At 38.6% G+C, this 144,179-nt stretch overlaps 1 protein-coding gene across 1 annotated transcript; it reads right to left on the reverse strand.

Moving 5' to 3' along the window:
* Window positions 1–302: 302 nt before the first annotated feature.
* On the reverse strand, window positions 303–78,544 carry SV2C (synaptic vesicle glycoprotein 2C). Its single transcript, XM_059833917.1, has 12 exons — window positions 77,965–78,544; window positions 56,478–56,658; window positions 44,248–44,399; window positions 23,088–23,221; window positions 22,842–22,931; window positions 18,401–18,511; window positions 16,783–16,871; window positions 16,245–16,409; window positions 13,307–13,440; window positions 11,836–12,039; window positions 10,746–10,905; window positions 303–486 (listed from the first exon to the last, which is right to left on the reverse strand). The coding sequence occupies exons 1-12, from the start codon at window positions 78,542–78,544 to the stop codon at window positions 303–305; spliced, it is 2,184 nt and encodes a 727-aa protein (XP_059689900.1).
* Window positions 78,545–144,179: the final 65,635 nt, after the last annotated feature.

The following is a 144,179-nucleotide window of genomic DNA, read 5'->3' on the forward strand; positions in this document are numbered from 1 at the left end:
TATCTAATTATCAGTATGGTTTTTACCTTCCTGGACATGTCACTGAAAGTGTCTTAAGAGGTAGCTTTGCAGTTTGAAGTTAAGTGGTTTTGAATAGCAATATATGCAAGCAAACAAAAGTGAAATTTCAAACTTTCATACAGAGGTTTCTAAAGGTCTGCCTCTCCAAAGTATCTATTGAGTTTGATTTCTGACATCTGAGCACTTTATTAAGCGTTGAGAATCTGAAGCCTTTGCACCATCAGTCAGGAGAGTTGACATTTGTACAAAGAAGGAAATAAATATTAAATGGCTTTTTCCAGTTACATCAACACCTGGGTTCTTGTGTCAGGAAGCCGAAGTCCTACCAGACCTCCACATACTAGAACAGTAGAAGCAAGGAGAATAGGGATTGCTTTGGTGATGCCAACAAGGGAACCGAATATTAAGTTTCCAAGTACAGCTGCGGCTTTGCATAGTGCATTCAAAAAGCCAAAGCCTGTTGCCCTAGAAGAGAAAACAGAAGAAAGTTAAAAAATGGATGAAAGAGTAAAGCCTTTGAGACAAATCCTCAGTGGGAATAAATCAGTATAGCCTCGATATCTTAAACAGAATTTATGCCAACAAGAATTCTGTGCTTGTCTTTATAATATGAAATCAAAGCTCAGCTGCTACAGCATTTTATTGAGGCAAATTCATTCTGCTGCCTCAGGGACCAAAATGTGAAATGAATGACTGAATAGGTAACTTTACACCTCTACCACAGAACAAAAGACTTGCAAATGGAAATTCAGTAACACTTAAAATGCTGGATTGGGAGCCATGAGGCGGGAAATCTTTTGAGAGCTACTTGGTGATTTGGGAAAGAAGTCACCAAAATAAAAGGATGATCATTTGGGTTACTGAGTGGAAATGGATTTCATACAGGTGGTATACATATTCAACCAGTGCTTTTTCAAAAGGCTAATGAGACCTATAATAATAATAATGAACATTTGTCTCTTAGAGCAAAACAGAATAGGGCATAAAAAATCCCTGCTTGGTGCAGAAGAGATATCTGAGAAATTTTGGAAAAAAGGGAAAGGAAATATATTGCCAACATAAAGTATGATCCAGGCAACTCAGAGGGGCTTTTGCATTGCAGTGGTGTGATTTTAGTAGTCTGGATTAAGTATTTTAGATGTTCTGTAACCCGTGCATAGATGTATTACGCAAACTGCCATGCTTTTAATAAATTGTGTTTTGACATGATTGTATGATTCATAGCTGCAGGAATAACCCTGTCATACCAAAAGTGTCCTAACAAAAATATCTGTACGATAGTAGAATCTCTTAACATTTCTCAAATCTCTTACAAGCGAAAGAGAGAAGGACTAAGCAGACCTCACACTGTGCTCACTGGGATAAAACAATAAGAATCAGGAGGGTAGAATGTTCTTTTCAGAACAAAATGTTTCTTTTTTGTTAATATGAAATGCTGCCATTAGAAGGAAAAATATTCCAGTCTAAACAGCAGGGATTAACAGAAATGCTAATGGTCTAGTGACTAAAAAGAGCCCTAGTTATTGTACTGAGATGCATGTGAAGGAAAGGAAGAAGTCTTGTGCTCAGATGTAGCCTGAATTCCTAAGAAATAAGTTTGAAAAACTTCTACTGGAGCTCCTAAAGAGCAGCCTTGAGAATCAACTGGAAGTAAGCCAACTTGATCCCAGCTGAAAGCAAGGCTATAAACTCTCAATGTTCTTCACAGAACTATTTTTGATTTTGATAACAGCAAACCATGGTATCAAGGGAGAAGAGATCCTCTCCCTCAAGCAACCAATGGACATGGCCACAGCCCAGACTGTCACTAGTTAATCTCTTCTGCTTTTCTGCAAATCTGGCTGCTGGATCTCAATAGTGTTGGTCAGTCAGGCCCTTCGATGTCCTACATCCAATTCTTATACTAGGGGAGGGGTAAAAGCTTCTGTCTAGTATAGCTGACCAGGATGTAGGGGGTTTCAGCACTGTCCAGAATCTGAACAAGACTCAGAAATGTGCTAATTTGAAGTAATCGTACTTTGACCGTCAAATTCTTAAATCAGTTAAAAGGATGTGTGCAGAACAGAAGACATGGAACAGACTTGTTAATATATCCTCAAAAAGTTTTTTTCCATTAATGTTAAATATTCATTTGTCCATGGTTGCAGACGGCAGTCAAACCTATTTGCCTAAAACGTTATGGAAGTAAAATGAGAAGAGTTGATACTTACTGTTCCAGTGTCAGATCTGTGTATTATATGCCTTTTCTGACCCCAGGACAAGACACAAGTTAGTCTTTTTTGCTGAGTGATGTAATCATAATAAATTTATTATTAGTCTGGCTATATGTCTCTTGCAATTGACAGCAGTGTTTCGGTCTCTTTAAAATACCTGAGATTTAGCAAAGTAATTATTATTTTGCTTGAAGTAATCATAATTCCTCTCTGTGCAAAACGTGGCACCCATCCAGATATTGCATGACAATAAGTATCAGTGATATCTAAGGAAGGAGAGACAGGTCATTCTGATGGCAGAGCAGAAACTACCCAGCAACACTGTGAATAAACAAGCAGAAAAGACTCAGATATGCCTCCTGAATGTTCAAAGCCCTCACTTTCTTTTTTTTCCCTAAATTTGGTTAAACCTGCATTACTTTTACATACTACTTATCGCCAAGAAAAGCTAAACATGCACATCCTGGAGATAACCATCTCCAAAGTGATGTGCTCTGCTGTTGGACAGTGCAGACCAGTGAGGGCTGCCTGAGAGCACAATGGTGACAGCAGACAGAGAAACTTTGCAACTGTTGCTTGTGAAGCTTTCTGACAGAGAAACATTTGCAGCAGCTCCGTGAAAATGCCTTCCTCAGAGGAGAAACGAGAAACCTAAAACTTGCCTATTTTAAGGAAGACTTTTGGAGGAATCAGTCCAAAGGAGGAGTGGGAGATGCACTGAAGGAAGCAGTGAAGACCCACCCTACTGGAGTAATCCTTCAAAGCCTGTGAGAAGGAGATCAAATCTCTACCATGGAAACATCTGTATTACAAGGGCAGATAAAGCTTAGCATCAGAAGAATATCTGGAGGAAGCTGACCAGAATAGGGAGAAGCTCCTGAGAGGGAAGGAGCTCCAGACTGGTGCATCTTCCAGGGTAAATGAGAGTGCAGATAGGAAGGAGAAGCATGAAGAGAGAAGACTGTGGTAAAATAGACTTTGCTGCAAACAGATAGGAAGAGGTTAAAGACAGCACACAAAGCCAACCTCGAAAACAGAGTTTATGTGATAGGATAATAACAGGCTGCAGCTATTTTGAAGAAGTCAGGGGAAGAAGGAGGGGAAAAGAGTCAGAACCGTTCTAATTTCAGCTTCATTTACACACAGGAAGTATTTCTAAAGTTATGGTGGTGACTGGTTGTGATCAGTGACTGCACATGGAAATACAATTTCTTTGGCTGCCAGTACTGATATAAAAGCAAACTTGCTCCCAAATAACAGTAACAGGAAAAAACCCCAGTGTTCACATAGAGAAAACAGACACTTAGTCATCAACAGCCTCAGCATATTCAGAGAGATACCAGAACTCCCCAAAGAATACATAGATCCAGCTCAAGCAAATTTGGATAGATACAGGCAGGAAATCTTTGGAAAGGCAATAGCACAAAACATATGGGGATGCTTTACTTATATGCAGTGTTGTTTTATACTGCCTTTACAAAGGTAAGCTGTTTCACAGATGCTATTTGCCTATATTAGCTAGTTATAACAGGGGTCTGAACATAATTTTCTGAGCAATTCAGACCATTTCTTTTCATGTGCTGGGATCTACAGATAGCACCTTCAGGGCTGCCACTGTGATCTAGAGCTGTTATAGATTATATACCCAAGGTTGCCTTATTAAGGTTAAAAGTAAATTTGTAATGCAATATGTCTCATACTTGAGCAAAACTAAGGTAATTCGTTGGCACTGAAAAACCGGTTCTACTTTGTAAAATGGACTTACTCAATTTTTCCAGTTGTAAGGGGTCATTATTAGACTAATCCCATTAATGTTATCAAATTATGAACAAAGAAGAGTAAGACATTTTTATCGCCTTTGGCTGTTCTGGTGATACAAAATGAACAACTCAGCAGAAGTTCAATCTTTTGATCTTAAAGCAGTTTTCAGGCATGTCCTTTTGCCTAAAATATGTACATCATTGGCAGGAACAGTAAGATTTTTACAGGCTGAAGTAAAATGTTGTTGCAACCTGTACCTGCAAAGCATTGTCGCTGTTCAACCTTCTGCCTTCATATCCTTCAATTTTAATACTGTGTCAAATGTGAATTTGTTGTGTACTAATAGTCAGAATGAAGTCATTGAGCAAACTGTTGAGCTCTAGGGATAGCAAATTCGGACTTGTTGGTTTTTAAACATCTTAGAACAGTGTTTGTGATTAAAATCAGCTAAAATCTGTATTAATTCATGCCTTTATAATTAATCCTACTGAATGCAGGGGAGTAAAAATAGCAAGCAATAAATATGCTGTTGTTCACATTCATATAAAAGCACAGTCTTCTCTTGCAGCACTAGAACAATCTTTGCTACAGCATCTCAGGGAAGTGCTAGAGTGTACGCCAAGTCTGCAAATGATCAAAGTTATGTGACGTGTCATCTCAGCATCATGAATGAATTAAGTGAAAAATTCCAAAGGCATAAGGCCATTATTATATATACCAATTTCCATTATGTTGATCAGTTACTGGGCAAAGCACTGGCACAAAAGTGTCTTTTTGACCCCATGAGCAATCCTTATTACTGGTCAAGGGAGTTCAGTAGCAAGAATCCCTTGTCCAGCTAGAGAATGTCACTAAATCCTTTAAGCACATCAATAAGATAAAGCTGGTGAATCAATTTGGGATTGCCTAAAAAGAAAAAAAATGTTACAGATCTTAGTATGATCAGAGAAAAATGCAAAAGTCCTATAAAACTGTCAGGTCTGAGAGAAAGCTGGATGTTAGAGAAAAGGAATTTTCCCGAATGTATTTTACTTCTGTTGCTGGGAAAGCTGTGACAAAGAAAAACACCCAGCTTCCTTTCACCCAAGCCCCGCATAAAAATGGCAAGAGTCCAAACAGTTAAAAATAGAGGGATTATCCAAGCCTTTAGATTAAAAAAGCTTGTTTCCTGGTTGCCACATATGCTCCTTCTTAGACCAGGTGCTTATACTCCTACATAAAATACTTCGGGCCCACTTTTCCATTGCAAATAATCAGAGCACCTAAAAAATTCATTGTCCTGCAAAGGAGCGCTACTAAATGTGTAGCACAGATATTTGATATCCTTCTTGCTAGAGCTAGTGCTAAGCCTGTCCAGCACTCTACAAAAAACTCTGAATATCACTTCTATGGGGTTGATAATATGCAAAGTCTATGAAAACAGAGTTTCTGAATGTACTATGGACAATTTTTTTATTGCCCAGACTTTTAAAGATCTTTTAAAAAATGAGTACAAAGATACATATCATAGCCTAACCAATTACAGCACTTGGTGTGCAAGTAAAACTACGGAATTTGCCTTCCTGCCTTGGACTACTGCCTAAGGCATTGCATAGGTTTGGCATATCATGCCTTAAAAACACCGACATGAAATTTCAGCAAAATGCTGTTGAACCACATCCACAGGATGGCAGTAGAAAATAGCTGTCAGGAAGTCTACTGTGAGTTGATGACTGTTGTTATGTCTCAAAAGAATAGAAAACTTCTCTTCTGACAGCCACAACAATAAAGAGTTGGACCTAATATACCTTGTGAATAATGTTTATTACCTTGGGGATAGATACTCAGGGCTCAAGAAGAAGAGAAAAAGATAAACATAATGAACTGAAGATAGGTGACTTACTTCTTAATTGTGACCAAATCCTTATGAATTTATTTCTGAGGTATTAAACAAGGCAAAACAGGATGACTTCATTTTATAGCACACCTTTAATTCTAAATATTCCTGGCCAAGATTCAAACCCAGATGTCTGGCAGCTGTAGAAAAACTGATGAATTGTTGGTTATCTGATGCAATCTGACCTTGAATTACTCTGCGGGAGATGACCTATTTCTGTTCCACTTTCTGTTTAGGTTTGGCTTATTTGTTGTATCCACTCCTTGACAAAAGTCTTGGCTTATAAAGTTGGTGCTTCCCAAGTTAGTTCACAAGAAGATATTTATCATTTATGTGAAAGTAACGATGGCATTTTAAAGTCATAAAAATCTCCTAAATGTTACTTCTTCAGAGAATTTTAACTCTCTTCCATTCATATTTATATTACAGGCAGAGGTAGGAAACTGTGCAATGTTATTGCAAGCCCCTTGGGCACGCACATTACAACACAAGCCATAATTACCTCATCGCACAATATTTTTTTTCCGCATCACTCTGCCAATGCACAGAACAAAGAGAGCTTGAGGGGTAAAACATAAATGTAGTGAAGAAAACTTGGTTTCCTTCATCTGCTGTAGAAGTTGGAAGGTGCACTGTGAATAAGGCTGGGGACTGCAAGATGAGAAAGCAGCCTCCTGGTTAAGGTAGTTGAGTGCTGTCAGGAGAAAGGATACAATCCATGCCCCTGCCGCAGGATTCGTATACGATGCAAGCAAGTCACTTAAAGCTAACTAAACGGTCATTAAATATGCATTTCACACTTTCTGGGTGCTCAGCTTAGCACCTTCAGGTTTGTGTTGCTGAACTGCTGAGCACTTACAGCTGCAGTGGAAGTTACACTTTCAGCCCATTGCCTCTTCTAAAATGTTCAGTGACTGGGATTGTTGGTACCACACATGTCAAACTAGGCACCTCAAGTTGGTTTTAACACTATCTTTTTCCTCTGTGCCTTGATTTCTACATCACCTCCTTTCAAAGCAGTGTTTGGAAAATATGGAAAGTTTATTAAAAAGTAGGAAAGCACTCTAGGAGCACCCAAAAATGTTCACAAGACATTTAATATCTCTCCTTTAGAGCAGAGCTTTCACAGCTATGGAATAATTTGGTTTGGCCCTCAAGAGGGTCATGACCAACCAAAGACTTTTCAGACCCTGCTGACTGCTGAGCAGTCCAGGACAGCATAGGCCATTAAGAACACAAGGCAAAATACAAGAGAAAAGATGAGACAAAAGATGAGTTAATACAAGTTCTTTACATTGTAAAGCTGGGTTAATTAACTTGTTTATTGGAAATCAGTCATCATGACTGTCCTTTAAAATTTGTGTATTGAAAAGTAAAAAAAAATTAAAAAAAATATCAAATTATTATTCGTTACCACCATGTGTGTGATCTGGAAGACAGAAACCTATCTATGACCAGCAGTAGTAACGAATCTTCACCTTTTAACACAACTTCATCACTTACCTGAGAAACATTTGAAATCTATACAATCTCTAACATCTCTTATTTTAGCAATTGTGCAAATCAGCTGAGATTTTGTAAAGAATATGCAGGCAAAAACCATGCTACAATGGCATAAAATCTGAAAGTAGTCACCAAGAATTTAGGACAAACTACTTATTTACCTCAAATCCAGGCATTAGTAAATTAAAATGTAAATATGTAGATGATTGTGAATGCATACTGAATCCAAATCTGTTAAGATTTTGAAGCAACCTTAACTTTGCCCTGCAGGCATCTGACAGAGAGGAACCTGAAATGTGTGCCGTGTATCATATACACTGCATACTTCCAAATTGCTCACCACGCCCCTACCTGGCAAAAAGCCAGTATGATCCCTAAATAACCTGGAGTACAATTTATGAAACACCTTTTGTACTACCCCACATGACGCTGGCAAAGCCCCAGCAGTTTGGCAACTGCCTAGTCTCCAAGAGGAGTTGTGCAGGAGGAAAAGTAGGGGCTAGCCAGCGTGATCTCTTGTGCATGGTGACATGAACTGACCTCTTTTCACACATTTTTCTTCCAGCCCAACCTCCAGCTGCACTTTGCTGCTGGTTCGTGGTCATTTCACTGGTTTGGAGTGGGAACAAAGTACATATTGGAATAGTAGAATAGTGACAGAGTGATCAACATTTGTGCCTAGATTGCCTTTTGAGGGGAAACTGGAAGCCAATGTCAGGACCAGATTCACTCTGGATGCAGCTTTAAAGTGAAAGAGAACATCATCTTAAGCATGAAGGACCTCATATGCAAAAACAGAACAGGCAGCTTCATGTACCATGTATGCCTGGAAAGGCTGTTCAGCCCTACAGCTACTTGTAGAACCTGGATATTCCTGGCAAACTGTGGCAAGATGTGCCAGGCTATGGAGATCAGAGGAGTCTTAGAAGTAAAGACAGGACCATTAGAGGTGGGCAATGGTGGCTGTGAAATTGTAGCTGGTCTGGATAAAAAAATGTCAGGGAAAACAGTGTGGGAAAAAAGTTATTTGAGTCCCTGCAAGTATTAATTTTCAAATAGTTCTATGAAACATGAAGAATCTCTGCCCCAGTCTAAAAAAACAGCTGGCAACAACTGGCAGTGATGGTTCCATCGCTTTTGGAACTTTGGGGAAAAAGTCTCATCTACGGTGTGTATCAGCAATGTCTTTCCTGGCACAGGTAGATTCAGCCTATCAGCCTTTTTATATCACAGAATCACACACAGAATCACAGAATCATTAAGGTTGGAAAAGTCCTGTAAGATCATCAAGTCCAACCATCAACCCAACACCACCATACCCACTAAACCATGTCCCAAAGTGCCATGTCTACATGTTTTGTGAACACCTCCAGTGAGGGTGATGCCACCACCTCCCTGGGCAGCCTGTTCCAATGTTTGACCACTTTCTCAGTAAAGAAATTTTTCCTAATACCCAGTCTAAACCTTCCCTGGTGAAACCTGAGGCTATTTCCTCTCATTCTATAGCTAGTTACATGGGAGAAGAGACCAGCACCCACCTCCCTGCAACCCCCTTTCAGGTAATTGTAGAGAGCAATGAGATCTCCCCTCAGCCTCCTCTTCTGCAAACTGAACAACCACAGTTCCCTCAGCCGCTCCTCATAAGACTTGTGCTCCAGACCCCTCACCAGCTTCGTTGCCCTTCTCTGGACACGCTCCAGCACCTCAATGTCCTTCTTGTAGCGAGGGGCCCAAAACTGAACATAAAGTGAAAAGTGTTCTATCATCTGAGTTGTTGCAAAAAACCCCAACAACCCAATTGCAAGTAATTTTCTGAGGTGGAATTCCAGACAGCTCTTATTGCACACATAAGCTTTTTAAAAAAGAAAAATGGGGAAGAATTTGCTACAATCCCAAAGCTAGCAGAAACTATTAAAAACAACTACTAGCTACAAATACAGATGCTCTAGAATGTATATCAGTGACATCCCTTTTATCATTTCTAGTAATGATTATTTTTGCTTCCATTAACATCAATGGCTTTTCCAATTATTTTTCTTTACTTTATTTCAAGAAAGTATTTGTGGCTGCTACATTCAGGAATACCAAAAAGATAGGTATTGAAAAGGATATTTATTAGAACTATATCATAGACTTTGGATGATGGAATAATTCTTACCAGAAGAGCAATTTCCTGGGGTGTAATAAAAACAGTAGGGCTTAATTTTAAAGCTTTGAATTCTTAAGTAGCCTAGTATGGTTATTCAACACAACCACATACATGTAGATGAATTTCTTGTGTGAAGAAGCATATATTTTAAAAATGTCAATGAAAAGAAGACAGAAGCCAGTCTACAGTCTTCCTCTCCTGATGAACAATATTGATGAACAATTTGGACAGTTGCACCTCTGTCCAAAAACTTAAACTTGCTGGCAAGGTATCGCACATTTATAAACTGGAAATATTTTTCACCATATTTGAAACTTCTAGTAAATAACGTAATGAATAGCACTGTGACAGGAGAAAGGGCAGGTTGTTCTTTGGCAGAAATCTGTGTAATTTTACATAAAATCTGTTTAAGAAGGGGAGGGGGGAGAAATATCCCAGTCTGTCAAGAAAATGTGGCTTTTACATTTTTACACTCGACATACAACAGCGTATGACCCGACTGTTCTTCCTTCAGTCCATTAAGTGACATAAGATTAGCATTAAAAAGTACCCTGTATCTGAAAAAACCCCACATGTTGTCTAGCAGCAATGGTTGCAGGACATGAAAATTGTCCTGATCTTTCCTGCAAGAGCCATGAGTCAGGAGCAGTGCCTGAGACATTTCTGTATCCTCTTAATCCTGAGTATGTACACTTCTAGCGACCTTGCATACAAATTCATAGCAGACTGATTAACAGCTCAGCATGGTTCAAGCCCACAATTTCTTCCAGAAGATGCTGTTCAGCTCCAGACAGTGATTTTTATTATCATCCACACCATTTCACAGCCAACAAATGCAGCTATATTGCTATTTTGGACCAACTGCTGCCTTTGTAGCCAGTGGCACTATGGGAAACCCAGAAATACTTCATTACTGTTTTCAGAAATACTACTCATTAGCTGTGTTTTAAATGAGAGTAGCAGTTAGACCTTATTTTTTCACACGAAACTACATTTGTGGTATTTCCCTGATAAGGTGATATTTGATGCAAAATACATACCAAATAATAGCTCAAAAAAAAAATCTTTTTCCCCCTTGCTATTCATAAGACAAGCTATTTGTTCAGCCCACTCAAAACATCACTACTGCTGTAAAGCTCACACCTAACCATTTCTATTTACCATTTCTGCTGGTACATAGAGATAGTGTCAGTGAGGTTAGGGCAGGTGTATCTGCACATACCTTCTGTCTGTAGGATACAGCTCCACAGTAATGACATCTAGAGAGTTCCATGCTGAGATGGTGAGGCCGTTGTAGAGGCACAGCATACCTATCATCATGGATTCACTGGTCCCAAACCACAGGAAAAAACAGCTGATGCCAGAGAGAACCATGGAACCACCTAGGTACGAGACAGGTGAAATGAACATGAAGTGGAGCTGTATTTAAAGAATGATCTTTGTTTTGTCCAATGTTTCTATTCACACAGTGTAGCTAAATAACTGACCCATGTATTTGAGTTAAAACCTAAAGAGACCTCCTTTGCTGGTGGTCTTACTTTTTTTGCTGGTCTGCCTTAGTCAGCAGAAAAACGTTCTAAGGGGCTCATAGAAAAAAAATGTAATTCCTCGAATATTGGGATATATTATCAGATACTAAGTTGGAACCCTTGCTGAACTCCCAAAGCAAGCTGCCTGGGGAAAACTAGCCCCATACTTCCTTGTTCATCATCTTCTGCAATTACATGAAACTCGTTCATATATTGTAGCAATAAAACTACTGAGTAGCAACTGTGTTTATACAGAGATATTCTCCTAGAAAATTAACACAATGAACTACCACATAGTCATTTAAGTAAATTAAAAATAGATTTGTCATTGCAGATAACCCACAGGACGTATCTTCCAACTGTGTTACTTTGCAAAATAGATAACAGGCAAAGGACTGCTGACTCTTCCGAGGAGTTGCTCTACTAGCTGGGGGTCACCTGTGCACATCTAGCTTTCCTTTCAGCTAGAGCGAAGACAAGCCAATGGTCAGCACTCCCCAAAATCTCATCCCAAATGCCTAAATAAAGGTCTTGTACTATCAGCGTGGAAGAGCAATGACTGATAATGTGGCCTAGCAGAACTGGTTACCGAACCCTTTGTTCCTAGAGTTTCTAAATTGGGGGCTTTTTAAAATGGCGCTTATGATGCACCATAAACGAAGTATCTGCAGAAGGAGTGTTTTTCATCTCTCTGAACCAAATCCTTTAAAAAGAGAACATGTTACTTTACCAGGAGGGCATTAGGTCTTGGTGTTGTTCCCGGTTTTAAAGTGACGCCCCTACCTAGCATCGTTAACCGTCCAATTCTATCCATCAGGAGAGCAGACACAATATTCCCCGGTAGCACTGCCAAAGTTCCCAGGAAATTAACAAAATAAATCCAGTAGGCACTATAGTCATCATCGAAAGAAATCTGGCATCCTGTCCTGATGTGGAAAAATGTGCAATTTATCAATTCGCTGTCAACAAATTTATATTGCTCGAGATCTGTGGAAAGAAGAAAAAGAAACATCTCAGCTAACAGCTGACTCCATGTGCAGCTTTTGATTAAAAACATTTCAAGTTTAGGCAACTTTAATGACAACTTGGAGCCTTCACTGCTTCATATAACGGGACTTGTTATTGCTGTTAATTTTGACGCCTTTTTATCTTAATAGAAAAATATGCAAAACTCATGAAAAAGAGCAACTAAGGCCTGGAATTAGGCAAGTTACATTAACGTATTTCAGCTCTGCTTGGACTGTATTTGGTTAAGGCCTTTCAGCACCAGCTGGTCTTGCATGAAAAACACTGGGTATCTGCAAACTTCTATCATTCGGTCTTACTCGGTATCAGACGTTCTATTTCCACACCAGACAGCCTTTCAGATGAGACTACCGATTGTGGTCAGTTTAGTTTGACTTCCTTTAAAGCGAAATGTTCCTACAGAGTTCAGATTAGACTAATTTTCATTTCTGAGAAGGTCTTCAGCTTGAACACGGTTAAGTTACTACATGCAGCCGTTCAGGCCATTCTTCTTCCAATACCATTTCGGAGATCGCTCCCAATACTTCCACTTTCTTTCTGTTCCTCCTGTTAGCCTTATAACCCTGAATCAAGAATACCTTCCTTCCACGCCAAGAAAGCTGGGAGTTGCTTGCTCTGAAACCTAACTCTATTACTATTATGATTGCTGGAGTTACAGGAAAGCAGTAAGAAGTGCCTCATCTTTCCAATAAGCTCATTTGGCCATGTTCTACTTTCAGTCATGTTTTATTAAACTGAAAAAAAAAAAGTCCTCTGTTTAAACATATGAAAATACACATTCCCATTTTTGTTAGAATACTTAGGAGAGTGGAAATTATTATAGATTAGGTAGGTAGTTTGAATCCCGAACTCAGTTTCCCATGCCACAGCAAGCACAAAGAACAAAGTGTTTCACCGGTCCCATTTAGACTAAATAAAAATACAGTAGTTAAAGCTACCGATAAAGCAGTAAATATATTTTCTCCTCTCCAGACTGAATCTCTTTAGAGGTGATTAAAATCAAAGACATGTTTATTATCTAAGTCAATATTAGGCCTGCGCTATCTGTAATGTAGGTGTGATCCTTTCACTTTTCTGTTACAACATTGCGGAGACCTGTTGCTTTTTACAGCTTTTTATTCCCTACAAGAGGTCTTCTTATATGCCTGATGAGAAATCCAGAAAGTATAAACATAAGATGAGAACACAGAGCTGAACAATGGATGTTCAGGGTTTTTCCTCATAATACCTGTGTTGTAGAAGGTGGTATTCACGAAAGTACAGTTCCTGAAGTACGTGTTCAGTGAAGTAATGTCTTCAAACACGCAGTTCTTAAAAAGTGAATCTTCAAAGGTTACTGATTTAAACTTCATCATAATAAACCTGCCCAATACAAATAATTTCTGTCAGTCTACCTTCATAGGTTAGAAAGAGCAACAGGTCAAGCTGATGTAGCTATACAGGTGGAATTAATGATTAGCTGATTCTAGAATACTATCCTTCAGAAAAAGCATCAATAAGACAAATAGCTCCACATAGCTACCGGTCACAACTGATATTACAATTTATTTCATAATATTTCTGTTATTACTTGTCCACAATTATCAATCAAAACCAATGTCATGACATTCATGGTATAGCCTTGTAAAACCACCATTACTTGTAATTTGACATTACAGTTGGAAATTGGGACATCATGTTCCAGAAACTCAGTCTCTTGGAACAAACAAACACCTGCTGGTACCAACAAGCTGGAAAGAAAGACTTTTTTAAAGAACCTTTATTTCTCCAGATGAACACACTGGGCATGGTGTCAGACTCAAATGCAAAACATACTGGTCCGAGTGTTAAAAAATAGTTTCACAAAATGATTTAACATGAACACAACAATTACATTGCCAGTTATACAGCTAGATATCTAACTGAAGGTATGTGTTACTCCTGTGTCTGTGGATGCAATTGCAACTACTGTGTACATAAACCAGCTATAAACAAATTGTCAGCAGCTTTTCCTATTTCTGAACATCCTCTTTCCTACTGACTCTCATTTAACTCCTAGGTCTTTGATCATGACTGTCAATCAGGTCATTCATAGAAAAAGTCAATGATGAAGTATATCACTAGCAGTAACTTTCTATTTTAAAGTTACTAGACTAAAACAATGCAGTAAGCCTTTTTTAGTATAATTCTACCAAATAAAGCCATTATGCTAAAAAAAATAGACAGATGTAGCAATACATTATTTTTGTGATGTCTTTTATTTCACATGAAGTTGTAGAAAAAGCTACAAATAAAAAAAAGGCAGTTTTGCTGGGAGACTTCACCCAAAGTGGCAACAGTTTGAAAAGCAGTGCTTTAATTGTTATATGGCAGCAAGAGCTGTTAAAATGGCAAAGCCTTCTGAACACAGACCTGGCTCTGCTCTAATTAAACCTGGTGTGACTATCTAACTATTTTTCTTACTACAAGACTAATAGTAGGAATAGAAATACACAAAATACGCTACCTATGAAATAGTAGGAATTAAACTCTCAGCCAATAAAGTTGTTGGAGTCCCATCTTTATGAGAAAGGAGAGCAAAAGCTAATTGTGTTTATCACAGGAAAAAACTTACAAGCTAATGAATTCTTGTTGTGTATTGGTCAGAAGAATGGTGTTTTCAGCCCATTAGTTTTAGTTACTATATAATTTATCATTTGTGACAGACTGATTAAAATCAGGCTGGCATTCAGTGTCAACTCATTATCATTTTTCATATAGCACTTTCCATTTTAAAATGTAGCCTAATTCCAGAGAATAACAAAGAAAGTTTAGCAATTAGATTAGTCAGTTGGAACAGAAGTGACAGACTACATGTCCTACATTCTTCTGATGCACTTTTTACCTTTGGACAGGAAACATGTTGTGACTATATTAAAATTGGTGTTGCAGTGATTTGAATTAAAACCCAACAAAAATGTACTGAAGTAAAAAGTCAGGTATTGACAGACCTTCTAATTAAGAAAGAACATGAAGGAAACACTGAGATTGAAGGTGAGTGGAGTATTGAAACACTTGTGGAGGACTAATATCAAATGAGTTCATACTTCTGTGGAAAATGTTTTGTGAATTCTAAATAACTGTCAGAGGCCTATTAAATTTGAAAGAGTAAATTGCACATTTGAAAGAGTAAATTAGTGTTTTAGAGTAGATTAATGTTAGATTTAGTGTTTTACAAGAATTATCAGTTCACATTGGTTGACAGAGTGCTGTCAGTTACTGACAGTAAATGGTTCTTTGATTTTAGGAGAACTTCTACCTCCTGGAAAGGAGCGGAACTGGGAAGCTATGGCTAGTTTGAAAATGAGATAACTGTTATTTTTTGTCTGCAATGCATAAACCTTTAACTGTGTCAAAACGCAAGTTCTTATAAAAATAATGTTAAAAGCCCTATATTACCAAAATAATTAATTTTATTCACTTAGCTATAGATCTTCCTATGGAAATAATAATTACTTAGCACCGTGACATCCAAGAAACCATTCACATGGTTGTTTGTATATTTCTTAAGAGAAACCTAAACCAGCTGTGTTTAATTTTCCACTAAGTTATCTAGTTATCTGTAAAGTCCAGATAGAGCCTTAATAAATTTGGATTCAGTTAAAAAACACAAAAGGCATTGCCAACGTGTTGTTTCCCATTTCAGAGCTGTTCATCCTTTTTATTGATTTACAGTAATGTTTAGCTTTTATTTTTCTAGGATAAGATCCTAACCTCTCAGTGCTCAGCGTTTTCACAGAAGCGTCTTTCATCAATATAAGAAAAGAACCAGCAACAGAGATGAAAGTACGTCCTTCCCCAGCCCCCTACCATATGCCACATGTGTTGGGTCTGAAAACCTTTGAATCCCACTGTGAAAGGAAGTATTGTTAACTTAGGCATTTTGGTCTGTTTTTCAGGATGACAAGGAAATTGGGTTTGCATGGGGGATCCTCACACAGGAACCACCAGGGCATGTACAGGTCCACTTCTCCCCGTGCTCCATGAGTCATAAGAAATCAAGAACAAATCAAACAAATTCCCATTAAAGAGGAATAAAACCTTCTATCATTAGCTAATGGAGAAAAATATTAGATTATTATTAGACATGCTTTAAAACATGCATTTGTTTATTCCAGCTGAGTCAGGATATTAGGAAATTTTTAAACCTGTCATTGATGTATTCTCCATTGCTGTGAATCTGATTTTCCAGTGTGAAGTTGAAGACGAAATGTGAAACCTCCTCATTGCGGAAATGTTTCACTCGGGACGCGTACTCGTCTGACTGCAGATGTTTAATGACATCAGGAAACCAGACAGATAAGCCATAGTAGCTGTGAAAAACAGAAAAAGCTCAGCTGCCAATCTCACTTGTTCGGAAATCTGTGCAAGGTGAGGATGAACAGCTCCTTTGGCCACTTAGGTGATGGAGCAGTTGCTCCATCATAATAAAATCCTCCATAAAATAAAAGTATTGAAAGATATTGACCCCAGAAGATGCCAGTTTTCTGAAGCAGATATTCTTGATGAGTCAGGCTTGCAACCAGGAACAGACTAACCAATAAACATAACATTTTCTGGAAAGATACTGAATAAAACCTTTCCAAATAAAAAGAATAATCACAGTGACAGAGATTTGCATGCAGATGAGATTGTTCTGTCTGTTCAAGTCTATCAAAAATGGTTTAAGATCTCAACCACTCTTACCCAAAAGACAGGGTGAACCATACAGCTGTAAGTTTGATTGTATTATCCTTCACCGGGTAGCTGAAGCATCTCATAAATGTCAACCAAATCTGTAAATCATTAGGAAATAAATTTATTTTAAATCATATTTTAAACAATGTTGTTAAATGATAGAAGCTTTTTGATTCTGATTTGCTTGCTTCTTCAGGGCATCAGAAAGAGCAGATCAGCTCTTTGATACTGGTCACAGCTGTACTTCTCATACAAGTGTGTTCATCTCCAGCTATAGCCAGACTGTGCGTATTCTGTCACTTGCCAGCTTCTTTGCATAGAATCATAGAACAGTTTGGGTTGGAAGGGACCTTTAGAGATCTTCTAGTCCAATCCTGCTGTGATGGGCAGGGACATCTTCCACAAGATCAGGTTGCTCAAACCCATCCAATCTGACCTTGAACACTTTCAGGGATGGGGCATCCAGAACCTCTCCAGGCAACCTGTTCCAGTGTCTTACCACCCTCATAGTGAAAAATTTCTTCCTAATGTCGAATCTAAATCTATCCTCTTTCAGTTTAAAACTGTTATCCCTTCTCTGTCACTACAGGCCTTGGTAAAAAGTCTCTCTCCATCTTTCTTATAAGCTCCCTTCATACATAGAAAGGCTGCAATAAGGTCTCCCTGGAGCCTTATCTTCTCCAAGCTGAACAAGCCCAACTCTCTCAGCCTTTCCTCATAGAAGAGGTGTTCCATCCGTCTGATCATTTTTGCAACTCCTAGAAAGTTGGTTTGATAACAAGGCCAAATCATAACATTTCAATATTCAGCTACTCCATTTTTGGATAAATAACTATAAATGTAGACACTTTCTGGATTTTTTTTTTTTTTTTTAATAGGGAGAATGCCATTTTTGTGACAAACCTTCATTTACAACACTTCATCATAGCTCTGGAGAGTTTTAAGATGCCAGATTTTTAACAGCTGTGAAAAGCTATTTTTTACTTTTTTTTTTTTTTTTAATTAGTGAGACTTTTCTCAGTTTTCATTACCGAGTTCAAAGATAGCACTTAACTTTGGGTTTGCAAAAAAGTAAATAAGGATACGGATCATAGTGAGTTTGTATTAAACTCTCTGAAATATCTCTAATGAAATTTCCTGGTAAAACATTTGACATATCTACCTAAAAATACATACAGATGCAATGTCTTATAAAAGTTTTATTGACATTCATTTACACAATTTATTCACAACTTTATCATTTGTAAGTAATGTGGCCATGTCAAGTTTCTGCTGATAATTTTTCATGACATCATGTGTCACCTCTTTCCATAGGTATATATTGATACGCGTTCCCAGCACATATTATACTGTGGTGCTTGGGAATATGGCTATGTAACTATTAGCCATCACTTGTGTGAAGACCAATGCAGCATTTTCCTCCTCAGAAGTTGGGACCAACCTCTGTGATTCACCTGCGCCTCTTCTGGGTCAGGAAACCAGAACCTTACAGTGGGTCCTGGATCTCCCAGTTGCATGGAAATGTATCATTGCAGCTATTACCAGCTCAGTCAACCCATCCCATTTCTGAAGGCTAATTAAAAAGCAGAAAGGTAATTACAGAATGAACAGATATGTTGTTACTTACACTATATAGCTCTGTGCGAATTCTAACAAAGCACCTCCTGTACCAAGTTCCAGTATCGCTCTCTATTTCTATGAGCTCATCTATCTGCTTTGGAGTTTTGATTCTGTTAACCTAGAAATAAAAACAGAACAGCAAATATTTGCATTTTCTTGAATCATTAACTGCCTGTTGAGGAGTATTGGAAAGTTTTAATATATCCCATAAACTAACCATGAGCAGACAGTAAACCTGTGTCTACACTAAAAATGCTTTAGAAACATAAAGGAATAGTAGAACACTATAATGCTGAAGTTCGTTATGGATGCAACTGTATTGGAAAAGCTCTACTTTCAAAGCATGCAGGAAATCCATTTCCTCTGACTGAAACAAGCTGTTACTGTCAGGTTCTGCTAGAATGTTTCTGTACATGCCCCTAATGCCACAAAGGATAAAACATTGTTTAAACCCTCAGTTAACCATGACCAGAGTTTGCTATCAAGTTGTTTTTGACTTGTTATCACAACATTGTTGAAAGGCTATTGATTAAAGATACAGTAATGAAAACAGAAGTATTTGAAATGTCAAGAATTAATAGTTGAATAACATTTTTCTTTTGTTCTTATTTCCTGTAGTGTTAGACAGGGAACTCTCTTTGTCTTTTGGATGTCGACTTTAACTATGTTTTTTAATGAAGAGAGAAAAAGTTGGGTGAAATGATCTGGAACCACGCATGTTATTGCTGTTATGAGCAATCATCTACTTCATCTAAAGTGAAATGAGATAAACAGACATCAGGGAAAACCACAGAATTACCAGTGACAGAGAATCTGATGTTGCTTACAATGCTAATTTTCACTTGCACTCTCCTGTGTAGCAGAGCAAGAATGTGTTATATGGTCTTTCCAGACACAGGACCTGACAAACTTATTCCATTGTATGGTTTTGGTTTTGGCTCCCACTCTGGTCCCACGTTCATAGTGATATCACAAAAGGCAGCGTATTCATCCACAGTTTATTTAAAAAGAAGACAAACAGAGAATGGAAAGAAAATAAATAAAATGGGGAAAGGGACTGACATATAAGGAGGGAGAGAGCAACAGGCTGAATGTTCAATGTTTAGCTGCAGTTTCTGAAGGCAGCAATAGCTTGTGTTTCCTCTTAACAGAATGAGGAAACCACCACCCACAGATGTATCATAGTGGATTACAGGACATCAGGGAATAGCAGTATTGATGGTAAAGCTCTATTTTTCAGCCCACTGCTTTTACAGATATACACTGTTTAAGATGCACCAGCAGCCTCATCCCATGAACAAAACCAGACAAAAGACCACTAAGCAGTTTTATCTATAACCACCCTCATTTCTGAAATACTGCAGCTCATTCTCTTGCCAAACCATGACTATATCAAAAGCCTGTACCCTTCTTGTCATGCCTCTTCCAATAGCAATAATCCTGTCTGCATCATTCCATTGATTTCAAGTTTTTCTTGAACTGCTTTTATGAAACATGTTATGCAAGACTGAGTTGAGTGTTCCAAGATTATTTAAGACCTCGTAGATACAGACATCCTCACATGCCATACCTCTGGGCAGAAAGGGCATGCGTTTTGAATCACACTGTATAAACCAGTACCACTCTTGCAGGTTCAGGGGCAGCCTTTTCACCATCCTGGCCACCTGGCTCATTTGGAGCTGTGGAGGCTGGGGGAAACGTTTATATCCTAGGACCACTCTATGTGACTGGGGACAAAAAGCCCCTGGCCTTGATGGTTCTTTAACATAAGAAAAGTCCTATTGAATCAGGACAATGGTCCATCTGGACAACACAAATTCAGCTGTCAGTATATGAAGAATGAAAGAAAAAACAATAAAGAATACCTATTTTAATGAAAATGGAACTTCTGTTTAAAAGAAATGGTTAGAAATATGCAATGTTTTAAATCTTACAAAATCAAGACATGCTGCAAAGGAAAATGTTTGCAGAAAAAAAGATTAATGAATACATGGCAATGATAGAGTTGAGAGAATTTTTGTTTTAAGGATACAAAGTCCTTTTTTTTTACTTATACATTTAAACCAACAGAACTAATGAATGTGCATTTTAAGGACCCAGGAGAATAATTAAGCATGTACATAAACATTTAACTTGGGTAGTCCAATAATAGAAGATACTATCAACTTACTACCATCTCTGTTAGTGTCACTGCTCTCAGGAGAGATTTCCAAAAGTCAGTAACTAAAATACATCCATTTTGGAGCTTCTAACTCTAAAACCAACTGTTCATCAGTTGATGCCTTCTCTGTTCTAAAGTTTTGAAGATAAAATCCTCAATAATATGAGTAACAAGAATAAACACGACTTGTGAAAAATGCTTCTAAGAAAGGATGACATCAATAGAATTAGGAAAACATATAAAAGGAAAGCACACTAAAACTATAGCAGTAATGGAGGAAAAAGTTACATCAGCTGTAGAGTTAGAAAACATACTATCAAAGTGTATCATATGTAACTAGTGACATGAAGTGGAGGGAAATAGTAATGCGTAAGTCATAGGATGGTACTGGATGAAGCAACGGGGTTTAGGAAAGCTGTGTGAATAAATTACTGAGACAAAATGTCACAATATCCAGGACTAACTTATATTTAAAAAAAAGAGAGACTAAAAGGATGTCCCAAATAAATTATGCTTAAGTTCTTTGCTTTCTGAGTTTTATAAGATGAAGTGCTGATATTGTTCAATGAGGAAACAATGATGTTATTTTCTAATAATATTAATGCAAACTAAAAATAGGGTCTCCTATACATGTGTAACCTTGACACACAGTACAGTATTTCTAATCCTTCAACTCCTTGATATCTAGAGTTGAGTTTTCATGGCAGAAAATGGCAAAAATCCCAAGAAAGTTGTGTTTTTTCCTTATTCAGGACTTATTCATGGCTGACAAATTAACAAAAATAGCTATAAATAAAGCACTGAGTTCAACATGGTTCAGTGTCATATTTTAACAACCATAGAGAGAAAGACTTGTTACATCACAAGAACTGGAAACAACAAGCATGTGGTTTGTTTTCTTTTCCACGGCTGCTTTAGGACGTGATTATGATTATGTCAAACTGATGTGAGACTGTGGCTGATCCTTCCTCCCACCTTTTGTCCCAGCACGTTTCTGTCTTCTTCCTCGTGCCTAAACCAACACTGTAGGGGTACAGGGTCTGTGCTATGGCTGACTGCGCAGTCAGTCAATGAATATCAATGCTGGCAGAAGAAAAACAAAGAGTGACCGGGGGCAGGCATACTCCATCTGAAAGCAGCTCAGATCAAGAAGAGCCAATTGTGAAATTACACCCTAGCTGTATGGTGTTAGGCAAATCCCTTTACTTATAAATGAAATCAGAAAATAAATTATTAGGTTAGATGGGATTAGGGGTAGGTCACCAATGTCTCAATAAATGTGTATTTAACATGATAGATGTGCTAACCAGCCTTCTTTCAGCCTAAATATAGGAGTTCTTGAGCTTCTTTGTGGAAAAAATTAGGCAAAGGAAACTACATCCAAGGCAATAAACTGCAAGTCTCGTTGGAATAAAGTTATATGGTCAGATGGTCATTCCTTGAGGCTGCCTGCAAAAGCAGAACCTTTAAGAGGATTTCTTAATTGAGTTATATGTGCATTAAAGTAAGAAGAAAGCCTCTGGAAGAGGAAAAACATTCCACACATGGCTCTGAGAGGGAGCAGAGTGCCAGCACTCCCACGGCACAGCACAAGCTGAAAAGGCAGACTGGATTTCAAAGCAAGAAAATGACTTCTGCTGTTTGGTCCTACTGTATCCGGGAACACAAAATTATTGTGTATATTCTTCCTAAAAAAGGAAGATGCCATAAAAAAGTCCTGCATCTGAACTGCCAGTTCCTCCTCCAGGTAGAAACAACCAATCAATACTTTGAATATGGCATTATCATTAGACCTGCAAGTCGAAGATGCAGCTGAGTTTCCAAGATATTTTGAGAAAATTAAATGTCTGAAATTCTATTTCACAGAAGTGAAAATTACTTTCTAAAAATTATTATTTTAGCTGATAAAAATGAAAAAAACAATTCAAAAGCTTTAAAGACATGACAGCCAACTAATTTGGACTTCTATGTGCCTACTGTTATTATTAAGGGTGAAGTAAACTTAAAACACAGATGGAGTCCATTAAATACCTTGGTACACCAGAGAAAATTACCACACTGTGGGTTCATACGCTCAAGAATAAGCTGACCGAAGGCTGATACTGTAACATCTGCCGTATGTATAACAATTTCAGTAAGAATGTGGTTCTTATATTTAGGTATTTAGAGTGCAAATGATTGGCTTTGTCATGCAGAGTATTAATATTGATTGCTTAAGCTCTCCAGACCTTGCCAGTCAGCAAATTTGCTGATGTGTTAAGCTATTAGCTTTAAAAGTAATACTCACTGTGAAGACTTTCTCAGGCTGACCACGAGCTCGCATGTTTGTGTCATGAATTTGCTTGAGTATCATCCAAGCTTCATCGTGTTTTCCAACCTAAGTGTTTGATCAAAACATTTAAATGAAACATATATACAGATTAAGATATTCACTATAGTCATTGAACAATGTTAATGCCTGTAATATAGAGGTCATGATGGAAACACAGAAATAATTTTGACTGGAATCTAAAAACCGTTTGAAAAGTTATACCTCCAGCAGGAACCGTGGGCTTTCTGGCATAAAGGTGAGGGCTACCACAGAAGAGACACAGGGCAGTGCACAGACGATCACAAATACTCGCCAGCTGTGGAACTGGTAGGCAGAGCCCATGCTGAAACTCCATCCTATGAAAACAGATATTCACAAAATGTAGAGAAATAAGGAGTATTCTACATGGGAGTCTGCAGCTTTTTGGAGATGCAAAATGATACCTGTATTTAAATGAAGCTTGATTGATCTCTTCTATTTCCACAAATACCGATGATTTCACAAGTAATCTTACACTATTAATTTCAGCCTCTTGCATGCGACTAGTCATGCTGGAAAATGGCCATATTATACAGGGTGGGAGACTTCCTTAGGCAGGGATGAAGAAGCCTCTTTCAAGTCTCTTAGCAAAATCTGCATGAAGGTAGTTACGTGAACCAAACAGGGACACCATCACCATAAATAAGAACACATATACAAAGAAATAGTTTTCTACGAATACTGGAAGAAGGGAGAATTAAAAATCTACACGCAGGTGATATGTTTTATGGAATTTTACAGCCTTCCTTATTATTATTATTAACTTTTTTTACAAAGAGTTCATTCCAATACTCTCAATAAGAGTGTCTAAACGTAATACAGTGCAATACATAAAGCATTTACAGTTCCTAACTTCTGTTTCCATCTTGTTCCAGAGCACTATATGACTCCTTAAAATCTGTTTGAAGTAAACTGACACTTGTCCCCCCTGCCCTGTAAGTAGAGGAACAGGAAAACTTCTATCTGAGATAAGCACCTTTAACACTGAAGGAGAGAGAGAATCTATGATTATATAAAGAGATTTAAAAAAAAAGAGCAACAGGAAAACAACTCTCCTCATCTGAAAAATTGATCTTGAGATACATCTGAGTGCTAATTAATAATGTGCTGTAGAAGCCGTTGTTAAAACATACTGAGAAGAACACAAAAGGAAATACAGGAAAACCTGTATGTGAAACTGCAGTTTCTTTTACTAAAACTGCAGCTTTTTAATAAAATATCTGATTGTTTGGTATGTTATGACTGGACTATTGAAATGCTAGAATTGTAAGAAACCTAAGAATTTCTCTTAAGAAAGAGAAAAATATTGTTTGGGTAACTACCTGGCCTTTTAGCCTGGCTTCAATAGAGCAAAAATTTTAAAGTAAAATTTTTGAGGCTAACTTGCTAAAAGATGAGTGGAAGGTAAGAATAACAAGAAAGGACAGAAGAGGTTACCAGAAGAAAATGGAATCCTGGCTAATGAAAAGGCTGATGCTGGCTTAATCTGACATAGTTCTTTAATAACTGATTTTTCTACACAAAAAACATGGTTAATTAAATCTGTCTGGATATTGGTAAACAGCTGGTACAATATGGTACTAAATGGCCTATTAAATAGTTCTTCAAGGGAGGTATTTTTCTGTTAAATGTATAGTGTATTTTGGTATTTAAATATCTCATGCTGTGGATCATAAATACTTTCTTGGAAAAAAAATCCCTTCTCTTATTGAAGTACTTACAGGTTACCATATGAAAAATTCAGTCAACCCTTATTTTTGCCCTTTATCAACAACTCGGTGAAACAGTTTGATCTGCAGACTTGGAAATCTGTTTTTTCTGGTCTCCTGAAAACTTTCTGTGTTTCTGAAATGATATCAGTTTGCTCTACAGCCTCATTTAGCCTTGCCATCTTTATCCCAGGAAGACAGAGGTAAAATCAATGACAGTGTTAGCAAAGATCTTGGGATGACATGTTACTTTTTTTTTAAGTAAGGTTCCAGATAAACACATCTTCCCCCTCCAACAAAAAGAGGCTGTCTAAAATTTAGTGTTAAATTTTATTCCAAAATAAAATTTGGAATAAAATTTTAAGATTAAAAAATACAAGCAAAAAAGCATGTAAAATTGTATTAAAATTTACTCTTTACTGATTTTTGGAAAACATCAACTTTTGATCTTACAGAATTTCAAATCTTAAATTATATGGGCATACCTTACACCTAAATTGGGAAGGGAAGGAAATAAAGAAGGAAAGGTTTACAGTGAGTTAATGAGGCGATTAGAAACCATGCCTGTGTTTTGGGTATTGTGTACACAGTCTATTGTAATAATTACAATCGTATTCTTCATTATATATTCTAAACTATAGTGCAAAATCACCTGATACAGAACTCACAGAATTATTTCCTTTTGGTTAAGTTAATTTTTGGTCAGAGCAGCGAGCTGATCTGACTCATGGGGTAGCCGTGCAACTGCTGGTGCCACAGGGAGGGCGGCACAGGATGGGCGTTTTCATCTCTCAGAACAGCACGGTCAAGGTACGGGCTCTTGTCATTAGGAACTGTCCCAGAAATACACAGATCCACTGGTATATTTAGACAGTCTGCCTTTCACCATTCTGGTTTATGTTTTACGAGACTGAGCTGAATAAATGGCACTTCTGCAGTAAATGAAATGAAACCTGGCTTTATACCAGTTATAAAACAACAGCAACATCTTGTGCTCTGTAGCCAGTCCTGGAAAACACGTGTGGTAATTTATTTTAAGGTGTCATTTATTAATCTAAGTGAACCACACTACACTTAATTAAAAGCAATGAGTGCACCGTTCATCCTGCTGTCATCCTGACAACCTGCAAAACATCTTTTTTACTCCTCAAAATATCTGAGGGCATGTCAAGTGAAATGGTCATTATGGTTTTTATTGCTCTTATTCAGTCTTTTTCGTTATGTATTGTATTAGCTGCTGCAATTTATCTTGTGATTTAACATATCTGCTGAATTAATGATAATAGTGAATGTCAGGATTATAAGAAGCAATTGGCAGAAAAAAAGCCAGCTGAAACACAGCTTTCTTGAGGCTGCTTTCCTGTCTATTCCAGCACCAGCACTAGATTAGCAAAACAAACATATATTTTAAATGCAGAGCAAGTTTAGATTTATTCTTACATTTAACACATGCCATCTTCCTAGGTCATGAGCTAATCTGGAAAATGGATCCATTAGAGTAGCTCTGAATTTAGCTCACAAAGTGCCTTTCATACCCGTTGTACGTAGTCTTGAAACGAAATGGAAGTGTGTTCTTGGCTGTGACTCAATTTGCTTCTCCCTTCCCTGATTTATGACACAATAGCAAGGACAGAGCAGCTCTACACAGTTGCGTTCAGAGCACTGCACAGCAACCTAGAGCTAAACTTCACCCTTGCTGCCTGGCTATGCCGTTTCTGAGAGTCATTAATCTTGAAAACGGTGGCAAGTCCCAATGTTTTACGAATTGCTAAAACACTCGGCGCAAATGCATCTTGGGAATGATGTGCTGTAGAGCAACATGAAACCCACAATGACTGAATCTGAAACTGCTGCAGCAACCTTTGTGCTGAATACTATCCTCTCACTTTACTGACTGCTGGAAAAGGCCAAGTGAATCACAGAGGCAGCAATTACTGATTACAGAAACACAGCAGCACGCAGCAGAGCAAAACCAAAATGTACATGATGCTAATCTATATCTAATCACCAACTTATATGTTGAATTCAATGTTAACAAAATCTTCCCTCCCAACACAGCATTTCATCTGCTCCATAACATTAAGAAATTAAAATAGAAGTTCTTGCTCCAAAGGAGAGAAAAGAGCATTTCTGTCATAGACTTTTTGAATAAATATAGATGTAAACCTGCTTATATTATGCTGAATTTTATAAATGTGTATTACCTGATAAACAGCAGGTATCTTCAAGGACAAGGATCATCTTTTACAGAGGCTAGGTTACTAGAGAGCAGATTAATGGGGACGACTTGCTTAACTTTCCAAAATGACGGCTGAAAGGGAACATGATAACTCTCTACAAATCCTTAAGGGTTACACTGAAGTGCAATGTGGGCAATGAAAAATATGGGTGCCTACAGGCTCTGTATAAATACCAGCTGGCAAGGATAAGGTTTCTACATACAAGAGGAGAAAATTTGTGAAACACCTTTCTAAGAGACTAATGTGGGCAAAGAAAACCTAACTGAAAAACAGGGATTTTATGGTATGGTTAGCTAAAGACTGACCATCCTTGATAATAATTTTTGTTTGTCATTCAGTAGGATTCAGAGGAACTAGATTCATGGCAGTGTCAAAAATTGTTAAAAGCCCAGTTTGCATAAAATTCTGCCTTTTGGTGGGTCAAAGGAGGGAGTAGATGCAAGAATATCCCTAAAATTAGGGGTGAAGAAGAAAGATAGCCAAGGAATTTACAAGAACTCATAGACTCGATAGATTCTTCTGCAGAATCCTTTCTATAATTTTATTACTTTTCTTATGTCTTTTTTAACACGAAACATTTGGTCAGAACTCAGCTTTCTAGCCTCAATTTTCAATGTTTTACATTTGAAAAATTTCCAGTAACTAAGAGATGTGATTGCCCTAAATTGCCACGTGGTGGCACTGTTACCGCACGTAATACAAATAAGTTTAAAAAATTTCTGCAGAAAGACTTCCACTTTTACACGTTGTTGTTTTGTTGGGTATTTCCCAAATCTAAGCTAAATGAAAATTATAAGGAGGGCTGGAAATATTTTGCAGCTGGCAGCACTGAAATACTTATTATTGCACTTATTTAGTCTGTCCTGGCATTTCCAAGCTTAACTGTGAGTGACACCTGGGATTTGAGCCCATACATTTTAGTGGCACTGATTAGAGTGATGGTAAAACATCACTGAAACTGAAAAATAATAGTTCAGGTAAGTTATATAGCTGAGGAAGCTCAGTTAGACAGTTTTACAAGACTAAGTGAAATACATGGTTTCTAACAAATGCAGAAATTTTCAGAATTATTCTGTAATTGTATTAATAAGAATTTCCAGTAACACCAATAGAACGCTTGCCTTTCCTGTGATTAGATTATTAACATCACATGGGAAAGCCAGTGTTATTTTTAGCCTATATAGATAGATACTCTACAAATCCACTGGCTCAGCAGCTCAGCTACTGCTAATTTCTTCAGAAGGGATCTGGAAATAAAATAGCTGAAGTGTGGCATGCCATGATGGAGGCACCTTAACAAAGGTGCCTGTAGAAGACTCACTAACTCTCATCTGCATCTGCCTGGCTCTCTAGCTGATGCTATTAGTCCCTGGGAGCCAGGAGGATCTACAGTTCAATGAAAGAAGAAAGTAACAGTGATAAACAGACATATTTTACAAATACATTAAATTCAGACTTGGTCTGCTGACACTTAAAACTATGATTAAAAGGAAGAAGGCATTTTCTAAAGACATATTTCCTCTCCCGCAGAGGAGGGGGTTGTCAACCACTGACACTCCTCACTTCCCTGTGCTGGCATTGATCTTCTTCTGAAGACCTGAGATTATCAGGTCTCCAATCACCCTGGTGACATTATCCACCATTCAGAAAAGCCCCAGGATAGCTTCAAGCAGGGCTGACCTTGCATAGAAAATAATTTGCACTCTAATAACATCAGGCTTCTTTATCCACGGCACTGTAGTCCGGGTGAGGTTTCCAGCTGTAGTACCTCTGAACAGTGACATCAATAATCTGCTTTTTCAATGTTTCTTATACCTGCTATAGTACTGCCCAGTTTTCCTTTTCATTGAGGAGGCAGTTTGTATATCCTCATACTTCAGACAATGATACGTGCCCAAAATTCGAGGTTTAGTAATGATATGTCAGCCTTTCACTTAACCTTACATATACCCTGGGAAGAATATAGAGCTGTTAGGTTTGTTTCCTTGCTATGGAATTGCTAATGTATCTGTATCTGTGACAGGTCTGATAGAAAAAACATAAAAAATAGTTTCAAATCAGAATACTTAGCAATGCTGGGGGGGGGGCGGGGGCGGGGGGAACAAGGGAAGCTTGCAAATTATTGCCTGCATGGATTGCAATGGTCTGTCTGAAATCCGACTTTCATTTGGCCCTAAAATATGGCTGTATCAAGATGCTGTGACTCACAGTAGCCAATACAGACAAGAAGTTAATCTCTGAAATGGCAGAAGAGAGGAACAGATGTAATCATGTAAGAGAATTAAAGCAGCAATTCCTAATAAGAGAACTGCAGGTACCAACAGCCTAGTCATGTCATCTGTCTAATCTTGGCAGATGCTAGCAGTGGCAAAGGATGTTTATTTAGTGGTCTATTTATGATTAGCAAATCAGGATCTCACTTGCCTTCCTAGCTAGATAAACATGAATATATGTAGGGACTTGAAGTAGACTGTTGTCAGTACTGAGCCTAGTGGGAATGGCATGACTGTATCTTGACTTCAAAAAGGAAGCTATTCTTGCACTTCGATTTTCTTTACTGGGAAGGATATTGGGCCAACTGAATAAAACAGCGATACGAAAAAGGCAAAATCACGCATTAGCAGTTCACATTTTATGTAGTCTTATGGGGAAAAGGGAAGTTATACAGAACCAGAGAGAAGGGACTTGCAAACTAAATTGACCATGATAAATTTTCTGCACATTCACCCCATATTCTTCTCTTCAGTGGACTATTCCAAAGACGCAATAGTTATAACAAACAATGGCAAAAGAGTAGAAGAGCTTTCACAAGAGGTAGCTTATGGCATTTTCGGAATTGGTTTTGCCTCTTCTGCACTTATTATATGACTAATAAAAGTATGATAACAAGAGGATTCCTGTACACTTCACAGAGCTGGACTAATAACCTTTTCACTCATCTAAAGCAGCTCTGAAACAAGTAAGTTTTAATGATTATCCATATATACAAAAAGCATGTTAAAAAGAAAAAAAGGAAAAAGATCTTGGGTAAGTGCACTTTGCAAGGAACATTCTGGTTTGAACAGCAGCTCAAAGAGTCAGCTGCCAGCAAACCAGCTGACAGGAGATAAAGATTCCTCTCCCTCTTAAGTTATTTATCTTACATAGAGGTCTATGTGTTTGTTTATTCACTTTAGTCTCCAAGCCACCACTCTTCCTGACATCATCCAATTACACAGCAAGTTATTGGCAATCTGCAGTGGTTTATTGTGCTTTTCTGTGTATTTATATGCTGCATCCCTGTCTATAAAACAGGAACAGTAATACTTATATAGGTTAAGTCTTAACTCAGTGTTGGAAGGTCTCAATAACATTGAAAAGGCATGAAAATAAGAGAAAAATCAGAGCCAAAACAAACAGAGTTTGGGAGAAGATTGTACTGTCCAAATCCATAAAGAAAGACATTGACATGAAATGCAGAGCCATCACCCTATAAGGGGAGAGGGAAAGGATAAACAACAAATTTGTACAAAATCCTCTACATGGTTTCTTGATGTACCTGCACCTCATTCCTAAGAGAATCAGGGTTGTTCTCCAATACATGCTTGGCCCTGGAGAGGTGCTCAGCTGATGTGCGATCATCACACAGAGCTTTGTGGGCCTTTCCTAGATTGATCCCCTGATTTAAACTATTCGTTGCACCCATCAACATTATACTGCATTAAAACAAGGGCTAAAAGCAAAGTGTTCCACTTACAGGAAAGGATGTCACTGCTGAGGACTGGAGACAACCTTGCAGTCCTCTACTTCTGTTTGTTTAACTTTGGCCACTTAGGATTTTCCATTCTCAAAATAGGCAGAAATAATAGAAATGCACTTTGCTAAGATGTCATGCAGATGCAAATGTCTTCACCTGGCCACCACCATACAGGATCCAATTTTGCACCTCACCAATTCTGAATACAAACACAATGCAACTATCCTATAGGACTGGAAACATACCAAATCTCAAAGCACTTCAACACAGAATTACAGTGTCTTGACTTTGGTTACCATTAGCAGTTTCGTCTCTGTCCTGAGTCATTTTGCCAGACTTCAGACACCTATTACCAGGAATCAAGCCTGAATAACTTCAGCATGGCTTCATTCTGAATGCAAATATCATTCTACTTTTTGGGAAGTGGGTATATCCTCACTCACTACAGGCCCTGGATAATGAGCATAGATTTTGAAAATTTTCCAGGGCAAATCTGGAATTTTCTGCTTAGATCTTAAATCAGTGTTTCTAAAACATTCTACTTGCACATCTTCAAAATAGCTTTCTTCCTCTCCACCTCATACTTAAATAAAACACAAATAATTGCAAGAACTCTCTTAAAATTTATGTTAATTGTACATTTCTGAAATTTAAAATGAGAAACACCATGTTGCAATTGAAATTATTAATTAAGTAAATATGCATATTCCAGGATAGAATGTTCTGCACTTGCCTTGTGTGCACTCATGACCCTTATTCAGAGAAAACTGCCCAACACTACTAGAAATTAATGTAGATGCACACAGGCCAAATTTGTCCAGGGTTTAGATGCAAACTTGAAAAAAGTTGTGATTTGTAATCAAAAGCTCTAATGATTAATTTCCCTATAAATGGCTGCTTTTGTCACACTTCTGCATCTAAACTGAATATAGAAAATTTTCTCCTTTCAGTTAAAGATCTGATATAGATGTACATCTACTTGTAAGTAGAGATATTAGGACTCATAGGGCACCCTCCTCAGTCCTGTGGAAACCAATGCTTGCTGTGAGTTCTTGGATGTAAGATTCTTTTATATATACATTTGCAATCTTCCCAATGCCCTTGCAATACTATGGAGTCAGAAAAAATCAAAAGTAGTGCTGGGATGCAAAAGGTCAGTGGTTTGCAACCTTCCTGAATTTAATGACCACTAGACATTTTTCAAATGGATGTACAGCATCCTACATAGCTAACTAAGGCCTATGGATGAAAGATTTATTTGTCTTAATTATTTTTATGGGCATATAACCTAGAAGCATTTTATGAAACCCCCACTATTGAAAACCACAGCAGTAGCTGATAGCATGTGGAATAAAACTGAATCAAAGAATGGTCTAAGAATTTTCTTAGCTTAACAACTAGATAAAAAGTGAGCATAAAAATTGAAATGTACTTTTCTAATATGAGCAAGATCTATTAAATAATTGCACTGAGTTTACATTATAGTCGAAAGCGGAACAGAGAGTGAAGAACTGGAAAGATGGTGTCCTAATTACTCACATATAAAAAAACCCAACCCAGAATAGGCCACCAAGGGTTAATATTTAGCTGATACCATCTAAAATCTCATTACAAGCACTGTGGCACGTAATTGATCTGACTGTTTGGCTGACTGAGTCAGTGGCCCCAGAGATTTATGTACTCATGCACTTCTGCTAAGTCCTTGCTTGGGTTTGGCTTTGTGCAGCTGTTCAGTGAAGGCAGTTCACTATCTGCAGAACAAAGAGGTAAAATCTGCTGGCCACAACTCTGACAATATTATAACTTACAGGCTCATCAGTCTAAGAAGAAAAGGCTATGTCATGCTTTCCGGAGACGATGGATCCAGCAGATGCAACTAATGTCAAAAAAAAAGTGGGGGAGAGCACATCTTAAAAGATGCTGCTGTCAGACCTTAAAAATATAATGGTCAGTGTCGACATTGAGACCGTTCAATCAAATGTCACTAAAATGCATTTCAAATTTTGTTTGTATGACCTTACTTTTGATTTCTTGTTAGCATTTCTACCCCGGTCTCCTACATGTACTTAGTGGTTTCCACTACTCTATTTTACTGCACCTAATTAAGAATTAAAAAATGGTTTGTGTACCAAGTTCAAAACATGTATTTGGACAGTGCTAAAGAGTACAATAAGAGTAAATCATCAACAGCAGGCAAAATATGCATTTATAAGTAGACAATGTAGAATTGACAAATGACCTGTGCAGTAGTCATTATGAGCCAAGTCTGAAAGAAAACACTTGTCCGCAACAAAATCTGGTTATACTGTTGTCCTACCAATATGTAAAGCATGGATACAATGATCTCTATGTATTTTTGTGTGGTTCCCTCCACGGCCTACCCATAGCTCTGAGCTCACAAATTGCATTGTATTTGGCGTGACAAGTTGTTGTAGACACTACTAACAGAAGCTGTTAAATGTGGAAGCTGATTGAAAATGTAAGTGTTCCTGTCCTGGTCCAGGACTTCCAGTGATTTATGTGCATCTGGGCTAAGGATATTTAAATGATGAGCTCACAGTGAAGAGGAAAAGAGAAGCAATTAATCAAAAAAGACAATCAGAAAAAGGGACAACAAAACACTGCAGTTTATGAAAAGAAAATGGGGCCTATTTATCTAGCCTAACTTTTACAAACAAAACAATCATTGAAATGCTGGACATCTTCTGAAGAATACAGAGAAGACGTGTCTTTTACCAGTGATGTACGTTTTACCTTCTGCATGCTGCTGCTGCGGTGTAACAACAGAACATCTGAGCAATTCAAGCAACTCTTTCAAAATTTAACTTTATTATATTTCATTTCTTTGAAAGTTGTTGCAGAAAAATCTTTTTTTAATGAGCATTTCTGTGCTGTGTTATTTGTGGTTTTGCTATATAATTTACCTCTTACTATCTTTTTTTTTATTTTAAAGAAAAAGGAGCAATATCACTAAGGGTTAGGATAAGAGACAGATAGAATAAACAGGCAGTTTATGTGATCTGTTAGACCAGATGTGCATTCTTCTAATGCACTTCTAATTCTTCTAATCTAACAACAGTCAATTAAACAAACCTGTTGAACACATGGAGCTTTTCTGTACATACTGTGAACCATGGGTCAGTAGTCCTGAATTCAAACTTCGGTCAAACACTTCCAATGCAAAAATTACTTGCACTCACAAATCAAGTACTGATGATTCTCAGTTATAATCTATCATAGCTTTCCAAGTGGTGGGGGGAAGGAGGTGGATTTTGCCTACAGAGAGGCAGTTGCAGCATTTGAAATTTAATTATCAAAAGGAACAAGGAAAATACAATATATTAAATAAAAAGAGCATTATATTGTATTTGTCCTTTTATAAATCTTCATGACTTCCTCACAGAGTCTAGAATATCCAGATATCATGAAGGAATTAGATTTTTATATCAGATTGAAATACGTAAGTGTTCTGTGGGAAAATAAAACAATATAAAAGCCTTACCTTGATCTCTTTAGCTGTGATTGCTCACTTTTTTATTATATGGCAATGCTGCCTCCAGGAAACACCTATGAGGAGGGCCAAAATTTTCAATGCCCCAAATCAAATAGCCCCTGTACTAGAAAGGAAACAAGATAATACAGACTCAAACAGCAAGAGAGGAACAGAGAGTGGTAGAAAGCAGCATGTCCTCACCTTGGACAGCATCAAAGCTGAGGAGATCAGGAACTGAAACCTCAGCACAGGGCTCTTACTACCAAATCTTGCTGTTGCCTTTTGCTCATTTTATACTGTTTTCTGCTGGCATCTTTGGAAAGTGTGAAAATACAACCATGTTGGCAATATTAAGCACACAAACACTATAGGGGAGGTAGATCAGTTTTTTCCCATATATTTGTACAGATCCCTCCCCTATAAATATAAGCAGAAAGAATACGGTCAGATGCTGTATTCAGATACTCAGATATGCATGGATAATTGAATATACCTTGATGGAATTACTTTTACTGAAGTAGGCATGATTTTCAAAAGTAACATTTAATATTTTTCCTTGAGGAAAAGTAGAAACAAAGTTCCTGAAAAAGAAATCCAATGCAATTGGATCAATCTGCAATTGATTATGTTAATTTTATTTCAAAGGCAACTGCACTGCAAATTGAAAAATGATATTCCAGTTGTATCTCCAATCCACAGACAGAATATATGATCGAAGTGAAAAGAAACTGTCACTAAAAGGACAATTACTAACTCCTTCAGAGCAGACAGTTTTATAAGTTCAACAAACAATATGAAAGTATGGTCAACGAATTTGTACTGTTACACTCGGTTCCAAAGAAAATTAATATATTTATGTTTCTGAATAATCATAAAGTAAGACCCGTGACCTCTTCTTTCACCTCTCTGTACATGTCACCTGAATTTTTCATCTGTTACAGACTGATCACAAAACCAAAAGCTTTTTTGGCTTTTTAACATTAAAAATTTGAATAAAGATGAAATATCATCAGATTAGCATCTTATTTGTTTCTGGAAGTGAAAAGCAAGGGTTATGCCTGACACTGCAGACATTTCCGATGGCCACTGGCCAGACTTCTGAGGCAGCTTCATTAACTTGGATGCAATTTTTCTTAATTTATACTCAAGGCCATTTCATTGTGTGAAACTGAGTTTTCATTAAAACTAAGGCTGAGCAGTTGCTGTTGATTTATTGCCATAGGAATTATTGACTATTACTATGGTTTCTGTGGAAAATTATGTTTATGGCATTAGACAGTAATGTTTATGGCAACAGTCTGTTCACCTGTCTCTCAGTTCCTCCACCAGCATTGTTTAAAGCATTGGCCTGCTTCAGTCAAATCTCACAGGAAGAAATAGTCTCAAAGATAATCACATTCCCCAAAGCGTTGTGAAATGCACTGCCCAGGCAGAGGTGAGAGATCCCATCAGAGGATGGAGGATGGAGGAAAAGGCAGGAGAAGTCAGTGGTCCCTCAGGGATGCTGCAGCCAGCCTTGGGGCTGGGACCGCACTGTGGACACGCCATCCGTTGCCTCTGGTACCAGTCTGACCCAAGCCAAAATGTACTGCCTCCTCCCTGACAGCAGTCAGACTGGAGCAGGGCTGTAACGCAGCAGGGACCATGGTGAGGGTGTGGGAAGCTGAGTGTTTCTTATTGCACAGTGCTGGGGACAAATAAAGGGCAACTGTAGGGACTATAGCAGAATGAGATATGGAAAAAGCAAGGAGAAACTTAAAGTACTGCCATGGTGCCTTGTAAGGGATGTAGGGGAAGACCAGAGAGAAGGGGGTTAGCCAGGATCACAGGGGCATTGACAGAAACCCCGAGGAAACTGGGCCCCATAACTTCCCTGCTTAGAGAACAACTTGCTAGCTTTTTACTGAACCTCTCAATAAAAAAATTTTCTCTTTCATAGTCAACCTAAAGAGCCCAGGAGAAGGTTATATTTGAAGCTCACTAATGAGCATCTTTAGTGCTTATTAAGTAGATGTGCTAAAAGCTACTTAAGCTTCTAATGCTTGCAAATACAAACATTTAAATGGCCATATCAAACTCTGCATTAGGGCACAGAAAATAGCAAACTGATAAACAAAATTATTTGTTTTGCTTTCCTAGATAGATTTGTATAAGCCGCTGTTCTAAATTCTGCTGTGGTCTGTCATTCTTTTTGTTCCTAAAGATAAAGATTTTTTTAAAGTATACACATCCAGTATAATCTAATTTCATAGGACTATTTCAAATGAAGAGCCATTAATGAGTAGGAGTTGATAACTCAAATTAACATTAAAACTGCCTCATACCCATTTTAATTAACTTGGATTTAAAAAGTCTAGATATAGCTTCAGTTTGCAGAATACCAGATTAATGGAAGTGCACTAAGTATGGGGGGAAGCACAGCACACTGGGGATCATTTTGCCTCTGAGTGGAATGCAAAACAGACCAACAGATGTTGCATTATATAGTAGAAGCCTTTATGTCTGATCTATTCCTTTTGTTCAACATGACACAGTGTCATAGCAAATGCAGATTCAACCTTAACAAAGCTCCAACTTCTTCTTTTTAAATCTCAAACAGTATTTTTCATTGGTTAAGGTATCCACAGATTCATGGATTCTGAAGACAGAAGATGTATCAGAAAGGCAATTGTATGGAGAAGGCAAAATTGAAGAGCTGCCCTTGGTTTTAAAAATTGGATCAAATGTTACCTCCAAATTAAAAAAAAAAAAGACTATATTGATTTAAAATTCTGCAGATTTATTAGTTCCTTCATGGGCTTTTTACAACTGAGAAAAGACACATGGAGCTCTTCTCCAGGCCATCTTCTTTGGCATCTCTCTTTGTTCTGAACAACTAGTAAAATTCAGAGATCTTCTGCAGAGGACAGAAGCTACTGTGTAATAGAAAATGGAGCCTTGGGCTCAGGTTTTTCCAAAACAGCTGCTGCCATGACTTGGGTTTGTTCTGAACTACCATGAAAAGACAGACTAGCAGGGAAAGATTCAAGAGAAGTAAGGAAAATAATGTTTTTTTAAACAGAGAGTCCAGAATTTTCAAGATTAGAGAAGGATAGACTTTTTAATTTCTCTTTCTACCAGTGCAGGGTTATTCAGGAGAGGAAACTTCTCTCTTCCTTTTGGGGCTACCAGCTAGAATAGTTTGATAGATGGGCATTTCCCTACATGTGCTGGGAATGTTCAATGCTGCTCCTTTTTCTTTTGCTTTTTTCTTCTAATTTCTGAAGTTCTTTCCTCATTTTGTCGTTGTTTTCTTCATTTGCTCTTTTCTGGCTTACCCCAGCACCCTCTGGAGCAACAGTATCTGTTTAATAGTTCCCTGAGAACAGGGGTGGATGGGACCTTGAGGGGGCATCCAGTGCATCCCCTTGCCCTAAATCAGAATCTTTGATGGCCCCTACAATATTCTCAGAATATGTTAATCTAATATTTTCTTAAAGACTTGCAGTGACTGAGATTTCACTACTTCCATAGCAATTTTATCCAGATGCTTAACTAACACACCACTAGAAAGTCTTTTCCATTATCTATACTACCTTCCCTTGACAGAGAGTTCAGCTCATTATTTTTTGTCTTATCTTCAGTAAGCAGTTTATTCCTTTTCCCTTTTCAGCTAATCATGTTTTACTCCTGTTTGCCTTCTGCCAGATTAAAGAAGACATCACTGATAGACCTCTTGCATGTCTAAATCATTGATGGCATCCTATTTCAGCACGTTCCAACTTCGAACAAGGAAACCAAACAGCCATCACAGAACCGTTTTTCCTATTTCCAACTCATGTTAATCAGGTGTTGACGTACAAGGAACTGCAGTAAATCATCTCTGTAGATATAACTACTGAGTACAGTTTCTTTTCCTGGTTGTTTTGCGCACAGTCACTGCGGTGATGCAGCAATATGAAATCAGTCAAGTGTGGCTCTTTTTATTATAAATCATGTAAGCGCATCCCAGACTTTTGATTGGATGGGTGCACCGCATCAGAGATAGATGAGTTCTCTTTTGGGGACTACAGCAAAGGAAGGGTGGAAGAAGGAACTTGGTGATCCTTTCCATAAGATGAAACCATGATTTATAATACATTTAGAAGCTGCTGGGCACCTCGCTGCTGAGGAAATGCTGGGAGCAGCTGATGAAATAGCCATCAGTGAAATCAAGCGGTTCCTCTGATGCTCAGACCCACCTCTAACACACATTTCAGAATTTAGAAGCACTACAAGAAGTATTTGAAATGCAGTGATATCTGTAAAAGTAACAGACACTTACAGCATCACCATCAACTTTGACACTTTGAAGCTTATAGATTTGAGCAGACAAACTGTGTCTAAAGATGCTTTACAGATACTAATCTGAGCAATCTCAACAAAGTAATTAATAGCATTTTTTTCTACAGTCAAATAATAATGAGGTTAAGACCTTAATTTTTCAAAGTAGTCAAGAATTTTCTGTACTCATCCAGGTACAAACCTGACTTAGACCTTGAGATAACCCAAGTTAGCAGGTTACTATTGAAAAAAATGTAGCCTGTACAAGCTGCTAGCAAAAAATCTGTCTCCTAGTCCTTCATCTTAGTAACAAAGCCATTCGTTAACCTTTTAATTTCTACAAAAATAAATGCTGACAAACAGAAAAAGCTCCACTTTTTCATTACATTGTCTAAAACATGTACCGTGTAACATTTACGTACTGAGGAAAAATTGTTTCACAGCATTCATCTTGGAATAACCATCACTACAGAAAACTGCAACCTTTTGACTCCACTTTGCAATGCAATAAACTCTTGTCTCCTCATAATGGGAGGAGACCAGCAAGCTAGACTGAAAGCTCTGTACATCCACACTTGCAGCTCCCACCACTCAGAAGTACCCAGTTCTGCTCATCAGAAGTGCTGGAAGATGGATGGTTCCTAAGATCAATCTGCTTTTATTGCTAATCAAGTACTTGCCATGTCCTATAACCCCACTGATAATACTGATAATACATAGCTCAGTGCCACTGAGAAAACTTTTAGCCCAACAAAAAAAGATAGAATAAGGGAGTTAAAAGTTTTTCTGCATTCATTGCCAGTTTTAGACCATCATGTTCTCAGTTCAGCCTGCTGTAGGCTGAGAGGTGAACTCCTCCATTAACATTACCTGGTGCATGCTCTGAGTTGCACAGTGAGCCAGTAGCTCTCCATCTCCTCATCTGCATAACTGCTGCATGCAGCTCTGCTTACCTCCTTTGTGTTTTACTACAGTACAGTTCACAATGGTTTCATACAGAAGGGGTTTTTATTGCAGTTTTCAAGACACCTTTACCTTTTTTATCTCCAACTGGATGACACAAGAACAAAGCAAACATAACAATAGAAAATACTACCAAAACTACTCTCAAGCCACCTTCCAAAAAGGAGATAAAAAAGATAAAAAGATCCTTTTGATTGCCAGTAAAGTTACAAACCAGGAAAAATATACAAAATTTCCAGTGGGAGACATAATTAAACATTTTAAAAATAGAATTTACCATTGATCTTTCAAATACTGTGTTCTGCAAGTCAGGTGTGAGTCCATCGTTTGGACACTTCTAGATCTGTATTTTTAAGTTCTGTGTTACTGTAAAAAAGTTAGTATCTTTTAAAAAAATCTTTAAAAAAATAATTAAATATTCAGGGGGGGAAAAAGCTTTCTTTAGCTTAATAAAATTCTAATGACTGGAGCAGAAATATAATTTCTCACTTGTCCTCTTTCAGTCACAGGACAAAATACCAGTTGTTTGCAGATGCAGTGGAAAAATCTGCTTAAACAGTGAGCAAGTCAATAGTTTCCTACTTACACCTAGAAAGACATATTACAGCTAGGCAAGAAATCTTCTATTCTGAAATTGAATGCTTTTTCCTTATATTTTTTATTCCACTTCTTTCTCCTCCAAATTTGTGTTCCCTGAATGGTGCTAAATACCTCTCTTACAAACACAAGTAGCTAGTCCTCAATTAAGTGGAAAAAAGACTCTGCTGATGAAAAATGAATAGTTTAGATGAAGGTCCATTATTCAATATGATTACACTGGTCTGAATAAAATGTTTAGACTAAAGACTTAAACTTGATTTTTGCATTGGGTGTGTTAGAAAGCAGTATGTTTCCTATTTCCTTGATTCTGTATTATTAATTTTGTAGTCTTTTAGTAAATAATCTAGCCTAATTTAATTGGAACTTGATTGATATATATAGAAGTAATGTCTCTGCTTCTCATCATACCATGGAGATTTGTTCACTAAAGCCATTTGACATGGTTGTCTCCTCTCTCCCTTGGTAAATACCAGAAGCGGGGGACTAGAGTGTGGGAAAAGCTTCAGATTTAAAGTGCTGCTTATGCTGTAGCAGCCTGGACACCTGCACCATCTTGGTCATACTCCCCATCACCTCCAGTTCTCTGCCTTGCAATCTGATTTCTTTTTGTCCATGTATTCCCCTTCTTGTTTGGGAAAAAGATTTACAAATCAATGAGATCGATATTTGTTTGTCACTGTGCAAAATACTCTAGGGGATGATTTGAATTCCGTAAGGTTTTTCTGTAGTTTATGAAATGAGAAAAGGCTTGTATACATCATATATGCAAAACATAAAAGTACACGGAATACGAAAACTGATAGGTTAAATACACTGAAATCCTTATTCAGCTTCCCCTGATTTTTAGTTTGGACATATGGCACAATAAAAATCGAGACTGATTTTTAAAATAATACATGTGTATGGCAGGAAACATATTTTTTTTGTAGAACTGATAATTTGATATCTTTGTTTTGGTTTTTTTTATTTAAAGGGGTAAAATGGCTAGAACAACTTGCATAATTCTTTTTGATTCCTATCCTCAGACTAACACATAAACTTAATGTAACAAAATGGTTATATGTCACTCTCTGGATTTTAAACTGAAATGTAACTTCTCACTCTTAAGATTCTTTGTTATTTGAAAAACGAACCTTTTAAGATATATTGTAACACATTTGATGCATTTGACAGTCTTAGAACTAATCTACCTTGAAACATGATGCTAAATTTAAAGTTGCACATGGAAAATTATTTATAAAACAGTAATTATCCTTCCTATCCAGCCTGACCTAAGTAGTGCATAAAGCAAATTCTTGGTAGCAGCCTAATCTAGGACTTTGTTAATTGGCAGCAATTAGAAGCATTTCTCTGCAGATGTTTCTTCTAATAGCTTCTCCATGACCTGAACTCCTCTTTCAGAAACACAGAACCAGTCTACATACATTTTGAGTTTTTAAACAAAAGCCAAAAGCTATAGATTTCAAGAAGTCCTGAGACAGAGATGCTTGTCTTCCAGATGATATTAGCCTTTCCATATGTGGTCACTGTGGCACTACATCATGCTGACTCCTCTCTTAACACCCTGATGCCAAGGCAACTGTTAGCTTCCCTTTATTTTGTGTTTCAGAGTGTTACTCAGGTTTCCAACACTTCTGTGCTGCTTGAACAGAAACAGAGATAAACTGTTACATATAGAGAATGTAATCTTTATTTTCTCACAGAAAGACAAAGCTAAATGGTCAGCTGATAAACTTGTAGACCTTCACTGGCTGCCTTGGGCTGGATAATGTATACTGCCTGTGAATCTAGGACTTTTTAAAGTGGCTTATATAAGAGACAGTACAAATGAAAGGAATATTTTTGTAAAAGAGAAGGGAAAAAAAATCTACAACATTATTCTACTCTGTTGGCCTGGTATTTTTCTATGCAATTAAGAATAATTCCACTATGCTCAATGGCAGTTTATTGCTTTTCAACAGATGCAACTTTGTTCACTGCCGTTGAGTAACCTCTGAATTCAGCTGGGAAAAATTAACTCTGTTTACTCCTCATGTGAGAAGCAGAGAGCTCAGAAATGCCTATGCACTATATGAAGGAGGCTTAGAAGTGGGTGGGCTGCTTTGTTTATAATTACGTTTTGCTTCCTGGTCAGTGGAGATATGAATGATGAGAAGGACTGGAAGTGATTTAAATAAAAATCTGTATATTTCCTTAATTCCAGCAAAATAATTCCACGGAAACCATGTAGAAATTGTAAAAGAGAAAATACCACTACAAGAGCCTCCTCATGAATGCACGTGATACAAACAGTGCAGAGATCTGCGCTGGTATTCGCCTGGCCTGGAGTGTTTCCAGGAGTGTACAGAAATGTGTGACCGCACTCTCCTGAGTGCCAGAGCAGGGTTTGCCCTGGGAGCCCTTGGCAATGCCTGTGACCTTGGCACAGCATCATGACAACGAAGCAGTTTGCCCCTGGTCCTGAGCTGGGGTGATTCTACATTTGTACGAGGAACTAAGACAGGGGTTTTAAACTTCACAACATAATGAAAAAGTCTGATTTAAAGTGAAGACAACTTTAAGACCTCATCGAAACCCATAAATACATTCTGTTTAATTTTGCCAAAATGATGTGTAAACCCACTTCTGAGAAGGAATCCTGAGAAAGGATTGTTTTTGTTGTTTACAGCTTGCTTTTTAGCCCTCTTTTTGGCTATTACAACTTTCCTTAATATACTGCAAGGAGAGTGATTTATAGCTGAAGGATACTGTCTTTTAAAATTGGTTTGTACATTCTTTTGTCTTAAGTGATTTCATAAATATTTTTGCAAAAAGGACACAAAAAAAAAAAAAAAATCAGTGCAGCACGGCTTTTTGTTGCTGATATTCTTCCACTGCTAAAGAAAGAAGAAAATTATTCCCTCTAGTGCCACTGCATTGGTATAAGGAAGTGTATTATTCATTGAGATATACTGCCATGTGACATTTTAAAAGTACCTCAGTGAAGGTTATTGAGTTATTTATAAAATCTACAATGAAATTAAACAACCTATGTAAATCAGTCTGTCATAATGTTTGCATTTTCCACTGAAAGATAAAGAAAATAAAAATCCATAGGAAAGCAAAAAGTACTTGGCATCCAGAGCAATTTACTAATTGGAAAAAAAATAAACTACCCACATTGTGCCCTGTCAGCAAAAATTCCTCTCTTTGATTCCAGCAATTCAAAGCCAAAAGGCAAGGTTGAAGACATAGATTCAGACTCCACGTACTGGACTCTAAAATTAATTTTAATGCAACAGTCTAGATATTTGATTAGTCTGCACAATTATAATTTATTTCTGGACATTACTGCTTACTAAATGTTCCAATCACTTTGGGCAATCCTTTTGAAGTTGTTCTCTCTTTCATAATCCAACTGCAATAAACCTCATTGCTTGGCTAAAGAAAGCTGCATTGGATGCCAATGCAACGCTGCTTTACTTGTCTTGAGGAGTGCCAGGGAGAAGTGCTTGCAGAGGCTGATTTTTAAGAACCCCTGAGAGTCTCAGCAACCCTGGAGATTGGTGAGCACTTAACTCTTCTAACAGGCAAGCCCAAGAGACTGAGAACTGAATCTGTACCTCCAGGTAAGGTTCAACCATGTCAGGGCAGTAAAGAAGCCTTTCACAAAGTGGCTTATATTGCATGTGTGTACAACTTCAGCCATTGCGAGCTTTCTGTCTTATGTGCCCTCCTCATTCACCCCCTACAGCATTTAAGTGCACTCTGCTCCATTTCTGTATTTCTACACCACTAAAAAGATCTACTAAGAATGAAACATTCAACACAGCTTTATATTCAGAACCATTCAACACAGCTTTATATTCAGAACCAGTGCTGCAAACATTAAGATAGTCCTTACTTTCCTTTGTCAAGAATGTATCATTGACATTTTATCTCTGTATCAAAGAAACAAAGCGAGCACAAATTGGACATCCGGCAATTTAAAATTTATTTTCTCTGACGCAAGTTTCCACATCACCTATTTTGTCCAGATTCAACAATGAGACCAATTATATTTTCATGTGTCCAGGTTTTCAGTAATTTAAAGAATTTGACTAAACATGGGTATTGGCTGATTTTTGTACCTTTTAATATATTGTTTGTTATTTAGGGTACAACCTATTCTCATTATTTCCACGAAAAGGAATAATTTTTTTTCTTAACAGTAGGGTCAGTATTTTGAGAGCAGACATGAAGTCCCCTCTTTAAACTATATTTCAGGAGCTTTACTTTCATACTAGAAGAGCTACAAATCACAAGGAGATGTTTTTCTTACCATAATGAGGAATTATTGCCCAAGCCATTGCAGAAGCGTAGATGCCGCCAATCATCCAGAACATACAGAGCCAACTCAGGTGTTCGCCTCGTTTCTCCCGAGCAAGCACTTCCGAAAAATAGGAGAAGACTGTTGGCACAGCTCCACCGATCCTAAAAGGAGATATAGATCATGGATTAAGTGAGACAGTAACAGCTAGGTGATGTTGCTCAAGCCCATAGCTGCAGTCATTGAAAACCCAAAGTACAAGCAGCTTTTCTGGCAAGAGTGTTTTTTCTCAAATTGCACCATGTATTGAGGAATTCTTGAGGAAACTTTCACCAGCTTGGACACAATTTTTGTCAAATATTTCCTTGAAAACCCTGTGTGCAATTTGTTGCATTCAATGATTCAAGGGGATTGTCAACGTGCCAGCCGGTGGAACAGAAACCAGCACAAAGCACTGACTTTCACCATTACAAAAATCCTGAACTCATTGGAATCTACTGACAAATGTTAAAATACATTGCTTTTAACTGTAAATACTAGTCATTCTCCCAAAGAATAGTAGATAATTCTCTCTTACCTCCGATGCTTTAGGTAATCAAGAAATGACTAAATGCCAACTATGTTACTAAGAAGTTTATTTCACGCATATTTAAAAAGATGTTCTATTCAGTTGCACTACGTGATTTGCTAAGCCCATGCTGTTTTTTTACTCAAGGTTTTTATGAAAAGCCTATGTATTCATATAATATTCAGTTTTTCACATGGTAAAAATAAACCCTGTCTGAAGGTTATTTGGACAAAGAAAAAGAGTTCAACTTGGTTTTATAAACATCGGTGTAACTCAAATTATGTATCATTTTCAGTACCAGCTTCCGGATCGTCTTTTACTGTCTTTACCTCTTCGCTACCAATACAAGCTGTCAAATGTTCCACAACAGGACAAGTCTTTGTGGATTTTATTTTTCCTGCTGAAGAAAATACCTGTGAAGCTTGGAGAGATATTCTCACATACCAGATTACATACGTTAAAGCAGTATCTTGCATGGTTTGAATTTTTAACTGAATTTTAAAGATAAATGCATATTTATGCTGTCATCTGGGAGCTGCCAAACCAGAAGCAAAAAGAAGGAAGCTTGAAACAGGTTAAAACAAATATTAAAAAGCAAAACATGAATACAGAAATGGTATTTCACTTCAAAGAAAATTAAGTGCCCTAGCAATACTGTTTATTTTAAGATGTTTTCAGGTGCAGTGATAAAATACTGGATTGAGCGGTTCTACTTCTTTAGGGGTCTGGTGTTTTGTCACTTCCTTCTAGGCAGCTCTTCATGAAGTTGAGAGGGTCCCTTGGGAGATGGTCCTGAAGAGCAAAGGGGTCCAGGAAGGCTGGACCTTCCTCAGCAGGAAATCTTGAAGGCGCAGGAGCAGGCAGTCCCCATGTGCCGTAAGACAAGCTGGCGGGGAAGACGGGCAACCGGCCTGGCTGAACAGGGAGCTTTTGCTGGGACTCAAGAAAAAAGGAGAGTTTATCACCTTGGAAGAAGGGGCAGGCAACTGAAGAAGAGTACAGGGAACTCATTAGGTCCTGCAGAGAGGGAATTAGGAAGGCAAAAGCCCAGCTAGAGCTCAATCTAGCCACGTCATAAGGGATAACAAAAAATGTTTCTATAAATACATTAACAACAAAAAGAGAGCCAAGAAGAATCTCCATCCTTTACTGGATGCAGGAGGGAACATTGTCACCAAGGATAAGGAAAAGGCTGAGGTACTTAATGCCTTCTTTACCTCAGTCTTTAATAGCCACACCAGGTATCCTCAGGGTATTCAGCTCCCTGAGCTGGAAGACAAGGATGGAGAGCAAAATAAACTCCCCATGATCCAGGAGGAAGCAGTTAACGACCTGCCACACCACCTGGACACTCACAAGTCTATGGGGCCTGATGGCATCCACCCAAGGGTACTGAGGGAGCTGGCGGAGGAGCTTGCCAAGCCACTCTCCATCATTTATCAACAGTCCTGGTTAACAGGGGAAGTCTCAGACAACTGCAGACTTGCAAATGTGATGCTCATCTACAAAAAGGGCTGGAAGGAGGATCTGGGGAACTACAGGCCTGTCAGCCTGACCTTGGTGCTGGGGAAGATTATGGAGAGGTTTATCTTGAGGGCGCTCACGGGGCATTCTCCTGGAGAATGGCGGCTCGTGGCTCAGACAGGTGCACTCTTCGCTGGGTAAAAAACTGTCTGGACAGCCAAGCCCAGAGAGTTGTGGTGAATGGAGTCAAATCCAGTTGGTCGGTCACAAGTGGTGTTCTCCAGGCCTCAGTATTGGGGCCAGTTTTGTTTAATGTATTTATCAATGATCTGGATGGGAGAATTGAGTGCTCCCTCAGCAAGTTTGCAGACGACACCAAGTTGGGAGGGAGTGTTGATCTGCTCGAGGATAGGAAGGCTCTGCAGAGGGATCTGGACAGGCTGGAACGATGGGCTGAGGTCAATTGTATGAGATACCTCATTTCTTTTCATGGGTGAAAACACTAAAAGACTTCATAGTGAGCTGCCCCGTCACAGGCAACAGGAGGCATTGTCCTCAGAGGTTCTCCTGGAAGCCCAGGGTGAGGAACAGTGGAAGGGGCATGGCCAAGGATGGAATCACAGCTCATTTTGCTGTGATGGGGAAGCCCTGCTGCCTCATTGGTGCTATGGACTCGGGGCTCTCCAGTTCCCAAAGTATAAGCGGATTACAGCTATGATTTCTTACACTCCAGGGCGAGGCACAGATCCAGTGAGTACACCAACAGGCTAAGAAAAGCTGAAAAGTCCAGATACTATGTTTATATTGATTAAACAGTGAAAATAACTTGTCTGCTGTCTAAAGGAGAAATAAAGGATGTATTTTCATCATACAGACAACAGCTGCTATTTAGAGTTGTAGGACTCTCTTTCATAGCAACTGTGTAGTAAAGTGTGTTGTGCCCTTCTTCGCATCTTAAACATGTGAATGGAAAACTTACTTCTCAGCTGGTTAAATTCTTCCTTCTGGCCTTATGTAAGTGCAGAGTGATACTGCTAGAAGCTTTTAGGATACCGGTACTTAAAAAGCTCTTCCTATGTCACTAATGCAAAGCTATTACATTGACTAAAAAACTATTATGAAAATCTTAGGCTAATCAACAGCTGAATTGCAGGAGAGAGGAGGGAGATGGAGAGGAAGCATCCTGCTGCGGAAGACTGTTCTTTTGCTCTTGTGCTGGACAATCTCAGGGTGGCAGTAGCCATGCCTCCAGTCCCTAAAACCTGCTCCCAAATGCAGAGCAAGTGACAGCAGAAAGGGAGAGCAGGAAGAGCTACAGCTGTTATCACACCAAACAATGAGTAAATGCATTAAAAACTGTGCGGACCTAGAGAATATTTTTAAGGAGCGAAGAAATTTCTGCCTGACTCTTGCAGAAATTTTGATATGTGCTTGGTACCACAGCCATTTACTGTTATAGACCTAATGTGGTATCTGGTATACTGTACATTGCTAGCAGAAGCATAAACTACCTCTCAAAGACTTGGGCAAGAGAAGATCTTATCATCACTCTCTTATGAGGATCTTTTACATACTTCAGCAGCTATTGCACATTGTGAATTTATTTATCAAATGTTCATATTACAAAAAAACCCCACCATATCACCCAACAGCTGCAAGGAAGAATGCACTTTCTATAGTCAAAAAAATCCTTGGCTAGAACCGTCTTCACTTACACCCATATAAGCCCTTAATAATTCAGTGGCTCCAGTTGAGCCCTTCCATATTTACATGGAAGGAACAGAATTTGATCCTCAACATTTTTGTACTAAAAGTTTGAAAGCAGACTGCCTCTTTGGTATCCCACCAACATTGTGTGGAATGGATGGTGACATACACGGAGGGTTTCCAAATAAAATCAAAGGCAGAGTTGCCACTGATTTTAAAGTAGGAAGACTTCATCTTTTGTTTTATGGGAAATGCAAACACTGTTTTCCCACAGGATGCAGTATTAACTCTGCTTCTGGCAATTAATTGGTTTGAGACAGTAGGATGTTTGCTCTTATTGTGTTTATAAATTATATGGCTCATCCTCATTTGTAGAAAATAATTCGATACATGAAACTACATTCTTCCCTTCACATGTCTGCACATGCAGATAAAAAGCCTGTGAAAACCATGCTGACTTGAGAAGAATGTTTATTCTAAAAAATGGGAAGGTTTTTAACTTTCCTAAATACAAATGATTCAAGCAAACTGAAGGTTTTACATCTTGTCTGTTATTCATGTGTGTTATTTCTTCAGTCATCATAGCCAATGCAGTGGACATAAACTTGTTGTCCACAAATCACGCAGGGGGTTCCATGCATTACTTCTTAAAGGGTCACAAAAAGTATCTACGAGGTGCAAATATATTGTGAGTATGTACAAATTAACTATACAGAGTTTTCATACCTCCACTGGAAAACTGTGTAGAGCCTGAACTTTTTTTTAAAAGATTGACAAAAACACTGGTCTAAACCTCTGCATTGATGATCATGAGTGATAACTGTCTCTAGAATAACAGATTCTGTAATGAGGCACAGTCTAATACCAGCAAGAGGCAAAACTTTGTTGAGCTTGGCTCAAGACCATAAAATAAACTCTCTCACTCTATAAGGATCAGTCTCTGCACCTAAAATGACAGGATGCATTCCTTCAGCCTTGTCTTTTTTGATAAATATGTAGGAATATATGCAAGAACAACACTTAATAAACAGCAGGAGCCTTTTTCTACTGCACATACTGCTTCATATGTGGAGAGAATGGCATAAATGTCAGTCAAAAGGATGACAAATATCAGTCATGATCTTTTTCAGTTATTTTTCATCTTCCGTAATAAACCCCATCAGAAGTAGGCAGAGCAAGAGCAGAATGCATCAGTTTTGGTATTTTCTCAGAAACATGTAATTCAATTGGAAGGAAATACCAACTAATCAGCATATTGTTACCCTTTTTGATGCAAAAGATGAGCCAGTTTTGGAGCCTTATGGGTTACTTCTGTTTAGAGAAAAACTCAATGACTGAACATGTTATTTGATTCCCCAAAATTCTTATTTTACTCTTACTTCTTACTCTGTTTTTTTCAGGATTATGTTCTTAATATCTTTCTAGCTCCATTTTTAGGTTTTGGCTACTTCTTTCTGTCTGCTTTTGCTCATACACAGACTCATACACCCCGAGTCCTCCACTGTCTGGTACCTATGCCCTGCAGCTGCATTTAGTCTCTAGCAAAAGCCATCTCCTACATAGTTCAGCTTCCACTCAGCGTGCATATAACATCTGTTGCGGGTGGTAGGTCATAGTTGCTCAGTTCTGTTACTTCAAAAAAGTGTTGTACTGTTTCTTCTTATTCACAAAGAAGGGTGGCTCCTTATCCAACGTTTTGATGTTTTTTTAAATTTTATTTTAGATTCAAAAAGAACAACAGTTATTCAGACAGTTATGACAATATAGAAATAAGCAACTGATCTAATCCCACTTTTCAGCAAAAGAAGGTTCAATTTCTGACCCCAGAAAATCATCCAGGCTGAAAGCTGTGCTTTTATAATGTTATTTCTGTACACTCTTTGGTCATGTTTGTTCTGTGAAATTATGGAGAGAGGGAAACCAAAAGGAGATTTAAGTGATGCCCTCTAGGAGAGTAGGATTCAGTGAAACAAACAATGAGCTAAGGTACATTTGTGTGTTCTTTGTCACAAAGAAAGATGATAAATGTCTGCTAATCTACCTTCAGAGCTGTGATTTGTCACAACAGATTTTGGCAACGGCACAGTGTGACAGCTGGGATGGAAACACTTCAGCGAGGAATTCAGGAACCTCTGGCTTCAGATAGAATCTGTTTATTTGCAGAGTCACTAGCCAAAGGGACTTGATATGCAAAAGCATACAAGGAATAGAGATAATTGGGGAAAAAAACCCTTACAGAATACTAAACGCACAAGGCAGGATGGTGTTCTTCTGAAATACCTTGTCATTTTCTCTTTCAAACTTGGACAAAATCCAGACTAAAAATGAATATAGTGTCTGCGTGAGATGGTATTTGCAAGTTGTCACCTTGTTATTTGCAATACGTTAAAAAGTGATAGAGCTCAAAACACAGATTCAGTGTTACACTCCTGAGATTTGGAAACAGCCCACCACCCTTTGTCCTTCTGTCCAGTTCCACCTACTCTTCCCTCTTCTTACTAACAGTTCTCTACCCCCACTACCACATTAAAAAACACCTCTGTTTTTTCCCTTTCAGAACTGCCATTAGACTGGCAAAGTACTTTAGAGTGAGCAGCCAGACTGACCGGTTCTCCTTGAGAATTGCTGGATAAAGCCTTACAAAACTGCAGCACGCGATAGACTAACATTTGCTGATCATTCTACCCATGTCTAAAAGTGCCTCTTTGGACTATGTATACTAGAGAAGTTGTCTTTCAGGTACACACATGGCCTGTATGCTATTAATAGCAAAAGAGTCCTTGTGATAAAGATTCATGTGCTTATTTACTGAACTCTACAGTACTGTCAGTTCTGATGGAAGCTGAACTGATGAGTAAATAATTCATTCCCCAAATTTACCCAACACTATTTAAAAAAATCAAGTCAAATTCGATGTCAAATTCAAGTATATAATTGCAAAGAATTTGCCTGCAGTACTTGCTTAGCTAGGTATCTCAGTTAAATTGCTTTCAGATCTGCCAGTATTGGTAAACACAAAATCATTGTTTATGAAGACTTTCTTTTGCAGATTTTCTTTCTTCTTCTTCTTCTTCTTCTTCTTCTTCTTCTTCTTCTTCTTCTTCTTCTCCTTCTTCATTGCTTTTTCAAGTTTTTACTTTTTCTTTTGGTTTTTTTTTTTTCTGTTATGTAGGCTCTCTACCTTATTTACGTGTTTCCGATGTCTAGTTTTTCTCCCCCTTTTGTATAATCTTCCTTTCCTCATAAGAATACTGTCCTCTTCTCCTAACAGTCTTAGGAAAGACCAGTTCTCTCCCAGCTATCTCAGGTTTACATTAGTCAACCTTTACCCAGAGCTGAAGCTGCAAGAGCTGGATCAAAGCTATTTGGAAAATTCAGACCTTGCCAACTGTTTCCTTGGCTTGACTGAGAAGCATATCTACCCTTTTGGCATATGCTATCAGCTTTGAAGCCAGTCACCTGCAGAGCTATTCATTAGCTCGCAGTGTAAAAACACTGATAGCCATGGGTGGGAGCCAGATGGGAGTTGGAGAGGAGTTAGAGGCGGTAGGATTACAACCTTTTGAGAGTAAGAGAACACAACATGTTCATGAGAAAGAAGTGGAGCAAGTGGGCATGAAGAGGAAAAAGATAAATACAACACAATACTAAATACTGATGACACACAATTATAAAAGCAGCCTGTTGGTCTAGATCTGAAGTTCCTGAAGGTGACTGCTTGTGTAGGCCAACTATCTTGTGCTGTGACCACGTGGTCCATATCTCTGCTGGAACATTTTTACAGTTGTTATACATATGGTCTGCTTGCATGGCCTTTCTGTCTTGGCCATTAAGAGAAGGGTACAACACTACACATAATGTACAAAGGTGGTGGTCAAAGTCAGCGTGAGCGGATTTGCACAGGCAATCATCTCAAAACTGCTAGTTACAAGAAACTTCGCCCACAGTTTTGGATTTCTGCTACCGGTTGATTCCTCACAAGAGTTTGAAGAATTCGAGAAAAGATCTAAATGATGAGTTTAGTGCTACTACATTGACACCAGCACTCTTCGGTAGATCCCAGTAATGTGGAAGGAGTACTGCAGGTGGCTTTGTTTTCTGAGGAACAGTTAAGCAAGCTGTCTGAAGGTGAGTCTCAGATTTAACGACTTATAGTCTGAATTCTTCTGGAAAAAAAACACTATATGACAGTACATCTCAAGAGAGACTATTACTCACAAGGGGCAACGGGCAGGGAAAAGGCTTCTTAATAGCTTTTAGTTACAAAAGTTAACCACATCTAAGCTGTATTCCTAATATTTCTGTGGGTTTAGAGAAGAAATTTGGCCAAACTGGCAATTCTGGCAAATTAAAATAAATCTCTGTAGTCTGGACATAATGCCTGGTTTTGTAAAATAGGACACATTTATTTAGCATTTTTTACTTTGCTCATGAGAAAGAATCAGTTTCAACTGGGAGCAAATATATGAGGTTGTCTGAAGAATTTCTAAACTGTAGTTCATCTCAGGGTATTTATTTCAGCTAGCTTTTTACTGCATGAAAACTTTTATTACTTTTGGAACTAACATTTGGGCTGGATAAGCATGATAAATTTTCCCAAACTGTATCATCTTCGGTTATTTCAAAGCAACCAAAATGAAATTTGCAGGAATAATACAAACACGTAGTGTACTTTTAAGTGCTTTATTCTAAATTCAGTTGTTGTACTTGGAAAAACTGCATCTAAAATTATCTAAAAGTATAAAAAAATAGCAAACTAATAGTTTATGTTAATTAAATACATTTTTTTTGTAGCAGAGGTTAGATAAAATTTTGTAGCTGAGAACCATACTTCACAGTGGCAGTGTTGAATAAGCAACAACTCCAGTTCCACTCAAGTTGGCAGCAATGTTATGTGTCATGTTCTAGTATTAGACAAACCTTCCTTTGACAATTTCAAAGACAGATCTAACGAAGTACTTTTTGATGATAAACCTTTGCACATTCCTCCAATGGCTAATGATGAATACATCTCACAGTTTCTTTTCTAGGTCTTTTTACTTTGTAGGAAGCCATGACTAAAGCCCTCCTAGACCTTTATCAGGCTTCTGAATTCAACTTCCTTTTGAGTTTTGGTTAATCAATGGAAGAATCACAGTTATGATATTATTTTCCATAAAAGGAAATTATTTTGCAGACTATCCAACATTTCTTAATTCTTTTCACTGGCTTAAGTTCACCTTTCAGACTTTTGTATCTCTCAATGCCCTTTAACCAGAAATATCTTAATATTATTTATACTGCTTTGTATTCCAAACCACTTTTTTGCATACAAAATTTTTACTAGTTTTAGGTTTTTCAGATGCAAAAAAAATTATTAGAAGGGATTTTTTTTCCCTGAGCCATTTACTTCTGTAAACACGTTTTTGACTGCAAGAGAATCTGAGAAGAATCTATTTTATAGTATTTTTTAGAAATAAAATCTTCTATCAGGTACTGGTTTTATTTTTCATGCTTCTTAGTCTATTTTCATATTATCTAGAAGATAACAGACCAGTTTAAACTCTATACACCTAAATGATTTTATATCTTTTGAATACATCTTAATATTTTATTGACTTTTAATTATATGAAATTGTCCAGATAACTCTCTGTCCCTTCAGAAAGCTCTTTTCTAATCTAAGGAACAATTCTATTTTGCCTTTAAAACATATAATTCAGTTCTTTGCTTAAAATTATTCCTATTTCATATCTGGGCTCTTTGATTCACCTAAAATTACTGGAACAAAGACTCCTCCCTTGGTAACAGAGAGATATATTCAGTGTCTTTCAGTAAGAAAGGGGAACTGACATTTACTGTCTAAAGACAGGACCTCTAAAACGAGGAGAGGCTATAAAGAGAAATTAAGTTGAATTTCTATCCCCATTCAACTGACACAGCTTCTTTTTCATTCCAGCAAGGCGTTGGATGTAGTAAAGAATCCAATGAATGTTCAAGATTTAATTCAAACCCTTTAAGCAAATTTCCTGTCATACTGCAAGAAGATATGGCTTCAAAGCTAGTGCAAATATCTGGGAGTTCTTCAGTGAGTCATACCAAAAAGAGTTTGTCTTCTTGCACAACAGCTGATGCAAAGTATCTGGAAACAGAGACCTGTAAGATATATGCTTTAACAGTGGGTATATTTGTGCCCAGCTGTTCAAAAGTGAAAAGATTTTACTTTGCTGCCTCTGCAGCTGGAATGTTCAAGCCTCTCCCTTCTTTCCTGATGCTTGGCATATGATGTGTCTGTTGCTGTTACAGCTGCTCTCAACATATGATCATATCCAAAATGGGATTGAAAAACAGAGGAAAGGCAGATGTGACACAAACACAATCTTGAATATTGCTCTTAAGTGAAAAGTAAGCCTTCTCTGACAGCACGTGAGCAGATGAAAAAGAAGGGCTCCAAACATGCTAAGTCTGGTGAAAAAACTGCATCATCACAGGGAAACAGTGAGAACAGAAAAAGGAAGAGCTTTCCCTCATCTTTAGAGTATGAAGCACAGATTTAGTTCTAGAATCCTCATGGCTTTTACGATGCAACACTGATACTGGCTAAAGGAGGCTTTTCTGGGGAGAAATCCGGTCTTTGAAGAAAACAGCGAATGTGAGCCAGTCATGAATCTTTCTCTGCAGTAATTGGTATGAGGAATGAATCTGCAGCTCATGCTGTGTTGGGTTTTGTCGTTTGTTTTTTGTTTGGGGTGTTAAAATGTAGTACACAGTGGTAAATTATCTACTATCTATTCATGCAGGTCTCAAACATGAGGTAGGAGGACTTTGGACACAGGGGGGACTCACACAGAGGTATAAGATACAGATATGAAGGGCCTGCTCCTTCAAAGACTATTAATTATAAGCTGGGTACCCAAAGGAACATGCTTCCCAATCCAGGGCATACATTTATCCTGAGTAAAGCTACAGGCACTGTACGTTACTGGAAAAGCTACTGCCACAGGTGAGGAGGAGACCCTGTAGGCAAGTTGGGCATGAGGCATGACAGATACATATTTTGCCATATGCCCCAAGAGGGACAATCTGAGTGAAAACCAACAGTGTCACAAACCTATCCGCCAAAAGACAAACCTTTGTGGCACAGGGTCCAATACTGCCCTCATGAACTGGGCAGCCTAAGAAGGAATACAACAAGTTTCTGAACTTTGACAGGATCATGGAAGAGTGAAAGTGTCATGCAACATGATCAGTGTTTCTCTATGGAGAGACAAAACATAGTACCTGGAACTGATAGTGACATATGACACGAAAAACAGGTAAAGAAGCTGGATGGGATTTTTTGTTTTGTTTTTCTACTTTTTTTTTTTTTTTGAGAATTAGAACAGTTGACATTTCCTCTTGATGTCTTTTAGAGTCATATCTGACAATTTGTGACAGACTAAGGAGATTCTTCTAGCAAGAGGACTCTTCACATCTTCTTCTCTCACCTTGCCCTTCCATCTTCCTTCCTAAATCAGTTTAATCGTACTTAGTGCTATGGCAATTTCTTTTTGGTATGGGTGTGCAGCCCTACCCTACTTCAGACCAGTTCAAGGGGTTTCTAAAACTACGAACATCACACAAGAGTGTTAATGCACTAAGGCTACATAAACTACAGCCAACAAACCATACAAGCAGTGGACTTCACGTGCGTAGCTTTACGACACAGCTCTCACCAGCTCCCGCCTGTTCAGCATCCTAAAGATTGATAGAGGCCTGAAATGGAATTGTAATTGGGAGTTTTGATCTGCAATTGATCTGCAAAATTGATCAAGCAATTACCAGAAGTGCTAAACTAACTGCTCTGTAGAACAGACCTCTTGATTATCCAAGGGTGCAGTAAAGGTAGTAGCTTTCTCATGGTAATTTACTTGTGTATCTCAATCTCTGCTCATGTAAGTTTAAAATTATAAACTTAATCGACCATTACCAATATCTTGAACTCTTCCAACATCTGAGAAGTTATTTAAATGAAAAGAAAAGTAAAGCAAACACAGGGACACAAACACCATTCTTCTGGAGAGAGCAGTAACATTTGGCACACGCTAGGGCCCCTTTTTAAATTTGACAGTCTTGACTGTGGTGGCATTATAAACAATATTATGCACACAAACACATTAGAAACTTTACAAATATTACTGAAATCTTACAGTACACCTGTGAGGAGGGTATTGTTTTGCTGACTGCACAAGCAATACACAGAGAAGCTGAGGCATAGAAGAGTTAAGCAAGTTGATCAAGTTCATAAAGCAAGTCTGTTGCAAAATAAGAACAGAACTCAATCTCACAATTTGCAGTCTGTGTCTTTCCCCTAAAATCAGTATTCTTCCCCTTCAGGTTGTTATTTAGGAGTGTTGTAGCTACCTTGTTTAATTCTCTCGCCCCTGACACAGACTATATTTCCACATTGAATAATGTTCTTTTGCAAACAGGAATGTTTTATTAACACACAGAATTGTGAAAGTGAACAAAACCAGAGGAGCTTACCCAAATCCAGAAAACAAGCGACAGAAGAGGAAGAAGCCATAGCCCTGGACAAATGATGAAAGGAAGGCAAAGAATCCATTGACAGACATGCATATCAGGAGTGACTGTCTCCTTCCCACCTTGTCTGCCAAGCCTCCCCAGAAGAATGCCCCCACCATCATCCCAAGGTACACTATGCTACCTGCAATACACAAAGAAAAAAGACGTTGTTTTGTGAGCTACATAACTGACCACAATTGACCACACCAAAAATAGTTGATCTTCTATATTTACAAAGCAAACAGTATAGAGATTAATTTCTCCTTTCTCAGTGAATAGAAATTATATGCATAGCTTTGCAAATGTATCTAGGGAGAACAGATTTCCTACTGTGTCTTTGTCAGCTGTTATCAGACATGCTGAAGCTTAACAGAATTATTAAACAAGGTGCCTCTAGCTAAAACAATTAAAATACAGGCAAATAAGACTGAATGGGAGAAAGAATGCCAGTATTTCCTCAGTAATAAACTGCATTTATGTCAAATACTGCAAAAAAGTTTAACTTCCCCTACGGAAACAAATTGTCTGAACATTTCTAGAATATAAGCAGTCCTGTAGGGGATTAATCACCGGGAGTAAGATGTGCTAAGTCTAAAGGAAGATGATTATGAAACAGACACTTCCCATTTGAGATCTATAGAATCAAAGATGTCCAGCCTGATTGTTTTTTTCTCCCTCCTACTTCAGTGTACTGTTTTATTTAAAAAGGCACTGTCCTGTATACAGAAAAACACTGGAATGTTTTGGGTTTTTTTTTTCCCCAAAGAATTTTGAACAGATACATTACAGTTTAGCTGCATACATTAAAATGAGATAGGGAAAAATTATTTTGGGGCGATTTTATTTTAATGTTATTGATGTTTTCAATGTGAAGTACCTTCTACAGAAAGATAAGTTGAAATATTTAACACTCTGCCCATTCATGTCTTGGCATAATGTACATTATTTCCTTTCCAGGGACAAACCTTCTGTGGGATGTTTGGCAAAGATGCACAACACATTGAGCAGACTGTCAGAAGAAAAAGTAGTTCCCAAGCTTTGGACAGAACCAACAATATTTGTATTTTGTTTGATACATGTATTATTCTTTTTCCACCTACTTTCTTACTGAACTTCCCAGATTGGGTTTTATCTACTATCTTGGGTTGCTACCATCTTATACATCTACTACAGAGCAGAAATTAAATATAAAGTAGCTGGAAGAAGCTAAAGTACTAGCAATCCTTGTCCTGTGTCTCTTTTTGATCAGTGACAAGAATGGTCAAATTTCCCAGCAACTCTGCTGGGCTTTAATTGCTGTTGTGTAAAATTCTGGCCTCTAAAAGAATCACCTCTGTCCTGCAGAAGATAGTTGGAAGGGACTGAAAGCTGAAAGAAATATTTAAATGCCTGGGCTTGGTTAACTGCATATTAACATAGAGGTCACTCATCAGCATTTCCATGCTTGGAATTCCAGATGTTAACATCTGAAGTGGTGACAGCTGCAGGGTCTCATGCACCCCAAAATGTCCCTGTTTCCCCTCATGTTTTGTACAAGTAGTTTCCACTGCTGCTTCCTTATGAGACATCGTTTTAAAACATTTGATAGAACACGCATTGTGTTAAATGTATATTAGCAAGATAGTTATATTTTAGTTAGGTGAGTATGCTATTTTTATCAATGCCTGTTGCCATTGATTGTGACCAATACTAGCAAATCAGTCTTTTCTGCAGCTGCCTTTTTAGCCAACACAAAATAAGAACAGGATATTTCTAGACTGTCTGTCTTCTCCATGAGTCTCTCAGGACAGGATGACAGAACCATTGCTGCTCATCACAGAGGCATTAACTACCTTCTTACCTAACCAAGACCAACAAGCTCTTTAAGAACAACAGTCAAATGTCTTCTCAAAACAACTTTTGTCAATGGACATTTTCTAGCTATTACTGGGATCTTAGTCTTTCATCAAAGGATGTTGATGAGAATGTAGGTAAATCCAGAATTTGCAAAATTCCTAAGGTATCTTTGTTCTCTTTCCTCATAGCTCAGGAAAGACACAGACACTGACGTGTTCAGCAACAGACCTTTATCAGATAGCTCCTTCATTCTGATCAGAAATTTTTATTCCATTAATTGAGATTTTCCTGAAAATGCATACACAGGTCATACATTTTCTGGTCCTAAAGGGACAGAGCTTGGTGAGTGGCTTAGCATATGCGCTCAATTGCTTTAAGATCTCTCCTGTGGGCAAGGTTACTGTACCACGCTGCAGGTAGACCCGTACTCACAAGCAGTTTGGAAACGCCATCCAGCAGAGCAGTTTCTTGTTTGTCAATACTAGTTGAAAGAACTTAGCAAAAATAGTTTCATAGCTGCATTGCCAGCAGACTGATTTCAAAAAGGTAAATAAAATTGTTAATTTTTACTCTTACAGTGAAATTCCTTACATTCTTTCATACACAAACGTTGTTGGGCTTTCCCACTCAACACTCTAATATTAAAAATACTCAGAGAAGGCCAATCAAATAGTTTTGTATTTCTTTATTTAGATAGCTTAGAAATATTTTATGCAAATAATCATAATTTTACCAAGTAACTACTTCCCTTGTGATGCACAGAAATATCAAAACACTATGAACAATGGAAGAAAGAAGTTTCCAAGTCTTGAGAGTTTAAAAACATTAACCTTTCTTTTTGATGACAAGTCCTTTTGTCATTGTGCTGTGCTTTGGCCTCTGTTATACCGATGTAATTCTCCTGAGGAGCATTCAAAAGATGCTGCTAAAAATAATATTCTCTTCTTATCAATAAACTGCTATAAATAAGCTGCTCTCTGAACTGCACCATTAGCTTATTCTTTCCCATTATATTAACTTCTAATTTTTTCCTAGTTGCCTTGGACACCCTCCACAATCCCTCCCCCCCCCAAAGATCTCTATCCCTTCCATCCTGAACCTACTGCAGCTACCAAATGATACCTGTTACAGTGTATTTTCCTGTCCTTCCTCTTTTTCATATTTTCTGTCTCTCTTTATACAGAATATAACCCTGCCTGCAGCCCATAAAGGAAGTCCCCTTCCTCTCAACTTTCAAATCATTCCTTAAGACAAATGGCAAAGGAGAACTCTAACTATGAACAGTTAAAATAGCTGAACAACAACCTAAAAAATGCAAGTAACCAATGACATCAGATTATCATTTTCCCCTTCATCATCCCTTCCTTTCCAACCTTTGTAGCTCTTGTTTTTTATGTCATGCCACTGGTCAGAACATAAATCTCATGGGGAAAGCACTACATTTTTTTTGTACACCTTTCATAAATCACATATTACATTTTGCGTAAGTTTATGTATGTAAAAATTAAATATCTGTTGTTGGTCAGACCTTGCTCCCTTTTCTCATTACCTTTACACACTGGTCATCAAAACAATAATTGCATGGGTGTACACATACGTATATAGATTTGAATGTAGCATGTCATCCTGAGGTGGTACTCCCTTTTTGAGCAGCTACTACTGATCACAGAACTGGCTGCTTTTCTTTTTCTTTTTGGTGCAGCACATTTGTGCCTCTAAAGAAGTTAGCTCATCCAGCACAAGGCACACACTGATTAGACATTCGGCATGATCCTAGAAACATATTTTTTAAAATTAATTTTAACTACTGATAATAACTGTAACATAAGTCTTTGATTTTCCCCACAAAGTAATGTGCAATCTCAAACTCTGTCATTTGGTGGAAAGGCACTGAGAAGAGGCAAATGGCAGCTGAAAAGAAACCCATGCCACTCTAAAATGAATATTCTCTTCTATTGTACATTGCTTGCATCCTCTTCAGGTGAGGGGACCAAGTCTGGAATTGGTTTACACCATGCACACGCTTTGGCTACCAGACGGCTAGATATTTTTTAAACGGATGCGCACACAGCATCTTTCAGGTTGCTAGCAACACCCTAACTTTACAAAGCAGCCAACCAAGAACTCCCTCAGTATCCAAATGCTAGTTATGGACAATTTAAGCAATGGGATAAGAATACACGCATTATCAGTCGCTGAGGTTCAGTTAAACCATATTTTACTCCTTGTGCTGCCATAACTTCATTACTTGCCACTGCCTGTTGCAGTTCATAGCCTGGTATCTAAATGATAGCCCAACCCTTCTGAGAAATCAGTCTGTAAGTACAGACTTCTCAGTCTGTGTATGGAGACTTAGGCTATGGGACTCACTGATGGTCATCTTTTGCTTTAACACAGGTATTATAAAGTAGATATAAAAGTGGCCTGTAGTTGTTTTTTTCCTGTTGTGTTGTTTAGGTCAATTGTCTGAGTGAGGAATGCATTTCATACAACTGGAAAAAGTACTCTCATTAAAAAAAAGACTATAAAAATAAGATTAAAATATTATTTATATTTTGGAAAATGAAATTATAAATGTGGTTCTAAGACAGCTCCAAGAGAAGAAAAATTCATTTCATGAGAATTATACGGTACTTTAATCAGTGTTTTATTTATGTGTACTAGTATCTTCCCATATGCTATTGTTTAGAATATAGCAATTCATAGTGAAGAACTCCAATGCCTACAAGTAGCATAATGAGTAAGAATATCTAGATTTATCTTTGTTTTAACCCTGATAAACAGCATATTCAGCGTTTAAAGATTATAATCTTTCAGAGTGATACTTAATTATAATCTGTTATTAGTTTCTTTGATCAGAAAAGGCTGAAAAGAATCGCAACCCATGCAGCAACTAACTTCAGTAAAACATAACGTCTAACTAACTGTTTATAATAGGAGGTAATTAAAGCAAACACTTTTCCATTAAGACAACAAATATAAGAAAACTATAACAACTCCAGAATTGGCAGAACAATTCCATTTTCTGAAGCCACTGTTTTTGGATGTCTAAATCTATCTGTGTAGACAGATTATTGGATCTTCAGTTCTTATTTGTTATATTATGCCATTCACCTCCTGAGAGGTACTAACACTCCAACATTCTTACATAAAGAACTGCTACAAACTAATATTCCTCTGTAACAACTATTTCTTCTTTTCTCTAAACAGTGTTTGAAGTGGTGGAACAACAAGCTCTCTATTTATGGAATGGTAAATTTTTAAGGTGTAGATCTAAGTGGTTAAAGGAGTAAAACAGTAATTGTTCACCCTTCTGAAAAAGTTGATTGGTACTGTCTTCCAACAAATGTGTGAGCCAGCTGCCATATTAACTAAAATTAAAATTTTGCATGAGTCTTTGCAAGTTCAAGATTTCTCAAGCCATGGATTTCCTTTATCTAAATGCTAGCTGTTTCCCACAACAATCATTTTGTATCTTAACTTCAGATGTTAAATGATTGCTCTTACCTAATAATATGCAATATATGCAAACCCCCAAATGTCACAGCATATCAGGCTCTTTTTCTATTACTACGCTTCAGACTAATCCGCTCCTCTTGCATTCCTTTTCAGGACAGCTGCAGACAAGCTTCAGTCTGCAATTTCATACTGTCTAGTGCAGATGCTTAATTACATGTTCATTTTGAAGCTTTTTGCTCTTCTACTTGATATATATATTTACAAACAGTCAAGTTTTACTTACTATTACCTTATTAGAATTATTTTTAGCAATCACGGTAATAGGGTTTATCTGTTTAAATACATGAAAGGTATAAAGCTATTTTAAAATGAATGTTGAAGCTCTTCAGCTTCAATATAGAAGTTTGTACAATGTCTATCACACTGCAGTGATTCTTGAACCTTCAAGTGAGACTTGCAGCTGAGTAACCTGTATGCTTAGTTCTCTAATAGTAGTAATTCCAAAGTGACAAGTCTTCACATGACAGACCATTTAGCTTTTGTATATTTTTTTAGCTGCTTAGTGCACAAGACATTCTACATCTCCTTCACAATCAGTAAAAAAGAACAACTTTATCACCATAATAACTAAAGAAATAGATTCACATTGAGACAAAGGAAGATGCTGAATCCCAGTGAGATCAGTGAAGAAAAAACCAACCTTGTCTCCTCTTCTGAAACATGCTGAGCAATACAGAAATGTTAATGTTTTCATGAAGGGAAGAAAACTAAAAAATACTGTTTCAATCCAAACCAAGTTTTAAAAAATGTTTATTAATTTCTAGAAGTCTGTTTCTCTAGTATTTACATAAGAAAACAACTGAGGGAAAGGCTCTGACATAAAGGCTACCAAAAATACATAGCATATAATTCATAGCTCAAATCAATCAAATAAAAACAATACAATAAAAAGCTCATCAACAGAAAAAAGAAAACAATCACCTCCTTACACCACTTTCAAACATACCTACAAAACATCTGATCACATTTAATCTGACACCAATCCAGAAAATTCACATAAATAGAAATCGAGTGAACTATATCTGGTTCTCAGACAAAATGATTCTGTTCTCAGACAATACTGATGAACTGCGATATTTGATAGAGGAACTCAACCAAAAAAGTCAGGAAAATGGAACTGAAAGCAAAGCTGAGCAAAAGCAAGATCATAGTCAGTTGACCAGCATAGATAGGAAAATGAAAGAGCAAGTAACTCAACAGTTCTAAGTGCAAACATATTTGCAATCTTTAAGATAGTAAGGGAAAAAATATCATCAGCAACACAAGCAACTCAAACAATATAGGTTTGTAATAGTATGACAGGCATAATTTGGTGATTGATTTAATCAAAGGAAAACTGTCATCAGGTAGCCAAGTACTGTACTTCTAAAGAGAAGCCTCACAAATACAAAACAAAGGTAGAGCCTAGAAAAAATACAAAATATTAAACGGAAATTAAAAAAAAACAAACCCACATTTTTTTTCTTTTTTTTTGCCCTTTCAAAAGGATCAAGTCCAAATTTTCCAGACAACTGAACTAAAAAAGGGAAGTCGATGTAGAAGCCCACTATAGAACCTCCAAGATACTTGGAGACTGAAAGACAACTGAAACTAAGTGAATGGGACTTATGGCATACTCAGACAGCAGAAAGCATCTAATGCAAGACAAAATTTGGCAATACAAAATTTTAAGTCAACAAAATTAAGACCAACAAATACCTACAATATATTTGTCTTGATTTAACATTGAGACTGAAGTGAAAATGATCTCACAGCATGGCTACCCAAACTAATCACGCAGCTGTGCTCTTACAAATGTCAAAGATGAGCCAGGAAGACAATTTTTCTTCTTGGGAGGAAAGGAGAAGTGAGAACAGTTCTGTCCTCTCCATGAAATAAAAAAAAACCAAAACACCTGCATTTTTTTCCAGGAAAACAACTTGCATATATTTCCAAATCATGAATCTACTCCAGTGTGTGTCCACCATGAGGGAAACTCCTGCATTGAAAACCCCTAGCTGGAAAGGTTTGACCAAAGCTTTTCCAGTGCTATAACAGAAATACCATCCACATGAAAGTCAAAGGGTTCCCCAACAATTATTCGCACAAATTTTATTCAGGTATTAGTTCATTTTTTTGTTTCCTCTGGCATGCTTGTATTAAATTTATGTGCCTAATATGCCTACTTTTGGTTTGTTTCCTGTATCCCAGGTGTGAGATTTGCAACCTGAACTGTTTGTAAGGCTCAATTTAATTCCAACAAGAAAAAAATCGGCGTTTTGCCTCCATGTTTCCTCTCACTGGGCTAAAGAGACTAATTCTGGTTTATGTATTAAGTGCAGAACAAGGTGATTTAGCTCTGGACCTTTACGTTGTCTATTAATTTTGAAAACCAAAATATTTTCTTGCTTTAAGAGTCTGTATGCTATTAAGTCTCCTTACAGTTCTAGGGACTTTCACGTTATAATATATCTAAAATTTACACAAGCATGTGTACTGCTACATATTTTTTTACTAATGAAATAATACTCTGTCTTAACAGATGAGTTTCCTGTGTACTCAGATATTATTTTAATTGAAAAACTGTAATAACAAAAGGAATAACCACTCCTGTTTTTCCTCAGATCCAAATTCCATAAATTAACAAATGCATAGGAGAAGCTCAGTAACTGCAGAGATTGTGACAGGTAATAGATTACTTGCTAGGATGGGGAATTTTCTTCACAGCTGTATTTTGTGATAAGGCAGCAAAATAGAGAATATGGTAAACCGGTACCTTTGCAGTACATTGTCATCATCACTTCTGCTTTAAGAACATCATCACGTCAATAACTAAGTCTTTAAAAAAAGTGCCATCTGCTACCAGATGCTAGCATAATTTTTATTTATTCCATAGCAGATTTCTCAGAATAAAAAATTGATCAGAGTTATTCCATTTTCATCATTAGAATAATTTACAAACTGAATACTGGTAGTGATTATGGCTGCAAACAGCAGCACACTGCTATTTCATACTGCTATTGCATGGCTGGCTGAATCAACAATACATTACAGAGAAAAAGAGCAAGGCACTGCTTCCTTGATACTTATAACAGAAATAATCAATCAGCATTCAAATTTAGCAACACGGGGCTGTCGTATTTTTCACACAAATATGTGGTATTTTTCTTCCCATATGAACAATATATTTACAAGATGGTTGTTACCAATATGTAATATATAGAGCAGAGACTTTAGGAAAAACTCAGGTAATCCCAGGTGATGATGTGAAGCTGTTGACAGATTCCCTACGTGTTATCATGGAACATACTATTTTCACACCATCTTCTCCTTTGATCCAACAGTTCCCTCTGGCATTAGCGAGAAAATCCTGACAGACAAGCTTCAGATAAAACACACCTAGTTAAGCTGTCCTAATACCCCTAATTCCTGTTTTCTTTCACTGCAACTGTGGAGGTTCCTCTGGATTTTTCTGCTCTCAGATTTAGATGCTAAATTCAATGTACTCTTTGCCCAGCTCTGAATTGACCCTGTCATGCTAGAAATTGCTGTGACTTTGCAATTTGAAATGCAATCCTGAGAATCCAAATGATTATAAATGCTGCATATGATTGAACAGTGCATAGCACTGTGCAAGTGCTAGGATTAATTAAATTTCAAAGCAAAAAAACATATTTCACTAAAGCTTTAAATTGCCCACGCAGTCATCTACATTAATCATCTCATTTCATATCAAAACTGTTAATTTTGGCTACATGTTTTATTGCATAAATGTTAATTTCTTATTTGCCTAGTCCTGCCTCTGACTCAAACCAGATCAGAGTCCACAAATATCACTAACTTTTAATTAGTGCTGAATTAAAACAAAAAGCCCAAAGTATATACACCTACAATAATAACAGATGCATCCAACTCAGCAAATAAAAGCATGTGATACTAAGAACTAATTAACAAAACTATGCTCCTCATGAAGTTATCTGTACAATATTAAAGCTAACAGTTGATTATTTCTCAGTGTTTAATCAGCCATTAACTGTCATTACTGTAACTATATTCCAGTACTGTGTAAACTTCTTTCCTTGTAAATGGGAGAAAACAACTGTTTTTTATTTTGCTTCATCCTGGCTGTTACCACCTTTATTCCAATGAAGTGAAAGGGTGGGGGAAGAGAAACAATACTAAAAGAAAAATTAAAAACCAAAACAAAACCAAACCAAAAACCTTCTACTGGTTTCAGAAAAAGACATTGAATTAGGCCTAATCTCATTAGGAACAGGTTCCCAAAATTAGTAAGTGTCTGAGACTCACACATCTCCCGAAGTGCCTGACAAAAGACCTGGTCTACCTCACCTAGCACACAACAACATACAGGTGAAAAAGGAAACTTCTGTTGCTAAGGGTCCCACATCTTCTTTCTACTTTCCCATTTAGAGTCAATGAAATAGATTAACTAATCCAATGTCAGAATGAAGAATAACAGATCAGAATAATCCTCTGCATGGTGCCAACACACCTGCAGGTGCTGGTGATGCTAAACAGGCTTTTTAATTATGTGTTTACAATAGTGCCAAGAGGCACTGTTACAACGTCTAAATGGAAAATTGTTTAGATGACTGTATCTATCAGTTCATGATCTCCATTTAACAGGACTTGCTAGTGGCAACTTCAGAACCAACCTTGAAAATCGCTCTGAATTCTAGCGGATTAGGAAAATATTTGTGCTCTGTGCAAACGAGCAAGTCTGACAAATACCAGACAAAGGCAATATACAATAGTCATGCATCACATGGGTTATATTCATCCCTACTCCCTCAACTTCATATGTGTCTCTCCACTGCTAACCGGTATACAGCAAATAATTTTAGTCCAGATAACATGACATGAAGAAATTTGCAACTGGGCCCCCTTTGCCTATCCTTGAGAATGTAGACCTTTTTTAATACTATGAATATAAAGCCAGTGTCACTTTACACCATTTTCTTATTTTTCCTACTTTACATTACTCTCCCAACTTTCTACAAACCTCCAAAAAAGTCAGACAAAAACATCTGTCTGCCTGATAAATGGTTTTTCTGTGAGTCTTTGAAGACACTTTGTTCATCACATGTTTATCCTGAGAAAAGCTTCCTTGTTAAGAAAAGCTAGAATAACTTGACATACGTAATGTGTCATCAAAAACTCTTGGTTTTGTTTCCACCAGCTGCAACAAAGACTGGTAGATGTTGGGTAAAAGGGTCATTGGTTTAAGAGAGCCAGGGAACAACATTTTACAGTTAGTGGTAGGGAAGAGAATAGTTTATTCTGTTGCCCATCTAGAAGTCTGAGTAGTAAGTAGAGTTGGCCTGGATGTAAAATCTGACCTTCTGTAATGAAAAAAAAATTATGAACAGAACTTCCCTAAGTCGCCCATAGTTCCAGTCACACAAAAAATCTGTGAGTAATTCCTCCCGGACTCCTGTGGTCTGTTAGTTTGTTGTAGTACGTGAAACTGCAAAACCTTACATTTATATCATCCCCTCCTATCAAGCCTTTCCATTCTGTATAGAGCTGATAAAGTGTTGAAAAACGCCTAAGAATAAATGAAAAAATAAACTGTGCTATAAATGTCAGTAAATAACAGTGTCCTGGACAAACTGTTAACTATCACTATAGCTGTTGTTAAACAAGTTTTTGCATGAGTAGTTTAAAAAATTTGCATGTCATATTCGTGTACCTATTCTAGCAGTAACTCAGTATCATTCCTTCATTTAAGTATTTATACTTGTATAGTATAGCGACTTTGATTCTGCATCAGCTATGAAAGCAGTGGTATTCCATACATTTGAAACAATACAAAACTGGTACTTCAAACAAGGGAACCAGGTGTGTGTGGTGATGTACCCATCACAAGGAAAGAATCACATCTGCTGTAAAATGCAGTCAGAGTAGATTAAAAAATTTACTGTGTTCCATACTTTTCAGCACTGACATTCCCTTACACAAGCCAAAGGTCTGGAATAAGTAGCTATTTCAAACCGTACCTATCACAACATACAATTTGCTTTCAATTCTTCAAAATACTGATAGTGTAAGATAAAATGACAAGTCAAAATTTGAAAGGTTCTAAAATCCTTGATTGGTTAAATCCATGGATAAAACGCATAGGAAGAAATTTACTCATCTGTGACAGAGAGCCATTAAATTATGTTCGTTCCATGTCTTAATGAAGTTCATTAACACTTTCTCTGTGAAAATGTCTTCTTCTTGCCGGGGAGCTCATATGTTCCCTCTTTCATTTCATAGCTCAACGTTTGATGCAAGATGCAAAATTAGAGCTACAAATACACAAATCATGAAAATCAACATTTCTACAAATGAAAACTTGCCGATCATAATTTAACTGTGTTGCAAAATTAACCAAACAAGGACTTGGAAGAGAGTGCACCATCATATTTTAAATGTTTGGTTTGGTTAAAAAACTGCATTTGACACATTGATTTAAGAAGTGATGTATCATCAGCCAGAGATCCCATGGCAGTTGAGAGAGGGAGGAAAAAGTGGAGGCAACGGTCAAATTAAATGTGTGAAATCACCATGGCCCTCGGAGTTTTCCTTTGGGAGACATTTCCTTCTTTTGGCCACTTTTGTAAGACTATAAATTTGTGTGACACAAATGGTAAAATCACTCATCTGTGATGGAATAGGCAGAGCCAGAAAATAACCTGCAGTGCATAAAAAAGAAGCCCAGTGATTTTTAACTATTTTAGACACAATCAATCTCTGACACAGAGTTTTGTAGAGAACTACAAGTGCATAATTATTTAGCTTTATTTTTGTGTGCAAATAAACGGTACAGGGATATTTGCACATGATGGTAATGCATGTTTCTAAGTAAGTGATTAAATGTACAAGCATCTTAACCCGCTACTCATAAAGTCTTCACAAGTACATATGTTATCCCAATTGCAGGCTGTATTTTTCATCATTTAAATAAAAGCAAGTTTCCCAATATCCACTGTACGGATTGAATTCAGCTGAAGCAAGCATAGCTTAAACTTTTAAGAAATGTTATATTCTGGCAACAAATGTCTTGCTCAAAAAATGACCTAGTACTTTGCTAGCTATATGTACACTGATTGATCTCTGACATTATTCCAAGGTATACAAGTGTAGTTAGGCCCATTTAACGTAAAAAGAAAAAAAGAAGTAAGTATCACATTACTTACAGAGCTCTCAAAAGATAAGTTGGTTAAAATAGCATTTGGCTGGGCTGAAAATGCATACAAACATCAAGGCTCTCACCTATGAACTGCAATGATGTAATTTCATTTTGGCTTGTGCTGAGTGTGTTACTCAGGTTAAAACTGCATGACTGAAACTGGGTATTGAGCCAGGGAAATATTATATTTAAACCCAGGCTAAATGGTGAACCTCTTAAAAACTAAGAGTGAACATTTAAGTCAATGTAGCTTGTATTCCTCAGTAACGCTGCATGCAGAAACACCGTGGAAGAGGAAGAACATTTGACGTGGTCATATTGTTCTCCCTGTTAGCACCGGCTTCAATAAGATGATTTGGGAACAATATCATCCTCAGAAAAGGAGGGCAGTTGTGACCCACCTTAAATACTGGCTTATAATGGGAGCCTGCAACTACGCAGAGGACCGAATACACAGCATTCAAATCTGTACTCCCAGTTCCTGTATTGAGACAAGCCCATGATATTCCATGTGATACAGGTTTAGTCCAGTTCATACCAGACAAAAATTACATTGCAAACTCTCTCCACTGTCCCTTTTTTCCCCTCAGAAAAGAAAACCAAACATAACCACCATCTCCACTGGTCCACATAATGCAGCTGCTTAGAATGGGTAAGGATCTGTCTCTTAATTTTTCTCCCTCAAATAATTGTGTTTGGAAGGCAAGCAGAAAAAACCACTGCAGTAGGAGTACTTTAATAATGTCATTGCAAGGGAACTGGACTGTACCAAAGGTGAGCAGCATGCATGATGGCATTTGTATTTCTGGCATCTCCTTCTGAAGAAATAAGACATTAATCCTACAGGCCAGTTTTCACCTTGCTCTGGAATATTTAGCGCACATTTCAATGACTGCAGTTCTATTTCTAAATCTATCACTGCTAAAGATTTATTACTACTATTAACCGTAAGTGCAATGGACTCTCACTGTTATTTCAATGAGATTCCTCACACTTAAAGGTCTGCTATGGTTTCACTAAGTATTCTTAACCTAGACACATTTCTTGTGAATACAGTAATTCTCAGACACATATATAGTACCTAACATTTTGACATCCATGCCCTCTTCAATAAAATTTACACCATGGCCAAGAGTTCACGTTAAAAAATGAGTACTGAGTCTCTTCCTCTATCCCTGAAGTCTAAAATAATTTTTAAAAATCCAAACTTCAACATAATAAAAAGATAGATCTTCCCCTGGAAGTTTCAACTCTATGGGAGCACATCTACTAGCGGCACATAACAGTAAAATATAGAGTAGCAGAGCCTTGTTTTGCTTTATTTTACGTCACTTGTGGTCTATTATGTCATCACAAATCTGGTACCCTGCTAACAACTGGAATATAACCAGAAGAAACTCACTGACTTTCTCCTACTGTATTTTATGGAGGAACATGCAATAAATCTCACTTGTATCTAACAACCGATAATAGTATTGAAAAATAAAAGAGAAAAGTGCTGTACATAGATGCCTACTTATAGCAGCAGGAAGGAATTTTACTCACTGCTTTGTAGGGACGGGTTTGTGACAACCTGTTAAAATTCAGACCTTTTAATAAATAAAGAAGTGTCAAATACATGGTTAACTGTTCCCATCTTCTGCATGATAGTATATGGAGGAACCATACTGTCAAAACTAAGTATCACTGGAACTGAGAAGATAAGAGAAAACCATCATGCCTGAAGTAGATTTTGTTTTGAAATAAATTCTTAAATATCTGAATTCTAAGAAGAAATGCAAAACAGAAAATCATCTGCTCAGTATTATACTTCCCTATTTTCCAGTCATTGAATTCTGGACTTGGCCCTGAAGATAGAATTTCAATTAAGCCAAAAGTGTAACATAACCTAGCATAAAAAAGGCTGGTTAAAACCAGTTTTAATGAATTCACAAACAGGAGTAATCTTAATTGATCATTAAGGTCAATATATTTAGTTTTCATGGCCTTTTTTCAAGCTTTAAAAGTACTTTTATTTATAATGGGCAAAAAGAAAAAGCTTGTGATAAAATGTTTACTTAACCATCGGTTAGCAAAGACAAAATCTTTAGCTTCCATATTAAATCATAGTCCTCAAAAAAGATTAGGAATCCCAAGAAACCTCTTCCTCCCCACCAAATCACGATGCCTCTAGGTATCTGGCCTACACAGAGAATTTATAGCTACTTAATAGGTGGGAAAACAAAGGAATATGACAAGCACTGAATGTCAAAGAAATCTCAACATAAAATTTTGCTTAAGATAATTTTATTTTGAATCTCCACAAGAAGAGAAATCTCTCTAAAAGAGAAGTTTATTGCTTCAGCAGCAAGTTGCATGAAGGAAACCTATCCAAGCATGAAAAAGGGAAACCACAGTCTGAGAATAACAGTTTGATTCCAGATTTCTCCATGTATTTATGTCTCTAAGGTTGTGTGCAAGCAGTATAGTGACATAGTGAGGTGCCTAAGCATGTTGGAGAATCCCTCTAAGCATGTAGATGCCTCAACATTTACAAAATAGTCCTCTCAGACTCAGGTCCTGCAGTCCTTTATACACTGACATTTTATTGCATACTCCCAGATTTCTGCCAGATCTAGAAAAAATCCATACAGGCTCAGGAAGAGAACAAATACCTCAAGCTATATGATCTTGCCCAAACTAATTTAGACTCTAGTATGTGTTTAAACCAGCAAGCCTGTGTACAACCCATGAGTTCAGAACATTCCTTCCTTTAAAGATTTAGTCAAGTGTAACAACTGCAATATCTCTTTTAGTTATAGGAAGCTGGAAGTGTTGTACATTTACGGACAGTTATTTTTTGATTTATGGAATCAGAAAAACTTGAGTTGGGAGGGACCTTTGGAGACCTCTAGTCTGAGCTCCTGCTGAAAACAGGGTTAGCTTCAGAGCTAGAGCATGTTGCTCTGGGCCTTCTTCAGTCGACTTTTGAAAATCTCCAAAAGGTCCCACAGCTTCTCTGTGCAATATCTCGCAGTGACTGACCGCCTCACTGTGAACCTTTTTCGTTATATCAGAAGTTCCCTGGTTGCAACTTCCTACCTCCTATGCTCTTCTGAGGAAAATTTGACTCCACCTTTTCTACAACCTCCTCAAATACATCGCCAAATAGTACAGACAGATCCCCTCTTAGACGTCTTTTCTCCAAGCTAAACAAGCCCATCTCCTTTTGCTGCCATGTATTCCAGCCCTCTAACCATCTTGCTGGTCCTTTACTGGATTTGCCCTGATTTGTTAATCTCTTCTTTCAGGTGGCTCCACAACAGGACAGAGAATCGCACATGTGGTGAAAATAATCACTTGCCTCCACTTACTGGTCACTCTTGCCAACGCAGCCCAGAACGCAGTTAGCCTTCATTGCTGCAAGGCATTGCTGAGACATATTAATGAATTATTTCCTGCTAGGAGCCCTAGATCTCTTCTGCAGAGCTGTTTTCTACCTAGACTGTACCAGTGATTTGGGTCATTCTGTCCCAGGTGAAGGACTTGTATTTGTCATCAATAAGTTTCATGGAAGGTATTTATTTGTTGTTGAAAATAAAGTTGTTGCAAAAGATCAGTGCAAAACCAAAATGAAATTAAGTAGCAAAGATCTGGCAAGCTAGTATTTTTTTAAACTAGGTGGGGGGAAATTCAGTATTCATCATCTGGTATTATAAGCACTTCGCATAACTACTGAGCCTCTGGGGAGCACTTCCTCGCATGTAAGAGGGAGGACTGTCTGGATTAGTATTATGCTGCGTTTTGGTCAGTACGTTTTAAGACAGAGTAGATGTAGGAAGCATTGCATTAAACCAGCTAATATGCAAATTGGCAATCAGTGCAGAAGGGGTAGGCGCATGCTTGTTGTCCCAGACTGAAAACTACTTCAGCCCAAAAGACCTAGATAACACTTCTGATACTCTTCTTCCTACAAATGTTACACAAAATGTGATTATTGTAATTTGATAATAGAGAAAACTATTACAACAAGGCATTATTTGACACGAAATGTGGGTTTTCAGAAAATCCTTTGATTTCTGAAGCAAGCTGTTTGTTGCTATTCATATTCACAATACCTGTAATGTCAGCCCAGTGATTTACCATGATAGTTGAGCGTTTTAGATGGAAGAAACTGTCTGTATGGTTAATCAACTACGAATATCTTTTACATATAAAGATTATTTCTCCTTTTGTTACTGTCCTATCTATGAACTTATCAAGGACTTGAATAACACATTGCTTAACACAATGGTAAGTAACACAGAACAAAAATAGACTGTTCATGCTCAAGAGATCATTCTGTCTAAGCTTCATACACAGGATGATAGACGAATTCAAAACAGACCAGGGAGACTATCAGGAAGCAATGAGGAATCGTTGGCCTCCGGAAAAGGTGGCAGTCAGAGCATGTGAGTGGCTAACCAGATGTCAGGTTTTGTTGGCATGAATGCAAAAAAAGTTTTAAAGAAGATAATCGCTTAATCCTGATTTTTTTTTCCTAGTGCTGAGGTGCTAAAGTACAAAAAGGAATGGAGGTATCCAACTGAAAAATGTGCCAGCTGAGGCCATGAAGACTGGCATCATGGGCCAGTCAAGCAGGAGTCAGCCTGTATCTACTGCTAGCAATGGTGACAGCAGTGCAGCTGTCAAGAGTCTTGCACATGAAGATGAGCACTTACAGGTCCCATGGGGGAACCAGTGAGGAGATGGCCAGCAGTGGCATGGCATCCTGAACAGATATAGGTGGAAAAGGCTACTTTTGCCTGGCTTAGGGAAAAGAATGTTTCATTATTTCTAATGCAGAGATGCTGAGGTAAGAAAAGGTCGTAATTTAAATTTTATAGAAAAAAACCCTATAAAACTTAGAACAATCTGCATGTGAAGACACAGAAACCAATTTATGTAGAAAGGTACACCCAAATCAGAGCCCAGAGAATTAACCTAAATTCAGTCCAGTCATGAGCTGCATGTAAAACCAAAGGGATAAGATGCAGGCAGGAAAAGAGTTAAAACAACGTCTTCAGGCCTGAGCCTACAAGCTGTCTCATGAAGGTACAGTCCTGCCTCATTGATGCCAGAACCCAAGAGGTGAACATGGATCCATGTAAGTGCAGGAGTTCACAAGTACTGCCAAATTATAGAGCAGGGAGAGGAGGCCTTTCCCTCACGCTTAGTGACATGTCACTAGAATCTAGGAAGAGTTTAAGCAAGTCAACCTCCCCATTTTTAATAAAACAACTGCTTGGAGATGAAAAAATATATTATTTTATTATTTAACTCAAAGGTATCGATAAACCAGTTCATTATTTTTATCAGCACTTTCATCATGTAACTTTATGGGCTCTGAAATGCTGCTGGTGATTAAGCAACAGTGACCTCAAGCTCATACAAGGGTCAATATGGAGAGAATTTGGGAAATTGTCCTGGTGTAAATAAATAAAAAAAAATGCAACAGGGAGGCTCTATGAATATTGTCACATGCTTTTAATTAGCTCATGTTCCCTAGTAAACTATCATGGCATGACATATGAGAAATCAGTTTTTCCAACTCAGTCAATGAGTGCTTTTTCAATGACAAATTAACATGTTCTTAGTGAGTTTATTAACAGTCTAGAAAATTGCCTGGAAAATCAATATTGTACATGTGTACCAATTCCACCTTATAACTCCTAGCACTTGTCCCATGACTTTAGTATTCTAACAACACTAAATCCCTCTTGATTATGGAATTATAATCATGAAAACAAATTATGCCTGTCTGGAAGACCCCATTTAGGATGTAATTATGATGTGAAATCACAATGGCAAAGTAATAGAAATGCATGGCTGTGAGGGCCTCGTTATGATCATATAAAAATGCTTTCACTAAGCATTCACTGCCCTGATGAATATTTTGTATCACTGGAATTATGGTTATGCTGTCTGCAAAGGCTGTATATCTACACTGGTTATAAGCAATATGTTCATCAGTGTACTGACGGATTGCGGTCTATGATGTATTTTTATTAGCAATGGGCAAGTAATATCATTTATGTGAAATTATTGATAAAACCACCACGTGTTGCAATGCTTTTGATACACACTTGGTAAGAAACAGCCCTATCTCTGCTCTTTCCTGCTTTTGTATGTTAATCTTTTAGCACAGAATTACTTGTTTGTTAATACCACAACACAGAGGCTAGTGTTATATTATTACAAAAGGAAGATACAGGGATATCCATTACAACTTCTGTATTTTAGGCATGAGAATACATTGCTTGCACACCTAAGCCTTCCAGAGCTGTTTCCTTAATTTCATCAACAAGCATCTTTTATACACACACACACATATATATATATCTGAGGTATTTAACAGCTTCTGTACTGAATTTTAGTTAAACAGTGACAGAGTAATTCCAATATATCTCAAGACTGCATTATAAGAAGTCTAGTGACAGGGATATCCTCAACCCTCTTCTTTACATGGGTCACACCTTAACAGGTGACTGTGAATGCTCATGGCCACCTGCTACTACAGGGACAATACTCCCCACTCCCAGTTCCAGACACGTCCGTAATGCTTACAGCAACTGTTTAAATGAAACACTATTTTTAGAAAATATAATGTATTTGGCCCCAAATTTCAATTCTATATAGCAGGTGTAACAAAGAAAAAGCATTATGGCCATGTTCTCCACACTCATAACTTGACAATCAGAGAAGCCAGGAGTACTGAAGTAGTCAGAATGTCTTAATTATTAAAAGATCCATTTCCCAGTTTAACATTTAATGTAAGTGGAACGAACTGCACATGCAGATCAGTAAGATAGTGAATGTGTAAGCATCATGAAGCTCCCTCTTAATGTTGCATAACCTTGTTCTTTTCCTTAACCCCATACAAACTAACTGCAGAGAGATTTGGTGGCTGCCCTTATGCTGTTATCATCCTGGAGAAGAAAGACAACTTTGACCATTCAATGTGTTGGGAGGGTGCATGTGGTAAAACAAACAGAGTTATCAGTAGTTAAAGAATGGGGTTAAGATCCATCATTTTTGTTCCAGCAATAGAGAGGACTTACAAAAATTGATTAGTAGAGTCTAAAGATGTCCTCAACTGTGAAGCACTGGGTAACAAGATCACATTAAAAGCAAGCTGGGCGTACACTGCTTTTATAAAATGTATTCTGTGTTACTATCTGCGCTGGCACAGTAACATTTATCTAGAGATACCGTTTGGGGTTGCTTTGGTTTCTCTTCTTTGTCTCTACTCTTTGAATTACTTCTAGAGCTCCAAAATGGCTATATATAGACATGTTTATGCACCTTCTTTCTGTAAGAAGTAGATCTGAAAAGCCACAAGTCCAAGCATGACAAATATGATGTTTGTAATTTTGTGTAAACAAGCAGTACCAAACAGATTATATGCATGCAGGCTCTTAAACCATAAAAACTTAGACAATTTAATTTCTTTTATTAGAAGTTTAATCATTGCACTGTACAAATAGGCAGAGTAGTTAATTTCTAACAACAAATGATCAAATGGCAAGGAATGCCTCAAAGGACTCAGCCGTCTCGGAACTCAGCTCCCATTTCCACTCATAATCCTCTGACATGGAAGGAAGCTTAGAGATATAAATCAGGGTGAATATGGTCCACTTTATTGAAACCTATAGAGCCAAACTGCTAGTAATGGTATGTCAGGAATCCAACCTGTCATGGGCTTAATGGTCTACTGAGAAAGCTTCTGTGTTATTTAAATAGCACAAATAGCCTTGTGCTATTTAAAATTCTGAATCTAATTTTGATGCAGTTGGTATCTTAGGGTCCTTCTAATTGATAGTGAGCAAAGGAACAGAATCAGGAAAATGAGCTAAGTTAAAATGAGACTGTTGCAACAGAACCATGCGCTGTAAAGACGCAGGGAACAAACAGTACATCTGCTAGAAGACAAAGGTTCCTAAACATTTTATATGAAGCCCTCCTTTTCTGTAATAGCCTGGGTCCTTCAGGCCCAAGCCACTTATCTACACACATGTATTCCATTTTCTGGCGTGTCCCGAGCTCCCATGCTCCTACTTCCCCTCTTCCTCAGGGAACTATTTCTCCACAGCCCTGTCCCATGACAGCCTTGCTTTATCTGCCGCACCCAGGTATGCCCAGGGAGGGCAAGCATGGACCTGCTCACAGCTCTGACCGACTCACGCAAGTCTAGCTCAGCCTGCCTATTTGCCGCACTACAGGAGGCAAGAGGTAACAGGATGAGACACAGCCCATCCTCATCAACTGAACAGACACAAAAAGCATACCCCGGGCTCATCTTCAGCCATTTGTCCTGCTGACTTCTGTCCCCCCCTGACTCAAAATAAACATAAACATACAAAATAAACATGAGAACAGTCATCGGGATAAAAGGGGTAAAAGAAAAAAGGAGGGAAAAGGCTGGACAGCGTTTTCCCTGGATTTCCTGCATTTCCCAGATTGCATTCCACCTCACCCTTGGGAAGGCTCCCAGGCAGTATGACAATTTTGCTGAACAGTTGTGTCATCAACTCTTTATTACGCCTATATAAAACCAGCAGAACTCCAATACTCCAACTGTGGTGTGTTTTTTTTAAATTAGTTCATCTGGATGTCTACTCTTGTATACAAGAACAAAATGTATCCCTCTCAAGTTTTACTGTGCAGTCTTCCACTTTAGTGATTTATTTATACTTACTGACTGAAAAAGAAAACAATTATCTAAAAAATAAAATTGTAATATTAATTAAATCCATATTAGCTGTTAATGCACTTTGTGGCTTGCTTATTTATATTCAATAAAAACATATTTTTATATAAGCATTGGTGTTGACAAATACAGATTTAGATGCTATTACACTTGTAATAGCACAAAGACAGAGTGAAGACTTTACTCACCAAGCCATCCTGATCCAGAATTGGGTATACACATATCTGTTTCAGCACTGGGCAACACAAATCCAACTACAAAAACTTCAACCCCATCAGCCATTAGGGCCATTCCCAACACAAAGAAGAGGGCCCACTGGAAACGACCATGGCCACATTCTTGTATTATCAGTTCATACTGCTGTGCTAGCTCTTCTTCATCAGCTTTCCTCTCTGTTTCCAGTTCATGACGGTCCTTATATTCATCGCGCATAGGCTGACCTAAGGTCACCATGCCATCCTTGCCCTGCCCGATGTTGGGAATTCCCTGATACTCTCCTTCATAAATTTCATCATCTTCATCATGCCCTTCAGTTGCTTCACTTGATCCTTCATCATCATTAGCTTCTACACCATAATTTCCTCCTTGGACATAGTAATCATCATCATCTTCCTCATCCTGGAATCGGTTGTAGGACCTCTGTGTGTAGCCATCCTGAGCTTTATCAACAGCTTTATTCACTTTTTTCACCGCTTGCCTCTTCACCTCTTTGGCAATATCTTTTGCCCCTTTCACTAATGAAGTCCTATCTTTATATGTTTCCTCCATCTTGTATCAAAGAAGGATTGCACTTACGCTGCAGAGGGACCTGCTGAATACCGTTGAGAATATCTATTGTGTGTTGAACATCAGTAGAAAAAGCCCAAGTACATGTGAATCTGTAATATTCAACCTGCAAAATACGAGAGAAAAAAGTTTATGCTTTGCTCCTTCTTAGTTGCTTCTTCACACTGATACGGTACCATACCAATTGTCATTTAAGCACTGGACACCACAGTTCAGGGCTTCAAATATACAAACTGGGATTTTCTTCAGAGATGCAAATATCCCAGGTTACAAGAAAAATACTTGGAAGAGAAATCTAATATTGATACCAGTTTTCAGAATGAAATTTATTACACTCTAGTCTTTCAATGGATACCAGGTTTTATTCTGAAAGAAAACAAGCGATTCCATGCACCATACATCATATGGACTCTGTCTGCAGTGTCCCTCATTTGAACACCCTACCATGTAATAAAAGGCTACAAATATTGGCTTTTCTCTCAGTGAGTTGTCCTCTGTCCAGCCTCTGACTTACACAAATCTTGTAGGGAGTTAAATATTCCTGAGATCTGTACCAGTCACAGAATCACAGAATCACAGAATCACTAAGGTTGGAAAAGACCTGTAAGATCATCAAGTCCAACCATCAACCCAACACCACCAGTCCCATAATGCCATGTCCACACGTTCCTTGAACACCTCCAGTGATGGTGACTCCACCACCTCCCTGGGCAGCCTGTTCCAGTGCTTCACCACTCTCTCAGTAAAAAAATTTTTCCTAATATCCAGTCTAAACCCCTCTGTTGCAACTTGAGGCCATTTCCTCTTGTCCTGTCACTAGTCACTTGGGAGAAGAGACCAACACCCACCTCTCTGCAACCCCCTTTCAGGTAATTGTAGAGAGCGGTAAGATCTCCCCTCAGCCTCTTCTTCTCCAGGCTAAACAACTCCATTTCCCTCAGCCACTCCTCATAAGACTTGTGCTCCAGACCCCTCAACAGCTTCGTTGCTCTTCTCTGGATGCACTCCAGCACCTCAATGTCCTTCTTGTAGTGAGGGGCCCAAAACTGAACACAGTATTTGAGGTGCGGCCTCACCAGCGCCGAGTACAGGGGCACGATCACCTCCCTACTCCTGCTGGCCACACTATTTCTGATACAGGCCAGGATGCTGTTGGCCTTCTTGGCCACCTGGGCACACTGCCGGCTCATATTCAGCTAGCTGTCAACCAGCAACCCAGGTCCTGACTGAACTTGGCCAATGCATTCACAGTGCATTCACACTGAGTCTTAGCAATATGTAGTCCTACCCTAAAACAGTCAGTGCAAGGAGTTGGGTGGATGGAAGTGGTGGCACTTTCACATTTTGGAGATTTCCAATACATAAATCATGGACAGACACATCACCTTCTCTCTTGACCATAGTGACAGTAAAGGCAGCCTGGGGCAACTGTATAGCATTAGCTAATTCACCCCAGGGTGTGTTAGTCTGGCATAAGCTCACGTCAATCCAGCTGCATGAAAGCACCAAGACCCCCGCCTGCTCCCCTGCTGTACCTTTCCAGCTCTTCCTTTGTGCAGCCCCAGGATGACAAATGCAAACACAGTAAGTCAAGAGCAGCTTGCTTATTTGACCGAAGACTAATCGTTCCCTTCTTTTCTGGGCAGTTTTCAGGCATATCAGCAAGGCAATTTGCTCATCGCACGTCTGCATGATCACTAGGGGTAGTAGAAAGAAACGGCAGAGTGTGCAAGCAGAGGGAGGGAAGAAATGCAGGATCCTTCTTTGGCAACAGTCCATAGCTAGAACAGCTAAAATCAGTTACAAAACTGCACCATTACTCACGTGTCTAAAGCTAAGGTGGGGTGAATCTGCACACTGCCACAGGATTACAGAAGCCTCACCTCTGGGAGAAAGCAGGCTAAAATTTCTGTAGCAGTGCTTCCAAGAAAACACTGCCTGCTTCCAGCTTGGGGAAAAGGTTATTTTTAAACCATGATCATTTTAATGATCTACTTTCCAGCATAACATCAGAAAAAGCTGCAGTAGAACAACTAAGGAGGCAGTGTAATGCAGGAGTAAGAATAAATGGCTGGAAATTTCTGAAGCAAATCCTATTCCCCTTGCTAAAGTAGTGTGAACTGTCCCTTGAGCTCCATGGGAGATCAGGGTAGCGCTTTGAAAAACAGTCCTTTACTCAGTCGGTTGTAAACACTGTCCCCAGAAGTATATTCCAGACATCAATTTTAAGACTGATACTGTTTGGAGGGATAGGAAGAATTACAGACTGCATTAGATAAACTAAGGACATGATGTACTTCTGATAAAACATAACCAACCCTAAAATCACAAAGACATGCAGGTAATACGACTTAAGAAGCTAAAAGATATTTCCCTAGCTTTTTTTATAATGACTATAGAAAGTCACCTATAGTGGAAAATGTCTTTATTTTTAGTCCCTTCCTCTAGACTAATTTCATACACTCTGGATGTTTCTCAAAGAAATTGGATGTAATGGCACTATTCAACTATTCAATGCAAACTGAAGCATTTACTGGAAGAGAAATGCAGCCTTAAAAAAGCCAGGATGTAATATTTATGACTGAAAACTCTAGCCAGATTTCTAGGTACATGATGATCCGTCTAAGTAGGTCATACTGGTGAATTTTTTATGCTAAGGCAGTTTCTCTAATTACAGCTTTTCAGTTTTCAAGGCGCTCCTTAGAAGTTACTCTTTTTGTACTGAATTAGGCTTCTGATCCTTACTGTTACCTGTGTGTGACTATAGCATCTACTAGCTCTCATTGAACATGCAATGCATAAAAACATGCACTGCATCTGCTGTAGCCTTCTACAAATACTTTCAAGAATTTCATGAACTCCTAACAGGTCTGCTTCTGAGGGCTAATGATTACAAAGTGTTCCTAGATTTTGACCATTTTAGATTATTTTAGAGTGCGCATGCACCCTATTTAACCTAAGCTCTCAACTCCTCTAATTCTTAGATTACCGGTTGGATTTTTTTTCAGCAAGTACAGTCTTCTTTTAAGGATTTTTTTGTCAAATTCTATTTTACTGGAGGGTATATCTATGGAGGGAAGACAGCAGGAGTTTAGGAATACTGAATGAACATACAGTCTAAATGCCAACACTGGGAAAACCGTTCTTTGCACTCCTGTAGTACACCTACCTCATGAGTTCAGCAGACTCTAAAAACACAAATTTGCCAAAGCAACTGAGCTTACACTGCAGCGTATGATAGACCAGGTATGTCAATAAGAAATTACACCTGTTGAAACTCATTAACAGCAAAAACCTGCACATAGACCAAGTCAAATTTCTGAAAGATGTACTGAGTATGAAATCAGAAATTTCTCATTATCTTGCCTAAGTTTCCAAGCAGCACACCTAATTTGAACACTGTTCTTTTAAACAGCTTTGCTTTAACAATGAACCGAAATCCCTGCCTTAAGGGTGATAAGTACAACAAGGAATTATTTACAGCCCATGCATGATAGCTCCCCACCCTTATAATTATGTTGGACTGAGTGACTACAAGTAAGCAACTGGAAAATCTGAAAGAGTGAGAATTAATTACTACCTAAACAGCATAAAGCAGCAAAGCACAGATGAGAGTCTAGCCATATATTCTTGTTTGTGCCAACTGTCTTACCCAACAAGCATGCTCGCTTTCACTAAGCTAAACACCACATTCCTATTCAAGTCCTTTAACTAAAAAAAAAAAAAAATATTCCCAGGAAAATAGTGATTTCACCTGAAATAAAAATATTATTTCAAGAAATACCTACAATTTTTTTTTTCCAAAACAATTAAAGGTGCATGCACAAAAAAATAAAATTATTTGTTTGCTCTAACGTTTATTCTTTTCCATTCTATTATATTGACAAATTGCAGTATAGTTACCACTTCGTACATATTGTGCTGCATCTGAAATAAAGGTTGGACATGACAAACTAGATCAGTGAGGTCCCATGAAGATGTAAATCTATGAGATGTCAGAAAACATATTCCCATAAAGCTTAACATAAGCTGTGAGAAGACTCACTGAAGACTAACAACACTTGATATTAACTAAATGTATATCTTCAGATAATAAATTTTTCAGAGTAGACCTGGAAGTCATACTCAAACTGAGCTACGGCATTTCAGATACACTTGGGGACTTAATATAGCATCTTTCCTGCTTTTCTTTTGAACCTGTAATTCCTTTTCAAAGAAAAAGAAAATGTTAAAAAACATTTCTTGTTTAAGTCGATGCCTTTTTAAATGCACATTTTACTCAACATTTTGATTCTGGTTTGATTTCTGGTTTTCTACCTTCATTTTTTATTAACAATGACCTTTGCATGGATACAAGTGTTTTGTTTCTTCTGAGTTTATCTGGTGCTCCAAGTTAGTCTCCATCTGAAGATATAATATTCTGTTAGATCATGACTACTTCCAATTATACTACTCTGATGTGCCAAATGATTTTATTTCCAGGTGAAATATAGGCACCTGAACTATGTAAATTCACAAACAGAAGATGCTTTTTTCTTGAATGTGCTTTCAGTTATAAAAAAAGAGGGAGAAAGAATAGAAAAACATTATGCATTGCTGTGTCATGACAAAGAACAAAGGTATTCAAATTTTACTAAAGTTCTCCGACAGTTTTTACATGGCACCGTTCAAATAACACGAAGGATGCAATCCTACAAGTCACCACAGTCCTGAGCCGTATGCAGCAGTACAACCCATCCTTGAATTTACTGGGATACCAGCAAACTTTCTCCCCCTCTCTTCATGCACAAAACTGATCTAGAAGAGCTGTTTCTTTTATTGTTCCAGGGTAGTACTTGCTTCAGTATGCCCCAGTAAAGAATAGATACTTCAATAAAAGTATTTATAGAGGTATTATTTATTTATAGAGGTATTTATTTACTTATAATAAATAAAAGCTGGCACCAAAGCTGGTGAGAGTGGGATTCTTTTTGGGCAATGTTAGTAGATTAAAAGATAAGCTTCTATAGCCTAAGCAAATTTTCTTTCTCTCATGTCAAGAGTCACACACCTGGGCTGCAACTCTTCTATCTCAGGCTACAGTTGCCAAAGCCATATAAATCACTGTAAAGCTGCAGTGCCACCAACAGTTGCAGTCCCCAACGCTCTCCCAGTTCAGATGGCATTCTCACCACTTGTCCTGTACAAGCACTTTTCACTATTCATCCTTAGTGCAGCCACAAAACACATACATGAGATGAGCCTGGGAATTCATTAGTCTAGTACAAATCAAAGATCATGAACTCAGCAGAGACTGGGGTTTCATGGTACACTGCAATCTCTCCCTTCCCTTTTTATTCCTTTCCTTCCTCAGTAAACCAGCAGAAATAACCGTTTCTCTCTCTGAATTATATAGTCTACCTGTCCAGCTTCTCTTAAACTTTTTAACTAATTTACCTAATCAGAATAAAACCAGAGGAATTGCTTTTAACTTGTTTTTGCTTGAAATTTGACAACTTTTATCAGAAAAACAAAGGGGACATTTTTGCCTGAAAGTATGTTCCTTTTTTCTGTGTACCTCTGACATTAACAAAAAATACTATCTTTAGGTGCCTCTTTCAGTGTTAAAGTATCACCAAAACCAAACAACTACTAATTCTTTTCTCCCAGTGCTTTTGATCACAGGCCTAATTCTTCCTCACTTACAGCTGGATATATAAGCACAGAAACAGGATCTGCAAAAGCTCCGCTTAAAGCAGTACAAACCCAAAAAGCTAATGGCACAATGAAATCGGACCAAAAGCATATGTAAGACCAAAAATGAAAAACTCTGTCCAGTGAAAAATCAGGAAATCTTAAGTGAATCATCTGTGATAAAAATTCAATAATATTGTAAAAATGAATTCTCCTTTAACCAAGGGTGCGACAGTAGAAAATGATAGGTCCAAAGTTAGGAGCTGGGCCATTCTTCACTTTATACTTGCACTATATTACTCCTCCCTGCATTACTTCTATGCTTTAAATACCTTTCAAAGAATATCCTGAAGGAGGGTGCCACAACGCTGGTAAGTTCTATGAGCACCACCATCCTTTTATACAGTGACACAAGACGTGTCTAATTCAGCTGGCCGTCATTAAATACACTCAGGTTTCTAAACCCCTCTGATCCACAGATTCACCTAAGGTCACAATCTGGATTGAGAATTCATCTGTGGTCCACACTCTCTTATTAAGCTCTTTTCACCCTTTCTTTTGACCTAGAAAATAGCTTTATTACTGACAGCAAGGGAAGATGCTATCTACTCTCTGGTTGTAATACTTACCAACCCATCTAATTCCTTAGAAGCAGATTCAGCTCAGCGACCCCCTCAACAGCAGGACTAGACAGAGTTACAAAACTGAAATAGTCATATCTATTAATTAAATTATAGCAGCAAAACTTTAAAGACTCTACAGTGGAGTGACCCTTTCCTTTGAATTTTTTTTAATGATAAGTTTACTTTTCTACAAAAAGGTGATTGAACAAAAAATAGGACATACTTTGAAATTTCTTGTCATCTTTTACACAGTAAACTAATAACAGAGAATAGCACATGCAAAGAAAATAACTTTACAAGCAAGTCTTTTTAAAATCTAGTGCTAATTACCTGCTTTGCTTTATTGTACTTAAATATCAGCGTTTTAATGGCTTTTGTTGGTTTTGCAATCAGTTTGATCAATATCTGGCTACTTGAAGATGCTACTTGCTGTTTTTACATGGCAAACACTGAAAAATTCATTCTCATTAAAGGCAAGGCAGGACCGTTGGAATGCTCTTCCAACATTGTGGTTTTAATTTGCACTTTGAACACTCTTCCATGTTTCCTGTGAATCTCTTAAATGAGCATTTCCAGGATCTGTGTTGAGTGGTAGTTACTAAAATGCATCAACGTGTTCAATAAGTATTGAGAAGAATCAAACAAGGAGAAATTTCAGGCTGGATGACGTAAACTAAGTCTCTTCAGTGAAAGTTAATGAGATCGCATACCATACCCACACTACCTCAATGACTGCCCAAATCTTAGAGAAGTTGAAATGTCATTATTTTCAAAACTTTTGTTTTAACCAAACATATTTAAACATATTTCTGCACTGTTTAGACTGTCACAGTAAAAGAAAAATGTATTTCCCACTGGAGCTGAGAGCTATCCCCCTTCTCATACCCACTTTTCTTGGAAATTCACTTTCTTCATCAGGGTATGTGCAGTCAATATGTTTCATAATTTTCAGTTGTCAGAATGACAGTGAAAACAATTATCCTGCATTTTGATAGTGAGGGAATAGCACAAAGCAGGCGGACAAGCAAGATTTCATTGCTCAACACTGCTAGTCAAAAAACCCCTACCAAAATCACACCAACCATAACTTACTTTCTTGTATCTGCCATGACCATCTGATCATGTTTGCTGCTGCACAGAAAGCAGACAAGAGTCTCCTCTGAAAGTAAAGGCCCAGAAGCTGTCAAGAATGGCTCAAGATCAAAAGAAGACAGAAAAAGAATTCCCCTTACAATGAAGTAGAAAGATAGAAAACCTGGGGTTAGCTATCTGGGAAAATGTGTTTTAAAATTGCTGAGACTGAAGTTAAGTTCTAAGAACAATAGCCAAGGGGTCCTACTGTGGAAGCAAAATAATAAAATAATGCATTGTAGAAAGACTCCAGAGAATAAAATCTGAAAATGAAACAGGATGAGCCTCAACCACTCAAGTAACCATTTCTGGAATTACTCTGCACAAATCTGCGATGTGCAGGTACTATGAAACAGCAACTGTACAAATACTAGACTGACAGATGCCACAGAACAGTGCTGGAGCGTAGGGAAAACACGGGAAGGTTGAAGGGCATCTTGTAGGGCAAGCTGTATTACAAGCTGGAATTAAATGCCTTTCCTTTCTTCCTGGAATAAAGTAGGCAAGTGTTCTTTACATTTCAGGATGAAATACAGGGTCACAGTCTCAACTCCCATTGGGAAAACTGTCTGAAAAGAATTAGCTTTCCGTGCTGCAGGCTTTCTGTTGGGGCACGTCATCCCTGCGCCTGCGGAATTAGAGTCCCAAGACTCTTCTCAGTTCTCAGCTAATACAGTCTGCCAACTCCCTCTTTCTCTGCTGCTGGTTTATATTGGCCTCCTCATGGGGAATCAGCTGTTGCGGCCAATAAACCTTGGTAAGAGAGTAGTGGTTTCTTGGCGTAATGTTAAAAGATACTTTAACACCCTGGTTTTTAACCCACGCTGCCTTCCAGGCATTTTGCTATTCAGTCAAAGCACATATACTTTCTTTTTTATCTTTAACACCTGTTACTTTTTATTGTTTGTAACAGGATATGAAAAGTTGGAAAACAAAATCCTTTTTTAGAATTCCATAGTTCTCATTTCCTAAATATTTTATTATGTGACATTTTCAGCACGGCAACAGCTGAACTTGCTACTTGAATTTTATTTCTCTGTTTCACAAGCTCAACATCAGACTGATGCTAGTTCTAAGAATGTTCCTTCTTCAGGGAAGGATGTTTGCATTGTCTCTCCTGAGCAAAAAAAAGTGACAAACTATATATAGTGCTTTCTGTGACCTGAAAGCCCATTTCCTCACTGGCATTCAGCCAGCATCCTTGCCAAAATATCTTGTGAAAATAGGAAAATAATAAAATCAAGAATGACATACTAAACTTTTCTGGTAAGGCACTGCTTCAACTGTGGGAACCTGAGAAGAAACTGAGCATTCATCAGTTTGACCTAAATAGCAAGGGGGAAAAAGGAATAATTCTAAGTGTGTAGTAAAATGAAATGAGCCTGGGTGGGGAACATGAAATACATCAGTGAGCCTAGCTAAAAAAAATAATTTACCCATATATGTACAAATATCTCTATTAATATATACATATACGTAATAGATATTAATATATTATGTATACATATGCATCTATATAATGAAATGCTTCACTATAAACAAATCATTAGTAACAACTAATTTTGGATGGGAAGAATTGTCAAGTTCAATCAAAAAGGAAACACTTGTTCTTGGTGGCTGTATTGGGTTTGCATGACAAGGGTTTGGTATCTGGGGTGGATATAGGGGTGGCTTCTGTGAGAAGCTGCTAGAAGCTTCCCCAACAACGTCCAGCAGAGCCAGTGCCAGCTCCAAGATGGACCCGCCGCTGGCCAAGGCTGAGCCCATCAGTGATAGTGGTAATGCCTCTGTGATAACATACTTAAGAAGGGGAAACAAACCTGATGCACAACAGCAGCCAGAGAGACGAGAGAATATGTGAGAGAAACAACTCTGCAGACACCAAGGTCAGTGAAGAAGGGGGGGCAGGAGATTCCCCTGCAGCCTGTGGTGAAGACCATGGTGAGGCAGGCTGTCCTCCTGCAGCCCATGGAGGTCCACGGTGGAGCAGATACCCACCTGCAGCCCGTGGAGGACCCCACGCCAGAGCAGGTGGGTGCACCCAAAGGATGCTGTCACCCTGTGGAGAGCCGATGCTGGAGCAGGCTCCTGGCAGGACCAGGGACCCTGTGGAGAGGAGCCCATGATGGAGTAGGTTTGCTGGCAGGACCTGTGACCCCTTGGGGAGCCCACGCTGGAGCAGTCTGTTTCTGAAGGACTGCATCCCGTGGGAAGAAGTCACCTTGGAGCAGCTCGTGGAACACTGTCTCCCATGGGAGGGACCCCACGCTGGAGCACGGGAAGAATGTTAGGAGTCCTCCCCCCAAGGAAGAAGGGGTGGCAGAAACAATGTGTGATGGACAGACTGCAACCCCCATTCCCCATCCCCCTGTGGTGCTCAGAGGGAGGAGGTAGAGAAATTGGGAGTGAAGTTGAGCCCAGGAAGAAGGGAGCGGTGGGGGGAAGGTGTTCTAAGATTTAGGTTTTATTTCTCATTATCCTACTCTGATCAATTGGTAATAAATTAAATTAACTTCCCCAAGTTGAATCTGGTTTGCCCATGACGATAATTGGTGAGTGATGTCTCTCTTCTGATCTCGACCCATGAGCCTTTTGTTATATTTTCTCCCCCCTGTCCAGATGCAGAGGGGGAGTGATGGAGTGGCTTTGGTGCGTAGCTGGTGTCCAGCCAGAGTCAACCCACCACAGTGGCATAGACTGGTTTGTTTGGAGTTTGTTATCCCACTAGTGCTAGAAAGCAATGAAGGAAATGAATAAACAAAGCATTCTCTGATGACTATTTTAATATAGAGGCATATTATTGCTATATCTCATTAAGCTGGTTACACCAAAATGCAAATTTAAGACAGGGAATGTATTCCCTGAATTAAATCAATATTTACATATGTTAGATTTAAGTCACTGCATTAAGTCTGCAGAAATGAACCTGAGGGTCTAGGTGAATAACAGGCTGAACACGAACCTGCAGAGCGTTCTTTACCCTGTAACAAAAAGGTCGTATCCTGGGTTGCATTAGCAGGGGTGCTGCCCACTGGCTGAAGGGAGTTTTTCCCCTCTACCTGTGTAGCCACGACTAGACTATCACGTCTTATTTCACCCCCCTCACCACCACCACAATCTAAAAAAGACAACAACAAACTGGAGAGGGAGATCATCATCAGGATGGTTAGAGGTCTGGGATGCATGATATACAAGGAGAGGGAGCTGTGTTTGCTCAGCCTCCAGGGGAGAAGGCTTGAGGAGGAATCTAATCACCATGTTCCATCATCTAATGAGGGATTATAAAGACAATGGGGTCAGACTCTTTTTGGCGTTAAAGAACAAAAAGAAAAGAGGAAACAGCTGCAAGCTGCAGCAAGGGAAATTCCAGCCAGTTCTAAGGAAGAAATTCTTCATGGTGAGGCTGGAATGGCTGCACCGAGGAGCTCTAGGGTCCCCAGCCTTGGAGGTATTCAAAACTCAACTGGACAAGACTCTGAGCTTCCTAAGTCCAGGTGTGAGACTAGATGACCTCCAGAGGTCCTTCCCCACCTAATTTATTTTATCATTCTAATACTTTTTTTTTTTTAAAGAAATCAATTTTCCTGTATTAAACAAAGAGCTCATTTTTATAAATTAAAATTAAGTGTCAAGCGCTGAATATGACAGTGTACCAATATATCTTTCACAGAATGACTGAAAAGTTTGAGAATCCAGTCTGGAAAACTAGAGAGAGATTAAGGGACACCTCAGCAGACTGGAGGACGGGTGGTATATACACACCCAGAGGTCACAAAGCCTAAATGGTTAGCTAAAACTGGTTAAACAACCATTGCCCACATGAAAACAGTCTTCTGTTTTCACATAAATTTGACCTTGGAGAAACATTTGGCAAAGGTGTCAATTCTGAACAGTGATTAAATATGGATCAGTTATTTGTCAAGTCCCTGTCACATGCCATAAAAACACCAACTTTTTAGGATTTTGTTCTAGTTCAAAAGGTCTGATCTCTAGTGACTTTGAAACGTAAAAAAATGTCGCTTTGGTGAATGTGCCAGCTATTTTTGCTCTGTTTTGAAAAGCAAAACTAGATGGCATATAGCCTTTATGTTTCTTGTTGCAAATGAATTTGTATATACAGGAAATATATAACAAATGCTTTGGACTATAAATGTTAAGAAGCACAAGAATTTGCTTTTAGACAAGTACCTTAGATAAACTACACAGGCACCATGTTTAATTTTCTCTTTCCTGCTTTGAAATCGTGGCAATTGAAGCACAGAAAAGTTAGGTCACTTGCCCAACTTGACATGGGCAGGTATCAAAATAAGTCTTAAAATCAGTATTTGGTAATTGCAACACATTGCTTATTGTAGATCATTTCTTCCTTGGGTTTTTCCATAAACTTGCTACCTCTGAGAGAAAACAACTCAAAAATACCCAAACTCAAAATAGAAAGCTGCCTACCTACAGAAGTAGAAGCTGTACACGTCAGGTACAGATCATTACGCAGAATAAGGCAATAACAGAGTTGATAAGAAGAGTACTGGCACATAAGAAGTAACAATGACTTTCAGAGTCTGTGACATGGAAATTCATCAACATGGGAACTCAGCTATAATCAAGAATGACAGGAAGAACATTCATAGACAGCTGTAATAAAACCAGTCTGATAATATGCAGATAACAGATATCTTGGCAAAATGTATTTTCAGTGCTTTCAAAACAGATTAATAAATAGCAAAAAAATTTCCAGGGTATTTAAGTAGGAATTAAATTTAAAAGCTTTATACAGTTTTACTTTATTTTTCATTCTGAAATAATTAAAAGTTGATGATCTGTCTTAAAACATCTTGGCATCTCATATAAAAGATGAAGGAGGTTAATGAACAGATTACTGTATCTTAAAAGTAGCCTGCAAACCTAAATTCTACTCAAACATTTTTGTACAAGTACAACCAAGACTGCTAGGTTTCAAACAAAGTGATCTGGTTTTACATCCACCTTAGCTTTTCTCTGTTATTCTTAAAGAACAGGGTACTTTCTAAATTACTTGGCTGAAAAAACTGTACTGTGTACATTCCAGATGATGTACACCAATTTTTTCTATTTCATCCTGTTCCTTTAGGGTTTTCCTAGGACTGTTTTCTGCACTGTGCCAGATACAGTGTTTTTACTGGAAGTCTGCAATCACACTAACGTATCCCTCTGTTTCAGACATACCTTGGCTATTAAAGATTATGGAACATGATATTCAAATAGAGAGCTAGTTCTGCTGCATTAAAAAAAGTGATTCTGCACACTCATAAAGTCTTACCTCTCTCTAGGGGAAAATTTAACAGTTTCAGGTGGAAATTACTTTTTTCACAATTAAGACTGACTCATTGTCTTCCAGGCCTTAAAGGGAATCATGAGCACTCTAACCTCTCCAAATATAAATGCTGCTGCCAAAAATCCAATTGCATTTTTTTTAAGGCTGCACTGACTTACAATTGTAAAAATTGTTTACATAATTTTTTTCCACACTGGAAAACAAAGACTTCTTAAAAGATTCCCATAAACTCAGGTTTTAGCCATATTCAAACTGTGTAATGCTGACAACACATTTAATTAGGTCTCTGCAGTTTTTAGCCTGAATCACACTATTATTGCAAGTTGCACAGCGCACGTGTGCCTTAGCACATGCAGTTTTTCAGCAAATGTAAGAAAACTTCAGCCCTAAAGTACATAAATCCAGGTGGCTGCAGGTGCGTGGCTTCCATTAAATCAGAAATTTAATATTTTAGCAGCTTATATTTTATATCCCTACCTGGTTCACTAAACTTCGTAAGCCTTTATTTTGTAGATTTGATAACATAGGTGAGAAGGGAGCACAGAAAGAGACTAAAATAATGGACTGATGAACAGAGTCTGTACTGAAAATACAACAGTCCCTAGCTTGCCAGATTCTGCAGCTTAGACCTCTGACAAAACGGGATTCATCCATATCTCAGAGTTCATTATGCAATCTGAGCACTACCTCGGTGTGGCTTTCTTCCCTTGGGTAGAATATGTAGAGGTGGATAGCACAACTGAACAAACACAGTGGTCTGTCATTGAAAGCACAGAATAGGCAGCAAAATGAAGATAGAAGAGCTGGTGAACATTTTTTTCAATTTCAGTAATCTTTCTGCAGCTTATTTTGAAAACAACCTACTTGCCAACCTGAAAAAATGTTGTTCCCTGTGTTTGACTCCGCACAGCAACAAGGTGTGGTGAGCTGAAACATCTCAGAAATAAATTCCACCATATGAAACCACTTCTATTTTATTTTAGAGCAGAATGACACATGACAGCCTTTCTTCTCAGCATGTGCTTTATGGACATGGACAATTCTCCAATTCACTGAGATCTTCATTCTTCCCACTTATTCTTATCGTAATTCTTAGTGTGGTTCTTAAAACACTTGACACCCAACACTGAAGTTGACCATCTTCCTGCAGTTCCTTTCTTTGAAATAGTTTTTCTTTCTTCTCTTGGGGAGTTCTAGTTGACTGTTAGGGCTCCAAGTGCCTCAATAGGCCTTAATCACCCTGACCAGCCTCACCTGGGACCCCTCCTAGGCACTCACATCCTCTGCCATGGACTCAACCTCCCTTTAAGCTCAGACCTGGTCACCCCAACTCTGCCTGAGCTACACTGTAGGGTACCTGTCTCCTATCCCCTGCTGTTCCTGAATCTCAGACTGGATTACCCTGACTGATCTTGGACATAACACTGCCTCACCTTGTCTGATGAGCACAGACTATTGATGGAAAGCCGTCTCTCTCACCATCTCGGCACACCTTTCCTGGGGACCATGCTCCATCAGCTAAGGTCCTGCCCTGCCCTGCCCTGTCTGCACTGTGGTGCCCCTCAGCTCCTGCCTCCTCTTACCTCCTGGAGCAGTCTCACGGTTGGTGCTCCCTGGCAGCTTTCACAAAGGCTGAAGCCTGAGTTTAAATAGAGCTCCCAGACCAGCAGGCAGAAGGTGCTTGTGTGAAGGGTCCAAGTGAGGCTCATCAGTGCTGGGGCACTCAGCATCCTCACAAAGGCTGAGAGTATGTGCCTGACTTGCAGACTACCCTTAGGACTGCGAAAGCTCACTAAAAACACACAGTGAGACTACTGCCAGCAGGCTGAAATTCTCTACACATGGCTCCTTACCTCCACTGGAAAACCTGAAGGCATCTCTAAACTCCCAAAGGTTGAAAACTGCTTTATGCGTATGGAATGGTATGCCCAAAACGATGAAGCTTGTTGTGACCAAAACTACCATCTAGAAGAGTTCTGGTAGCAGCCAGAGAAAGACACACGTTGGAAAATGTGGCAATATTTTTCATTAGCAATCACTGATTACAGCTGTTATCAAAATGGCTAGTAGAAAGCTCTCTTTTGGCATATGTAGCAAGTCTTAGTCTACAAACAGGCATTGGCTTAGTTCTCCTTTCTGGCGAGACATGGGGAACACACACTGCGTTTCAGCTGCCGAACTGCCAGTTTTAGCATCAAGTCTCTGTTATCTGTCTGTGATCTCATTTTTCTGTTCTGCTACACAAAGCAGCAACTCACTCTTCAAGTCTTTAGGAGTCTTTTTGCAAGGGACATTAAGGATGAACGTTTGGGACTGGATTAGAATTAATTAAAATGCTCGACTGAAGCCAGTGGGATTTGGAATGAAGGTGTACCACCTTTTATGGAGCAATTATCTTCACCAGTTTACTAGGAGCGCATGCTAAATACATGTGAGAAAAAAACCCAAAATTCTACACAATTTTTAACATTAACTGGGATTATGAATTTATAGCAATTCATCATTTTTTACATCATGAGTGAATATGCAAGGAGATAAACATCATTAAAAGAAACTCTTGAAAGGACAGAAAGCTGAAAGAACAGGATCTTTATGACGCTGCTGCGCTTGGGGGCCATGGGTTTGATTTCCTGTGCTGCCACTCAAATAGCATATTAGAAATATTATCAAAGCAGGATCTATTCTATCATACATTAAGACAGGAGTAGGAAGAATTAGATGTTTTTTGGACGGGGTGGTGTCAAAAATCTTAAGTTGGTTGAGTCTTCGGTTTGGAGCACACTAAGAAAAACTGTTAACCTCACAGTTCTGAAGGGAGGATGACATACTACTGCTGCCAGTTGCTGAGACTGAATGTATGAATTCCTCTTCTTTCTTAATTCACCTTAAAACAGTTTTCATGAAAAGGAACTGGAATAAAAACATGGGAAAGAGTCAAAATGATTCTTTACAGACTGAAAAATGAGCAACAGTTTCTTAATAATGAAAAAATCCCTGCTTCTTATTGCATGTCTTCCTGCTAAAAGTAGTACTTGTTTTTAATAGCAATGTGGACTGTAGCATGTAAGAGCTACACAGTCGTATTAACGCTTTTCTTCCAACCCCCAACGTTCAATACAATGTGATAAATCAAAACATTAAAAAAGAGAGTACACAGCAGCCTTATTTAATTTTTCATGTTACCTCCATGTTTGAAAAGATGGAATATTGGCCATGTTTAGAGCACTTAATGTGACAGTCAGGAAACCAAAACACATGTCAAGAATACATGTTACAAAATAAAAGTACCCGCTGATTTCCTGAAGTCTAACCTCAGACTGGCTCAATCCCTACACATTCCCCAAGATGTTAAGAACTACTCTAAATTTTTCGCCAACTTAATTTTATCTTTGCCAGACTTATAGCAACAATATTCTTGCTCTCTGACACTGCAAAGGTCAATAAGGTACCATCCCAGCCCGGCTGTGTTGTGAAGTAATTTCCCTCGAATTTCTGTCTTCAACTTAGTTAACCGTTTTGCCTATTTTTAACTTTGGCTCTTTGCTGATATTGCCCTTGTGCGAAACGAATCCTGGCTCTTCAGCAGGTAACAGAGTACAAAAGCCTGCATAGTGGTACCGTGTTCACATGTGGTTTTTATGTAACTAAAGACATTGCTAGTATTAGTGAATCAGGGAAGCAATGCCACATCAATAACGTCCCCTGAATGCCACAGATAAGGTGGACCATCCCCTTATCGGCACCTCAATTACACACACTCACAAAGCACATTGAAGGACCACTATTCACACTTGGCAGGCTCCTCCAGTGGCTTCTCGTTTACTCTTATGCTTGGGCAGTAAACTATTTAAATGTTCCACATTACTAATGGGCATTTATATGCATTTACATTTTTTTCTCCTCAGGCTGGGCCTATTATTATCACTTTTCTTATTCAAAAGAAACATTAAGACTCCCCTTACCCACCCACAAGGGAGGTCCTGGATGACTCATCAGATAATATTTTTGATTCAAGGACAGAAAATTATCTGTATGCCACCAGTGCCGGCTGAGGGAAATTGGTGCTATGCTCCAAGTAGGTCTTTTGCCTATTCTGTGGCTCGGGGAGGCTGTAGAGAGTATAAGAGGAAACAACTCACTTGTGTGTGTGTAGAGGCATAGCTCCAAAGTGGGCAAAATAAACAACAAATTAAGCCGCAGTAAAACACAGCAGCCAAGTTCTAAAAGTAATTTTCCTTTTCTAGCAAAAAAAAAAAAGAAAACAATCAGATGTCATAAATGTTTAAATTTAATAAGCAAAGCAATTTTAGAAAAGAAATTCTTGCTTCATCAGCCAATTAGTTCTCCTTTATAGCTTACAATTAGCTTTTCAAAAGCATCACATTGTGGTTGCCTCAGGATATACATCACATTGATTAAGTGCTTAGTTACTTGAATGTATGTGTATCAGCTTTCATTGAAAAATAGTTTTGCAGATTGTATAGCTGATGCAATGTTCAGTGCTTGCAATCCTACAGCAAGGGACATTCCCATTGAGGAAAGGCAGTTTTTAATTTAATCCAGAATTTTACAGGAATTTGAATCAGTGTAACTTTTCTGTCCACTGCATGTGCTCTTCCTCTCCTGACCCTTCCACAGCTTTCAGTGGTACAGTTCACAGTATATAAACCTTGCATTCTATGCTGTTATAGCACTGTTTAACCAGCAGGTAACAAATTTTCTTAATTGTATTTTTAACACTTAGCTGGATCTTTTTAAAAATCTCTACATGTTTACGGAGCCTTTATGAAGTACAGCAACAGTTCCTATTGTATCAACCCTATTCCAGTTATGCCATACACTTTCTCAGAAAGTTTTATTGAATTAAAATAGCTTCCTAATTAAAAATGCACATTATTAGAATATTAAAGACCAAAGACATCACAGAATTATTACTTCCACTGTTTTAAAATATTAAATAAAATTGACTTTAATATTTTAACAAAAGGTGTAGTTTAAAGAAATCGCTGGCATAGAGTTCAGCCAATGACAGAATACTTCTGCTCACAGAAATTAGTTTTCCCAGTCACAGGAGTGGAGGAAAGTAGTGTATTGGAACCTGTAGCTCACTCCTGTTACTAGATATTGAAATACAGACATACATAACAGTTTCGATTTATTTAATGTATAAGAGGTACAATATAAAACAATTTCTCCCAACTAGGGGGGAAAAAATAAAATTACCCAATAACCAGAAATAAAATAGACCCAAAAGCACATTACACATTTAATAAAGAATCATCAACATTTGACTGAAAAAAAAATTAATTGGTAATTCAGTTCCATTTCCTACCTGTCTCCTGGCAGGGACTTACACTGTCAACACTTATTTGCCACAAGATGTCCACTTTATCAGCCAAGCGGTCTTATTCTGCAAAAACTTATTCCCTTGAGTAAAATAATTCATATAAACAACCCTATTGCAATAAACTAGATTATACATATATATATACACAAAAATATTTCTAAGAACAGTGATATATTCCTCTACCCTCCTTTGGGATAGGAGCTAAGTGCCCAAACTACAAGAAAGCACTCCTGTAAATCAGCCAGCCTCAAGGGAGGGCAATGTGGAGGGAACAACCTCCACTAGATGTTTTTCAGGAATGACATTTCTGTGTTTTGAATTCTCACAATCTGCTTCTGTACAACATTGGCCATAAAGCTAGTAAAAGTGAGTATTGGTGAAAATGAAATAGTGCATTTTAAAGATAAACCATATGAGAAGATCTCAAGGAAAATATGCCAAAGCTCTTGTGCCCCTACAAGTCAGGAAAACCTCAGCAGCCCAGCATGCAAAACCATGTGTTTCCAAGAAAAGGAAAGGATTAACTATGCCTGTCAGATGTGAACTGCAGGTAAACTTTGTATCTCATGAGCAAGCACTAGCACAAAGCAGCTTAGACTGGTAAAAAAAGCCCTACAGTCTCCATGTTTTCTGATCCCATGTGAGGAGATTTATTCAACATATTTTATTACTTCAGCCTTAGAATAACTGTATTTAACTATAAAGTGCAGTAACTTTTACTCAAATAGTCTCTGTGTACTCCAAAGTACAGTTCCGTAGGAAAAGAAAAGTGGCCAGAAAGTCAAATCATGGCCAGCTATGAGCTGACACTATGAGCTACTGCATATCCATAAATAAATAGAGAATTAAATTATTCAGCATTTCTACAATTTGGCCCTTTAAGAATAGAACAAATAACCGCATTTATCAGCTAAACCATTTTTTTGATCAAGGTAATTATCTTGATTTTGCTTCTCAGTCTGTGCCAGTAAAAGAATTTCTAGCCAAATAAGAGAGATTTTACAGAATACAGTTTAACAGGATGGAGTATTTTACTGTTAGTAATCAAATTCCCTCTCAGATCATAAGTTCTTCACTCCTAGGTGTACACCTTCTGAATTTGTAAGCAATTGTAAAAAGAGGCCCTGATCTTGACCAGATACCATTCTGACATGAGTAGAAAGGCCCACAGGAGGGGTAGACTGAATTCCATCATTTATTAACTTTCAATAGTACATGGTCTTTATACCAGCATTCCCTCATGTCAATAGAATTATAGAATAATGAATGTGTGAAGGGACTTCTTGAGGTCTTCTACTCCAGTCTCCTGCTGAAAGCAAGGCTAGCGTCAAAATTAGATCAGGTTGCCCAGGGCCATGTCTAGGCAAGTTTTGAGCATCTCCAAGGACAGAGATGCCACAGCATTCCTGTGCACCTACTCTAGTAATTCACCACGCACATTATGAAGAATTTCTTCCTTCTATCTCGTTCAAATTCCCATTCCCTTTCCTGACTCCATCTTCTTTCTAATCATCCATTAGATGATGACAGCAATTAGATCCCTCCATCTTTCTTTGGCCTTCTCTTCCCAGCTAAGCAAACCCACAGCCTCTCCTTATGCATCATAGTGTGCCCCAACCACCTGCTAGACTTGTCAGTCTGCCAGTGTCTTTCTTCACCGAGTGGAGACTGTAGTTTTTTTATTCTGAACAATTTTTTTATTACGGACCAAGTACTAGGGAAGCCAAGAACATTTAGCAAAACTTTTCTTCCTATCCCTAACAGAATAACACACAACCCTTAAAACACCAAGTGGGATGTTATGTGCATTTCAGGTCATACCCTTGAGTTACTCATATTTCAGCAAATATACACAATAAAATGACTCTTTGGTGATTTCTACGAGGAACATTTACTTTAGAGAGCAGTCATACCACCAACAGATGGAAAGAAGTTGGTTTGCAGTAGTTACCCAAATACTGGAAAAAAGATTTTCTTCCACTGAACTATGGAGCAGGGAGTCACCATACTCATTTGTTACTATAATACAGAAATGAGCAAGTAATTTTTTCAGTGAAAATTTGTTCTTCTCAGAGATACCTAATTTCCCAGGAAGAAACAGTTTTCTCATCTACTAAATGATTAAGTAGAATGGCAGCAGAGTGCCATTCCACTTAATCATTTTGTACAGCTTGTCATAGCAAGAAATCTATATTGTGCTCCAAGACCACGTGAATGATAAACATTCACTAAATACTGAAAAAACACCTGAAATTAATTTTGTGACTTTTGGTGGTTTTCTGCTGTGAAACTGTAGCTGGAATGAAATTGAAACTTTAAAATTGAGAAGGAAGATGATACTTAACATTTTTAAGTTATTATGAAGTCATAGAAATTTTGTCGTGTTATGTGGGAGAGCAAACATCACACAGGAGGCAATTCAGTCATCTTGCTAGGCAAAAGGGTGAGCCAGATATAAGAAATAACCATTACTCAAAGGTTTTATGAATTTCAAACCCAGACAGCGATTTGAGAAACATTTCCTGAATCTTCACAAATTGAAGTACACTAATATTTTATAAAGTGATCATTAAGCCAAAGAACGGCTTTGATAAAAGAGAGGGAAGCACCCTGAATGGGTTACTCTTGAGCTGGTCCTTAGTCACTTCAGTAAAAAGATGTCTCAGAGAAATCATCAGTATTTTTCCTTTTAATGCTTTACTTTTATCGGCTGTTCCGGGTTTGTAATCAAAACCGTAATGCTATTTTACAACAGAAAAAAAGCTCATTGTTTTAACCATTGAAACAATGTGAACTGAAAGAGAATTTCCAGGAGTCTTTTTATTTCTACAAAGGAAGCTAGTCCAAAATAAGCAGCATTCCAGACAAAACTGCCTTGAGGAAGGTAAGGTGTCCAGTATCAAAGCATTAGGGTTGCTTCTAGACTGCTAATGAGTAGTGCCACATCTTGGACAGCTACTTTCTCCACGGATAGACATGGTCATGGACAGACAGTGGAGAGCAAATACCAGCAAATACCATATGAGATGTTTATGTTTTGTTCATTCTGATTTTAGCTGTGAAGGTTCCCAAGGTAGGAGAAAGTTTTGCTCTGTTCCATATAGGAACCTAATAAATAATCGTCTTTGACAAGAACTCGTTTTAGCCAGTTAACACCCATTTTCTAAACATCCATTTGCTAAAATGTGTTTGGACAATTGGTTAGTATTTTCTTCCCCTGCCTTGTAGTTTTTCTCAGCAAGTACACAGAACCACCCTGATGGCATTATCTTTCAATCTCTGGGAGTTTGCAGTTGTTTGGTTGTTCAAGGCATACAGGGATTGACAATTATTTTTTTAATACAGATATCTACTGCATTCAACTGGAATATGTCTTCTAGTGAGAGAATTTCCAGGGTCTCTGAAAGTCATGATATTTATCATTATAAATATGGGCCTAGATATTCAAAGTTTAAGGAGTGTATCTATGGAGTAGAAGACGGCTCAGATCCTTAGCACCACATACTAAACATAACTTTTAAGAGCTTTACAATTAATAAGTGCTTGGATTCTCCCAAGTTCAGATGTGAACTGAACATGGAATTTTATTTGAAGAAACAAAAATTAAACAAAATTGAATTGATTTCAGCAGACAACTGCTAGATGTTCCTATAGAGTGTCTAACACTTATACGACCTTTTTGTGTTTTCTAGGAAAAGCATCCTCACTTCTCCATGTCCAAATTATTTCTTTTTTTTTCTTTTCAGGACTTCATTTGAAGGCAAGAAGAGGGCTGGAAAGGAATTAGTATTCCAGCTAAATGGACCAAAGAAATTATCAAACAGTAACATATAAGGCTTCTCTGATTTTCCCATTAAGTGGGATGAATTTTTGCTGCATCATTCTTGGCCTACCCAACTTGGAAAGCCCTATGAAATATATTAAACTTAGGAATCTGTTTGATAGTTTAGAACACCATAGAATGCACTTTAAGTGTACACTTGCTGTTGCCCATAGGGACTATGTCCTCAATAGGCAAATGTAGTGACCTAAACTAATTTAGAAATCTGAATCTTGTACACTTACAGGAGATGTATGTTTTTCTAAGTTGAGTGTGATTTGGTTTGATATTTTTCTGTTCTTTAGATATTAAGTACGTATATACATTTACAAAACCAAATAACATTCCTCTTTTATATTGTGTACACTAACATTTAAAAACTGGAATACTACAAAACACTTATTCTTCCAACTACTCACTCCATATAGAGGTTATGCTATAAGGAAAAGATTTGTTCTGAATTTAACATGTAAATAGTCAAATTATGCAACTGATAGGAGCAACACTTCATAAATTCTAATAAGGCTAGATGAGACCATAATGATAAATGGAACTAAAGGGATGCCATCAACTAGAACAACACTTTGTTTTAAAAAGTATTTGAAAGTGATTGCAGATATAACACTGATTTTCCTAGCAGTTTTTGTGACATTACTACCACAATATATGTAGCTTTAGTTTTTTGTGTTCTCCTCTCTCCTGTTTTTACTTCAGATCCAGAAGAGTGCACAACCCTTCTAAGTTACAAGATACGTGGGGGAAATCTGTGAGAGCAGCTATATATGAAGTAGTGTGCAATGCATAAAGTCAATGGGAAAAGGCTTTTAATCCCTTTAAAAGTCATTTGTCCTTTGGTCTTTTTCAACTTTAGTCCTTTTAGGCACAATAAACAACTACAAATGATTAAAAGGTACATACAGAAAATACAGTTTTTTCTCTTTAAAGCTGAAGGTATGCCTTTATAACCTTAATAAGGTTTTATAAAGTAGGTATACACCCATAAAGAAGAAGTGATTTTTTTAATTAACGGTACTGACAAACACATCCATTTGAATTTTTCTATGCTAATTAACATGCTAATTAATGCAATATCTGCCAAGGCTAACTATGTAAGTTCTATTTAAATGCAAGATTTAGGTATCTCCGGATATGTGGAATCTTAGAAGGATATACATTTTCTGGTCAATGCTTATTTATTTATCAATGTAGTTAAGACTACTTAAAATCAAAGAGAAAATAACTATCAGAGAAAAAAGATCAATGATTTATACAGCCCTTTTTCTCCAGCAAAACCTCTAGACTGACAGATTCTGAGCCAAATTCCCACTGAATGCAATTCCATTCACCTCATTTGAATTACAGCGGGGTATACTAGGACCTAAACTAGTCAATGTATGTATGTATGTAGATCTGTAATAATTTGTGGTGTCCCTCCTCTCACAACTGAGGTGAAGCCACCTGTGGAGGACATCTTTGTTAACTGACACTTGAGCCCCGACATAATACTTGATAGCTCAGTGGGACACTTATCCGCATGCTGTTTATAGGCAGTCATGTCTCAAAATATTTTTCATGGATTACCACACTTCAAAAATCATGCACAGTAACATCTTTCTAAGAGATAATGGGAAATGTTTTCTACAAGAAAAATCAGGGCCCCTGTACCGATGCCAGTATTACGGCAAAGGGACCCCATTTTAACTTACGCTGCTATACACTGCAGTGTACCCTGTGGTAATGAAGGATAACCACATCCTGGGATGCATTAGCAGGAGTTTTACCTGCAGTAATTATTCCCCTCTGCTTATGAAGCTACATCTAGATTAGAATGTCCAATTTTGCCCCCCTTCCAACAGCTAGTTATAAGGAAGAAATTCTTCATGATGAGACCGGTGAAGAACAGGAATGGTTGCACAGAGAAGCTTTGGGGTCCCCATCCCTGGACATATTCAAACTTTGACTGGGCAAGGCCCTGAGCAACCTGATCTAGCTATAAAAGTTGGCCCTGCTTTTGGAAGGGGACTGGATGAAATGACTTCAAGGAGTTCCTTCAAAAGTAAATTATTCCATTTTTCTTCTGCATTGCAACAGTGCTGTGCAAGTTTTAAACTAGTTAGCTTTGAATGGAGGGCAATCTGTCTGCATCAGAGTCCACACTGTAGGGTAACCTCAAGCATGTCTGTGGTTCATTCAGAGCATCATACTAGTATACTAGACTGCAACAGAAACTAGCTATTTTAAAAGTCTTCATTATCTCTACAGTATACTGCAGCCAGTGATGAGATGGCATACTGAAGGAAAAACAGACTCCATCTGCAAAGCAGACTCCCACAAGCCTTAATACTTCTTTTTTGGGGGGTTTTTTTCTGAACAGATCACCCGTCCAAGATTTCCAGGCACAGTAATGAGTTTGTTAGCTAGAAGTCTTATATCACCAAGTGCATTTTTCTCTGATACTCTCCCTATTGCCAGAACGTGATTTGTTTAACAAAGCTGAGAGGAAATAATGGTTGAGTTATTTGAAAATAAGGTGCTGCTCGCACGCTGAGGAAGAATGTTAAAAGGATAAGTGAATTCGGTGGCAGTGGCAGTCTGTGCACCAGCTACACATGAAGAGAGGCAGTGAGTCTTGCTCACAAGAGGTGATGTCTAGACACCAAGAAGAATACTGTCCAAAAGCAAAAGCCACCGTTAACTGCACAGCTACATGCCGATATGAACAATAGGAGGCCAAGACACGTGAAATGTTAACATTTGCTATCTTCACCTACTGCATTTAGAATTATCTTTTATCTCATTAAAACTATCTGAAATGCAGCTCAGTAAAAACTGAAGAGAACTTTGCTCTGTAAAATCAAAAACGTGCTTTTTCTAGACTCATAGGAGACCATGGTGACACTTTGTCTTACCTTTCCTTTCAGGACCGGCCTTGTACGACTTATGAAGGAGCACTCGAATCATTCACAGATCCACAAATCCCCTCAAAAAGCACTAACAAGCCATCACTACAGGATCTTCCATGGTCTGTGCCAAGCAAGTTTCTTTGTTGGCTTGAGAATTAAAAACGAAAATGCCAAATAGTATCTTGTGCCTTCATATCTGTACTAGAAAGATATCACAAGTGCACTACAGAGAGCTTTCAACATTATCAGGAAATGGAAAAATACACAGTTGATCTTATCTTTATTGTTTGGTGCTTGGATATATTTTGTGATGCAATGTTCAAGTGCGTTCCTTTTTAATGAAAATAAATATGTATTATTTTGTCCCATTCTTATAGGCAGCAAGGATGTGAGACATACCATCAGCTGACCAAGAGGCAGGATTTCAAGAATCCACACAAATAAATAAGAAACAACAAAAAGCTACATGTTAGAGAGCAGTGACTTCCAGCTGGAAGTGCTGCTCCAAGGAATCACTCATTTCTCAGCCTTAGGAGCAGTTCAGAGGACCACTTTATTTATAAGGCTGAGGCAATGGCTTGGATTCCCAGATAAAAGCAAAACCTGCCATGGTCGGGTTGGGGAACGTGGGAGAAAGGGTGGAATCCAATTTGCAAAAACAGCTTCTTGGGATTAGCACTGTTACTCTTACAAAAAGGGAAGTTTATCCTCCAGCTCTATATCACATGAAGATGGTGCCATTTAAAAACCCAGAGGCCCTATGAGATGCTGTGAGCAAAGTCACCTCTCAGTTCCATGGTTACTTGTATTTCTAAATAATTGCTTTCCATTATGTATTGCACGAAGCTTTTCCCTATACAAAAACTCATATGATCATTACAGGGAAAAAAATCCTGCAGGGTGCTTTAATGTTGCTACCAACTGTATTCATTGTAACGTGGATTTTTCAGTCAAAAATCTAGACGTGCTTGTGAGACACAGACTACCATCCTAGAATAAAGCACATAACTAGACCCACACAGCCATGACCACAAAAATAACCTGCTGAGAAGGAGAAAGCCAGCTACATGGATGCTGCTTTATCTTAAAAAAAATCTTGCTGGCAAGGAAACATGAAGCTGCAGCAACACCATATTTTTCTTGAGTCTCAGATCAATATGAAGCTATATGCCTTGTGTGCTGAAACAGCTACATTACGTGGTAGGTGTCGTTTCTATTTTCAATATGGTGCATTTTTAGTTGAATTAGAAATATTTAGATAGAATGCCTACGTAATCACGAAAGTCTCTGACGTTTTGTTGATGCATGGCAAGTCTTTACTGTCAGCAGCCGGTCAGCGGAAATGCAGACGGACAGAGGCAAGAATTCAGTCTTAAAAATGAAAGGATGTTACGATATCTTAACTGTATTACACTGTATTATACCTTGAGCAAATTCATTGTTGTGTCTGCAACATTTAAACTTTTATTAGCCTCTCTGAGCAGGAAAGTGATTGAGCGTTTGAACCACAGAGAAGGAAAGGACGTGCTCAGCATTGCTTTACCCCCTCTGTTTGTTTTTTTAATAAGAGGACAGCAGCTTCAACAATAATCACGCTAAAGAAATTTGCATTGATTATATTTAATGCACACATATTTATCTCTCGCTGACACAAAAACGGTAATTTGAAACCAAACCTGGGTAACATATCACAGACCGGCAACATATACATTTACAGGAGAACAGGTACTCTGCATGTTTAGAATGTCTCTAGAAGAACCACGTAGTAATACACAAAACCAAAGATAAATTAAAAGCCTGTGAGGCTATCAACCAGTGTTTTATGGAAAAAAAAAGGCCCACCATGCTTTGTAACGTAGTTACTAGAGAATATATCACATTTAACTTAAAACTGAAACAGTTTGCTAATTTAGAAGGAAAATTTAACTACCTTTTTCTTCCCAGTGTCAATACTTTGAGCATACATTAAATTAATTTTTCCATTTTACTGCTTACAAACACTTAAAAGAAGACAAGCTCTAAATCCAGTCCCCTGAATCATTCTAAAAGGGACTCCATTCTGTTTTAGGAGGAAAATGTTACGCACTACACAATACGAAGGCGGTAGCAGCAGCTGTGGGTTCGCTACCACAGGTTTGCAAACACGTTTAATCTAATTGACAAGCTTTTGTTTAAACAAGCATTGATATGCATCCTGTGATGCATATGGGTTGCAAAGATTCACAGCAACATACAGCCCAAGTGATCTGCCTGTGACACTGAAACAACTTTTTTATGACTGTGAATGTGAAGTATCTTCAATAACACTATTTTCACACAAAAACCCCTAGATAATTATACAGCTGGATTCATTCTGGTTCCCACTGAAATCTACAGTACAATTCACACTGATTTTAATGGGATGATCAGGACCACTGTGGTTAAACGTTTGTCGTCTGTGATTTGGAACACATCATTAAAAAAATTAATTTGAAACCTGCCATTACTGCGAGCAACTTACACAAGCTTATACACTTAGGTATATATAAACTCGATCATAGGTTTTACATTGTCACCTGAGGTAACACCGTGTTTTGCAAACATAATTGAACACTTCATGTGATTTTCCTTTGTTGCAAACAGCTTTCGTGCATGTTGCTCAGAACTGAGAAAAACCGAATACCTTTGCTTTACTATCATTAAAAATTAATTAGATTTCTCAAATATATAATCAGAAAACACTTGGTTTGATCTCATTTGGCCAAATACAAATCTGTTTTTCCAGAATGCAATGATTTTACATCAAGTTGCCATCAGAGAAAGTCTATGACTAGTCTGTGCCACTGATATTCAGGGTCATCTTTATTGAATAAGCAGTAGGAACACAGCTTCAGAAATACAGGCATTAAACGACTGTTTCTTCTTTTTCTTCAAGTATCATTTGAAGATGTTTGGAGGCCCAATGTGTGTCAGTAATTTTAATTGACAGACTGTCTTTTTGTCAATATTTGGCCTACGCAAAGCTTTCCTCCAAATATAAATAAACATCCACTTGGAACTTACTGTGACTATATTTTAATGAATTCTGCATTTTTTTGAATACAGAAAAGCAATGCTTCTTGCTCTCACATTATGAAAACAGATTTTAAAAAAAAAAAAGGCACCAAAACAGTAAGATTTCATGCATGTTCTCATTCAGTGAAATTGCAGAAAATGGATAGGTGACAGGGAAGGAATACGGTCTCCGGTTTACCACGGTGCCTTGTTCTCTATGAAAATGCAGAATAAATGCTTAATTACAGGGAAAACTATGAATATTGCACAAACCGGCGCAATGGTAGTTTTCATTCCCACGAGGACTTCAATCCATGAAAAGAGGATACATTGTAAAACTTCAATAATTCAGGAGGACATATGGCATAGTTAAAACAGGGCTCTTTCCCATAGGGAACTTGGAGGAAAACCACTTCCAACAGAAGTACGCCAATTATTCTCATCAGAGAACTTTATTTGGTTTGGGTGTTGGGTTTTTTTTCCCCCTAAAATCCTTTGTGGTTATTTGTAAATTCATCGGGAAGTTCTTTCCAAAATCTCCTTACAGCTCGACTTCCAGCTCTATCTGCAATCCCTTCACAAAGCAGTAATTTTTGGCATAATTTGTGCCACCTCTACAGATCAATTCAGCATCTCCCTCTCTCTCCTAAGGCAGAAGTTGCCGTGAGCTCCCTGCACTGCAGTGCAATGCAGCCCAAGTACCAGCAAAACCAATTGTGCTGCTTGTCTGAGTAGGTTTCCCTTGTGTTATACTAACCTCTGCAATCCGCGCCCCCCCCCCCCCCCCATCAGAGATACACTCATCAGCGTCCTAATCCTTTACGGGAAGGAGCGCTGGATACTATCAATCACGGAGAAGCCTCTGGATGATCTCAGCATCTTTCGATGACACTATCTCCCTCCTCCCCGCCTATCTCCCCGCCATATAAAGCTTCTTCCTGATCTCTTCCTTCCCTCCTTGGCCCCCACTTTCAGTACAGATGTGCTGTGGCCGCCCCAGCCAACATGACTCAGCTCCCACCCTCAGCCCCCACTCGCACTGCGCCCACTGTGCTTTGCAGGATAAGGCTTCCAAGACTCATCAGTGACCTCCATGCTCAATTACCCCCGTGTCACCCGACCCTCAGGTCCCTGGGGTGCCCTTCCTCCACTCGGGACTGCCAGACCAGCTCCTCTGCCTCTTTGCATCTCTCAGGCTCTTCCGCCTGCAACGCTCTTTAAATTAGATGGGGGTCGCCTCAAAAAACCTCACCATCCCATGGCTCTTCCTAACCCTGGGACTTGAACTATAATTTTCCCCACTGTGACTTCTCCACGCTCTCCTCCCCATACACTGCCAGTGACATCTCAGGATCTAAATCCCCAAAGCACCAGGAAAGCAGTAACTTAGTGTGTTTTGAAAAAGTCCTTTCCTGAAGCTGGAAGTAAGGGAGTCCCCCCTCCCCATTACGGGTCATGCATGCTAAACTATTGTCCCAACATAGTCAATGTGAGTTATGATCCTTGAAGGCAACCTACACTGAGAAAAAGCAACATAGTTTTCAAAAGCACTTAATCTGTTTATTTTCTTTCCTTTTGTTTTTGTTTTTGTTTTTGTTTTTGTTTCTTTTCTGTTGCAAGGTCTGAAACCTTGCCTGTTCTCTTCTAAACGCATCTTAGAAAGCACCGGTTCCCTAAGGAGCTGAAATCTCAACACCCTTCCTGCATCTTTGATTTTGCTCACCAGCCTTACTGCTAGGACTTCTACAAGCCTGTTTTCTTCAAACATCTGGACTCTGCGAACCTCAACACCCCTGGTTTTTGCTCCCCCAGCGTGCAAAAGTTCGGCCAGCCTTAATATGCCAGTCAGCTTCAAAAGCAAAGATTAGACGCTCACACTGCCTCGGATCTGTGCAACCTGCTCTCTCTGTGCAAGGGAGCGAGCAAGCTCTGGATGGAGCGGGAGTAAACAGCAGCCGAGGGAAGACTGCTCCCGCTCACCGCCGAGACGCGAGGGAACCCCGCGCTCCCCGTAACGCTCGACCTGCCCCGACGAGAGCTCTCCCCCCGCCCCGGCGAGCAAACCCCCTATGAGTCCCGTGGAAAAGTTGAAGTCCTCCTCCGCCGCAAGCATGCAAAAAAAAGGAAAAAAAAAAAAGGGGGAAAGAAAAGTTGCCCGGGAGCAGCAGCGGCCGCCTGACCGCCCGGAGCATCACTTACCGGCGGGGCAGGCGGCGGAGAGCCGCGGCGCGGCCGGGCTGCTGCGGGGCGTTCCCGGCTCCCTCCGCTCCCGCTGCCGCCTGCCTCCGGCTCGCGGCGTGAGGCTGCGGGAGGGAGCGAGGATCCTCCCGGAGATGCCGCCAAGCGTGACAGACCAGAGGAGGGGCGGACCGGAGTGGCTGTGTGGGCTTCGCGTTGCGGTGAAGCCTCTGCTGCAGTGCCGTGGATAGAGAGGGGGAGCGGGCGGGCGAGCGCGGCGCGGAGGGAGGCAGGGCGCGGAGGGAGGGAGGCAGGGCGCGGAGGGAGGGAGGCAGGGCGCGGAGGGAGGGAGGGAGGCGAGGCGCGGTGCGGCGCGGAGGGAGGCGCGGCGCGGAGGCAGGGCGCGGGCGACGACCGCCACCGTCAAGGCGTGGGAGTGCGGGGAGGGCGATCCCCGCCGCAGGCAGCGGCCAGAGCCCGCGAGGGGGAGGCACAGACACCCCCCCACCACCACCACCGCGGGCAAGGCTGGGAAGCCTCTGCAAAAGAACAAGCCCCCTTTTCCCGGTAGAAGGGAAGAATAAAAAGTGACACCCACGCACGCACTTTAATGCAAAAGACAGTGTTTTATGAGAGGCGGCGACAGGGGAGAGCGTATGAAATGGCGTGCTTCAGAAAGGGTTGCAACAGGCCCTGTGACCACCCAAAGACCACTGCATCTTTCCTCCTTACTGCCCTTCCAGCGCGGACCATGAGCACTTTGCAGCAACAGTGTGAAGCTGCCTGCACTCCACACACAAAGACTGCACGTGAGGATCAGGCTGAGAAGAAACGAAGTTGGTGTAGGAAGTCCCACAAGCGAGATTCACTTTCCTGACTGTAAAAATTCCTGACTAGGAGAAGAGTGAAGCATTAGAATGGATTGCCTTGAGCAATGGTGAAATCCCCGTCATCCACTGCTTTTAAGAAAACGTCAGAAAAACATATGTTTAAAGATGATTGATTTGTCTTGGGACAAATGGGTAAACTAGATTATCTTCTGAAGTCTTTTTTTTTTTTTTTTTTTTGTGCACTCAGGTTCTGTGAACAGTAGGAGGTTATTATGTTTATTACCATTATCACCAATATTTTTAGTGCAGTGGCATCAAGGACTGCAAATGATACCATAACTCTGTTACAACAGGTGTTAATACCCACTGTAACAAAGAACATGAAGACAGTTCCTCCGTTATGATTTTATACATTTACATGCAATTGCATTAGCAAAGTGTGTAATGTGACACAGTGGTATCGCCAAAGCAAAGACATGCAAGAAAGTGAAGAGAGCAGGTAGGACACCGTATTAAAACTACTTCTAAAAATCAGTAAATATTCCACCAGTTTTATTAACAAACACGGGACTTGGTTTCACCTCTCCAAAATGTGTTAAACCGTGAGTTACACCTGTAGTAGGAAGGTAGGGTAACCAGCAGTTACCACCACCACCTCTGCCTTGTGCTCTGCACATGCCTAGTGTCTAGCTTCTACAGAGTTGTAATTTCTGATAGCTCATCTGCCTTTGAATCTTCCTGTCAGTATTTGTGAGCTTATATGCATGTTTTCCTATGCTCTGAAATGCTTTTCTTTTCCTCTGTTGTTGCGCGAAAGACTCAAACAGCAAAGGAAACTGGCTTATTGATTGGCTACCCAGGGAAAAAGCTGAATGAACTATGCATGGAGTGCTGTCAAGTGTGAAACACAAGCAGAGAAACAGAAAAGAAATACCTATTACTTTTCTGTCCCTTTCAGTAATCCTAGCCTTAGAAAATTGCACCTGCTGTTAGAAAACAGCATCTCCTTGTCAATAAACTAAACTTGCCATGTACAATAGACAAGAAAAGCAAAAATTCCAAAATTTTCCTATGGCAACAAAAGAAAAGGTTATCTGTGCTACACAAACAAGAACAATGGTAAAATGTTGTTTCCATCCATTTACTTTTGACTATCTAATAGGAACATTTCTATATATAAAATACATGTTAAAGCAACCCCACTGTATTTTACTGAAATAAATTGGTTAGGACAGAAGACATGCTCTGTGTGAGTTCTTGAGCAAATCCAGCAACTAATTTTGAAAGAAAAACCACCATCACATTTAGGTTTTTAATATATAGGACTAAAATGCTAAGAAAAATAAATCAGTGTGATAAAAGCACAATGGACAGACTCAAGACTTTTTTTAACCTTACCTTCAGATTCCACAAAGAAAGGGCCACTACAGCAGACACCTTCCACCTCATCTACCACATTAGAGACAGGGAGGTTCACATGATAGGTTTCTAGGCATTTCGTAGAAAACACGCAGAAAGACTAAAGGGTAAGACCAAGAATTTTATCCACAGAAGTAAGAAGTGTGCAGTTTCATGGTCAGGTTAAACTGAAGTAATGCTGTGTTGCGACTGCAGAGAATGGTTCTTTTACTTGTCTGCATGCCCTGCTGCTTTCTTAGCATCAGCTTTATTGTTTGGATGGTTTCAGGGTAAAATGGGTCGGTGAGTAGATCTGACTGCAGAATAAGCATGGAAACCAAAGGAAAATATGCCTAAGCCTGATGGGTTTTCAGTCATACCTGTGACTGACTCACTTGTCTCAGTTAGGCTGAGTTAAGCCGATTGTGAAGCTGTAGCACATGTATGGAACTGACTGTGCCAGCTCAGAAAGGTTGTTGTGGGAATGTGAAGCATCATTTGAGTAAAACTGCATAGAGTCTCTTTGCTTTGTTTTCCATCCATGAGGAGCATTTTTATGACAGGAGAAAATTCCTTCCCCCAAAACATCCCCACTGCAGGTGGGCAGGAAGCAGGTCTCATTCCTACCACCAAGAAACACATCCTGAGGTGGATTACCTGCACACAGGAACCCTGATGGAAATAATTCCTCTCAAATTTGAGAATTTGACATAGACTACCTCTGTTTTCCCTTCTCCTGGATCTGATGGCTTAGACCTTCCTGAAATTTGCCCTCAAGAGTACTCTTTTGTATCAGACATAAAATGTAATCTTTATGTATATTCAATTAAGCTCATGACATCTGCTGCTCTGTCAGTTTTCTGTAGAGACTACATGACACATCTGGACATATTCATTTACAGCTATCACAGACCAAATAACACAAGTTTTTTTGCTAGCGAATGATCCTGGAATATGACCACATACACATTGAATTCCTCTATCAACAGGACAAAACCAAAGATACCGTTTCTAGGTGGATGGAACACTAACAAAACCTTAGTATCATTACTTTGTAAAGGAATTGAAAAATGCAGACCCTGTAATCATTCCAAATTATTCATTCCATACTGTTTTTAAAAGTACATGGCAAATAAATGTCTGTGATAAAATACTGTAGGATTGTGTCTGGGGTTTTTGTTGTTGTTGTTATTTATTTTAACTTGCACCTTAAAAGTTTGTCTGTGAGACATTAGCTTTGTATCTCCACTATTTTCTTTTCAGGATATAAATAGTGTAATATCTGGCTACAGAACCATGACTGAAAATAGCAACCAGCAAAAATTTATAGCATCTCCCTTGAAACCAGAGCTAAATGCTTCATAGAACCAGGATCTTACACCATACTATATGTTCCTTTTGTACAAGTTCCACCTTTATCACGGATTCAATCCTGCAAGTACTTTCCTTGACTTAAACGGGGCAGTAGGAAATGAATGGAATATAGATGTAAAGTGCACAGAAATATTTAGGATTAATCCTCAGCAAGGGGTCAGTGACCCACAGGGATCCTCTGAGCTGCTGTGGTAAGCAGCCTACCTCAGACACTGAAGCACTTTAGTATTTTATTGTATGCAATGTATAAACATTTCAGGCTACATCCATGCACAGTGACCTAACAGTACAGGACCAGTCCTAAATGAGACATTTGGGCACCTCTTTATTTCAAAGAAGTAACAGAAGGGAAAGGCCACTTAAATGTACAGAAGGAATTCATTATGGTTTCAGGTGACAGAGGCAGAAAAACATTTCCACAGTTTGTCTAAAAGAAAAAGAAGAATTAATATATTTTTTTAGTTTTTCTTAAAGTTTTTTTAGTTATACATGAGATACTTGTCTGGATTTAACCCTAAAGATTGTGTATGATAATGTTTAGCCACATCTAATTGGAAATATTAGACAAATACGACAAGTACTGCAGTGAAAAGGAAAAATCTGATACTTCTTTGTTGTCAAATGAAAATCACTTTTTAAATCAGTCTATATGGTACCAATTCACACACATAATATACATCAGACCATGTTTTCCTATGGCCTCATAAAACAACAAACAAAAAATCATGACAGGTAAAGGCTCAAAAGATCAAAAGATCCTCTACCTCTTCTAAAATTAAAGGTGAAGAATCCCTAAATAAATGTTCAAGTAATGTAAACAGGCGCAACATCAGCTGACTAAGTACTCTACCAACAGGAGTACTATGAATACCTGAATCCTTTTGGTCACGATACAGATATGAAAAAACAAATCTCTCTCCTTGACATAGCATTTTTTTCTTTTGTCTCACTGCTGTCTAAATTTCAAAATCTGCTTGGCAGGAATGAATAGCTTCCTGGACAAGAAGGAACATTAAATGCATATCTCCTAAATCCTAGTTGAGGGTCTTCTGCTGACCTGCTGCATTAATCATCTCCTCGAGCCACTGCTTCCTTTCTTGTTCTTTGCTGGTCTTGTTTATTTAAGATGTTGTCTCTTTAGACATGAAAAATAATATGGTTGCATTGCATGTAAAACTGTTCTCGTAATTAGAATTGTAATTCATTTGTAATTCACACCTTGCTGTTTTTAAGTATAATAAAAGACATAGGCCTTATTTCCACAAGGACCACTGCATGATCTTAACTAAGCACTGTGTTCAGTTGAACTCCTGGTGAATACTCCTTGTATAAAACAGTCCTACTCTGTGCTGTAAATCTTTGCTGCATTGAGGCCTAAATTTGCAACACAATAAATCCTGTTTTTCTTCATGGCAACGATAGCTCAACTAAAACAGTCTTTTACTAACTCTTTAGATTTTTTTAATGTGTGTATTAATGTACATATACTAGTACATTGAACTTGAGATGAGTTCTGAATCATATTAAGTATGCAATTGAAATTTGCTTCTCTTTCAAACATCATATTGCTTCTGTATTTGATCACTCTTGTTAAAATGCTTTCTGATGCTGTCATGTGTCATTTGGAGAGGCTTATTCTTTTAGGTTTAGACTGCGCTAGAGCATATGTCATGCTAGAGCACAGTCTATACTGGTATACAGTGTCCCCCAATACCGGGGATGGGATGTAGGTACTAGGAAGAAAAGTTACTGTCCAAAGAACTCAGATGTGAACCTAACCCAGAGAAAGATTATTCAAAGCCACAAAAGTGAAAGAGGGCTGCAACAAATACAAAATATCTCATGATTTTCAGTTATTGATTGATAAAATGGCTGATGAATTTAAAAGTTGATAAATGCAATTCAATCTGTATTGCAAAAACAATCTCTTCTATATACCTGCATTCTCTGAGTTATATTCTCTGGGACTAGATAAATGGCATGAAGATACAATGCAATTATGCCAGGATTACCTTTTAAATGAAGAATATCCTCAAGAGCATCTTTTATAATTTGAAATCTGTAAGCGAATCGTGTAAATAATCTGATCATTCAATCATGAATTCACAGTCTTCTTGCAGGTATCTCACTGCAGGCATAGAATGCCTCAGAGTGTTGACTCTTGCATATGTATTTAAGGGATAATGAAAAGCTATGTAAATCACAACTTGACTGAAGCTTTCCTATGGCCTATATAAGCATTTGAGGAGACTAGCAAGCATTGTTTGTAGTATGAAGCTGGAACATATCACGCAGCTGAAATGCGAGTTGATATGTTGGTTTCACAAAGAATATGGAAAAATAACAAATTTAATGGGCTACATTTGAACAGTGTTATTTATTAATTGTTTCCCTTCTGATTTTTTTCCAAATGAGCAAGTAAACAAGTGTATTTCTTCTACTGAATTTCTAAGAGAAAACAAATTAATTCTGAGATCAATAGAAATTCCACAGAAGACTTTGGGGTTCTTTTAATTGCCTATGTTGCTCCATTCCTCAAAGGCATGTAAAATCTGATCAGAGACCAGAATCAAGCCATAAGAAAATCGAATTCTGAAGATAAAACAGTAACAGGAGTTAAGAAGTAGTTCTACACAAAATACACAGCAGTGCAAATGGATGATTCACTGTGCACTACAATAAAGTATTTTGTAAGAAGTGGAAGAAACTAAAAATCATTAAACACATCACGTTGCTTTGCACATGCATTGCTCATACTGGATTAAGTTAATGGAAAGATCTGATTTTCCTGGACTTGTTCTAATCAGCTCAGCAACTCTAAGAGTGTCTTCCTAATTTTTTAACACTGAGCATAAAGGACTTCAAAACCTGCACCAGCTTCTTTTCTGTTTTATCTTCTGGGCCATCTTGAAAAACTTTGAACCTTTAATAAATTTATATCTAAAAGGCTCTTTTGAGTTTACATTGCTGGAAGTATTTTAATTTGGGCAGCCTAATCTGTATCAGAAAGCAAATTATTTTATGATTATTTGGTGCTTCAGGAACTCATCAGTTTCCCCTCCTCTCCTCTCCTCTCCTCTCCTCTCCTCTCCTCTCCTCTCCTCTCCTCTCCTCTCCTCTCCTCTCCTCTCCTCTCCTCTCCTCTCCTCTCCTCTCCTCTCCTCTCCTCTCCTCTCCTCTCCTCTCCTCTCCTCTCCTCTCCTCTCCTCTGCTCACAGAATCACTATGGTTGGAAAAGACCTGTAAGATCATCAAGTCCAACCATCAACCAACACCACCATGCCCATTAAACCATGTCCCACAATGCCTCATCCACATGTTCCTTGAACACCTCCAGTGACAGTGACTCCACCACCTCCCTGGGCAGCCTGTTCCAGTGTTTCACCACTCCCTCAGTAAAGAAATTTTTCCTAATATCCAGCCTGAACCTCCCCTGGCGCAACTTGAGGCCATTTCCTCTTGTCCTGTCGTTTGTATGAGGTTCAACAAGGCCAAGTGCCGGGTCCTGCACTTTGGTCACAACAACACCAGGCAACGCTACAGGCTTGGGGACAAGTGGCTGGAAAGCTCCCCCGCAGAAAAGGACCTGGGGGTGTTGATTGACAGCCGGCTGAAGATGAGCCAGCAGTGTGCCCAGGTGGCCAAGAAGGCCAATGGCATCCTGGTCTGTATCAGAAATAGTGTGGCCAGCAGCACTAGGGAAGAGATTGTACCTTTGTACTCAGCGCTGGTGAGGCCGCACCTCGAATCCTGTGTTCAGTTTTGGGCCCCTCACTACAAGAAGGACATGGAGGTGCTGGAGCGTGTCCAGAGAAGGGCGACGAAGCTGGTGAGGGGTCTGGAGCACAAGTCTTATGAGGAGTGGCTGAGGGAACTGGGTTTGTTCAGTCTGGAGAAGAGGAGGTTGAGGGAAGACCTTATTATCTCTCTCTACAACTACCTGAAAGGAGGTTGCAGAGAGGTGCATGTTGGTCTCTTCTCCCAAGTGACTAGTGACAGGACAAGAGGAAATGGCCTCAAGTTGCACCAGGGGAGGTTTAGGCTGGATATTAGGAAAAATTTCTTTACTGAGAGAGTGGTGAAGCATTGGAATAGGCTGCCCAAGGCGGTGGTGAAGTCACCCTCACTAGAGGTGTTCAAGGAATGTGTGGATGTGGCATTGTGGTACATGGTTTAGTGGGCATGGTGGTGTTTGTTGATGATTGGACTTGATGATCTTACAGGTCTTTTCCAACCTTAGTGTTTCTGTGAAATCACCAAGAAATAATATATTTGATTGCATTGATTTTAAATGTCAGAAACTGTATTTATAAAGAGAACACATTCTACTTGTTCATAAGCTTAAAAACATTGCCACTTAAAGTATAAAATGCTCTACAAAACAAAGAAGCAAAAGAGTTTGTGAAGTTTGTGAGTACCACAAGTATGTTGCAACTGGGCTATCTGGGCACCCTATGGACCACATGACTTAATTTGGTCCTAAAAGTAAAGGCCAAATTCCCTCTTGCTATTGCATGTACCTGGAGTATCTCCATTGACACCAGTGGAATAGCTAACCTACACTGGTGCACAAAAGGCCAGCTAGGATCAGTGTATCTGCTGTAGTATATAAATTTGTTGAATGCTGCTTTTATAAAAGGCAATTCAGTCCAAAGGAGTAGGACCTATGGGCCAAATCTTGCTCTCTTTAGAATATTCATCACCTGGAATTGGAGGCAATTTCTCCAGCATAAAGGCAAAGACCTTATGGCTGTTCACATTGACGTTAAGTACCCCAATAAACTGTAGTAGTCAAAAGATACAGAAAAGAACATAAGATTTGGTTTAATAATTCCATCCGTAAGAGTAAAGTGAATCCATGAAACAGGCCCTTAAGCCTGTGTTGCAACTAACAGTATTTATAGGACTGAATCATTATTCTTTTCTCAGTATAAAGGAAAGTAAAAACACAGACCTGGAGCAAGTGGGTGAAAATCAGTACTAAATTCTGCAGCAAGATACAAAATCCCAGTGTTAAAGTTGCTAGTTTTTTATATTCTTGTACAACACCCAAACAATGATGTTCTGAGGTGACTGGTTTTCCATGTGCTGCTGGAAAATACGGTAAATAATGTACATGGTAGTGCAATTTCTACGTCAATTCTAGTGGTCAAATTAGCATTGAATGTTCATGCGTATAAGCAAAAGCTGAAATTACAGTGAAACTGTAAATAACGGTCATTATCCTATTTTCATCCTTCCTAGTCGGAGATTTCATGCTATCATCCTTGCTTTGTAAGTTACATCCAGTTTGCAAACATCCTAAGTGCAGTCATGAGCCCTGGATCCAACTGCTTTAAAGCATACCAGGAGAAGGGCACGTCAGTTTGCAGTGAGTTACAAGCAGGATATGAGTGGTGTAATGTGGAGCAACCCTTGAGCTGCTTTATACTTAAGGATCAGGAGCCAAATGTTGATGTCATTTAAACTACCAGAGATTTTGCATTTTGGCAGGAATAGAGTTGAGCCGCAAATCTGCTAAAGAGTACGCATGGCTGTGTGCAAATAACATGTTCCAAGAGACTGTCTCATTTCAAATATAATCTTATTAAACATTTCAAAAATAGAGTAAAGTTAGGAGTGCCTGTGGAGTCCATCCATTAAGCGACTTTTGATTCAAAGAATAAGGAGGCTTCTAATGGTTTATCTAAAATTCTAGCTGAGTCACCAACATAAACCCAAAACATTCATATAGCCTCTGGTATGAAGCAAATGTGGCCACAGCTGGAGAAAGGGTTAGTCTAAACGCTGACTTTTTTTCCCCCCATCTTAGAATTATCTGAATCAGTTATATGAAACACCTACACACAAAGAGATATGATTTTGGTGATTCATAAGCATTCACAAGCCCACAGTTATCATGTAATCTTTGAAAGCCAGACCTGAAACACCCTCTTTCTCCCAGTGATCAGTTATTCACATGAGCAGGGTCTAAGTAAATATTCCTGTGACTAACAAGTCACCAACAAGACTAGATACTTCACACTGGGGTTCTGAAGGACCTTTATTTTTCACTCTTCCTCCCCTAAAGATGTCTCCCCTAAGGTATCTGAATTATAAAACTATGCCCAGTCAAATAATTTGCAAAACAAATCTAAAAATGCTCAGTAAACCTTTTCCGAGGTCAGATAATTAACTTTGTCATAATAAATGTGTTAAGATTATTCTATTTCTGGGCAATATAATTTATTTAATGTATGCCTTGAATAATTTTTCCATTTGTCCTTTGCAGCTTTTAAATTAGTTTTCTTTCTCTGCTATTATTTTTAATATTATGAATGCTTAGTTTCCAGAATGGGAAAACTTGTATAAAAAGCCCACCTGAAGTCAAATTTATTTTACCTTTAGGGTGGCATAGCTTTTATAAACCAAACTGATGAAGTTGTAATAGGGCATTAGAATTCTACATAGATCTCTATTTTTAAAAAGAACATCAAAACGCTAATGCAAAATAATACAAATTTGGACAAAAAGTACCATATAAGAAACATTCTCCTGAAAGATTTCTGACTTGTGCTGTTTCATAAACAAGTCAAAGATTTGATTTAAATTAATCACTGTTTTTACAGAGACAGGCAGCTGCAGATGATCTTATCTCTTACCCATCAATTTGTAAATTATTAGGCTGATTTTATTTTTGCCTTAGATCACATACACAAAATACAGTAGTACGTAAGGAAGGAGATGACAGGAAGAGAGGATTCAGTTTTCTTCATTTAATGGTATTTTTCTGAATACACATAATGACCACAATGTCCAAATTGAGAATTTTGTTGCTAGGAGCAACACCATACAAAGTATTCTCTCATCTGCCTCAGTTATTACAGCTCCATTTACTTACAATCACATGTGTTTTTTACATGTAATGTACTCGCTACTAATTTCATTCTCATAACCTTCCAAGTCAACAATTTCTCCCAGAAAGCCCACAGAGACAATCATCCAAATGGTTGTGTTGTTCTAGTAACATATCTGAAATTGGGATGATGTCAGAGAAGAGAGAGGTAGAAAATACCAGAGTTTAGTTAATGCTGAATGTTGTTTCCCAGGACACTAAAAATGGCACCTCTATGCTTCCATTTGAAATTCTCTGACTCTAAGGTGGAGGAACTTTTGACTAACATTGAGTATGTTGACAGACATGTGATGAATGAGTACCCATTCAAGAGCTTGTTTCCTGAGTATGTAGAGACAACCACTGTAAGAAAATGGGGATCACTGAACCGTCTGGGGATGAAAGTCACCAATAGTAAAATGATGTTCACCTACATCTTTTGTACTTGCAAAATGGGTGTCAGTCTGATAACTTCTGCCTCTAGCTACCTGATTTATGCCCTGCCATGAATTTATTAGAAAAGTTTAGGTACATAAGGAGCTTCAGATACGTTAAGGGCTAGAACTTATTCTAAATGTGATCTCCCATGTGTGGATATTCAGCTTGAAATGCTTGTAGGAATCTGATCATCAAGTTGAGCATCCACAAATCCAAATGAAGGTAAATTATGTCTGTGATTAGGTCTGGATTTGAAAAAAAATTACTATATGCCTAAGGTCAGGGTGTAGCAGAAGCAGGCTGCTCAGCAAGGGAAACTGGGAGTTAAACATGACAGCAAGGCAGGCAGGGGCAGTGACAAGGAGTACAGGCTCACAGCACCCAAACAAGACGAGCAGAAGAGGTCCAGTGGCAGTAACAAGGTTCAGCTAAGAGTCCTGATCCTCAGACAAGTCCACAGCCACGGGGAGGTCCAAGGTCAAGCCAGGAACTCGAGTCAGCAAGCCAGTGACAGGATCAGGTCTGGGAACAGTAAACAAGACCAGCCACAGTCCAGTGACAGCCAGACAAGTCCACAGAGGTAAGACAGGTCTGGGATGAAGGCAGGTCAGCAGGTCAGGGTTGGGGTTAGGGAGGCACACAGCCAGGCATGGGCACAGCTGCAGGGTAGCTACGGTGGAGACAGAGGGCAAGGGCCTGGGCTTAAAAGTAGTTCCCAGTCAAAGGGAGACAGGGTCTCACTTCTTACAGCTTTTTCTCACACCGTGGTTTCCAGATAGCTCCCTGATGCAAGACCAGGTAGCTGCAATAGCAAGGCTGTCCCTGAGCCCAAGCAGCCAACTCCCACAGAAGGCAGGGTGTGTTCCGGTCCATGGCACCTAACTCCCACCCCTACCAGGAAAGTGGGGCTTCTGCTGACCTACTGCACAGTACGCACACCTTTATTTTTTATAATGTAAAGCTTATGATCTACTTTGTCAGTTTAGGATACATGTTTGAGTGAGAAAAGATGTGCACAGTAACAGACACGGAGCATTTGGGGAGAAATTTCCAAAGCATGCTTCCCTCTAGTAACAGATACTATCAATATATTTGCAGTTTTTACATATGTGATACACAGCACCTTTATGTTCATTATATTATGTACATATGCATACAAATACATACATATATTTTTATATATTACACATACAAACACGTGTACACACACACACGCACACACATCAATGCATAACCTGACATACATCTTATTTGTGTTAAGGCTTATTCTCAGTATTTCAGGTTGTTAGCACAAAGTGAAAGACAAACCTTTGTTATACACAGAATCCACAGCAGTATACTTAAGGAGGAGAAAAGGTCAAAGCAAGGTTAATTGCATTTCTTGACATTTCACAGAAAATATGAGTGCATAGTAAAAGTTTAAAGGAGCAGCTGGCAGTACTGGCAGAAAACTACAGAGTTGTAAAGAAACAATCAATATACCAACACAAAAGGGAAATGCTATACTTTAAGTGTAATTAGTAAGGCATTGTAAATACTGGGAATGATATAATTGTAAGTACAACATCAGCTCAATAATGACGAAAATAACCCAACTGTTTCTTTTGTGAAAGTGATCTCTTTTTCCTAAACATACCCTGTTTAGAAACTGGAGAGGAGAAACAAAAATGGAAAAAAGGATCACTAATGGCTTTCAAAATACTATAGAATTTAAAAACTTAACAGACAGAAATACATGTAATTAAAATGAATAAGCATATTTAAAAGAATCTCTTCTATTAAAAATCTAATTTTGGTCGCACTTCTTCTCAATTTTTTAGAGTAAAGTTGAATTCAATGAAAAGGAGGCAAAGGGGAAATCTTGGAAACAGCCATGAAGTATCTTTTTCATAACAAAAAGCATCAGGTCTGTTTTCTGGGCTGAAAATGATACAAAAAAATAGTGTATTTTGAAGAATTTAGAAAAAATCACAGCCAACTGGACTTCTGCTCAGAACACTTATTGCTAACACATCCCGTTTCATAGATAGCTGTCACTGAGGTCTCATGTGTGTAAACTATATTAATCTCTGGTGTTTCTAGATGCCTTTTTATACTGTGTTTCCTCAACTTCGGTGGCAGCTGTCTCTCTGATGCTTATTGCTTGTCAAATGGGCAATGGTTATAACAGCCAAGGGAGACTTCTTTCCACTAACTCAGTTTTTAATATTAGCAGCCTTTAAACTCACCATTGCAGGTTAGTGGTAGGATACACTCAAGCCCCTGAGAGTCCCAGGCACCAAAAGCGGGGTAGCATCTCTTTGAGCAGTATTTCTGCACAAGGAAAAGGAGAAGCTGATGTTACCTGGGCAGAGTAGGCTGCAAGAGACTTGATTACAAAACTGAAGTCTGTAATCCAGTTACAGAAGCACGTTACAAATTACCCTGCCCACAAATTTGCCTGTGACACCTGACAAGTAAGCCTTCATCTTCTTCATCATCTGTTTTATATCTCCGAAATGGAGACTATACCATTTCCCTACTTGAGCAGGTTAAGGAAGTGTAGGTCTGTAATGACTGAGACATCCAGATACTATAAAGAATGGGCTGTGTAAGAGATAATATTTGAGTCCAAATTCTGATTGTGCTGCATAGCCCTAACAAGCTCTACTAGCCTTGGACATATAACTACTATGTTCCTTTGTCGCAGATTGCTGATGACACAGCACTGTGATAATGTTTGATGGATTATGAAAGGCCACTGTTCTCACTTCAGAACATTTAGAGACACCTTACTATACACATAACCAGTGAAAATTCAGTCTTACTCTTTATAGAATTGACAGCTTTGGTATTTGTTGTTACGTAATTCTGAAGACTGTCTTTCTCATATGTCTTGCATTTATCAACAAACAATATCACAAAGAATTTGGGAAAAAATTAAAGCTAATGTACATCATAGATCGTTCTTACTTTTCCTCTTTTTGTTAAGGTCATGTACAGTTCACAGCAGAGTAATGTACTCAGGTCCCAGTTTACACTTTTGCTGGCTTAATGAACAGATTTTTTTCTAATTCTACTCAGTCTTAATCGTTATAGTGTATAATTCACAGGTACTCGTAAAACAAACATGAATGCTGCAGTAGAGGGTTAATTGCTGAATGGGATTACAAAGATGCTTACACAGTTGTAGAAAATATCCATTGCAATAAAAGCAATTTAGTAAAATCCTTAAAGCAAAGCTGCAGTTTGTGGATATGGAATAAGTGGTCTAAGGAAGAATGGGCGGACTGATACCTACATGAATAGAAAATACTGTAAGTCAAATATGTTTAAGTCTGGATAACAAAGTATTTGTGATTCTCTTCAAAAACCAGGAGAGAAAGTGAATTTAATTATACCATAAACCAGCAAGTTTATCTATGACCAGGCATATGCTATATTAAAATACCCGTTGTGAGATTATCTACACAGGATTACCCACACAGTCTAAGCATCATTGGATATTCAAGGTGTATGGTGTCTCCATTTTGTCTAACTGTAGTTAAAACGTTGTTGTGTCACCAGCTAATTAGGTCAAAACAGTTGTATTCATTAGGAACCAGTCAGGTCCCGGGTAGCACAACTCTAATTACAAGCATAATAGCTGTTCATAATTTATTAAGCTCATCCTAAAGGCTCTTTTTTCCCTAAAGACATGAACAACTTATTAGGCAGGTCAGTCTAAGAAATTGCAGATATCTGAGATGACACTGAGAATAAATTAATAAATATACTGCCCTTTAACATTATGGTATTCCTTCCATGACCAATAACTATTTTTTGCATAGCATTTTTCATATCAAGGCACTTTCACACTTCATTAACTTTTAAAATCCATGCCCTATAGAAACTCAGCTCATTTAATGTGCCATGTTGAGGTGAAGAATTTGGGTCCCCGAATATTAGAAACATTCACATTCTTGGAAAAAAAGGAGTGGGCTAAGATGTAGCACTGTGGTTTGCAAGACATCATCCAAAAGATATCTGTAGAGTAAGCAGTGAGATTTCATACTCTTGAAAATCAGAAATGGCTTAACTAACCTTGCCCAACTTGAATTTCTTCTAAAGACTTTTGAATAGCATAAATTTATAAACAGCATAATACAATTAAAAGTAATGCCATACATTTTAAATGTCGATATATAATCTGAAGACTAACTGGATAATAATAATCCTAGGAAAATTAAAAATACGGATCATATTTTCAAATTGGCTTAGCAGCAAACCAGCATATTTCTGTCTCAACTTTCCCAACTCATCACTATAGTCCTCCTCAGCTTATGTAGATTAGTTTTTGGAAGCACTGAGCACACATATAACAGGTGTGTGTTTCCTCAGTCCTCACTAAACGTAATCCGCTTATGTTTACATGACTATATATAACCACAGTCTTGCTGTCCAGTCATAAAACATCTTTAATAATCATAATGGCATTCAAAAAAGAATCACCATGTATTGAATATAAATACTGGTGTACTGAAATACCACAAAGAGGGCCAGAGTTCAGAAAGTGCCGAATGCTAAAATATTGACGACATCAAATCATTACACATTTCAAAGACCTTGACATACGTGCTTAGAAACAGAAGTAGCTTTAATAGGAACTTTGGTAAGTATACTCATTTCAAGGCAAGCACTGAACAGCAGAAAGACACCGACATAATATCATTACTTAATATGAATCTAAAAATAAAACATGACCTTTTTTAATTTCACAATGGACAGAGTCATGATAAATATTTTGAGAGCTTAAATACAGACACAAGCAAGGTCACACTCTTTTAATTTGGTTAACAGATAGAAGTGCTAAAGCAGACTGAGAATGAAGTAAAAATCATGTCCTTCCACATCCCAAATTCACTGGCACTTTCTTTGATATGGAGTTGCTGTACACTGAGGAATGTTACAAGGATAATTATTCATCACACTTTATTTTGTTCTCAATAGAATTTGCATAAATTGGATATACTATTCCACAGAAGGCAGCAGTGAAGGTTACTCATGATGAACTAATTATAAAAACTTTATTTTTTTTCTGTAATAAAGCAGATTTTCTGAATCTAAAAGCTCCCATTTTTGCAATTTATTAATGTTATTTATTTATTGAATGACCCAAAGTTACTAGACGCAAGATCTTCCTCAGAGATAATATTAATGAGTTGCTTACTCAAGTAGTAGTTTGGAATACTGGAAAAACAGGTCTGGAAGCAACCTCAAGAGGACATCTGATCTTGCCTACCACAGAGCAAGATCAATTATATCTATCTCATTAGTGAAATATGCATATGAATCTAACACTAACAGTGACTGAGACTCCATGCCCTCCATACAAGCTACTGGAGGGTTTCACTACGCTACCATTAAACCATAAATCGTGCCACAAAGAAGAAACAAGAAGATAAGGTAAATATCATTTAAAAGAAGACTGAGAACAAATGAGGTGACAGGTATGGAATTACATCTTTTGGTGTAACTACAACTATGTCGGTTTTAATTATATATAATTTGTTAATGTTGTACGTGTCTTGCATTGCTTGAGATTTTTCACAAATATTTTTCCATTACTGATATTTAAAATACAAGTCGAAGTGCATGGAGGAAGCATCACAACCACTTTCTGTTTCCTTACTGACTGGTGGTAATCAGGGTCATGTTTCTGTGAAGGTTATTTGAGTTCATACAACCAGAATTTACTTTTTGCCAGTAGTCTCTAATATTTGCTTAATATTTGCTGCTTTCATGAACATTTCAGCCAGCAAGCTTACCTGCTTTAATACTTGCAGAAGCAAATACAAAAAGAGTTTAAACTTAGTAGCACTTAATGCAGCTTTAAAAGTATTTGATGAAATTGTGAAAATGTATTTACTTCTAACACCATACGAGACTGCAAATACTGGAAGAACAACAATTGCATCTCGAATCCTGTGTTCAGTTTTGGGCCCCTCACTACAAGAAGGACATTGAGGTGCTGGAGCATGTCCAGAGAAGGGCGATGAAGCTGGTGAGGGGTCTGGAACACAAGTCTTATGAGGAGCGGCTGAGGGAGCTGGGGTTGTTCAGTCTGGAGAAGAGGAGGCTGAGGGGAGACCTTATTATCTCTCTCTACAACTACCTGAAAGGAGGTTGCAGAGAGGTGGGTGTTGGTCCCTTCTCCCAAGTGACTAGCGACAGGACAAGAGGAAATGGCCTCAAGTTGCACCAGGGGAGGTTTAGGCTGGATATTAGGAAAAATTTCTTCACTGAAAGGGTTGTCAGACACTGGAACAGGCCGCTCAGGGAGGTGGTTGAGTCACCATCCCTGGAGGTTTTTAAAACACATGTGGCTGAGGCGCTTAGGGACATGGTTTAGTGGAGGACTTGGCAGGGTTAGGTTTACGGTTGGACTTGATGATCTTAAAGGTCTTTTCCAACCTAAACGATGCCTTGATTCTATGACACAATGATCCTGAATTAAAACAAAAATAAAGTATATAATATATAAGCAGCTGCAAGAAAATTTTGTTAATGAGATAGAATTTTGAAAAGAAAATTTAGCCTGATCATTTTAAATTTCCATATAATGAAGTCTGATGTCCTGTGAAACACTGCAGGGAAATCACTAGATGTCGCTGACATTGGATTTTTAAAACTAGTGTATAAACAGCATTGCTGGGCCCTATGTTTAAATTGTAATAATATCCCAGTCTACTCAAAATCTGCCAGGCCTTCAAAACCAGTACAAAATTCAAGAATCAAATGGGTCAATACTGTGCCCCTCTAATAACCTTTAAGAAAGATTCTTTGAATCAAACAAAACCTATGATAATACATAAGCGAAGTCAGCTATAGAAAAATTGGAAATCTGAAGGAGATTGCAGTCTTCCCACCAGCACTATCAGCAGCAGAAATATTCAAGGCCATATAATACAGTTGCTCTCCTTTCACCCTTCATTCACACTCTGGATAGACCTAAGCCCATCCAAAACACAACAACATTATTTATATTATTTTCAATTGGGTTAAAAAACACAAGGAAAGAAAAGAGACCCAAGTATATAAAGCCAGAAGTTGTAACCCAGAATATAGAGAAGAGGCAGCTAAAATGATCTAAGAAGCTGCCAACTCTATATAGTCACTCTTCAATTGGATTTTGTGCTTTCAAGTGTTAGGCAACAGCAGCACAGTCAGAATGCATTAACCCGAAGTATTACGAGAGCACTGATTAAATGGGGCTGCTATCCACCACAGTGTGCTGCATCTGGTTACTATTAAACCTTAAGTATTGATTAGAGTAATGAAAAACAGAATTTTGATGGGTTTCTACAAAGGCAAAAGCTGAAAAAGTTGTTGCTTGCTAATGATCTTTTACTGTTGAAAGTGGGAGGATTGGTGCTGAACGTAAGAGGAGGAAAAGTTGGTTTCTGAACTCTAAAATGTGGGTTACCTAAGAGATCTGCCAAACTTGCTACATGCTTACAGAAAAACTACCATTTGTGTCCCTGGAAAGCTATTAGAACTGCAATTTACTGAAGTATTATACTGAAGTTATGTTCATGCATTTCAGGGTTTTGTTTGCAGTGGTGATAATTTATGAAAAAAAAAGTTTCTAGGAGGCTAAAGGGAATTGTAGTCTCTTTTATCAGTTTTAACTAGTGAAATTGTATTACATAGTTCTTAAAGATACAGTAACTCAATATTCGATATATGTGTAACCGTATGTACAATTTGTGCATGGAAGTTTCTGCTTATTAGTCTAGACCATTTTTCCCTCAGTATCTGATTATTGCAGTATTAAACAGAGTTTGCTATTGTTCCAAAAAACTGCTGTAAAATGTGATTCCTTAAAAACTAATAGTGGGCTTGGAAAAACCAAAAACTAAAGACAAACAGCTCTGTATTTGATCTGCAAATCAGATGCAAGAGAGAAAAGGCTGACATTGTAAATCACAGGGACATTCAAGGTTAGGGGGCAGCTTGATGGATGAGAAATGGAGAATGAATTCTAGAGTTCTGGAGTGCATTGATTGGAAGACTCTGTAGAGGAGTTCTCTTGTGTTGGTGAACAACTTGCCTTTTCTTTACCATGCAAAGAAAACCTCTGCATCAAAACAGAAGAAAGCGCATTACATAGCTGTCAGACCAAGGTCTATCTAGCCCACTAATTTGGGCAGTGCTCAGAAGTGGATGCTTAGGATCTTCAAAAAGTTTTTTGAAGTTTCAGTTTTTTGAAGTTTAAGTTTTTTAAAGTAAAAATAGTGAAAGTAACTAAGCACTGGCACAGGTTGCCCAGCAAGGCTGTGGAATCTCCATCCTGGGAGATATTCAAAAGCTCTCTGGACTTGGTTCTGGGCTCTATGTGACCCTACCTGAGCAGGGGGGTTGGACTAGATGACCTCCAGAGATCCCTTCCAACATCAATCATTCTGTGATTCTGTGAGGAAGGATACAAGAACAGGCAAATGTACAGTGGTATTTCCTTTCAATACACTTTTCCTACTCCAAGCAATTCATGTCTTAGGAATCTTTGGAATTAGAGGTTGCCTCTTTCTGGATGGTTATTTGGATGGATGTTTCTTTCTTTAATATGTCCAAATGCTTTTGGAAAAAAAAGGGTCATACCAAGGACTCAGTCCTGTGGTGGCCGTGTAAAGAAGCACTGATGTGTGTCTTGTGTAGGGGTCTATGTAGTAGGACTGTCATCCATATTCTGAAGAGCACTGGAAAATAACCTTAACTCTTTCCTTCCTCGTAATATCATCATACCTGTCTTTGCACAAAATTTCACTGCAACATAATATTCTCTTTAAGACTTCCCATGCTGCTGCGAACACGGACACACACCTTCCTGCATTATTGACTGTAACCTCTATTTGTATTTACTAATTTATTTAAGATGTTTTACCTATTCAGTTTCTTTCCTGTGTCAGATTAGTCTGGACTTCTGTGGTGGTGCATTCCTTCCCCCACCTTCCCTGGACCACTCTACAATCTCAGAAGTTCCAGCTAGGCCCTGTCCTAACGAGTGTAACAAGTTGGGCGGTTAAGTGTCCCTTGACTGTACCAGCAACTCTCGCATGGCTAAGGCAGGAAACAGCACTGATTGTACCAGGCACTCCTGTTACCTGACCAAGGCGGGTAACGAGAGTGAGAATAATGGAATAATCAGTAATTCCCTGACAACCCTGGGACCTTACCTAGGTCCTTACCTAGATCCACGCTCCTTACCTAACCCAAGTGGAACAACACTATGGTTACAGAAATTCCATCATTTTACTAATGAATCACAGAATCACAGAATGATAGAGGTTGGAAGGGACCTCTGGAGATCATCTAGTCCAACCCCGCCGCCAGAGCAGGTTCACCTACAGCAGGTTGCACAGGAATGCATCCAGGCGAGTTTTGAATATCTCCAGAGAAGGAGACTCCACAACCTCTCTGGGCAGCCTGTTCCAGTGCTCTGCCACCCTCAAAGTAAAGAAGTTCCTCCTCATGTTTAGGTGGAACTTCCTATAATCAAATTTGTGCCCGTTACCTCTTGTCCTGTCACTGGGCATCACTGAAAAAAGACTGTTCCCATCCTCCTGGTACACACCCCTTAAGTATTTATAAGCATTGATAAGATCCCCCCTCAGTCTTCTCTTCTCCAGACTAAAAAGACCCAAGTCCCTCAGCCTTTCCTCATAAGAAAGGTGTTCCAGTCCCCTAATCATCTTTGTAGCCCTTTGCTGTACCCTCTCCAGCAGTTCCCTGTCCTTCTTGAACTGGGGAGCCCAGAACTGGACACAGCACTCCAGATGCGGCCTCACCAGGGCAGAGTAGAGGGGGAGGATAACCTCCCTCAACCTGCTTGCCACACTCTTCTTGACGCACCCCAGGATGCCATTGGCCTTCTTGGCCACAAGGGCACATTGCTGGCTCATGGTCATCCTGTTGTCCACCAGGACTCCCAGGTCCCTTTCCACAGAGCTGCTCTCCAGCAGGTCAGCCCCTAACCTGTACTGATGCATGGGGTTATTCCGCCCCAGGTGCAGTACCCTACACTTGCCTTTGTTGAATTTCATAAGGTTCCTCTTTGCCCAACTCTCCAGCTTGTCCAGGTCACGCGGAATGGCAGTGCAGCCTTCTGGTGTGTCAGCCCCTCCTCCCAGTTTTGTGTCACCAGCAAACTTGCTGAGGGCACACTCTATCCTTTCATCCAGGTCATCAATTAATATATTGAACAGGACTGGACCCAGTACTGACCCCTGGGGAACATCACTTGTTACAGACCTCCAACTAGACTCTGTACCACTAATCACAACCCTCTGAGCTCTATCAGCCAGTTTTCAATCCACCCCACTGTCTGTTCATCTAACCCATACTTCCTAAGCTTGCCTATGAGGATGATGTGGGAGACGGTGTCGAAAGCCTTGCTGAAGTCAAGGTAGACAACATCCACTGCCCTCCCCTCATCCATCCATCCAGTCATGCCATCGTAGAAGGCTGTCAGATTGGTCAGACATGACTTCCCCTTGGTGAATCCATGTTGACTACTTCTCATAACCTTCTTTTCCTCCAGATGCTTTGAGATGACACCCAGAGTGAGCTGTTTCATCATCTTTCCAGGAATGGAGGTGAGGCTGACTGGCCTGTAATTTCCTGGGTCTTCCTTCTTGCCCTTTTTGAAGACTGGAGTGACAATGGCTTTCCTCCAGTCCTCAGGCACCTCACCTGTTCTCCAGGACCTTTCAAAGATGATGGAGAGTGGCCCAGCAATGACTTCTGCCAGCTCCCTCAGCATTCGCAGGTGCATCTCATCAGGACCAATGGACTTGTGGGAGTCCAGTTTACTTAACTGGTCTATAACTTGATCCTCCTCAACCAAGGGAAAGTCTTCCTTCCTCCAGACTTTCTCTGTTACCTCCAAAGTCTGGGACTCCTGAGGGCTGGCTGGAGCAGTAAAGACTGAAGCAAAGAAGGCATTCAGTAACTCCGCCTTCTCTGCATCTTCTGCCATGATGGCACCTGTCTCGTTCAACAGTGGGCCGACATTTTCTCTAGTTTTCCTTTTGCCTCCGATGTACTTGAAGAAACCCTTCCTGTTGACCTTGACATCCCTTGCCAGGTTTAATTCCAAGGAGGCCTTGGCTTTCCTTGTTTCATCCCTGCATACTCTGACGGCATTCTTGTCATCTTCCCAAGTGGTCAGTCGCTTCTTCCATGTACTGTAAACTTCCTTCTTCCCCTTAAGCTTTTTCAGAAGCTCCCTGCTCAACCATGCAGGTCTCCTGCTTCCCTTGCCTGATTTCTTGCTCTTAGGGATACACTGATCCTGAGCTTGGAGGAAGTGGGACTTGAATATCACCCAGCTCTCTTGAGCCCCCCTACCCTCTAGAGCCCTAACGCATGGGATTTCTCCAAGCATTTCTTGAGGAGATCAAAGTTAGCCCTCCTGAAATCCAAGGCTGCAATCCTACTTGTTGTTTTGTGCACACTGCACATGATCCTAAACTCTATCTTCTCATGATCGCTACAGCCAAGGCTGCCCCCAACCTTAATGTCCTCCACCAGTCCCTCTTCATTTGTCAGTACTAGGTCCAGTAGTACACCTCTCCTTGTTGGCTCCTCCACCACCTGACGCAAAAAGTTATCATCAGTACACTGGAGGAACCTCCTGGACTGTACGTGCCTGGCTGTGTGGCCTTCCCAGCAGACATCAGGGTGACTGAAGTCCCCCATGAGAACCAAGGCCTGTGATTGTGAGGTGACCCTCAGCTCTCTGTAGAAGGCCTCATCAGCTTCCCCATCCTGATCAGGTGGCCTGTAATAAACACCCACAACAGTGTCTCTCATACCAGCCCGCCCCTTAATCCTTACCCACAAGCTCTCAACTTGCTCTTCATCCACCCCCAGGGAGAACTCAATACATTCCAGTTGCTCTCTCACATAAAGAGCAACTCCACCACCTCGCCTTGCTGGCCTGTCTTTCCTGGAAAGAACATAGCCATCCATGACAGCGTTCCAGTCATGTGAGCTATCCCACAATGTCTCAGTAATTGCAATGGCCCTGCAACCGCACACAGATCTCGAATTCTTCCTGTTTATTCCCCATGCTGCGTGCATTGGTGTATAAGCATTTCAGAGAGGCAGCTGAGCATGTAATTTTCAGCCTTGAGGGGTGGTAGGCCTTCTCGTTCTCAAAAATACTAGCATGCTGCCCCACAAGTGCTGAGTTGCTATACCCAGGTGCCTCTCTAGCAAGGCCGGTTACCTCCCCATCCCCCTTTGAATCTCGTTTAAAGCTCTCTCAGTAAGTCCTGCTAACTCTAAATAGAGCCAATCATCTTGTGAACCTATCCTGGACCACAGTGGAGTGGGATGCCTCTCAGAGTTTCACAAACTCTTCCGTTGGTGAAATTTTGAAGGACCGTGCTGAGCCAGCGATGGGACCTGAGCTAAAACAGTCTCCTCCCTGAGACTCAACTCTGGCCCATTGAGAAATGCTGAGACATTTCAAGTGAGTATTTTCATGGAACTCAAGGGGAATTTTTAACTTGTATACCTTTGTATACATTTGTATCTTTATGTCTGTGTGTGCATGTGTGTAAATCAATATGTAGTCAAGCTATTCTTGTGATTACCTCAGTTTGTAAATCTTAAAATTAATCCATGATTAAGCGCTGCTAAAATCTTATGATTTACCTCAAACCATGAATGAACTTCAAATTGCTGCTAAATATCCATAATCCTTAGATAAAACCCATTGACCAAGTCTGGGACTAAGATTAGACCTAGCGGCACCTAGACTTGTCTCTGAGAAGGAGTTTAGAAAGCAAGGGTGTCTATTCTGAACCTCATGACTCAACGGGCGGATTTCTTTATTCCTTGTACCCTCTCTTTTCCTCTAGACATAAACTGTTGACCAAGTCGGAGACTAAGTCTGGATTCAGCTGCACCTAAACTCCTCTTTGAGAAGTTTAGAAAGCAAGGGGGTCTCTGAACGTCATGACTCAGGTGGAGGGTCTTCCCTATTCTTTACCCCTTTTGTTTCTCCACTCTCTCTCTCTCTATGTATAAATCATTCTGAGTTGATTCTAATTTGATTTTCCTTTGTATGTTTTAGTAAGTAGTAGAGTGAACCTTGCCATCGAATTCTGTTAGGTCACATTTTTATAAACTTCTATTAAAATCACTTTTGGCAATACCCTTGACAGTAATTCTTTAAGTGGCCTAAACCACTCGTTCCAAACAAAGTGAGTCTGCACTTTACATATCAAGCTCTATATCCCCCACATCTAAGAAAGATACTCAAAATACTTACTAATATATGCTTAATCCTTGACTAAAGTTGCCAGGCAATATAAGTATTTAATAATGATGATGATAGCAAAGGCATCCACCTGTCTGCTGCATCAGTTATTGCTAATGAAACACTAGAGCACTAAGGTTGAGCATAAATTGTAAGACGACTATGTTTAGCATTGCTGGTCCCCAGGTAGACAATGAAGGTACTGTCAGAGCACAGAATAGTTCTTTGTCTGCAGGCTTTCTGTGAAAAGCATCATGCAGGTACAGCACACTTCCCACCCAGGTTCCATCCCAGCATTCCATCAGGAGGCAGATGGATGTAGACCTGGAAGTAGGGAATTGCTCCCAAGGTCATCCCAGTTACATACTACAGTATGTCATTACGATTTACCTCTTTACGATGGCTTCGGAGGCGTTATTGCTAATATCAAAACAGCAGAGTTAGAGAAAAGCTATAAAGCCACAATGAAGGACATCTTATACTTTACTGATGTTGCCCTACCATTAGATATTTTAGGAAAAATATAATAAAATATCTAAATTGAATTTTTCAATGTGCTTTTCTGAAAAGGTATGCAGAAAGCAAATTTGAAATTACTCCATTATGTCTTTGCTGGGTTGCTCCTTTATATAGACGCTTGGTAATGAAAAAAGCAATGATATATGTAAACAGATAGAGTTTACTTGCAGGAAACATTTAATCTTCTCAGAGCTATTTCACAAGCTATTCAAGTGGTCTAAAAGTGCAAAAGGTATTAATTCCAAATTCTCTTACTGCCAACAGTTTAGAGTATACACTGCGTAGTCTCTGTGTCTAAACTATTAACACAGAAATTCATTCAATAATTCCTTGAAAGAGAAGGCATTTTTTTCACTAACTTTCTAGTTAGCATCAGTATTTTATCTTTTTAATTAGGTAATACACTTATAGATATAACTAAAAATCAACATTTTGCATTCTATTCACTGTTTGAAATTGGCAGTACCTAAGCATTAATCCTTTCCGAACTCTCTCTTAAACACATTCAGAAAGCTTAGATTTTGCATGGACTTGGTTTAATCTTGATCTATATGTGTGTGTGTGTATATATATATATATGAGATAAATATGTTAATCTAACAAAAAAATCTATATTCTTTCCATATACTGGAGACTAGAAGAAATTTAAAAACTTCAAAAATCTTTCTGTTTATCACTATTTTGCTAAGGCTTTTTTTGGCTTTTACTGTGGCATATCCCCATGGGAACAGAGTTCATAGGTCATCCAAGACCAAAAGTTCTCTCAGAATTAGAGGACTGTAATCAGCAACATGTTGAGAAATAAGTGGCTGCAGCAAATCTTAAGTGAAAGCTGAAGTGTACCACTTCAGAAACTTAATTTTATCCCTATTGTGATTATAAAAGCTTGACACTAAATCTGTTAAAACTCTCTGAAAACTTAGTAAGTTAGCACAATGAAACATGAGGAGATGGCCTATGCCTCCTTTCTCCCAGTGGACTAACTTAAATTTCATGGAACTCATATATACAGATACCTATAAAATCAACAGTCAAGGGAAGAAACAATTTATAGGGCCTTTTTCCTTCTTCTTTTCCGTTGTCAGGTTCTTTTCATGCTTTTTCTGCTTGTTTATGAAAATCAACCTTTGTAATTGCCTGACCTTAGTTGGGAAATATAGCATGGAAGCAGAAATTATTGACTTAGTTTCGTATACCTTATGCAAAATACAGCCGACAGGGATTATAATTGCTATATTTGTCACTGAACTGCTATTGCTGATCAGACATCTGTACCTTGCTTTCAATATTCCTATAGCCCATTCTGCCATTATCCTGCAGTTGTCTCAGATAACACACATTAAAATTGTTGTGTACACCAGGACAATTTCAACTAGCCATGGACACAGCAGAGGTCAGGCCCCTCAAAATTACGTAAGGAATGGAACATCAATAATCTCAATGTAAACTGGCTCCAGTTTTTTAAAGGCTCTAGGTCTTTTGAAGTGGTGGCTTCCTGCACTTCACCTATGTATGCCCCAATGATCACGTAATATCTCATTACGATTTCTTTAGGGTGCAGAGACCACCACTTTATTAATATTCCATTTAGATATTACCTGCATGTGGAGCAGATAACTGGAAGATTTTCAGATTACTGCTGGCTGACAAACCCAAGAGTAATAGTTACTCCATGGGATAGAGAAGGTTTCTTCCTGTTTTTACAATGCATCCTGAGGATCAGCTAGCGTCAGGGGTATAAGAAATTTTCTGATGCTGAACATTCACAGTTTCTCTTGCTTGGCCCAGAACTTCGTAACAGTATATACTCTGAGCAAGAGCAAGCAAAACTTTGCAGTTATTCCTACACTCCCTCTGAAGAATTTCTGCATGCAGGGACATTATCTCTGCTGATGCCCATCCCATTATTTCTGTCACTTCACATCCCTAGAAATCTGTGTATCACAAAAGGGTAGATAAAAGAGTGTCTTAAAGGTAAGGATAAGGTTTTACTTAACAATCAAGTGATTTCTCAGTATGCTGTGGAGAATCAGCATGGAGAACACAGGTCAGGCACGATGTGCTGCAGCTGTTAAAATGAAATGTTGTCCTGTGTGTCACATGCTCTGACTGCTTCATACTTTATTGCTAAAATTTAGCTGGGAAATGGCAAAGTTAGATGTACCATTGAACTGGCCACTGTTTTTCAAGATAGGATGTGGTCTACTCACTATTGACGGGTCATGCTACACTAAGGTCAGCAGAAGTATGTCTACCAGGAAGCAAGAAACCAAGGATTTAATTATGTCTCATCCAACAAAAGGGAGAATCCTGTGGCCAGAATAAACTCTGAGCCCTTTCTTGTGACAATCAGCATAGTCTGCCTTTTGTGGCTTCTGTTTTAATCAGTTGATCTGTATCCTCCTATATTTCTGGCAAAGTATTGGGCTACATTAGTGGTGTGATATTCTGTGTTACACAAGATAGAAAGAAGCATGCAACTTCACACTCGGTCTAGAGTGCTGAATCAGTAATTTTTGTGTTTATGAATGTTTAATAGGACCAGGCAGCAAACTAATCTTTATGGGACGTCAGAGGTAAGGGAGATACAGTTTCTCAGCACGACTAGTACATCTCTTTCTTCTCCACTAAGAACATTAGGTAGTCTGTTTCCCTGGCATTCCTCCATCTCCCTCAGACATGTTATTAATAGCTCAGGAATGACTGACTGACTCAAAAAGTTTTGTGTACTGTTTACCAATGGCAGGTGACCATCCAACAGTGACATAATGTTCATGTTCTCTGTCTTGACCTAAATTTGGGTCGTTATGCTCCAAGTTTCTTCCTGAATGTAGATGATGTCTTCAGCAGATGGACTTCAGATCTTTCCTGTGGATTGCAGGATCTCCAAAAGCAGAGAGAAAATTTCTCTGTGAATAGGCTCAGGTAATTTCTGTATTACATTGTCTGATTTTTCTTTAGTTTTACACTTGCATCCTTTTGCCTACCTCTGGCACAGTGCCTCAGAGAAATCCATACAGTAACACTCCACATATTCAACACTTCGATTTATAGATTGTGACTATCTACCCTGCAGTGCATTTTTTGAATCTGATGTAATCCTTAGCCCAAGATCAAGTACCTGTTAAGCCTTTTTTAGCTGGAGGAGCCCTACTAACTTGCTGTGACTCTTCAAAAAGAGGCTGTGTAGAGATAAATGGCTCTTATATGTAGAGATTTAATACAAAGGCATGTTACAATAGGCAGAATACACAGACATATGGATGACAGGAAATCTGTAAGAAAAAGTGAGGAAAAGAATATTTAGGCATTTTGTTTGAGATGTTATGACAAAGATGGTAAAGTCACTTGAGGTGATGAATCTCATCAATCTCATCATTATGACTAAAAAGCTTAGTGATGCTGTGAACCATTGGCATGACATAAATTAATATATTAGCTTTGGTGGTGATGTATGTATGAGTAATTTCAAAAGCCTCTGGGTTCTGGATGTTTTGGATTTGAACTTACAGAACTCCTATCTGCCTTTTTTTTTTCTTTTTAGAAGATTCCTAATGTAGCATAACCTACAAAAATACAAGCTAAATACAGAGTTGTCATAATTGCTCACTGATTTTGAAAGTTTTTCTCACTGCCTGAAAATACCCTGGCAGGATCTGAGGGATATGTAACAGTAATGTACTCCTTGTGACCTCTGTGGTTCAAACATGCACCCCTGCATCTTAAAGCCTTCATGGTCATCAGACGATATTTCTTCCCCTCTTGCTTCTCTCTCTGGCCTTTGCAGATGAAAGAGGGGTCCATTACACTATCCTTTGAGCAAAATAAGGGGTGTGCTGGTGAGCTAGGGAACCCCTTTTCACGTATTTGTCACACTTTTGAGAGAAGATTGCCATATTGTTGCTCAGCAAGCTTATATCATGCCGATCTGAAGCCACTTATAGGTCAAATCCAAATAAAATAATTTGGTATGACATTCAAAAGAAGCAACGTGCTTAATATTTGCAAAAGACATAGGTAAATACACGGAATACATTTAATCTACCTATGCTAAACCTACATTAGAAAGTTTCTTACCCCATTGTCTTGCTACTTGCTTCTGTCAAGGCTGCAGTCAAGGTTTCCATCTCCGTGTATAGCTTATGGGTCAGGATGCATTTATAAGACAAAATGATTCCTGGAGAGAAGTCAACCAGGAGAGGAGGCCTACCAACAAGAGCTTCCTTTAGAGAGTTCTTTCAGAAGCCTAATCAAATCCTTCTGTCTTAGTGGAACATGTGATGCTCCTAGGAGATCCTGACAGATACAGCCTTCAACGCTGAAACACAGTCCTTTCTATTATTCTACAGGAGTTGATCTGGCCACTTAAAGAGCTGTTTCATTGGGGGGAATATACAAGGATCTCTTTGTTAATTATTAATTAGTCTCTTAGTGTAATCACCTGTACTTCACTTACTGGTGTACTTTCTAGCAAACTGTAGAATTTAAATAGGTGAAGTCAATAAGAAAGCCGGGTGACTTATTGTTAGATATCTGTAGGAAGTATTCTTTTCCACAAAATCTTAATTCTATATTAGACTGTAAATTAACAAACCTTCTTGGCATAAGGACACTAGGAAAATATTATTCACTGGGAGAGTAGTGCAGCCCTGGAAGAGGTTACACAGAAAGGTTATGGCATCTCTATCTTTGGAGACATTTCAAAGCCATGAGCAACCTGATATTAGGAAAAAAATTCTTTACTGAGAGAGTGGTGAAGCATTGGAACAGGCTGCCTAGGGCAGTGGTGGAGTCACCATCACTGGAGGTGTTCAAGGAAGTGTAGACGTGGCACTGCGGGACATGGTTTAGTGGGCACTGTGGTGTTGGTTGATGGTTGGACTTGATGATCTTGCAGGTCTTTTCCAACCTTAATGATTCTGTGATTCTGTGATTCTGATTTAACTTGGAAGTTAGTTCCACTTTGCGCAAGACATTAGATTCCAGAGGTTCCTCCCAACCTACATTTCTCTCCATCATTTGTTTAAATGAGGCAAACGTAAGTATCTGATTACTAGTTCTTGACTGAGATCAGATGTTATTGCAATTAAACATTTTGGGGTGGATTTGGGATAAACTCAGAACACTTACAGAAGGCCTACAGGAGTTACATATTTGTTTCATTTCTGTTGTTTCTGTTGTTGCTGGTAAAATTCCCAGGGAAAAAAGTCCAGATCTTGTTTTTTCTGTGTGAATCCACCTCCAGTTGATAAATAGCCTGCCACTAATGTAGTGCTTGCTTGTGGCAAATTTAAAGTACAAAACAGCTGTCATTTGGGCAAGTCTTTGGCTGTTAGGGGAGACTTATTCAGAAGAGCCTTGGAATCTAGTAGAAAAAAGTGTTTTAGAAACAAGCTGTTTCACAGTAATTGCTAGCTGACAAAAGTGTTTTACAGATCCATGAAACAGTTTCCATTCATGTATTCCTTCTCAGCTACTACTTGTTGCCACTTTACTTTTGACACAACTAGTATCAATAAGGAAGGTGGAGGTAAATATTTAGGGGTAAAACTTAAGGCAAAAATTTAAAATGTGGAAAGACAAAGCAGTCCAAATGATGAGATGTTCTTGAGTTTTTACTGCATAGCTCATTTGGACCAGACAAACTATTTGAAAGTATCTCATTTGTAGATTCCACTATCTTCCCTTCTTTTTTTTTCCAGTCATGCTTTAAGCAAAAATACCTTGCAAATACTTTGTATTAACTTGCCGTTAGCACAAATAATTTAAGATTACTTTTCAGACAGTCATGTACATTGAGAGATAAACTACATCCATTTACTTCAGGACATGGTTAAGTACAAACACATTTGTCACAGAGCTGCTGACACACTGTAGCATCACTCCCAACTTCAATTTCCACTGATTTTTCTGCCAATGTTCACATTCATATTGCCCAAGAGTAGCTCATACTGTATCTGGTTAATGAAGAACAGCATGTACCCACTCAAAGCATGGTCTCATTCACCTCAAAGCAGTATTGTTATTCATGAATATGTATTCAGTTATTTTTAGAAGTATTGAATCATTTAACTTCAATTAAACAGATTTTAGCAAGTCCATTTCAAAATACAGTGAATGTGAGAGATACTTGGCTTAAATGTTTATTAAGTAGGGAATAGCATTTCCAAGAATAGTGTAACTAAGTTAAGGTTTAGAGACAATTTCACTGATTGAGTGTGTCTTTGTATATAAATAATATCCTCCTATATCCATCTAGTGGCTCTAATGATAATTCCTGTGTTTATTACTGACCAATATTTTACGAGTAGTTGCTGCTATAGGTCAGTCCAAGACTTTATTGCAATATTAGGTACCTCAAGCAGTATATATACCTCATTTCAACTCTAGTAAGTCTCAGGAAAATTCATACCTGTACTGCATACAGTCAGAATGTCCCCGTGATACAAACTAAATGAGGAACAAGCTTTGGATGCCTCCTTGGCTCTCTCTGAATATTGCATCCCTCTTCTTGAAAGCAAAGGATGTGCATTTGCAGTGGATATATTTCTTCCCAGTTCTTCAAAGTTTTATACCTCTTCAGCTCTGGATACAATAAAAAACTAAGAAGATGAGTTCCTTTAGATCTTCTCACCCAATCCTCATCAGACTGCAAGTGTCCCAGACTTCTGCACCTCATCTGTTAGAGAACTGAAGATAGTGATGCAGTGGATAGATACCTTAATGATTGTGGGGTGTTCAAATGCTAAAGTGCTAGAGTGACCAAAAAATGGGCAGCTGGTGGATGACAGTGGGAGTTCACACAGCTTAGGCTGCACCTGCTCCAATCTGTGCATTATGCAGAGGACTGAATTACTTTGCTGTAGTTAATTGAGATCTGAGATATGAGGTACGTGCGGCATGTATTGTCTACCATAGTTGCAACAGCAACCATAAAAAAAAAGAAAGCAAAAGTAAATAAAATAAAATTAGATGCCAAAATCTGCCTGGGCAGGCCTTTGTGGACAGAAAGGGATTGTCCATGAAAAGCCCTCTAACTATCTTGGTGGCTTGATGCTGAACTCAATTCATTCTAGTGATGTTCTTTTATGGGGGGGCTCAAACTGGATGCAGTACTCTAATGTAGCCTAATGAGTGCTAAGCAGAGGGATAATCCCTTTCCTTGGTCTATGGGACGTGCTCCTGTTTGTTAATATATCCCAGAATACCCTTGGCCGCCTTTGCTGCCAGGGAACACTGCTGGCTCACCTTCAGCTTGCTGCCTACCAGGATTTCCAGGGCCTTTTCTGCAGAGCTGCTCCCTGGCCAGTCAGTCCCCTGTCTGTCTTGGGACTATAGCGAGGGGTTGTTCCTTCACAGGCAGAAGAATTTGCATTTTTCCTTGTTGAATTTCATGACATTTCCTTTCAGCCCATTCCTCCAAACTGTGTGGGTATATCTGAATGACAGCCCTCCCCTTGAGCATATCAACAGGTCTCCCAGTTTGGTGTTAGCTGCAAACTTGACAAATGCGCACTCTCGCCTCCTCCAGAACATTGATGAAGATGTTAAACAGGAAATGTTCCAGTACAGGTCCCTGTAGCACTACATTTGTTATCAGCATTGAGGTAGAGTACAACCCATTACCCACCAGCCTTTAGGACTGGTCACTCAAACTGTTTTTAATTCATTGAGTTAAATAAATCCATATATACTGTCACATTCTAACTTGGAGGTAAGAATATGGTGGAAGACAGTGTCAAAAGCCTTGCTAAAGTTGAGGTGAAAGACATCTACTGCTCTCACCTGTATTCACATGTCTAATTGTAAAAGTGGTTAAAAAAGTTATTTTCCAGGATAAAGTTATGAGATGTACCATCAGATAGTAGAAGTCTTTGCCCAATGAGGTGACGTTGCTTTCTTTAATTGTCTTCGCTCTAGATTTCTAAGAGCTACCTTAAAATTTGATGCCAGCTATGGTGTTGCAAAGCAAAATCATAAATGAAAGTAGGAAATGGTGACACAGCAGCTGAAGTGGAAAGGCTCAATTTCTCTATGGTACTGAATTAGGTCAAAAGGCCTAAACGTGATGGACAGACTGTTGAGAATTCTGGACACATTAGCAACAGAAGGTCAATTCTTAAAATGCCATGTACCCCCTCAGTCCGTCTCATCATCTACTTTCTGCAAACCAAAAAAGTTTTAAATTAGAGATTGCTGGTACTGTCTGCACTTCTGAGGAAGAGAAAACCTAAGATGAAATTCAATTAAGGACAGTGAGCCCAGCTACTCAAATTCAAAAGAATGCTGAGACATTTACTTCCAAAGAAGTCAATGCTACAATGTACATTATTCAATCAAAACTGAATAGAAAGGCAACAAAATTATTCAAAATCTCAAAGTTCTTATACTAACTGTGAATATTACAGAAACACCACTTTAAGATACCCCTCACATATAGGGTTCCATTTTCCACAGTCATCTGATTAGTTGCCTTTTCTTGATGCAGATCAAAATAGCAGCCTAAGAAAGATTACTGTAATCAGGTCAGAAGCATTGGTCAGCTGATGCAGGCAAAACAAATTTTGCAAAATTATGAGGACGAAAGTGAACTTAGTGGTACAGACAACCAATGCAGACTGGTATAGCTTCAGAGCTCTACATTAGATTAAAACATGCCTTCAGTCACAATAGGACAGTCGCTGTTCAAATGGTATATCATTTTACATAAGTACAAAGGACAGAATATATTACTTACAGAAAACAGACATTGCAAAAGAATTTATTTCAAAAAACCCAAGATTAATATTGTTCACAGGATCTTTTTTACTATTCTCTATATTTTATTTCAATAAGAAGTTTTGTAATATGGAAAAAAATAGTAGCACAACTACATTTCACCTTTCAATAAGGTGAGATGAAAATGTTTCTGTTTGAAACTCAATGCTCCCTTTGTTAATACAATCCCTAAAGATTAAGCTGGGGCCATGGATATTAAGCGTTTCCAAACTTCTTATTGCATGTCCAGAAACATCTAACTACTTAAAGGCTTTGAGACTTACTGAACAGAGACCTTAATACAGTGATACCTGTTTGTGTATGTGACCCAAAGCTTACAGAAGTTGGGAGTACAATATGCCTGGACAACAATAATAATGTGTGGCAGCAACAACAAATCTCAAAATTCTCATAAAAATTACTGACAAATGATGTGAAGTTACACTTTGCACAGATGACCTATTGAATTTTATTACCTAATTCTCTCAGCATACAAAAGCGCACACAACTGCCTAGAGGCAAACTAAATCTAACCATATCTGAAAGTGCAAACGTCAAAGTTCTTCACTTACCCAGGCAAAACCAAGTATTTCAGAATCAAAGAGCCACATAAATTAGAACAGGTTTAATATTCATAGTGATAAAACCTGTCCATCCATTGCTAGCAGTTATCAGCTGTTAAGGGAAGACAGTGGTGGCAGTGCTTCATTTTGTCATTGAATCATTTGTATAGATAATTTGAAGAACTGGAAAAAAATACACAAATCATTCTCTGAATTTTCTTTTGTTGAGCAACCTGACCATGATAACAATGATGCCCTCTGTAGCTGGGCCACCTGTTACTGTAAGCAGTTGGACACCACACAAGCTGTCTTTCCAGTCCAGCATTCTTATTACAGAACTGATCAACTTTTAATGAGAAGGTATTTTAAAATTCTTTAGGTTTCAGTGGTGATAATATTCCACCCAATTTTAGAACACTGGATCGTGGTAATCCCAAAATTTGCTTTGAAATTCCTAAAAATTAGATTAATTTTAGTACTTTGTGTGTGTATGTGTATATGAGTGCATGTGTGCACACAAGCACAGGTATTTATGGCTCTGATTGCCTCTATATAAACTTATTAAACAGTAAAACTAGGTTTGAGGCATCATTTAAAAGAATTAGTATTTTTACCACAAATGCACCCCCTCAAAATAAGAAGAAATAATTGTCATGTAAAGAATTAGGAAAATTTAGCAAAACAGATTTTATCAGTTTTGGAGTAAGTAGTAGAGAAATCTCTCACTTCTCATATGCCCCTTAAAGATGGCCTATTCTCACCTACAAATTATCAGACACTGAAGAATCTATACTATGAAAAACAATTTCTGCTTTAGTAAATTGATGTCTCGAAGATACCAGAAAAGCTGCAGAACAAGGCCTGGAGGCTATGCACACATTTACATTTGGCAATAATTCAAGAGAGTCATAGATCTTTATTATGCCCAGATGGTTTGTTTCATATCATCTCTAAGTCATTTAACATATTTGTGCTTACTATTTGTAAAGAAAGAAAAGCAGAAGGAAAGAACCCCTCAGTTACCTCCTCCTTTTCTAATTCCAGATGGGTGTATGATATTTCTCATTTCTAGAAAGAATACATGGCACAGCAGGAAATATATTCAATTCGGATTAATCTGAATACATGCTTGTTAGATGGTAATCCAAGCACAAAACTCCACAAATGTTCACTAAGATGTCACTGATCAATGTCAGCTTTAAAAAAAAAAAAATTAGTATTTCAAAACAAGTGGACTCTAAATTATGTTAATACAATAGAAACTTGATTGCCTAAGAGCAATCTTGGAGCATATTACTTTTCAAATTATACCTGTTGTGACTTTTGTAGACAGAGGGGTAAATAAACATGCATAATAAATTCTCAAATACATTACAGTGAATAATGTATCTCTCATTTTCATATGAAAACTTCTACCATAGACCCAGCCCCAAATCAATTCAAGCAAATGTGTGCATTTTTCCCATGCACCTAAAATAAGAATAGTAGGTTTTAAATAAAATAATATCCTTCACAAAGGTATTGTGGAAGGATACAGACTTAAGTTACAAAAGTCCT

This window comes from Gavia stellata, chromosome Z, assembly GCF_030936135.1.
Source record: "Gavia stellata isolate bGavSte3 chromosome Z, bGavSte3.hap2, whole genome shotgun sequence".
NCBI classification, from domain to species: Eukaryota; Metazoa; Chordata; class Aves; order Gaviiformes; family Gaviidae; genus Gavia; species Gavia stellata.

Coding starts and splice junctions, on each gene's coding strand:
- SV2C (XM_059833917.1), bottom strand. CDS start 78,544: ATGGAGGAAACATATAAAGATAGGACTTCATTAGTGAAAGGGGCAAAA. Junction 22,932..23,087: donor GCCCACGGTTCCTGCTGGAG/GTATAACTTTTC, acceptor TCAAACACTTAG/GTTGGAAAACACGATGAAGC. Junction 10,906..11,835: donor TGGACGGTTAACGATGCTAG/GTAGGGGCGTCA, acceptor TCTCGTACCTAG/GTGGTTCCATGGTTCTCTCT.